The sequence below is a fragment of the Petromyzon marinus genome, unplaced genomic scaffold (genome assembly GCF_048934315.1).
Source record: "Petromyzon marinus isolate PM22_M1 ecotype Great Lakes invasive population unplaced genomic scaffold, UKy_Petmar_22M1.pri1.0 PM_Scaffold_19, whole genome shotgun sequence".
Lineage (NCBI taxonomy): Eukaryota > Metazoa > Chordata > Hyperoartia > Petromyzontiformes > Petromyzontidae > Petromyzon > Petromyzon marinus.
The window spans coordinates 420253-564431 of NW_027423157.1; the positions used below are offsets into that span (position 1 = coordinate 420253).

Sequence of the window (144179 nt, forward strand, 5' to 3'; positions counted from 1 at the left end):
AGCTGCTCTTTGCCTTGTAGTCTCTTGTTCGGGGTGTTGAGATGATCAGTGAGATCAACTAAAAAATCCAGGCCTGCCAACCATAAAGGGTCACTGATCTCATGGAGAGGTCTGCCCTTTTCTTTCAAAAACTTGTCGATATTTGATCTCAGGGAATAAAACCACTGCAGCACGGAGCCGCGACTGAGCCAGCGCACTTGAGAATGGTAAAGTAGGTCCCCGTATTCAGCATCGACATCAGAGAGGAACGCTTGCAATTCTCTGGTAAAGCCCTCGTGCCCGAATTATGTTGACAGTTTTCACAACTGTGTTCATCACATCGTCAAGCTGGATTATCTTGGCACAGAGGGCTTCTTGGTAGATGATACAGTGCATTTTAACAATCTCACCTCCGCTCTCCTGCACCTTGGCACTCACCATAGAAGCCATTCCTTTGCGCTCGCCTGTCATTGCTGGAGCCCCATCCGTTGTAATTCCACACAGCTTGTCCCATTTAAGAACAGCCTGGTTAATTGAATCTGACACAGCTTCAAAACATATCCTTCCCAGTTGTTGCCCCCTTTAGACTCCGAAGATCAAGCAGTTCCTCCGTAATGCAAAAATTCTCATCAACTCCCCGCAAAAAAATTAACAGCCGTGCAGTGTCCGTGGCATCTGTGCTCTCATCACATGCAATCGAGTAAAAATCGAAAGCACAAGCTTTATCTGACACTTGCTGTTTTAAGTTAGCCGACAAGTCTTCAATTCGCCGCACAACCTTATTTCTGGACATACTAACATCGTTAAAATCCTGCATTTTCTCCAGGCACATTCCCACGACTTTAGTGAGGCACTGTTTGATGAAGTCACCGTCTGAGAAAGGTTTCCCATGTTGGGCAATGAGTTGAGCTACTTCATTGCTGGCTATTGTTGCATTTTCTTGAGCTTTGTTAGCACGGAAAAAAAACCCTGCTGCTGCGTTAGCAGGTTAGCTTGCCATTTGCTTTACCTTCTCTCTCCGCTCGGCGCCCGTGTAGGACGTGAAGGTCTGATGTTTCGTTTCATAATGCCGTCGTACATTGTACTCTTTCATCACGGCAACACTCTCATTACAAATCAAACAAACACACTTCCCCTTGGTTTCTATGAAAAAAAAATCATTTTTCCACCGAGTCTGAAATTTTCTGCACTCGCTTGCAATCTTGCGTCTCTTCGGTTCCGGCATTTCTGGTGACCCTGAGCAAATGTTTTCTTCGATTGCTTGCTTTGTGGAGACGCTGCCTTGTTCAAGACAATAGCGCCATCTAGTGCTTAAATTAAGAAATGCAATACAGTGGGCCATAGTCCATTATATTTTTAAACTTTGATACGGGCCAATTAAAAATGGATGGCGGGCCGCAGTTGGCCCGCGGGCCGTAGTTTGGACACCCCTGGTTTATAGCATGTTATATAATAATAAATAGTATAACATTGTAATGTTTAACATAATTCATAAGGCAATATATAGTATTGTAATTTTATAGTGAATATACAGCTGTGTGGTATACAGTAGGGTTGGTAGAATAATACATAGTGTAATATTACAAGTCTAATATTTTACAGTCTAAAGTATAGGGTAGTCTAAAGTAACGCATTGTATAATTCAAGGGTGGGTTTGTCTATGGTAGTGTATATTACGGTGTATAGTTGTGTAATGTAGGAAAAAGTTTAGTTGGAGACATATCAATATACTGCATAATGTTCGAGCTTACATTGGGCTGTGTATACGATATTATACAATGTAGTTTAGATTGGAAGGTATAACATTACAATGTATAGTAGTCTAGTTTATGGCATGGTTGTAACGCAACACAGGACAGAGCAGCACATCGTGGCAGTTTCTCCCCCCTCCTCCGTCCCGAGCATGGATGGACTCGTCCGTCTGAACGAGGCTCGTCGCTCTCCGTGGTGCTAACGTTGGAAAGAAGGAAAAAACCGCCACCCATTTTTTTCGCCATATGGCATTGTAATGTATAACGACTTATTGTTAGTAGCTCAGCTGATGGAGAGTATATAGAGTTTATTGATGACATTGATGTAGTTTGTATTTTAGTTTTTTTATTAGTTTACTATATGGTATTCATTAGATAGTGTAGTGTATACCCAGTTACTTTATGTTTATAGCTCAATTTATTGAAGAATATATTGAGTACATTTATTATATTGATGAAGTTTCTACTTAGTTTTTTTTTCACATCAGTTTATTGTATGATAGTTGGGTAGTTGCAGTCCTTTAGCGTCCATATACTAAATGCCTCTGTTGAGATGTAAACTTTGACTTTAACATAGCTATTTCCGTGACCAGTCACATGCTAATCCCTCACATTAACATCATGCTAATCTCCCAGTTACATGCTAATTTCTGACTTTAACACCCTGCTGATCCAACACTTTAACGCAGCTATTTCAATGCTAAATTATCCTGTTTGATATGTAAACTCCTTTGTCAAGGCGCTTTACCTCTCCCACCTAGTTTAAACGACACTGCGAATCTTAGCAGCAGTCACTGAAGTGCTGTCGTCCCGACAGTTCTGTTCCTTCACCTGAAGAAGGCTACTTGTGTTGTGGCCGAAACGTCGTGAAAATTTTATTTTTTATTACGTTTTTTTTATTATTTTATATCCATTCTACGTTACTTTACCGAAAGAACCAAGAAGATGAATCCCTGCAGTCACGAAAGCTTTAAATCTGAACTTTACGCAATTAAAAATCATAGTGTAAGATAAGACTACAATCGTTGTCTGCTGTGAGGATCTTCTGTACTCAGGGCCCCGAATGTTTGTGGCAAGTGAAAGTTTGTCTCAGCAAAATATAAGATTTCTCACAGTAGCATACCGTATGACCACACGTCGCTCTGCACCTTGTAGAGCCCATGGAACATGCTTTCTGAAGACATCCACTTTACAGGCAGAGGCACCTAATGGACATGACCGCATGGCCACAAGCACAACAACAATACGTTCAGTAAATTCAGTTCAGGCCGATGCATCGCGATTCGTCATACGTTTTTTGCGTCAGGCCACATTCATCTGGCCAAATTAGCGTCATCTAGCCCTCCACTACCCTGAAGGGTTAAATGTGTAGTGACATCACGGGATGTCACTGTGTAGTGCCGGCCCTAGAGAGGCACGGCGTGCGGTGTATTGACATCGCAGATACCACTCTGGTGTGGGTGTAGTACCGGCCCTAGAGGGGCTCGGTCAGCGCTGATTGATCCCGCTGGATGGCATCACGCTTGGCGTGCAGTGCCAACCCAACAGGATAGGGTGTGGGAGTGCCGGCCGTAGGAAACGGGTTACTAAATGCTATGGCACTCTGGTTGACCCGAGAGGACACGTGACCGGTTAAGTCTACAAAGGGGCCCCAAGTGGGGTCTAGGGGTGGTCACGTGGTCGGGGTCCAGATCCTGCTGCTCGATGATTCTTGAAGGTCGTCGTGGCCAAGGGCGGAGCCAGCCACGCTACAGAGAATATAAGCTGGGTCCCCCAGAGGGACCGGCGTTGTTGTTCATCCTGAAGAACCTTTGTCTACGTCTACGTTCTACCGAGTCTCCAACACATGGACTGGGACCCGAGCTGTGGTCCCGTTCTGTCGTAGCTAGTCATGTTGTAATTAGTGTAGTTAGCCTGGTGGTCACCACCACAGGTTCTTATTCTGGGCCAGTTACCCCGTGTACCACATGGGGTGGGGAGGAGGAAGGGGATTTGTGAAATTGCCCCATATTTTGAACTGGCGGCAGAGAAGGGAGATTGAATCCAATTGCCGACCTCTGGATTGCAAGTCCAGGGTGGGAGAGCCATTGCACCACCGTGTGTGGCAGCACCCCCGCTCTTTTTTTCTTAGGGGCTGTGCAAAATAAAATAAAAACATTGAGTACAATGAAAGTGATGGGCCTTCCATTCCGATGATGGTGATGACATTGGCGATACTGATAATGATGCTGATGATGCTAAGTAAGGTGAAGGACTCACTTTGCCCTTCACCACGTAGTTGGGGTCAGTCTGGACGTTCCGTGCCAGCCCAAAGTCGCAAATCTTGGCGATGTGTCCATGCGTTACCAGCAAATTCCTCGCAGCCAGGTCGCGGTGGATGCACTAAAAAAAAGAAAAAAATTCCCTGTGTGGCCTTCAACAAACTTGGGGCAACTTCTGTGAAGGTCGGCCACGGTACACGACGGGGTGGGTGCCCAGCACCACGCCCGGCCGCCTTTGTCTTCCCAGTGTAGATGTTTATACACCGCACCAGGTACTCATTAGAGACTGAGTCCATCTGGGGAGGCCCATGACCGGTTCAGATAATTGTCACTGGTGTTGGCCGTGAGCGGGAATCGAACTCTGGCCATTGGGTTCGTAGTGCAGTGAACTAACCACTGAGCGACCACTCGCCACCCAGACAGACATATTAAGGGCAACAAAGACGTGCACCACAGACACAGTCACATACAAAGACACAGTTAAACACGCACAGTCACAGAGATACAGTTAAACATACTCTTTGGTTCTTTCGGTAAAGTAACATAGGTATAAAATAAAACAAATCACGACGTTTCGGGCGCAACACAAGTGTCCCTCATCAGGTGGGAAAGCATGATCTGCTGCTGAGGCAGACTGTTTTAAAAGGTTTGAAATAGGTGTAGCCTAAGGGTCATAAAGAAGTGGGCGGGGCTAGTGATGTTAATGTGAGAAATTAGCATGTAAATGTAAGATCGGAGAGCGGCCTCCTCGACGAGGGCTTCAAATCAAGACAGTTAAACACGCGCAGTCACACATGGTCAAATTGAAACACAGAGGTGAATTTCCGGAGGTTCTTAAAGATGGTCATGGCCCTGTAGGGATAGAGACAGACAGGCACGGAGATACATACAGAGAGACACAGAGACAGGTTAAAATCATCACGTATTTTCATCATTATGTTCCACCACTCTTTTAACCGAGGAGCGAGGCTCACTGCTGATTCACTCCTCTCGCGACTCACGTTCTTGTGAGCGAGGAAGGCCATACCGCTCGCGACCTGCTCCGAGAAGCTCGGGAGGTTGTCCACCCCGGATGGAGTAGAGTCGCTCACGATCGCTTCTCTCTCCGACGACGACGCGTCCCAGCCTGCGGCGCACAAGGAAGCCCGGACGATTCAGAAATGCCCTAACTATAGAGTATCTATAGTAGATCATCGATTATTCGGCGGCTACGGGGGGGAAGGGGACGCCAAATTTTTTAACAACGCCGGATATTCACTACATAATAATTTTAAAAAGCTAATTTTTTGCACATTCTTGCATAGCATTGTTTTTAAATGTTGTGAATGTTTTGTTGTCTTTTAAATTAGTTTACTACATGAAATTGGTGTGAATAAACATACAAATACACAGAAATAAATATCCTACTGTAAAATGTAACCTATTTACTGTACCGTACTTACCAATCCAATCTCGAAGACTCTGAATGGAGTGATGTATATACGTGCAGTATTGTCAATTTTTAAAGTTGTATTTAGTGTATAATGTACCGTCCGTAATATTTAACACTGAAATGAAGTCGGTGGCCGCTCTGGTTAATAACGCGGTCTACTTCGCAGTAGACACAGTTAGAGCGAACACGTACATGATTAGAAAAAGAGAGTCGGCCAAGTGTTGTGTGGTGTAATTACCCAAATTTGAGAAATTTACTCGCAAATTATTCCATCGGGGAAGCTGCCTAATAACATCACAATCCCAATTGGCAGGGTAAAGCCCGCTTGCAAGGCTGTGGCTGCACAGGGGCAGCTGCCCCCAGTCCATGGAAACTGGTACTGATGTAGTTTACGAATCGCCATGGGCGGCATGGTGGCACATTGGTAAGTAACCCTTGCGCCTTGCAGCAAGAAAGCTGGGTTTGATTCCCGACTCGGGCGCGTTTCGGCGTGGAGTTGTCATCTTCTCTCCCCCTGTTCGTCAGAGTGTGTAAGTGCAATGAAGTGTTTGAGTGAGTGTGTGAGCGAGTGAGTTAGCGTGAATGTGTGAGTGTGTGAAGATTGTATGTTCTCCCCCTCTTCTGGGTCTCCTCCGTGTTCTCGAGTTTCCTCCCATAGTAAAAAAAATACCCAATACAACGAGTCTGGCATTGGGCAAAACATCCCAATACTGAAAAATCACCTGCAAATTACTCAATTGGGACTACACAGTGACAGCAAAAACTTCGCAGGACCCTCATGAAGAAGTCTTGAGTTTTTGCACAGTAAACAAATGTAATAATAAATCTTGACTTAAAGCTTTTGTAACTGCAGGAAGACATTCTTTGGGTCTTTCGGTAACGTCACGTAAATAGGTTCAAATGAAATAACCAAAAATAACAAAAAACTACGACGTTTCGATCACAACACAAGCTTTTGTCATCAGGAAGAAAAAAAGAGAGGGGGACAGCTGCTGAGGCAGACAGTCTGCCTTATCTCAACCGGTGTTGTCCCTATCCTAGGTAAACTCTGTCTTAAATGAGTACCTGGTGCAGTGTGTAGACATGAGCACTGGGGAGACAGAGGTGGCTGCATGCACGTAGTGCTGGCCACCCACCTCCTCGTGGGCCACGCCGCCTAACAGCAGCACAGTCTGTTAAGGCTTATTTGGGTGATCTTCATCTTTGTTGTACGCTTGTGCCATCTTGTGTGTCCGCTGTCACAGATTCCAGGCTACAACCCTCCGGAGTCCACCCCATGGGGCTCCCCTTCTCCCCGGCCCAAAAAACCCAGACAGTACTCGTGCATCATGCATGCGGTGTCAGCAAGAGGTAAGAGGTGCATGAGTGGGCACACACTCTGGGTTTTACATCTGCAGAGTTAGTTAAGTGTACAGTGTGCTCGCAAGCAGAGGTGAACAATAAAAAAAAATCAGTGGCGGTTATGAGAAACGCTACCCTGAAGTAACGGGCGGTTTGCACTCTGAACTTGCAATCCAGAAGTTACTGGTTCGTTTTCCCATCGCAGCGTTTGAAACAGTGGCGCAATTTTCTTAAATTTACAATTTTTACCTTGCCAACCAGTACGAACAGCCAGGTGAGGTGTATAAGCGTCACTATATATGAAAAGTTTAGGACATCTTATGCTCACAAACTCACCCGTTCACGCACTCAACCACCAACTCAATCTCACTCAAATCACCAACTCACTCTCACTCAAACCACCAACTCACTCAAACCACCATCTCACTCAAACCACCAACTCACTCAAACCACCAACTCACTCAAACCACCATCTCACTCAAACCACAAACTCACTCAAACCACCAACTCACTCAAACCACCAACTCACTCAAACCACCACCATCTCACTCAAACCACCATCTCACTCAAACCACCAACTCACTCAAACCACCAAACTCACTCAAACCACCATCTCACTCAAACCACCATCTCACTCAAACCACCATCTCACTCTAAAAGGTTGAAGGTTAAGGTGCAGGCAGCCCTGAAAATATATTGGCTCGCGCCACTGCAAGCTCCCTTCTGGAGGATATGTTGTTGAGCCAGACGTTTGGAAGAGGTGGGAGTAACCCACATGTTACCCACACACGATCTGCCGATGGACTACCCATTGGCAGTGCTGAGTGGACAACGGCAGGGCCAGTGAGGGGGGATTTAAGAAACGGTTCAATCACCTGCCGCGCTTGGAGGACGAACCGGCGGCATTTGGGTTGCCAAGCCTAGTGTGATAACCGTCACATTATGGCAGCATCATAATCTGAATATTTTTCCTGGATCAATCCGATGAGCTATAAAGCTCTTTTTCACAGGTGTCCAGCACCACTTCATCATTTGGATGAGGGGTTCCTGAATCAGGTGAGAGACAGATTTGTCCTCCTCTACCAGGTGAGGTCGGGCAATTTTACTTCTCACTTCACCTTCCTCACCTCAACTGGTAAGGTAGGAAAATCATTGCTCCTGAACTAGGTGAGAGCCCAATCAGGTGTGACCTGTGGTGCATAAGGGGACCACACCAATGATAAAAAAATACTAAACTCTTTTTTATTTTCTTGGTTCTTTCGGTAAAGTCTCGTCGAAGGGAAATAATAAAAATATAAAACAATACAATTCTCACGACGTTTCGACTGCAACACAAGCAATCATCATCGCTTCTACGTGACTTTACCGAAAGAACCAAGAATATGAATCCCTGCAGTCACGAAAGATTAAAATCAAAATGTATTTTTTATTTATTTACCAAGGTCACATCTATAACAGCAGCCACTATACCTGACCAGTGTTACTCATTTCTACTTTTACCTATTATTATGATTAGTGTGTGGACCCACCACAATGCGTTATACCCCTGCTACAACTTTATCACCTTAGTTCTCATATGATCTCTGATGCTAAGCAAACTTAAGCCTGGGCTTGCCCTGAGCTACAGACGTGTGACTGTCAGGTGACCAGGGGATGGCAGTGCTGAGTGTTTTCTTCAGCTGCAAGCCGAATGTGGGGAGTTGTGTCGACTGACAGGCAAAGCTGTACCAGCTCAGCGCTCAGACCTCTTGAGACACACACCCACATTACGATCATATGAAATAATAATGTTTAGTTTTAGTTGGAGCGCCGTTCATGCAAATTGCATGAACAATGTCACTGCAGCCAAGCGGTGAGCCAGCACCAACAATTGCCCAAGCTCTATATACCAATATATTCCAGCCAATGTATGCGTGTTTATTCACGTAGGGGGGCAACACTTTATCCCATACAGAAGGGACAGATAATATTAGTCCACATTTTGCTCTGCTGCCTTTTGGCATATCCAGGGTATGGCACTTCCTGCATGCTCACGGGAAAGAAGTTTCGCAACATTTGCGTGATCCATGAATCCTCGCCTCAGCGGTGTTGGATTACAGGCGTGCACCACCGCCGCCCGGCTAATGAATGCTCCCCTCGTGTGTACGTTTGCGTGTGTGCTTGCTTCTCAGATTGACCTGCTGGAGGACCCGTGCCTGCTTAACGTGGTGATTCTGCAGACGGTGTTGCAGGAGATCCGCCATCGCTCCGCTCCTGTCTACAAGAGACTTCGTGACATCATCTCCACTCCGCAGAAACACTTCTACGCCTTCACCAATGAGCATCATCGCTAGGCGCAGCTCTCCAACCGGTCCTAGTCATCTCGCCAATCCAGTGTGCACGGCACACGAATTGACGCCTCTTTACTTCTGAACTGTGGCACACGGTGGCGGTTGGTGGCGCAAAGTCTCATTGGGACTGTTTCCCAGTGCCATGAGGGCCAGCAGAGTTGGTGGTGTAGTGGCGTTGTGCATAAGGCTGCCCCTGTCCAGATGGCCAAGGATTGGTAGCTGATTTTTTCGCCAGGGCTGAAATTAATTGCACTCCTTTTATTGGATTTTGGCACTCCGTGGGGTGGGGTTTGAATTGTATGTATGTTGAACTTCCTTCACACAGTACTTAGCCAACTGTGCTACGTACAGTTGAGATAATAAACTGTGCATCTGATTCGGCTCGTGGGACTGAACGCCCCCGTGGCTTGAGTTACCGAGCAGAAAGGCGTTTTATAAATGTAATTCATGATTATTAAATACATTTCTTGTCATTAAAACTGGATTCCTGAAGGCGTTTCCAGCACTCGGAGGGAAACCTCTGACATGCCTAACAACTCACGGAACTACATGATTTACACTTCTCGCAGAGCTGTGCTCATTTTACTGCCCCAGAAGAGGTACACATTTCCTAGTCGACCTCTTAAGCACCATTTCAACTCCACAACTTTGTTACTGTGACTCGCGTGGAAGTGATTACACAGCAACGCCTAGTGTGATTGTCTAACAGCGCCGTAACTTGATTGTCGTGTGTCTCAGAGACACGTACGTGGAGCAGGAGAAGGGAGAGCCTTCCAATGACCGTAACGACCGAGCCATCCGATATTCTGTGTTGACTATTCCACCTGAAGACGGAAGCTTGTGTTGCCTCCGAAACGTCGTGATTCAATTGTTTTCTTTTATTTTGTTTTATTTTATCTACGTGACTTTACAGAATAAAACCAAAGAGTATGAATCCTTGCAGTCACGAAAGCTTCAGATCTTGTCACACTGCTTTTCACATGTAACAGCCCTCTTTTTCAATCCACTGCTGGGTGTGGGCCTCGTTCTGTGCGAGGTTGTGCAAGGTTGTTTGACCGTACGGTAGATCCCCGTTGAATGCGCGTTCACACTACGCGTTTTGGCTTTAACACGGTTTTACCTTTTTATGGAAAGTGTTTAGATTTTAACGCTCAACCGCGCTCGCTACATTGCAAGTATAGCGCGTGGTCACGGACTACTTTTCTGAGCGGCGTCGGTGTTAGCAGTGTTGTTGGATGATGCTAGAAGCTGTAGTACTGATGTATGCTGTGATACCCAGCGTACCTTCCTCTTCCTCGGTCTTTGTTCCAGCAGGATCTTTGTGCGCGGAGCGTCATCTCGCTCCATTATATTTTTCACTCACCATATCTCTCACTTGAGATTTAATTAAAGGAGTGTCATACTTAGCATATTGATAGAGATACTATATAAACACAACACATTTTAAAATAAACATGTAAAACAGTGTACTGTGCTATCAAAAATATATATTGGTAAATAAAGTCATGGTTTGTCAGTAGAGCAGAACACAACAAGATCTATTTATATCTGCCAACCGTACACTCGTTGAGCACACGTTTGGCTGATTTATACACCATGTCTCTTCATTGCAATTTAACTAAATCACCGAGGCGATACAAAATTTAGATAACAGCATATGAGGATTTGTGCACTTGATGTTGGCCATTAAAGTGAATTGTTCTCGTCTTTAAATTATCAATGAGTGTCAGCCTCCGATCAGTAGAACTACAGGTAGGCATCACCTCAACTGAGCACATCAACAAGATTATGGAGGAGTGTGATATCACCTGGCTATGGGGTCAGCCTATAGCTGCGTGCCAGCTCATCTGGCTGGACATCCACGTTTATATGGGGCATTGTTCCCGAGCATGTCCAGTCACATTATAATGGAGCTGAATTTGTTTCACCACAATGCCAAATGACACGTGTGTACGACACCATCTGGCCAGCCACAAATCTCTTACATGCTCTTCGTTGTGGTCATGAGGTCATGGGTGTTTGCAAAGAGATAGCCCTCACCCTAATAGAGAGCGGGGATCACAACACCTTCACGTGGCCTTATCAAATGCACAGTCCTTCATTCTAGGACTGTATATCGTTTCCTTGGCGATTACAAGCAGCGATTTTGCTAAACCCTGTTTGTTTGGTATGCTTCTCTCTCTGTGGCCCCTGTTGTATCTGTGTTAGTTCCCCCCTACTTGAGTGTCTGTATATACATCTGGGGTTATGTTTCTTATCTCTCGTAAATTTAGCTCTTCTGTACCTGATGATGGCTGCTTGTGTTGCAACCGAAACGTCGTACGCTATTATGTTATTTCATTATTTCTTATTTATGCGTGACTTTACCGAAAAAACCAAAGAGTAATTCCTGCAGTCACGAAAGCTTTGAATCAAGTCTGTAGTGCCTCTTGTTAAACAGTGCTTCAGTTAAACAGGAAAATTAATAAATCCAGCAGGCATGACTTGAAAAGTAACAAAATTACATTTTGGGTGCCACTCTAAATCGTCCGGTAAATCGTGTCGCCAATTATAATTTCTGCGTTTATCTGCGCGTGTCTGTGTACCCCCAGTGGAGGAATACGTGCGCAGCTTGCTGGACAACCCTGAGTTGATTGACCGTCTGGCACTGGCCTCGGAGCAGGTGAGACTCCGTATGCGTGCATCAGCTCTGCCCCCCCCCCCTCATATTTATGGTGCGGGCCTGTACCCTTGTCCGACCCCTCACTTCCGCGTTGCATCCAGCTGCCTCACTGAAGAAAGGGACACTTGCCTTGCGCTGAGTACGACGTCTCGCTGGTTGTAATCGCTAGGGAAACGATATACTCGATTTGTAAGTGTTGTGGGTTTACTCTCCAATACACTGGCGTGCTGCAGTAGTAACTAATTGACACGTTTTGTTTTACGTAACAAACCTTACTAATTGGCTGTACCGGGTTAACTACACACATTTACGCGCTCTTACCCAATAAACCTTTATTATGTATAATATTGGTCGCATAAGAATACGTGTTAAACAGCTCCCTTTTAGAACGTCTCATCCTCACGAGCAATGGTCAATCAATCAAATAAATCCTAGATTAATGACGTGGCATATTTAGCAAAAAGCAGAGACGGAAGGGTGAAACTCTAGAGGTAGCTCTATGATATCCGCTTTTGTAGAACGTTCTCTTTACACGGATGGCCGTACTGATCTGAGATAAATCAGACTGGATCCTTCGTCTCGTTACGTGATAGCGGTTGCAAAATTGTTGTTGACGCGTGCATGTGCCGTGCGTGTGCTGTGTACGTGTGCAGGATGTTGTGGAGTCCCGGGTAATCTTCCCCGAACATCTCCCGCTGTCCCAGCTGCAGCAAGGTGTGCGTTCCGGCCGGTTTGTCCAGGGAACCTTCCTTGTGAGTCGTGAGAATTACCTGGAGGGGACTCTGAGGGTGCGAGGGGACGGTGACAGTGATAAAGAGGTACACGTTTCACAAGCCTGCGTCTGGAAGGAACAATGCTGTCCGATCGTATCTGTGTGAGTTTTAAAAACAAATTTATAATGAAGCAGTGGCATAGCATTCTTGGCATGAGCAGTAGCTCTTAACCTTTACTGCAAGGCTGCAGTAAAGGTTAAGAGCTACTGGGCTAAAATATTTGTATTTTGAACGTCTTTTGCACCCTACGTAGGTGTCATAGCCTGGCTCCTGCCCCCCCGGCCTGTGAGTCTTGGTGCAGTTGCACTGCCTGCACACTCGATAGCTACGCCACCACAACTACAGTATATACGTTAATTGTGACTACTTTAATAATAGGGTTTTTCCCTTTTTTTTCTGGCAACAAAACTGAAACCTTTTACAAGGAATCATGTGTGCATTAACCACAATACTTGTGGTCAAAATGCAAACAAAAAACACACTATGATAATATATGCATTGTCCTTGAGACTGATTGGTTCACACCAGGGACGGCTTTCTTTTGAGCCTCGACCCAATTGGTGCGAGACCAGAGGACGCCAAAAGGCGTACGCATATATTGCAAATATTATCAGTGTGTTTTTGTTTGCATTTTGACCACAAGTATTGTGGTTAATGCACACCTGATTCCTTGTAAGAGGTTTCAGTTTTGTTGCCAGAAAAAAGGGGAAAAACCCTATTATATTTTGGTACTGGCAAAGGAGGTCTAATGATGGTTGTGACTACTTTGTTAACAAAATGAATGGTCTATTTCCACCTCCAAAATGTAACGTTAAATAACAATTAGGTACATTGGCCCTTTGTTGGAAAAAAAAACCCAGTCTAGAAATTGCCCTACTTGAACATATGTTACTGAAAAACATTGGTTTCAGAAGATTCATGGGCTCATAGTCCTACATTTTAAATTGTTTATTCGTGGTATTAAAACTCTTGTACAGTAAAACCTTGGATTGCGAGCATAATTCGTTCCGGAAACGTGTTTGTAATCCAAAGCACTCGTATATCAAAGCACTCGTATATCAGTTGTGATCACGTGACGCTCGGCAGTACAAAGCTGCTCGTATTGCAAGACCCTCGCTCGTTTATCAAATTAATATTTATTAAAAATTTTGCTTGTCTTGTAAAACACTCGCAGACCAAGTTACTCGCAATCCAAGGTTTTACTGTATATGCTGCTCTCTAACAGCACTTGGCCCAGCGGTCTGTTAAGACTATACGGGGGATCTTTTTTGTCTGCGTGCAGGTGTTGATCCAGGGGCTGCAGCATTTAAACCGCGCGATGCACGACGACATCGTGTGCGTGGAGATGTTCCCCGAGGAGCGCTGGGTTGCCCCCTCCTCGCTGGTCCTGCACGATGAGGGCGTCGCAGGGGACGTTGCAGAAGAGAATGAAGAGGATGTGGTGAGTGGAGCGTCAACACTGCCGAACCAAAATCAAACCCAGACACCTGCAGTGTGCGTGTCTCTCTCCCCGTGGTCGCATGGATTTTTCTCCAGGTCCTCCGGCTTTTCCCTCCACAGTTACAATCTGACATGCACTTAGAGTATGTGGCTGCTATCAATTTCAAATGTGATAAGATACTTCACTGAACGATCATTTGTGGCCAGGTCACTTAAAAAGAGCTATAGAGCTCTCAGGGTCCTTACCTGGTAAAGTTATTTAGTTTATAGTTTTTAAATAGTTTTAATATAAATTTTGATTTAAAGCTTTCGTGACTGCAGTAATTCATATTCTTAGTTTTTTTTCGGTAAAGTCACGTTGAAGGGAAACAACAAAATAATAAAATATATAAAACAATAAAAAAATTCTCACGACGTTTCGACGATAACTCAAACGGTCGTCTTCAGGTGTGTTGGTTTGCATAATTTTTTTTAAACGGCGCATTTATTTATTTATAAAAACGTTAGCGCCACGCGCAACGATTTGGCAGTTTATTTAGGACTAGCCCATCTATATTCTGAAAAGAGGAGGGGGGAGACGAATTTTTTTTATAATGTATGATGTCTGAAAGCCACTGTAAGCGTGAACAATCAATTAAGACCTGAAATGGTTTATCAAGTCTTTCCAATGATTGCTAAGATAGAATCCATCTTCTCGGTTGAAATTGTCTCTGTGCTTGTATATGTGGATAGCCTCATGAACGAATCTCTCATGGAATCCAGATGGCTTACAAAGAACCTCTGTCTTGGAAAAGTCAATGGCATGTGAGCCTACTGAATTAGAACAATGATCTGCCACGGCCGAGGTGTTGGTCCTACCGTGTTTAAGGTCTGCTTTGTGTTCACGAATGCGGTCCGAGACATGGCGTTTGGTTTCTCCAATGTAACTACTACCACAGAGGCAACTTAGTTTGTAGACACCAGGGTATTGTATGTCCGGAATCACATCTTTTACAGACGGAACCAGATCACGGATTTTATGTAATGTGTTGAAACGGACCTGGATCTTGTGTTTATTCAGGATTTTGGAGATCTTTTTTGTGACCCCCGCAATGTAGGGTAAAGTGATGGTTTTGAAAGGCTCCTCAAGAGGGTTCTTCTTCATGGTTTGAGTGATAGCTTTGCGGATTGTATAGTCGGAGTAACCATTAGCCCTAAGAGCTTGGTGTACGTGCTTGAGTTCACTGCTTATGTGTTCCTGGTCGGATATGCATTGGGCTCTATGATACAGAGTCTTGATGAGAGAATTCTTCTGTGATGGATGGTGGTGGGAATCCGGTTTCAGATAAGCATCCGTATGGGTAGCTTTCCTGTAGACAGAGTGGCTCATTGAACCATCAGGTCTCTTTTTAATTAGGACATCCAAAAAAGGTATCTTGCCATCTATTTCGACTTCCATGGTAAATCTGATGGCTGGGTGTATGGAATTGATGTGGTCGAAGAATTGATCTAGAGCAAGCCGGCCATGTGGCCAGATGACAAAAGTGTCATCCACGTACCTCTTCCATAAGGTTGGGCACAGAGTGGCAGTCTGGATGGCGTCAGTCTCAAATTTCTCCATGAAAATGTTAGCTATAACTGGAGAAAGGGGGGAGCCCATTGGGGTGCCCTCAGTTTGTTTGTAGAAAGTTCCATTCCAAGTGAAGTATGTATTGGTTAAACAGTGTCTCACCAGGGGGGGTACCTCAGTGTTTAGTCCTTGATGAACCAAGTCTTCAATGATTGCAATGGTGTCAGGTACAGGAACCTTGGTGAATAAGGAAACTACATCAAAACTGATAAGCAGGTCGTCTGGGGACAGGGAAATACCCTTGATTGTCGATACCAGGTGAGTCGAATTTTGTACCACAGAGGTGGTCTTTCCAGTGAAAGGACGCAGGATTTCAGACAAAAAACGAGCTAGTTTGTAGGTGGGGGAGCCGATAGTAGAGACTATGGGACGAAGGGGTGTATCTACTTTATGTATTTTTGGTAATCCGTATAATCTTGGTGGCCTGGCAGCAGAAAGTTTCAACGAAAACTGTTTAGATTGATCAATTAATGCGGTTGAATCAGAAATTATTTTGTTGGTTTGTGTGACGAGGCTGTTGGTGGGATCTCTTTTTATTTTTGTATAACTACCATCGTCGAGTAATTCTTTAATGTTGTTGTTGTATTCTATTTTATCCATGATGACAGTAGCATTGCCTTTGTCAGCTGAGAGGACTACAATATCATTCCTCTTTTTTAATTTATATAATTCAAAACGCTCATCTTTGCTGAGGTTGCTAGCTGGCATCTTAGCGTTTTTGAGGGTTGCAGCGATTTCAGATCTTGCTACGTCTGCAGCGATGTGACCCAGGCCCCTGAGAGCAACGTCTACTTGGGCAATTATATCATTAACTGGTATGTGTTTAGGTGTGACTGCAAAGTTTAGACCTTTAGCTAAAACGGATTTCAGACTATCGGAAATAGAACTGTTACTGCGATTAATTACGACTTTGTTAACGTCTAACTATAAATGCACCGTTTAAAAATAAATTTATGCAAACCAACACACCTGAAGACGACCGTTTGAGTTATGTTCGAAACGTCGTGAGAATTTTTTATTGTTATATATATTTTATTATTTTGTTGTTTCCCTTCAACGTGACTTTACCGAAAAAAAAACTAAGATTATAGTTTTAATATAGTTTAAACAAAGAATAACAACAAAAACTCAACCACTTCAAGAGAGACCTTAAACATAATGAACACCGTGTGACCAGACAACAATCCACATTAGAGATGCTGTTAGCTTGATTTTGCGTTTATTAAATGACTTTACATTACATTACTTCAAAATCAAGTCAGGAGTGCTAATCATTTGATACTATTTTTGTATGTACGTAGGGGTTATTTGACCATACTTCGATGCGGGTTGGTGAACGGGGGGGGGCATAGATCAGGAGCATAGAAGGACAGGACAACAGTTCATTTTGCTGTACTGCGCTCTGCTGCCTGCCATTTTGGCGCAGAGCCTATACCACCTGTTATGCATATCCAGGCTCAACACGGTGGCGCTTCCACGGTCTGAGCTCCTTTTTAATGTTTATTTTAATTAACTTAATTAGAACTCAAGAGATCAGGACACGTATCATTTGCGAGAGTGACCTGGGTCACAGGGTGGCCTCTATATTGAAAACTAATTTCTTTAGAACTGCTTTTTGTATTTAGATTGTTGTCCTTTCCGCGCACCTCCGATTAGCATGGTTGGCTGTGGACGGTGCGAAATAAGTTCTACATGCATACATACCACAGTGACAAAATGCAAAACATAATAAAGTACAGCAATGAAGTTAATTGAAATTGGCACGAAAACAACTGTGGTTTATGAAAAGTCGACAATATTGCACAAACATAAACAAGTGTTAGATATTAAATCGCATGTAGTGCAAGTTGGCTTGGGCAGATTATTTATAGGCTGATCATTGCACAGTTATACTTATTAAAACGTTACGTAAACATTAAACACATATAGGGTGACTGATGTGCTAAGCAGGTAAGAGAAAATGTCAATCAGTGAAATCATAAAGAATCGAGAGATTAAGCATCAAATTGTGAATTAGATGGGAGGGTAACCTTTGTTGTAGATAATATTGGTCGCAAAAGCTTACGCGTTTTTTTTTAAACGTGTGGTATCTGATGGGCGTGTTCCGGTTGATTCTATCAATCGCCAGAACTGTTTTAACTTATAAATATTTACGGAGGACTCCTCACTGTGATCTTTTGTCATTTTAACAAAGCGTCAGTCTCATTATTGACATTGATGAGACACAGCATGAAACCACATCCGCAGGTTAAGCGCTATTGTTTTGGATTGCTCCTTCCCCTTCAAGCCAAATTGTATTGTGTTATGCAGTGAGTTTGTAAAAAAAATAGTTATTTCATTATTTCAGTGTGTGAGAGAGACGCTACTGTGGTGAGTGCTCATTTGAGTTTGCGTTGTCATCTCCCGGTGCTATCCCAGCTGCTACTGCTGTCGTCGCTCTTGCTTAGATTACGCAACACGATGTTTGTCCATTGTTTTGGTCTCCAGCTGAAAGCCGAAAGTAGGAAGATGCGTCGGGCCACTGGCAAAGTGGTCGGCATCATCAAGCGGAACTCGAGGCCGCTGTGCGGCATGCTCATGCCCAGCCCAATCAAGGAGGTGGGCTGATCTGCATGTGTGTGTGTACGTGTGGGGAGCGGTAATGTAGCGGTTAGCGCGCTGCGCTACGAATCCTGGGACCCGAGTTGGATTATATTTATCGCTCATAACCAATAAACAGCGCCAAATGTCTGAACCTGTCTTGGGCCCTTCCCTAGGTCGACTCGGCCATAAATGAGTCTCTGATGTGGCATGTAAACATCAGCGCTGTGGAGACAAAGGCGGTCGGGCATGGTGCTGGCCGTACCCACCCCGTCGTTTGCCGTACCAGCTTGAATAGGTGTGTACTGACGGCACTTGCCCAAACAGTTTGTTGAATGCCTTACTGGGGGCTCTTTGGGCGTGTTGCAGGCCACCCGCCACCTGTTCACGCCCGCGGACCGCCGCATGCCACGAGTGCGGGTGGAGACAAGACAAGCAGCGTCCCTGCAGGCCCACCGCATCGTGGTGGCCATCGGTGGCTGGCTGCGACACTCCCGCTACCCGAACGTACGACTGCACCGTGACGCCCCGGACGCCGTGACATCTCACCCGTCTGTCCCGTGGTCGGCATCGTCGGGCTCATCCTTCTGTCACTTGACGCGCGGCCACGCGGCTCTGTATGCAATACAGCCGTCGAACCCAAAACACGAACGGTGACACGGTGAATTGGAAGTCAGGGTGGATGAAGTGGCACCACTGTGATATTTTTTTGTTTGAAAGCATGGCAAACTCACCTGTGATTCAACCTAGGTTATTAAGGTGTTGTAAGTTGATAGTCTCAGCCCAGTCACCAATAACTGCACCAAAAACGATATTAAATTTGGTCCTGCACTTCGATTGTTTGATTTCCATCTCTGAGAAAACTACTGCGTTTGACTGCCATGTGATGAACATTACTTTGATTGGCAGAGTGGTTGGAAAAGCACTGCCCCCCTACAATTTGGACTGCATTTCACTTCAATGGATCTTAGAAGTAGCTCTGTTATGTCTGCTCCTGTGGGTCGTCCTTGACCACGAAGGGTTTGTATAGATTGCATGTCTTTTGCGATACCATTAACACAATGAGAAACAAAATTGGTGAAAAGTTAAATATATTGTTAAGATGTATTCTTTGGGTTGTATCTTTGTTTAAACAGATGTCGGTTAATATTCTACATAATGTACGTTAGGTACAAGGTTGGCATTGTGGTTGTGCTTTTCATACCTATTTGCCACTGCACAACCGAGCGACACCATGGCTGGCACGGTTTAGTAGGCTGCAGGTTGTTTATCCACTGCAAAAGCGGATCCATGCCATGGACGGTCAATGCTTTGAACAAGGCTAGGCACGTGCAGATGACGCTGTGGTGCCACGTCCCCGCGGTGTACTGACTGCCGTCACACAATTAACGTGTCGCTAGCCCCGCCCCTGGCCCTGCTCGGCCCCCGGATATATTTGGATGCCTTGTGGGGCCAGCATACTACGGTTTGGTTCTGGTTCGACACGGCAAAAAGCCAGTGGGTGACCACAGACACTTCGAGAGATCTGCACTGTCTGGGTTCCAATGTACCAGTGGAAAAGGGATACCGGTTACGATTGGCCACGTATGTGCATATGCATGTTGAACTTCTTCCATACCATACGTAAACAACCGTGCTAATCGTCGGTGTGCTTGTGCAGGGCCATTTTGTGCGCTCTCTGGGCGAATGTGGGGATAAGGAGACGAAGACGGAGGTGCTGCTGCTGGAGCACGACGTGCCACACCAGCCCTTCAGCCAGGCCGTACTTGCATGCCTGCCCCCTCCCACGTTCAGCATCACAGCAGAGGTACGCATGAGACGTGTGACGATATGTCAATTCATCGATTGAGTTCAATTCTTACGCCTGCGGTGTGTTGGTGTGTTCGGTCGTGCATGTGAGAATCCTTTACTTCAATGTTCTTTATTACAAGGCCCACGGGCCACTGGTGGCCCCTGGGTGGCCTTTGGTGTGGCCCATGACGTGTGGCCCCCGACGTATAGGCCCCCGACAATAGACAAATGCGAAAACACCCCCCATCATCATCATCGTGCTGTCAAACCGCAATAGTTTCAAGATGTTTGGCCTGCGTAGAATACCTTCTAGAGGACCTCTCTGGAGCTCTCCCTCCAGTCGAGGTCCTTCCGTTGCACTGTCATGAACGAGAAGCCACGGGGCTCTACGCCTTTACCGCAGATTGTATATAGATAAGCCGTCGACCTGAAAGAAAGTCGATGGCTCGGACACATCATCGTAAGAAGAGAGGAAATTCACATCGGAGGAATGAAGGCGATGGACTTATGGAAGCACCAGGGCGGAGACCCGAGAGGCAGGCCTCGAGAGATGCGGATCAAAGTGGTGAGCCAGGATATGGAGGACTTTGCAGTAGCCGTGGAGATGGTCCAGTACATAAATGAATGGAGCAAGGGGACTACAGACTTTTTTCCTATAACGCTGTACTTGCGTTCCTGAAGAACACCGAATTGTGGAAAAATCGCATAATAAATAATATAGGGTAAAGCACAGTCCGCGATAACACGTGAGATGCGTACGCAGGCTTAACAAAGACTTCGAGTACGTGAGTAGCATCTAGAAGCATCCAGAAACATCCCGCCTTGTGTGATGCTACACCGAGGCAACCGTACAACCGCTTATTCTGCCTCGCACAACGCAGTTCTGTTCACTCGATCACCTTTTATCCAATTCGCATCCATGTTATGAAAAAATGTGTTCCCTAATGCATTCATCGCATTATATCTAATTCACGATATGAAAACACGCAGAGTTATAGGAGAACGGACTGTACTTTCAGAATATTCAGTCGCTTATTGAGAAGATAGAACGCCATTAGAATGAAGTTGGTTTACCCATGTATGGCTCACCCTGTGTTTTGTTTGTTGTAAGGCAGCGTTTTGTTGAACCTGGTGCTGTGTGTGTCCTGTACAAGGACCAGGCTGGCAGGGAGGACCTTCGTGCGTTGTCCATCTGCAGTGTGGATCCTCCAGGCTGCACAGACATCGACGATGCCCTACACTGCAAACCGCTCGACAATGGGAACACCGAGGTATTCATTTGGTGGTAGTAATCGTGGTCACGGTCGCGGTAATTCGTGCCTATTACTTTCATGGTTTTGTCAATGCTAGCGGAGGTTACAAGGGGAGTTTAAGTGGCACAATGATAAGTGCACTGCACATTCATCCTGTCAAGCTGGTTTAGTTCCAGTCATGGCTAACACCGGTACAGAGTGATATCTAAAAAAAACTGCCCAAGTTCTCCCCTTCACCACCTGCATTGACCATCGTAACAAAGCAAGGTCAAATGACAATCGCAACCCATTACGGCATGGAGAAGCCCTCATCCTGCAGTGGATTGACAAAGGGGTGGACAATATTCCTGTTATTAAGTTTCCAAACATTGTTGCCTTAGTGCCCGTATTCTTGGTCTCTGCTCGGCTCAGGACTGACTTCAACATGGCTTGGTTCTGGCTTGATCTGCTCCGTTGCCTCCAAAGAAGTATGAGTGGCTCAGCTGTGCCTTGGCTCAGGCTCAGCTCACGGAAATTCTGAGCGTGGCTGGGAGCATGCAGAGATATACGTGGAGGCACAAGGGCCACGGAGGCTCAGGGCTGGAACCATGCTTAGAGGCAGCTTGGGTTTTAAGCGTTGCTTTGATGTGGCTTATTGAGAATTAGAATCAGAATATTTATACTGGAGGAATCCAATGAGCTATAAAGCTATTTTTCACATGTCCAGTAGAGGCGGGTAAGAACGTTACAACAGCAAACAGTACAAAAACATAATAGTAGTGCAAAGTACAAGAAAGATCAACAAATAACCCAAACACAAACAAATACAACTAAACCATCCCCATCTTGCCAGGAAAAGCCCACTGAGGTATTGATTTATTTTTTATTAGTGACCTGGCCACAACTGAATAGCTCAACAAAGTGGCCCATCATTTGGACATTTATAGCAGCCAAAATAATAGAAATAATCTCAATGCATGTTGCGCGAGAGCCAAGCCTGAGCCAAGCCATGGCTAAGACCCCACTGGCCTAAGTGTCCACGTCACTGGCCGAATGCCTGGTTCACAATGAATGCACCAGGTAGTAATGGGTGTGCATTTCATTTCACATTATTGTGCTTTGGTTGGAGTGGCTATGGTGGAGGTTATGCATGCATGTGGAGTGAGCGACTTCCGCCAGACGTCTAGTAGAAGGCGTCTTATTTATTAAAAGCACACAGGGCGATACACTTCGTAACGCGGCTACACCTAGGCTGTACAAACACGCAGCCCATTTGCGTCCTGCGTAGCTACGCTGGCTGGTTGACGAGCGTAGCGGCGGAGACAGAGCTGTTCTTGCAGAAGAACCAGCCACGTGGTCGGAGACGAAGAGATGACGACCGTAGCGACGCAACCAGGACCCAGACCCCACGCTAACAGCCCCGAAGTTCTGATTCGGTGCTCTTTATATCTGCCTGGAGTGGCCAAGCTCCACCTCTGGCCACGCCCCCTTTCTAGAACCTTCTAGGCCCTTCGGGATGGTTCCCGGAGCTTCTCGACTGACTCCGCCGTTGACCTTTACCCCAGATACGCCCCTTCATAATAAGGCATTATGTAATGCAGCTATAACCTTAATTACCCTTACAGGCCGGCAGGTATCACCCTGTCATTACACATCCATGCATGTGAGGGTGGTGACGGTGTGTTAATGTGTGTTCTAGGTTGGGGTACACATCGCCAATGTGAGCTATTTTATCCGGCCGGGGAATGCCTTGGATGAGGAGGCATCTCTGCGTGGTACCACAGTTTACCTGTGTGAGAAGGTGAGATGTGGATTTCTTCTTGCCACAATATCAAGTGTTTTACGACCCGCCGATTTCATCCTTTCATTCTTAACTTTACGACATGATGTAAAATATTACGATGTAACGATCATCGCGGTACCAGTTTCCCCACAACTTTGTAATTGTATTTGACATTTTCACCACATTTTTTTGCGTGCTTTTCAGTACTTCCCGTATGAATAACGATAACTTAAAAATTAATTAGAATTTAAAAAATGTGCAACAACAATGCTAAATATCTCTCATGATGTTTTAAACGAGGTGATTTTTGTGGATTTCTTATCATATGATGTACCGTGACATCATGAGCGGCAGGCTATCGGCGCAGTGGTAACACTCGTGCCTTGCAGCAAGGAGACGCTGGGTTTGATTACTCAACTCTTGTGCCTTTTTGCTTGCAGCTTTGTTTGTTCTCCCCCTGTTAGTGAATGGGTTTCCTCTGGATTCATCAGATTTCCTCTAAATAAAACCCATACAATCTTAACTGGCATTCGCGAAAACATCCCCTTGCTGAACAGTTACCTGCAGGTGACTTAATCATGTGTGGGTTTGCTTGCAAAACACTCGTTGAGTTGGTGCATATGTATTTGCCAGATTGTGTTTATTGACAGAGAAGTTGTTGCATTTATGTGTTTGTGCGCCTGCAGAGGATTGATATGGTGCCAGAGTTATTGAGCTCAAACCTGTGTTCCTTGAGATCCAACGTCGACCGGTGAGATGCACCAACAACTGTGAACTCGCGAGTGTGCACATTGCAACCCATACTCAGCAGCTAACGTGCGTTGTTGCCAGGTGCACATATAATCCCATGATGCGTGGCACTGTTTAAGTGTCATTGTACAGATCCACACAAGCATGTGTACATACATAAGCAGCCAAACCAGGATGGCACAATGGTAACACATGTCTCACAGCAAGAATGGCCTAAGATTGATGCCCGACTTGGTTGCCTTTCCATGTAGATTTTGTATGTTCTCCCCCTATTTAGCATGGGTTGACTCCAGGTTATCAGGTTTCCTCTCATCGCTAACATGAACGTGTTATTACTACTATGATCCTTAACCATGGAAAGCCTCACTGAATCTCATAACTTCAGGAGGGTACTGCAAAGCTTTTGCAGTCGAACAATGGTTGCTACATATATATTCCAGTTGAGTAATTTGTAACAACCCAAACCGGTATTTGGCCAAACATCCCGCTGCTGAAAGAATGACTCGACTACCAAAAACTTGGCAAGGCCCTCCTGAAAAAGAGTCTCGAGACTTTGCGAGGCTTTCCTGAGTGAACACCCTGCAACACTCCAATGTCGACGACTCTGCCACTCGACGGTGAATGGCGACGGTGCATGTGCTGTGTGCGTGCAGGCTGGCGTTCTCGTGCATATGGGAGATGACTCCAAAGGCTGAGATTGTGAGCACACGTTTTACCAAGAGCATCATCAATTCCAAGGTGATTCCCCCCCCCCCCCCCCCCCACAGACGTTCAGTTTTTGTAAAACTCTCGTTTGCTTTCACGTGTATTGTATCGGTGCCTTGCTATGTTAGTGCAGTTGAGGTTTCCGGATGGCTGAGAGGTCAGAGCGTTGAGCTTGCACCTCTGAGTTCACAAGTGTAGCGAGATGAAACGGGTTCACAAGTGGTAGTATGTATGTTGAACTTCTTTTGCACCGTACGTAGCCAACTGTGCTAATCGGAGGTGCGAGGTAGGACATGAAAGTAGTGAGTTGATGGTCTCTGTCCAGTCAACAATCACTGCACAAAACACAGGTTTGTTTTTTTAGGTTAGATCGTGTAAATATGTAAATGTGTCATTAAACCCACCCCCACCCGACACAGCCAACTAATAAGGGTTGTCACGTAAACAGAACATGCCAATTCGTCACGAGTACAGCACACCGGTGTGTTGCACACCGGTGTGTTGTACCAGTGACGAATTGGCCACGTTCTGTTTATGTGACAACCCTTACTAGTCGGCTGTGTCGGGTGGTGGCGGGTTTAACGACACATTTATGTATTTACACAATCTAACCCAAACAACCTGTATTATGGATGATATTGGTCACGAAAGCCTACGTGTTAAACTCACTGCACGAAAGACCACCAAATTACATTGCACTAAATTTGGTTAAATTCCAGCTTTGAGAATTAAAAAAATATATCAATTTTACTTTTTTGGGTGAGCGTAACCCTCAGTGGTCATCGGGAGCCACGTAGACATCTGTTGCGTTCTGGCTTGGGCTTGGATCAGGCGTGGGCATTGTGTAATTGCGAGGACCCCATGGTTCACCCGTGGTGTGTTCATCGTATCCCCGCAGGCGTCTCTGACGTACGCAGAGGCTCAGCTAATGATGGACGACGCTGGGAGGAAGGATCCGGTCACCAGCAGCTTGCGTGGCCTCAACTCCCTGGCCAAGATCCTCAAGCAGAGGCGCATTCAAAACGGGTAACTCATTGTCAAGATCCTCATCCCCTCCACCGCCACTGGAGCGATGAGCCGTATTAATGTGTGCACCGCATTTAGTCGATCGGCAGGTCGCCTGTGGCGCGGTAAAGTGTGGTTACTCCCGTGTCTTCTAAGACATCCGGCCAGCGTGGAAGAGTAGGCTAAAATACATTTAGAGGGACTGTAAAAGGGTGTATCCCTAGAGGGGCCGCCTCTTATGGGAGCCCCCTTCTTCCAGCAGTGGCTTGAGCAAGCAATTGCAAGGCTGCACCTGTTGCTTTTTTGACCCCATGATGCATGAGGCTTGGGTGAATATCATGCACAAACAAGTGTTACAGGATTCATACTCTTTGTTTTTTTTCAGTAAAGTCACGTATGTAAAACTATAAAATAAAATAACAACTAAATTAAATCACGACGTTTCGGGCGCAACACAAGCGTCCTTCTTCAGATGGGACAACCACAGCCAGAAACAATTGCTGAAGTGGGCAAAAAAGGGCTGTTGTAACAAGAGGCTATATAGGTAAGAGAGTGGGGGGGAGCAAGGGGGGAGAGATAGAGATGGGGGGTGTGGGGTAGGGGAAGTGGGGTGCTGCTAGAGGGATTAAAGGGGCGAGCACGGCAAAATGCCGGGGGGGGGGGGGAAGTGAGTGGGGCTGGGAGTGGGAGGCTGAAGAAGCTGGAGATGCGGAAATGAAGGCAACAATAAAGAAGTTAAGGTTTTACCTGGTTAATAACATCCTTCTAGATTGGAGTGTTACAGGCTGCTGCGGGGCTACATTGTGGGCAATAGAGGACAATGCAGTGACATAAATTGTTTTACTCTTCTTAATGCTCCCATGTCTGTGCTCCCCCACCTTTGCCAACGCGTACTGACCACCACGGTTAAGTACGGTAAAACCACCCCACGACCCGTATGACATGGGGCGGCCCTCATCCAGCAGTGGATTGACTTAACGAGCTGTGCATGTTCAACTCAAATATCTGAGTTTGTGAAGTGTCTTATATTAAGATTCTGTGTTGTTTTGGCTGGACATGATAATCGCTCATGTCCCTTCTCCACCCGTAGGGCATTGACTCTGGCATCCCCTGAGGTCCGATTCCACATGGACAGCGAAACCCACGACCCGATCGACCTGCAGACCAAGGAACTCAAGTGAGTCTCGTCAACAAGACACCTCCCATGACTGCGATCCGACTGTTGTGCAGATCTCTCTATCAGAATCAAAATATATATTTCTACTGGAAGAATCCGATGAGCTATAAAGCTCTTTTTTCACAGATGTCCAGTTGGGGCAGGTCACAACGTTACAACAACAAACAATACAAGCACACGTTAGGATTGCAAAGTATTGGAAAGGTAAACAAATAACTTAAACAAATATACAAATAAAACTAAACTATTTTTATCTTACCAAGTAAAACCCTGACCACAAATGATAGCTGAACAAAGTGGCTTATCACGTGGGAAATTTATTATCAGCAAAATAATCTAAGATAAAGAATCTTGACCCTTGTGGTTGATGTGTTGTGGTGGCGGAAACTGGTGCGTGTACACAGGGAGACCAACTCGATGGTGGAGGAGTTCATGTTGCTCGCCAACATCTCCGTGGCGGAGCGCATCGTAGGCGAATTCCCCGAGTGTGCGCTGCTCCGACGCCACCCGGCGCCTCCGCCTTCCAACTACGACATCTTGGTGAAGGCGGCGAAATCAAAGGTAGAGTTAGAACCCCTTTTAACGACCACCCTTGTTAACTAATCGCTTAACAACGGGCCTCCATAGAGCTCAATGTGTAGGCTTAACCGACCATTTCCCTGTTAACGACGGGCTCTTGTAGGTACAGTAAATATGAATTAATGCCACGTAGAAGGAAAACAATAAAATAAATATAAAACAATAAAATTATCACAACGTTTCGACTGCAACACAAGCAATCATCATCAGGTGTGAAAACCACAACAAGAAAATTTGAAAAAAGTGGCAGTTATTTTTAACGTTAGCACCACGGAGAGAGATTTGACAGTTTGTTCAGATGGACGAGTCCATCTATGTTCGGAAAAGAGGAGGGGGGAGACAAAAAATAATGGATGCGTTCTGACAGCCACCTTAAGCGTGATCAATCAATTAAGACCCGAAATGGCTTATCAAATCTCTCTCCGTGGTGCTAACGTTAAAATAACCGCCACTTTTTTCCAATTTTCTTGTTGTGGTTTTCACACCTGATGATGATTGCTTGTGTTGCAGTCGAAACGTCGTGAGAATTTTATTGTTGTATATTTTTATTATTTTATTGTTTCCCTTCTACGTGAATTTACCGAAAGAACCAAGAATATGAATCCCTGCAGTCACGAAAGTTTTAAATCAAAATGAATTCATGCATTTATTAACAGTGTTTATTTTAATATGATGTGTTTATAATGTTAGTATCTTTATGTATTAATATCCATTGTTTAAATATTATAAAGTACGTTTTTTGGGTGAACAAGGGAAACTTTCGATGCTATCGGAACAAATTAAGCTTTTAACACGTATTTCCTATACTCGCTTAATGACCAAATCCTTTAATGCTCGTGTTCGTGGAACCAATTACCGTCTTTAAGAGGGGTTCTACTGTCTCTAGATTGCTGTTAACCTTCCTTCAATATCATCCTCCTCGCAAGGAATTCAGAGGTCGTCGGGTGGCTCAAATTTTTGTTTGAGGTCTTTTGGTTTAACCGGGTGAGAACTCAAGAGAACATAATAGTCTCATTTGCAAGGGTCACCTGGGTCACCCTATGACCCAGAGATTACAGCTGGGACCCTGGCTTCAAAATCCAGCAGCCACATTGAACATACTGTGTTATCAAGTGTAGGGAGTTGAAGGACTCGGCTCGTTTCCCAGCTACTCCACAGAAATAAGCAACAAAAAACCATCACGATAAATGTAGTACTGTATTTAATTTTAGATAAATTCCAGCACTGAAATGTTGAAATATCAGGTCGACTTATTGTGATGAACATTATGCTCAAAATGGGTGGGAATGTGCTACCCCCTACTGTGAAGCAGAGATGTCTTGAAACGATGTCAGTATTGGCCTGAGCGAGCAATTGCAGGGCTGCACCTTTTACCTTTATCTTGAGATGTAGCCGTATAGTTTCCACTCGCCCTTAGAGGCAGAACAACTCAAAAGGTGTGACGAACCACAGACAACGCTGGAAGGCAGCCAGGCACTGTGCCAGATGTAGATTAATCCACTTGCTGTACTGCCTTCTCCTGGCAAGCCAGGTTATGGAAACCTGAATGCCTACAGGAAGTGCGCTGAATAACGTTTTCTTTCCAATACACCACAACCCTTGCTGCCCCAGCACTGAACTACAAGCCACGTGCGGGATAGTCACCTCACAAACGCCGGTGTGCCCGATTTTTTTGCGCAGAACATCGAGATCCAGGTGGACTCTGCAAGGCGTTGGCCGAGTCCCAGGACCGGACGGCGGTGCCGGGAGCGCCACCATACCTCAACACTCTGCTGCGCATCCTGGCCACGCGCTGCATGATGCAGGCCATCTACTTCTGCTCCGGCATGGAGCCCGACACCCACCACTACGGGCTCGCCACCGCCATCTACACCCACTTCACGTCGCCCATTCGACGGTGACGTGCTCTGGCGTCAGGCACACGCATGAAATCGACCTTCGCGATTATTGAGGGGACTATGTTGTTGTCTTGGTGTGGTCTGGGACTGTGCTGCCTTTCCCAAGTTTAGGAATTTATTTATTAATTGATGTACTTATGCAATGTTAACTTGTGATTACGGCACACCTCCAATTAGCACGGTTGGCTACGTACGGTGCGAATTAAGTTTAACATACAACTTGTATATCTTTTTTCTATTATTTACTTTTACTGATTTGTTTACCTTTTCTCTTCTTAGCACTCCTATAATATACCTACTGGACATCTGTCAAAACGAGCTTTTATCGCGAATCGGATTTCTCCAGGATAAAGATTCAGATTTTGAGTTATTTTTCCAAAAGGTCCTATAAACGGGAAGTTTGGCCAATTCCTTAAATGGTTGTTTGGCTTGTGTTGGGGAAAAACTAGAGGATCCGGAGAACACCAACGCCTACAAGGAGGGTGACAGTGTTCCACGTGCAGAATCAGCAGATGGTGCTAGAACGTGGTATGGCCAGAGTACAGTATTCTATCACAGCGTTAAATCCATCTGAGTCATTGTTTGCGTAGCTTTCTGGTGGATCGTCAAACCCGCTGAGATCCACCAGAATGAATCGCGGTGCTTGGTGGATTAATACCGCTGCTCCGTTGGCATCTCGTGGCCATACCGCAGCCTGTATCTACTGTAAATTTAATCTTCATATTAAATAGAGGCTACAACAAATGTGAATATTGTTGTTGTTGTCTCCCTGTACCGTTACAGATACTCGGATGTGATTGTGCACCGGCTGCTGGCCGTGTGCGTGGGCGCCGACCCCACGTACCCGGCGCTCACCGACAAGCAGAAGCAGCAGCAGCTCTGCAACAACCTCAACTACCGCCACAAGATGGTGCAGTACGCCCAACGCTCGTCTGTAGCTTTCCACACGCAGGTGGGAGGCGGAAGTGTGGGCCACGTGGAGCTTGCACGGCGTGTGCTTAGGCACCTGATAATGCGTCCATTCGTCTCTTGAAAACCATTTTTAAGGTCACGAAAGCAGCCATCGTATTGTGCGTGTAGTAAGAATCAATTGTTTTCTATTCGCACGCTTACGTGTGGTGGTGCCGTGGCTGTACTGGTTGGCTACACTTGGCATTGCTTTTCAGCATTCTTCTGTGTTTGCTGAAAAACCTGGTTACTTGGCACATTTGCCCATGATGTGACAACTTTATTTGATTGGCTCTGTCAGGTAATGGAGGATTATAGTCAATACAATTGACATTGTACCTTCACGATTGAACTCAAAATAATCCCCATGACATGATGCCAATAGCACAACTGGAATTAATTAGCGGGGGGATGCAGAAAAATACCTTAAATTTTGTTAAATAATTGTGGGCCTGGTAAGTGATGCGCGTGTGTCTGCTCTTGGCAACGTAGCGGTGATTAACGGCTGCTGTTGTTGTGGTCTTAGTTGTTCTTCAAGAGCAAGGGAGTGGTGAGCGAAGAGGGCTTCGTGCTGTTTGTGCGCAAGAACGCCGTGGTGGTGCTCATTCCCAAGTACGGCTTGGAGGGGACGGTTTTCTTTGACTCCAAAGATCTCAAGCTCAACGTTACCTTCGACGAGGAGGTAGGGCATGTGTTCACTTAACCGGGAGGCATTGGCATTTCCCAAACGGCTGAATTCTGCATTTAAACCCAGGACTGGCTTAATGCACTGGGACCCAAGCCCCCTGACCATCTCTCTACGATTAGGTTTCTATCAGACACACAGACACTTGGTTTAAGGTGGAAGAACGCAGTGAGATACGAAGCTCCGTTTTTTTGCCATTTGGCAGTGTGGACTATTACAGAGGAAGTTACACCGGTGGATACATTAGAGCCGGATGGCTCACAGGGCTATACCAAAATAAACTGAAACTGAATTTAATGATGTAAATGCGTTTCAATTATAAAACGGTCACAATTAAATATGCTTTGGAAATAACTGCCATGACGGAGCCCGTATTGTCACGGAGAGGACATCAGATTAAAAATACAGTAAAATCCCTCAGATCCGGAAGAATTATAGACAAAATCTAATGCTTTCTGTAAACAATGAGAAACTCAAAGGGCAGAAAAGTACTTGTAGAATAAAAACAAATGAGGGAAATAGTAGTTGATGCAAAAAGTGATCTCTAGATGGCAAAAAGCACATGTGTGACCAGTGGATCCGGTCCTTTCCAGCATGCCTTGCATGCCGCATTACATTGTCACTCTGCGTGGATAATGCACACAGCCTAATTTGGACCAGAAGCTCAAAAGGGCTTCTCATGCCTGGTTTTCAGCTCGCGCTGAGGTGGCCCAAGCGGCATTGCATTCGCTGTGTGTTGTGGAGGTTTGCGTTTCAAACTCGGTGGCCACTCCGGTTAATACTGTGGTGTGTATTAAGCGTAAAATATTTACAGGCTATCCGCTTTAACAGTGTACGTTAAAAGATCCTGTAACGTTATTCGTGTGCCAGCATCATGGTCCAAGGTTGGCAAATTACATGCAAATTACTTATTTGGGGAGCACATATCAATCGTTCGCCTCCTTTTACAAAGACGTAGCAGTGACCTTGAATGCAAACGTTTTGAGAATCAGTGAGGCTTTTCTGAGTGACCCATGTAATAGTATGAATAATAACGTTGGGTTTACGTCAATCCGTGCTTGTGTGCAGGGCACTTGGCAGAGAGCAGTCAGCGGTAGTGTAGTGGTTAGCGCTCTGCGCTACGATCCCGGCGACTTGGGTTCAATTCCTTCGCACGGTCAACACCAGTGATGATTATCTAAACCGGTCCTGGGCCTCCCCTAGGTTGACTCGGAACTCAATTGAATGCCTGGTGCGGTGTGTAAACATCGCCACTGGGAAGACAAAGGCGGCCGGGCATGGCGCTGGCGACCCACCTGTTGTATATGAGCCTTTTCCAAAATTGATATTAACAATAATATTTGCCGTTATATATCATATTTTTTTTCAACAAACGAAAATAATAATTAATAAAACCCGTAAGCCAGGCACACGAAAAACCAGGTGTCGGTCATAAACAGGCCATTAATAAATAAAGAAATAATAAAACTCTCGAAGGGAGGATGTTAGCAGCTATCTGCGAAGATCTCCAGATGAACGAGAGTTTGATGTGCCCTAAGGGAGGTCACGCAGAGGGAAGCCCTCCGCAAGCCAGAAATGAGGACGCCCACGGGTTAAACTATTTTTTTTAAACAACGGTTCAAATTTAAAATGCAATAACAAGAATAAGCTAAAGTTAGCGGTCCTCGTGCTCACTCCAATCAAGACCAGGCCACCAGATACATCAGTGAATTATTATCCAATAATTAATTCGCTATCAAATGATTTTCACCTTTAATACTTTTACTGTTAAAACAAAGCTTGGAGACAAAATACCGAGTCACATCAAAGGTTATCGAGAAGGAATGAGGCGAACGGGCAAACTTACGAAAGAGTTTAAACAATATCCCAAGCAACCCCGACCACCTTTGTCTCTCTCACAGCGCGGAGAGGCAGGAATTACACCTTATCACAAGGGGCCATCTGGAAAAGCCAGCCGGGTTTGATGAGGAGACACACCCACCCCACACACGGCAACCAGGCAAACAAGTTTTAAAGAAATTGCAATACAACATTAATAATAACAACGTGTTCACCTTACACGACATTCCATTTTTGAACCTTACAGAACCAAGGGATATGGATTCCAACAATCTGGAAACGGACCTCTTAAACTCAGGATGAAAATTATTTTTCTTTTTAATAATTCCATCATAACAATTCGAACCTCGGTAAACCGAGAGGTGTCGGGAGGACGTAGTTACAAACACGAGTCTTGGCGAGCATGGGACCAAATGGTATTTGAGAAATATAAGTCAAAGTATAAAGAGATAGGTGCTCCCGACCACCTTTGTCTCTCCCAAAGAGCGCGAGAGAGGAATTTCACGCCAGGGCAAACAGATCGTTATCGCAGGAGCCATCTGTACACACACACACATGAACTCACACACACAGACCCCGCCCCCCCCTTTTCCACTGCGCAGAGAGAATTGTCTTTGAATATAACGGTCAGCCGCATTTTTCAAAAGTCAGTGAAGTTAAGTCAAGAGTCAAGACAGATCAGCGAGTCAAGACGTCCACAGGACGAGCAGTCGCATGGAGCGGCTGGCTCCGAGCCTCGCTGAGTAGCGAGGATCGCTGAGTCGCGATGTATCAACGAAAGTGAGTCATACAGCAGTGGAGAGAAACTGCTATCAGCGAATCAGCGCTGAGAGCGCTCGAGGATCTCCACAAAGAAAGCACGTGCAACGTGGCTCAACCAGCAGCGGAAAAGCTTGGGCAGCCACCAACAACTTCAGCAAGCCAGTGACCAAGCGCGTGCGACTTGAGTCATACAGCAGTGGAGGAAACCTGCTGTCAGAGAGCCGCCAACAACCTCAACAAAGAGAGCGCGTGCGACTCGGCTCACTCAGCAGAAGAAAAACTTGACCTGTCGCTCGCGAGCGCAGCGTCAGATACTACAGCAGCGGAAAGAGCGCGCGCCGGCGTAGCTCATCCAGCAGTGGAGGAAACTGCTGTCAGCGAACCAGCACGGGCGCTTTCGCGCATCTTCAAGGAGAAAGAGCGCGGCCAGCAACGCCAAGCAAGAGCGTGCAGCAGCTCAGCCAGCAGTGGAGAGAAACTGCTATCAGCGAACCAGCACGGGCGCGTTCGCGCATCTTCAAGGAGAGGGAGCGCGCGCCACCAGCGTGCCATCAGCACCAGCATCAGCACCAGCGCGTGCCAACAGCGCGCCACCAGCGTGCCACCAGCACCAGCGCGTGCCAACAGCGTGCCACCAGCGTGCTACAGCGCGCAACTTCGCGTCACCAGGGCTGAGAGGGAAGCGGCCCCGCACTCAACGCCCATCGGCGCGACGACGGCGAGCGTCGTGCTGACTCATCCAACCAGCAGTGGACAGAAACTGGCAGCCGTTCGTATGCCCCAACCCCTCCCCCACACTCTTCCCCTCACTCCCCCACCGCGCCGCAACACACAGGAAACACATTTTGGACACACGAGATGCTAACCTCGGCGTCTGCTTTACGCAAAGAATTGAACCAGTGATAACGAAGACACGATACGCAGATCGGGATAATCAAGAAGGGTTGCCACTCCAAGGTGCGGCATTAAAAATCAATTCATAACGAAAAATACTGCTGTCATTGAGTTGCATAATAACCAATCGTCCTACTGTTAAAAACGTGATAAGAATTGACTTGAAGGTCTATGAATGGATGTGGTACTGTGTGGGCAATGTTTAAATACGAATTTACATTATAAGGTTAAGGTTTTGATAGAATAGTTTGCTTGTTTTTAATCTCTCTCTCAACAACCGATCGATTGCGTTACGCGTCGGGAATTAACCACAGGTGCCGCTATCGAGGTGAAACAACGCAATCGTGATGGTATCATGTTAACGCTGTGTTGGAATTCCAAAATCCTGAGATTGAGTTTTTATATTATCCAAAAATTAAAGTTAGCTAGAAATAACATTGATTAAAGCAGAAGGTTTGTGTGTGATTCTTCCTGAAATTCTGCATAATATTGTTCTGCGTATGAGATCTGAATCCTGGGGACCTATCATAAGCACACTATCACCACACATAATCCATCACACACATAATCCATAATGTTCAATCGAGAGTAATCGTATCCTTATCGATAATACGGAATTAAAGAGCAGAGTCGAATCGTCTCTCTCTCATTCACGCTCACAACGCCTGCGTCACTGCATACGATTAATTGCGTCATTCCAATTCATAACACAATCCTCGTCACCGAGGCTCGACCTGATAATCCATAACGACCTGCATTATCATAACCACGCCCACTCGCATAAATTAAAACAATTATCTCTCGAATCAGCATAATTTATGCACATGATTACACTGATTAACATAATTTCGGATAAATTATGCAAATCTCAAATTTCATTTAATTTTCATTATTTTCATCAATTTTCATAACACCTATATATACAACATATTGGGCGCGTCGTCCGGGATCTCTCGCAGACCGTTTATGCTTGAATTAAGGAACAAATCACTGTTGTATTAACCAAGGTTTTATGATCTAACGTTGCCCTGTGACTGTAACGGGTGTAAAGCAAACAAAAAAAACGCACTCTGAAGGGAAATTCCAGAGTAGCAGGGTATAACAAAGACAATTGAAGTAAGATTATTTGCTCGAGTCAAACTGACCACATCCTGTGATACAAGTGTTTTTATACGTGCTCTGAAGGGAATACCAGAGTCACATGAGTCGAACTGATGCATTCTGGATACAACTGTTTTGATATGCACTCTGAAGTGAAATTCCAGAGATGCTCGTATTAAGAGTAATTTTTGAGTGGATTGCGGGATATTGGGAACTTGTACCAAAACGGTCAGGCCGATCTACTACAGAGCAAACAAATCAGGGAGACACATGGAAAGGCAGCTGTATTGATGACATTGGGACACTGCTTAAGAACTGGATAAAATGGGACAAAAGCGAACACGATGTAAAAACTTCAGAAATAGCTACGCTGAACTCAGACCCTCTCGCACAGACAGACAAACAGAGATTATGGAATGAGGAAAAATTCGGAAAAGAAACGGGTGGGGCTGATTACCCCGAAGTCAGAGTCAGACAGAATATTAAAACTAAATCACCAGGAGATTCTGTACTGATAACGCGAGAAAGGACGGAGCCGAATCTCCGAGGCGAACACAACAGAGGCAACTCCCCAGGAAAACGCACACCACGCACAGACGGCCGACACAAATATCGCGACAGGCACGACGCACCAGACAAATATAAATCAAACACCCCACAAAAACCACATAAGTATGAGCCATGGGACAAACATGAGTCACCGAGCAAAGTTGACCCACGTTACAGGCGCAAAATACACTACAAAAATCATGTTAAGCAACGCCACCGTGATGTTAATGACTCATCCGAATCTGACTCGGATGACGATGATCAACTTTCCGAATACTCGTTCAGTAGTAACACTCTGAAATTGATGGACAAAGCTCTCGTCAGAATTCCCTATTTTGATCCACACAATAAGAACAGGGACATTCACACTCACATCGCAACGGTAGAAGCAGAAGCAATGATCAGGGGTCTGAGGAAAACTGATGAAAAAGCGAGTTTGCTGAAACGCAGCTTGCATGGACAGTCCATATCATGGGTAAAGTCGCTACCATACGAGGTTCGGAACGATTTTAAAAAGCTGAGCCTGGCAGTGATTTGGAAGTTTGGAGAATATCTAACACTGTCGGAGGGATTTAACGCTGCAAAATCTATGACCCAGTGTGCAGACGAGGATCCTCGGGATTATCTCATGCGATTTAAAAGAGCGTACTATGCGGGCGATGTGGATCAGTATCACGAAGGTGACAAAAGGTTCAAAATTATGTTTTTTGGATCTTTGAGTCCAGAGATTACAGAAATTGTGGGAATGGTCTTGAATCCAGAGACAGCCTCCTTAGACCACATAGTGGATCGGGCACACATGGCTTGGCTGTACCGGGCTAAAAACAATGATTTCAGAGCACACAGTGAACGGGACAAGGCAACCAGCCTATCAGAGGAAAATAAAAAACATGTGAGGCATTTGATGCACGCAGGCCCACAGTGCAGAAAACAAAAAGCACCCACGGATTACCAACATAATTACATGCACGGGTGGTCAGATAACAATTACACGAGACAATGGCACACAGACCGGGAGCGATCGCAGCATGCAGGGACGCGTATTTGCGAGAATCGCAACGCGTGGAGACCACGAGCAAAGTCAGACCAGTTCCCAATTCCACGGCACACAGGCCAGGAGCGTTCGCAGCGTGCAGAGACGCGTATTTGCGACAATCGCCACGGGTGGAAGCAAAGAGCAGGACCATATCTTCACCCAATGCAGCGGCACACAGCCGGCCAAAATTACCCACACAGATGGCGAGATAACAATTACGGTCGACAGTGGCACATAGAGAATGGGCGGCCACGACACACAAAGACACATAATCGCGAGAATCACGGCGTGTATAGGCCAAGAGCAGAATCACGCCGATTCCCCATTCCACGATACACAAGGGGCACACATGGCTTGGCTGTAACAAAGAGGGTGACATGGGCACGTGATAAATCGCTCACACCAGTTGAGAGGAAAATGACAGGGAAAGAGGTGTCCGCTGATCTGAAAAAAAAATCACAGCCCTTGGAAAAAATCAAGCAGGCTGGAGGTTACAAACAGAACCAGGAGGGGAACCATGATTGTGGAAAACTAAATGCGCCATGCACACGCTTTGATGTGGTAGGGAACGCGAGAGTCGCTCCCGTGGTGAACCCACCTATTGAACAAGGAAAATTAACCATGAAGCGTGATCTAACAGGAAATGATAACCAACAGGATCGGGAGGAGAAACATGCTTGTTTGGTAAATGGAAACGTGATCAATTGTGTCGCAAAATTGCGTGAGAGTACAGTAAAAGTGCCAGGGAAACGCGTTACGGAGACAAAAATCCATGATGGATTGGGGAATGTGTGGAAATCCAGCACACGCAAAAAACATGGAATCGAATCGAGGCACGGAATCGGATCGTGGTACGGAGTCAGCAAATCTGCACATGGCTGCGGAGAAGGCAAATTACCCCAACAGTCGAGCACGGAAACTCGTGTTGTGTACTAATCCTGGTGGCGTACGACATGGCTTCACGCCACATAAACCCACAGGGAAGGCGAGGGATAAAAAAAATTACCGATACGAACCAAGGAATCGTGCTCATTTGGCTAAAGCCATACCGACGATGAACCAAAACGACGATGTGATGATGTTGCATGGAAAGGTCACAGGTTACTCTAAAATACCTGGTCATGAGAAAAATTATTCTGCACTCTTGACCAAAGGTGGCAGTAAGGTTGCCAATAACTTGGTAAACATTAAACAAAGAGATGCCAGGAGGGAAACGGTGTACCACCGGGCTCGAAACCGCTATCCAGTGTTTCCCAGGAACTGAAACAAAAATCAAAGTAGCAATAATTGATAACAACCGATGTAACATGTTGCCTTTATTTTTTTCTTTTTCCTGTTCTTTTATTTTCTTATTTCAAATGTAATCATGCTGTGACACGTACGCGCACGTTGTAAGGAAAAATCAGTCAACTCGAGGAATGTCGATGGTTCGAGATGGAAAAGGCATTTTTCTTTTATTTTTAAAAATAATCCGTGGCAGACCACCGATCATTTTTAAAAGGGTGGTGTGTTGTATATGAGCCTTTTCCAAAATTGATATTAACAATAATATTTGCCGTTATATATCTTATTTTTTTTCAACAAACGAAAAAAAATAATTAATAAAACCCGTAAGCCAGGCACACGAAAAACCAGGTGTCGGTCATAAACAGGCCATTAATAAATAAAGAAATAATAAAACTCTCGAGGCGAGGATGTTAGCAGCTATCTGCGAAGATCTCCAGATGAACAAGAGTTTGATGTGCCCTAAGGGAGGTCACGCAGAGGGAAGCCCTCCGCAAGCCAGAAATGAGGACGCCCACGGGTTAAACTATTTTTTTTAAACAACGGTTCAAATTTAAAATGCAATAACAAGAATAAGCTAAAGTTAGCGGTCCTCGCGCTCACTCCAATCAAGACCAGGCCACCAGATACATCAGTGAATTATTATCCAATAATTAATTCGCTATCAAATGATTTTCACCTTTAATACTTTTACTGTTAAAACAAAGCTTGGAGACAAAATACCGAGTCACATCAAAGGTTATCGAGAAGGAATGAGGCGAACGGGCAAACTTACGAAAGAGTTTAAACAATATCCCAAGCAACCCCGACCACCTTTGTCTCTCTCACAGCGCGGAGAAGCAGGAATTACACCTTATCACAAGGGGCCATCTGGAAAAGCCAGCCGGGTTTGATGAGGAGACACACCCACCCCACACACGGCAACCAGGCAAACAAGTTTTAAAGAAATTGCAATACAACATTAATAATAACAACGTGTTCACCTTACACGACATTCCATTATAGAACCTTACAGAACCAAGGGATATGGATTCCAACAATCTGGAAACGGACCTCTTAAACTCAGGATGAAAATTATTTTTCTTTTTAATAATTCCATCATAACAATTCGAACCTCGGTAAACCGAGAGGTGTCGGGAGGACGTAGTTACAAACACGAGTCTTGGCGAGCATGGGACCAAATGGTATTTGAGAAATATAAGTCAAAGTATAAAGAGATAGGTGCTCCCGACCACCTTTGTCTCTCCCAAAGAGCACGAGAGAGGAATTTCACGCCAGGGCAAACAGATCGTTATCGCAGGAGCCATCTGTACACACACACACATGAACTCACACACACAGACCCCGCCCCCCCCTTTTCCACTGCGCAGAGAGAATTGTCTTTGAATATAACGGTCAGCCGCATTTTTCAAAAGTCAGTGAAGTTAAGTCAAGAGTCAAGACAGATCAGCGAGTCAAGACGTCCACAGGACGAGCAGTCGCATGGAGCGGCTGGCTCCGAGCTTCGCTGAGTAGCGAGGATCGCTGAGTCGCGATGTATCAACGAAAGTGAGTCATACAGCAGTGGAGAGAAACTGCTATCAGCGAATCAGCGCTGAGAGCGCTCGAGGATCTCCACAAAGAAAGCACGTGCAACGTGGCTCAACCAGCAGCGGAAAAGCTTGGGCAGCCACCAACAACTTCAGCAAGCCAGTGACCAAGCGCGTGCGACTTGAGTCATACAGCAGTGGAGGAAACCTGCTGTCAGAGAGCCGCCAACAACCTCAACAAAGAGAGCGCGTGCGACTCGGCTCACTCAGCAGAAGAAAAACTTGACCTGTCGCTCGCGAGCGCAGCGTCAGATACTACAGCAGCGGAAAGAGCGCGCGCCGGCGTAGCTCATCCAGCAGTGGAGGAAACTGCTGTCAGCGAACCAGCACGGGCGCTTTCGCGCATCTTCAAGGAGAAAGAGCGCGGCCAGCAACGCCAAGCAAGAGCGTGCAGCAGCTCAGCCAGCAGTGGAGAGAAACTGCTATCAGCGAACCAGCACGGGCGCGTTCGCGCATCTTCAAGGAGAGGGAGCGCGCGCCACCAGCGTGCCATCAGCACCAGCATCAGCACCAGCGCGTGCCAACAGCGCGCCACCAGCGTGCCACCAACACCAGCGCGTGCCAACAGCGTGCCACCAGCGTGCTACAGCGCGCAACTTCGCGTCACCAGGGCTGAGAGGGAAGCGGCCCCGCACTCAACGCCCATCGGCGCGACGACGGCGAGCGTCGTGCTGACTCATCCAACCAGCAGTGGACAGAAACTGGCAGCCGTTCGTATGCCTCAACCCCTCCCCCACACTCTTCCCCTCACTCCCCCACCGCGCTGCAACACACAGGAAACACATTTTGGACACACGAGATGCTAACCTCGGCGTCTGCTTTACGCAAAGAATTGAACCAGTGATAACGAAGACACGATACGCAGATCGGGATAATCAAGAAGGGTTGCCACTCCAAGGTGCGGCATTAAAAATCAATTCATAACGAAAAATACTGCTGTCATTGAGTTGCATAATAACCAATCGTCCTACTGTTAAAAACGTGATAAGAATTGACTTGAAGGTCTATGAATGGATGTGGTACTGTGTGGGCAATGTTTAAATACGAATTTACATTATAAGGTTAAGGTTTTGATAGAATAGTTTGCTTGTTTTTAATCTCTCTCTCAACAACCGATCGATTGCGTTACGCGTCGGGAATTAACCACAGGTGCCGCTATCGAGGTGAAACAACGCAATCGTGATGGTATCATGTTAACGCTGTGTTGGAATTCCAAAATCCTGAGATTGAGTTTTTATATTATCCAAAAATTAAAGTTAGCTAGAAATAACATTGATTAAAGCAGAAGGTTTGTGTGTGATTCTTCCTGAAATTCTGCATAATATTGTTCTGCGTATGAGATCTGAATCCTGGGGACCTATCATAAGCACACTATCACCACACATAATCCATCACACACATAATCCATAATGTTCAATCGAGAGTAATCGTATCCTTATCGATAATACGGAATTAAAGAGCAGAGTCGAATCGTCTCTCTCTCATTCACGCTCACAACGCCTGCGTCACTGCATACGATTAATTGCGTCATTCCAATTCATAACACAATCCTCGTCACCGAGGCTCGACCTGATAATCCATAACGACCTGCATTATCATAACCACGCCCACTCGCATAAATTAATACAATTATCTCTCGAATCAGCATAATTTATGCGCATGATTACACTGATTAACATAATTTCGGATAAATTATGCAAATCTCAAATTTCATTTAATTTTCATTATTTTCATCAATTTTCATAACACCTATATATACAACACACCCCCTTGTGTGCCGTGCCGGCCTTCATCTGTCCTCCTCGCCAACAGCACTTGCCCCAACAGTCTGTTAAGGCTACATTGGAGATATGTCTTTGTGTTTTGTGTAGGGCCCCACGCTGTGCGTGGAGGGCATCGCGCTGAACATGTTCGACCGCGTGTGCGTGCGCGTGTCGCTGGATTCGTCCAACCTGCAGCACCAGCGGATCCGCATGCACCTCGTCCGCCCGGAGGTACTCACCGTGCGGCGCGACGCGCAACCTCGGAATACCACCGATTTGTATTGTGACCATGCTGCTGTTGCTGCTTGCTGCGCCAGCAGTAGTGCACAAAAAACAAACGCTCGCCGCATCGGAACGTCAGCGGGCCGAAAATTAATGGCACAAGCCACAGCATAGCGCTTGTTGCCATGCAACCCAAACTGTGGGACCGTATCGTAAACCCATAGAGACACAGAGATACATAGGAGATACAGAGAGACCCATTATGATTCCTCGAGATTCATAGAGACTCATACAGATACATATCAGTGCATTAAAAACAAGTTACTGTACGATTGTGGCCATGCAACCCAAACTATGGACCACATTTTACACCACTGTAGTCTGCGCTCCTTCAATGGAGGGGGTGGCAAGATGACACAAACTCTCTCCTGAGGCTCTCCCGTGGCTATCAGACCCATACATTGGCATTTAGCCCCTGAACGTAATATATGTTTGAGCTGCAGTCTGTTGTCCTATACCTCCTGTAACTGGCAAATTGGATATAACGCGATGATGAATGTATGAAGGAACGCATTTTTTGTATAACGCGGATCCTAACTGGATTTAACTCGGTTGAATGAATGGAACTACGTCGCGCGAGTAGGAATAAGCGGTCGTAACGGCTGCCTCGGCGTAGCATCACACAAAGCGGGATGCTGCTGGATGCTTCTAGATGCTACCCACGTTCCTTAGTCTTTGTTCAGCCTGTGTTACGCATCTCACGCGTTATTGCGGACTGCGCTTTACCCCATATAATATATATTATTTATTATAACACGATTTTTCCAAAACGTGGTGTTCTTGAGGTACGCAACTACCGTATTATAGAACAGACTGTATATCCAAAGACTATGGGATACTATCCCTACCTATATCAGTTGTGACTGTCCGTGTGTTTAAATCCAGCTTGAAAACGTCGTTATTAATTGGCTTTTCCTGGATTCTGATTGGTTATTACTGTGAGGGGAATCATTATAATTAGCTTTTATTGCATTTTGCATGCTGTGTAAAGTGTCAGTATCACTATCATTGTTATTATCGGCTTTTACTTTATTTGTATTGGCTTGTATCTATACTTGAGTAGTTTTTTAATGTCCAGTGCTTTTTTGAGATGTTTCCATATGCAAGGTGCTGTATAAAATAGATTTTTATTATGGCCCTAGTTCATTGCACAAGAAGGGCCATTATCTGAAACGTGACCTATTTAAATGATCGTTTGGGGCTGCTGTTGATGAATGCGAGTTCTCAAGATACCAAGCTAAGTCAGGGTGTGGGAGCCTTGGTAGATATCAGATTTCTTAACAAAACTCCATGAGTCTGTTCTGCATGGGTTTCCTCCGGGTTCTCTGGTTTCCTCCCATATCTAAAAATAAGCATGCGTTGAAACTGGTATTAAGGTAGTTTACGTATCGCCATGGGCGGCAGGGTGGCACATTGGTAAACCCTTGCGTCTTGCAGCAAGAAAACTGGGTTTGATTCCCAACTAGAGTGTTACTGTGTGGAGTTGTTAAGTTTTTCAGTGTTAATAAGTGTAATAATAACGTATCACTTGTGTTGGAAATACCCGCATGTGTGTGTGTGAGAGCATTGGTGTAGTGGTTAGCACGCTGCGCTATGAACCCGGCAACCCAATTCCCACTCACCGCCAACACCAGTGAGGATTATCTGAACTGCTGTTTTGCCTACCCAAGGTCAACTCTTTCTTAAATGAGTACCTGGTGCAGTGTGTAAACATCAGCACTGGGGAGAGGTGTTGGCCACTTACCCCCTCGTGGGCCATGCCGTCTAACAGCAGCACAGTCTGTTAAAGGCTTATTTGGGTGACTATCTTCGTTGTACGTTTGTGCCATTTGTGTGTCCGCTGTCACAGGTTCCAGGCTACAACCCTGCGGAGTCTACCCCATGGGGCTCGCCTTCTCCCCGGCCTAAGAAACCCAGACAGCACTAGTGTATCGTGGATGCGGTGTCAACAAGATGTCGGAGCAGGTGCATGAGTGGGCACACACTCTGGGTTTTACATCTGCAGAGTTAATTAAGTGTACATTGTGCTCGCAAGCAGAGGTGAACAATTGAAAAAAGCAGTGGCGGTTATGAGAATTGCTACCCTGAAGTAACAGACGGTTTGAACTCTGAACTTGCAATCCAGAGGTCACCGGTTCTTTGTTCTCCTGTCGCAGCAGTTCAAACGGTAGCGCAATTTTTTTTTATTTAGAATTTTTACCTTGCCAACCAGTACAATCAGCCAATTAAGGTGTATACGCATCAAGATGTATGAAAGGTTTAGGATATATTCTTAGCTCTTTCGGTAAAGTCGCGTTGAAGGGAAACAATAAAATAATATATATTTTATTATTATTACGTTGAAGGGAAACAATAACATAATAAAATATATATTTTATTATTATTTTATTGTTTCCCTTCAACGTGACTTTACCGAAAGAACTAAGAATATGAATTACTGCAGTCACGAAAGCTTTAAATCAAAGGTTTAGGATATCTTATGCCCAACTTCTTTGCCAGCCAAGACACTGACCCCCTTGTGATGAAGGTGATTTCACAAAAATATTGGTTACTGAATCGGTGGTGTTTATTGACTAACGCAGCAGCGTCCAACCCACAAAGCACTGTGATCCATTCTGGTATATCTCAACATGTTCCGTGATCTACCAGCAATATATGACCAGCAGTTACCCGGATGGATTTAACCGACTAATAGAACACTGTAGACATGCCAAGTGCTAGTGCAATCTATTGGTTTAAAATATATATTATTAATCCATGAATTCTTAGTCGGGGATTTTGTTTTGCCATCTGCTATAACAAGAAATGCTTTATATTAGAGGTGTTTATTCCTATTTGTCCCGAGATCCACAATCAAAATCTTTTGCGATCATCCACCCATGGATCGCGATTCACATATCGGCTACCACTGATCTAACAGTTGAAAACCAGTTTAACATGTAGGCTTTCGCGACCAATATCCATAACACGGGTTTTTTGGGTTAGATCGCGTAATAAATATTTAAATGTGTCGGTAAACCCGCCACCACCCGACACAGCCAATTCGAAAGGTTTGTCACATTAACAGAACGTGCCAATTCGGTACTAGTAACATCACACCGGTGTCTTGGAGAGCAAAGCCACAACATTTACAATCTGAGTACAATGTTTCACCAGTATTTACAACCAGCTTCATCAGGCGACAGCCAGATTCGTGGAGAATCCTCGTCCCTTAATGCGCATGCATAATGTGTGTTGATTAACATATAAATAACCCAATCGGCAATGGATACCCATAGTCAATGCATTCATTGATTCCCCTCCCAATTCGCGAAAGAAGTGCTCACAAGTGATGGCTGTCGCCTGATGAAGCTAGTTAGTGCTGGCGAAATGTTGTACTTAGATTGTAAATGGTGTGGCTTTGCTCTCCAACACACTGGTGGACTGTACTAGTAACGAATTGACATGTTCTGTTTACGTGACAAACCTTACTAATTGGCTGTCGGGTGGTGGTGGGTGTAACAACACATTTATATATTTAAACGATCTAACCCATAAAATGTGTATTATAGTTGAAAACCTACAATTGTGCCAGGTTTGGCCTGTCGGAGTGGGCCATTAGGGTGGCCACTCGGAGGGCAAAGCTCTGGGGAATCCGAGCAAGAGCTTCGAAGTATGATTGTGCACGGTGATACCCGCAGGGGTCTCGTGATGGATGGCAAATTGAAGATTTTTTTATCGCGAGAGGATTCCCTGCAAGGGATGTTAGGTTACTTATTCTTGTGAGGATGCCATTTACTGTATGAAGGGGCAGCGGTCAGCTGCATAGAACATAGTATAAAATTCCCCGAGCTGTTGCTGTTTAAATCGTCGGTTTAACGGAGAATTTCACCTCAGGTTTTTTTACACAGCTGCCCCACCCCTCATCGGACTCTGTGCAATCACACAAGGAATGTTTTTTGGAAAAAATGTCGGTGTCAGAAAATTTTAAGGTTTAATCGTTTACAAATGTGCATTTCGTTACAGCTTCTCTTGTCCTTTAGACGTGCAAAGATAATTTCTGACAAAATATTGACACGTTTTCAAATTGTTTCGTAAATGGTCATAACTTTGCTCACGTATATACAGTACTTGGGCAATAATTCTGAGCTCCTGGAGTACTGGTAAAGATTTAAGCGAGTTGATGTCTTTGCGACTTTGTGTAAATGTGTTTAACATTTTTTAGCTGAATCGTATATTTACAAGCATGTACACACGAGTTATACGCGTTTATATACAAAATTAAACCGATTTATTTTCCATACATCTTGTTATTTTGGTTACTTTAAGTTACGTTTTCCACTGCTGGATGAACATCTCGCCACGTGATGTTGGATGCCAGCTTTAGTTTGACCATACTTCACCATGCTGGTCACTGTTGGATGATAATAATGTCCACTTGCAATGCACCACCGCGCAGTATTCACTCGCCTTCGAATCGAGTCCTGCACCGCCGTTTCACATGCAAATTTGATTCTCAATCCCTGGGCCAACTTGCTCCTGATTAGCATGCGATTTGCCACATTTCGATCTCGGAGGTGATTAAATGCGCCGGCTTCCAGGCTTGTTGAGCCGCTCGGAGCCCAATTAACGAAAATTGTTGCCAAAGCAAAAGCGTGAGCTCGAATGTTTGTCCGTGTTCTTTTCAAACCACCAGTCGAACGCCGGCCTCTGCCCACTCCGACCGTGTGCAGGCCCTGGCCGTCGGGGAGGCCCTCATGGTGCCTCACGGCAAACGTGGGGCCCGGGTGGGCGCGTCGACGGTTGATCGCGTACAGGCGGTGCAACTCCCACAAATGAAACATCACACCTTGCTGATCTCGTGTCCAGGAGCATAAACGATCATCACGCAAACTCCGGTCATCCTCGCAGCAGCAGCAGCTCTTGGCCATCGAACAAAGACGATCACCGCTTCCTTCCGATATTAGAAGCCACGAGCTATGAACGACTCGGAGGTTCGAGCAACCACAGCCGAGTGGGAAGGCAGCAGCAGCCCAGGCGGTGAGCCAGCTCCAAAATCCCCCAAGCACTGAAGTTCTCGATTTAGTACATTGAAAAACACGACAGTAAGTGAAACAACGTAAATCGAAACCAATTTTGCCATTCACTTGACGAGCCGTCCATAAATGACGTCACGCAATTTTTGACCTCGTCACTCGGCGTCACAAAAAGTCAGACCCCCCCCCCTCAAATATGGCGTCACAAAGCTCTGCCCCCCCCCAAAACCATATTTCCATTTTGAAAATAAAACATGCTTCAACTATTGCCATTGTAGTGCGTGGCGCTGCACTGATGTAGGAGTGTTATAACAATTAGTGTTATAACAATTCTATACTTAAAGTTGCGCATTTTGATGTGACGTCACATTTCCCAAACCCCCCCCCCTCCCCCACGTCACACATCGTCACAAATGTCTGACCCCTGACCCCCCCCCCCCCCCGAGGTGCATGACCGCGTTACCGTGTTCATTCTGTGGTGAAGGGATGAAGAAAAGGAAGAGGGAAAAGCATCCAGCGTCGCCGCACGCAGGCAACGTGTATATCACAGTGGTAAAAATATAAAAATACACATATGTAGTGGGTTCCACGGAGACTGGAGACGTCTTTAGAGGCAACACGGTTTATTTGTAACTATGAACAGAACTCCCCTTAACTCCCACTATCTAGGGAGGTACAGCCTCCGGGCTAGCGTGCCCTCGCACTGATCAAACCTGGCTCTCAGCCCTCTGGCTATCTGTGCCCTAGGGGAGGCTAACTGACCCGACCCAGCCAAGGTACGGGTCCTGACCACTGGTCCGAGCTCGGCGCGGCCCTTACAAGGACATTGGGCTCGAGGTCCCAGGGTCCTAGCTAGGGAGGCTACTCTGACCCGACCCAGCCAAGGTGCGGGTCCTGACCACTGGTTCGCGCTCGGCCCCGACCCTTATAAGGATGTCGGGTCCCAGGGTCCTAGCTAGGATGGTCTTCTGTTCTTCGTCTTCGGAGCACTGCCCCGAGCTGTCCCAGAGGTGCCCCTTTAATACACCTCTCGGGGGCTCTCCGCCCCCGGTGCCGCCCCCTCTCTAGAACCTTCCAGGGGGCTCTGGAAGAACCCCCCAACCCCTCACCTGGGGCCTGGCTCTCTCTGTCCTTCCCCAGCTCAGGGTGGCACCCCCTATGGGCTTGTGCCCGCAACTGCAGGTAAGTATACCGACGGTATAGGATGTGCATTTATTACGCTACATCTATGCGAGAGAGGTTGTGGACAAGAGTCTGCTCTGCGGGAAGCAAGCATTGCCATACGAATGAGATGAGCTCGCGTTCGATGCGGGCAGTCTTGAGGACGACCGTCGACAGGCACGCGTGGAGGCACGCCGTGGTCACAGCGCAGCGCCGACAAGTGTAGGTGGTGATGGCCCAGTTGTAGAGAGGAATGCCGGAGCTTCGAGCAGATGTAGCCGAATGTAGGATAGAGCATCTTGAGGAGCGTTGCCCTCGACCCCCTCCGGGAGGCCGTATGGTTTACTTGGCACTCCCGTCCCTTAGAGTCCAGTCTGATGTAAGCCTCCTCAGGTTCCAGCAGCCTGGCTTCGTAGGTCTTCATTGCACCGCTCTGCTCGTCTAGCATAGTCTGAAGGGTCATATGTGGCTGCCTCCTGAATCTTCACCCTCCTGCAAACCTTACTCGACATCTCGTTGAGGACCCGAAGAAGGGCAGTATTCTCTTTGTTTTTTTTTTTACAAAAGGGCTTGTAAGAGCTCTCGTTCCTCCCACCGGGATCTCTGGTGTCAACTTGAACGGGGTGGGTGGGGGGGAGACAAAGCTATGGCTTTTTTCCCAGGGGATCTTCTTCCATGGAGCACAAAGATACAGGCGGAAGGTCCCCTTGGCCTAGCCATGAGGTCAGGCTCGAGTTGCTTACTGAGGACCCTACACCTAAGGAGGCTGTGGATCGCCCTAGGAAGCTCCAAAGTAAAAAAAAACAGCTTTCCAAGGCCCCCTATAAAGTGCCTGAGGCCAGGTAGAAAAATAAGAAAACTATCAAACAGGAAAGCGAGTGGTTATGTTGGGTCGAAAAAGGTAATGTTCTAATGTAGGGGTTGGAGCGGTCATTGCTGCTTACTCGACCATGACGTCACTGCAACTCGTTTGATTAACACTTTTAAAAGAAAAAATCACAACGCGCACTGAACATATTATTCCGAATCGGTTTTACCACCACTACCACCATGACACAGTGGCAAGGCTGGCACATCGCAGTGCAGCTGCTAGGCTGAATCATATGAATACATATAATCAAATCTAGAAATATCCTGTATGTACCCAGGAGAGCCACATTGAGTCTCGAGACTCATTATTAGCTCCGTGCTGCATTAAGATGTTTGGACAATTTCAAGCATCAGGGTTCGGCACGTAGGAGGAAACCGGAGAAACGCGCAGATGTTGTGAAGCTGGCTTGGTGGTAGAAGTCAGTCCAGAACATTTGGCCCCACACCTATCACTGTAACGAATCAGTGTTCTACGGGAGCATTCTAAGCGAGGACTGATTGTATTAAAATCTACTTTGATCTACGAATCGTAATGTATCAATAATGTTAACGTGTAACATGCCCCATGGTTTTTCTTAATTTGGAAGGAGGGAACAACGGATGATCTGTGTGCTGATGATGTTGGTGATGATCTCGTAATGGCTGTTCACTTCAAGGAGTGGGAGAGTCTGATGGTGAACCTGGATCGTGCCAATAAGAGGTAGGGCCTTACCATTCGCCCTACCAAACAAATCAAAGCAGTACCTGCCTTGATATTTTGTATGTCTTCAAGGACTCCACCCCCTCAACTCCGCATGATAGGTAGTTGTGGAAAGAGTGGAGGTATTCCCATATCTGGGCAGTTGTTTATGACCAGCTCCGATTTCAGAGCGGAGGTCTTACTCTGAATTAGTTCAGTGGCATATCCTTTTTTTCAGCTGCTTAGTGCTGTATAAAAGTTACATGGCCTATCACTTCATACAAAGCTCTGGTTCTTTTCTGCCACACTTGTCCTCTCCCTCCCAGCTATAACCTCCCGAAAGCAACATTTGACCTTTGTTTTGGCGTGACAAACACCAGTGAAAGCAAAACACCGAAAGTGTAATGACTACACGTAATGCAAGAATCTCAGTTGTATTTCTCAACGGGTATTGAATATGAAGTCCCAGGAGTGGTGAAGGTGCATCAACCTGCAGACCCACAGGTGGCAGCGGTGGATTGGCCTGCAGACGTTGGGGTGGTGGTGGATTGGCCTGCAGACCTTGGAGTGGTGGTGGATTGGCCTGCAGACGCTGGGGTGGCGGCGGTAGATCGGCCTGCAGATGTAGGGGTAGCGGCGGTGGATCTTCCAGCAGTAGCCGACCAGTGAAGTTCTCGAATAAATTTACGCAATTTGCCGAACCTGGTGGCTTTGGCACAGGCGGTGGTGGATCTCCCAGCAAAAGCTGGGGAGGCAGTGGTGCATCTGCCAGCATGAGCTGGGTTGGGATGACAACGTTGGATCTCCCGGCAGCAGCCGGGGCGGTGGTGGCGGTGTTGGAGATGCCAGCAGCAGCCGGGGTGGCAGCGCTGAATCTGCCAAAATCAAGCGCCATGGCGGTGGGGGTGAATAATATGCCAGAAGCAGTCGGGGTGGGGGTGTCGATGCATCTCCCAACAGCATCCCTGGTGGTGGCGGCGGAACTGCATGTGGCTGCCAGGATGGCGTTGGAGGCAGTGGTGGTGTTGGTGGAGACCGTGGCCGTGGCTTTCTCCAGCTCCTTGAGCTATCAACGCATCATTTCCAACTGCAGATGGCGCTCCACATTTTCCCGTTTGTATACTTGAGTGCAGGGAAACATTCGACAGTTTGATCAACATTAGCCCCTACACGAGCCTTCTAATCATTGCAACTCTTCAAACTATATCGCTTATATAATGTACATCATTTCAGTCACAACAAAAATTACATAAACACATCGGGGCTGTGAAAATTACGGCTTCGTATTACCAATATCTTGCCTGTCCAGAGAAGCCCATGAACTAACGTTGTACATACAAACTCATAGACTCAGAGGCCCATAGACTGAGTCACAAATAGCAGTGGATAGGGCCCGGAATGGTGTGGTGTTAGTGAAAATATGAACCCAACTGCGTCCTTTTCAATGGAACCAGGGACCCAAGTGTCATCATAGGCTTTCCCTCGCAATCGAGGATTGCCTTCCAGAGAAAATTTGGATTTTCTGTGGGTCCAAAGATGGCTGAAGAGACCAATCTGGGATCGACAGATTCTGCCGCAACTCTGGCACATGTGTCCAGAAATAGTGGTGGGTGGAACTGCATTAGTCGGGCTGCAGGCTGTTGTTTCCGCCATTCCCACTTTTTCTGTTTCTGCTATTAAGTTTTAAAATGTTTGGCTTCTTGAAATAGACTGTCTCCATCTGAGGTGATCCTGGGAAAGATACTCCCTTGAGTTAGTGTCGATGGAGCACTTCTTCATGTTGGACTTGAGGACATCCTTGAAGCACTTTCTCTGACGAACTACATTCTCCCACTTTTGGTTAATCAAGTTTGACAGTTTTTCATTGAGGCATTGGTTGAAGAGGTCTTGCTTAATGGAGTCCTATAAAGCTTCAATGTTAATCTTCTGTAGACATCTCTTCTGATGAAGCCGTCACTTGCGAGCCAGTTTTATGAGCATGGTTGAGCAGATGAGTCAATGATCAGTCCAGCCACCAGCAGCTACTAGAACAGCCTGGATGATGCAGACATCTTTGGGATCCTGTTCATGGACAATGACGTAATCGATCAAGTGGCGGTGCTTAGATCACGGATGATGCTATGATGTTTTGTATTTGTTTTTCTGGCGTAACAGGGTGTTGATGATGATGACTCCATTTTCCGAGCATTTAGTCAAGGGAAGGATGCCGTTGGAATTGACTTTACCCACTCCTTCTTTCCCGATGGTTCCATTACAGAGGTTTATGTTTCTTCCAACTCTGGCATGCATATCACCGAGCAGAATAAGTTTGTCTCCCACAGGAACAGTAGAAAGGACCTGATCAAGGTTGACGTAACATTCATAATCGGAGTGAAGAATCAGGGCATATACGCTGATGACAGTAGAATATTGGCTCCCCACCAGTTTGAGACATAGAGTCATGAGGCGCTCACTCATCAAGTAAATTCTTGATGGAGAAACCAACTCTGTGCAGCCGCCGCTGTTCTTCCTGTCTGCCTTTCCAGAAGAGGGTACAGCCAGCTCCTTGTTCCTTGAGCTGCCCCTTCTCTTCTCGTCGAGTATCATTGAGGGCAGCTACGTCAGTGTTGTGTCGTCTGAGTTTCCGGGCCACGATTAAGGTGCAGCATTCTGGGCGTTCACTTTTAGTCTTGTCCATAAGGGTCCTGACATTCCAGTTCCCAAAGGTAATTATCTGACTTTTAGTTTTGTTTCCACCACAGTAATGGGGATCCTTCTGAACGTGGTTATCCAGTCCGGAAGAAGTGAGACAGACTATGTTTAGGGCCACTTTCCTAGCTCCTTCCCCACGTGGGGTGAGCAGAGTGGATCATTTGAAAGGACTTCTTAGTCGCAGGTACAGCTGCAGAAACACACTCTTGTTTCTGCTGAGTGTTAGACGACCTTCTTGTAGCTGCCACTAGAAGCTTCCAGACTTCACAATCAAGCTCCCGTCGTCACTAGCTGGTCACCAAAAACACTGTATTGAATGGGCCAGAAGATGTTGTTCCTTTAATGAAACACGCCTGTGCATGATTTATTTTATTGTGGAGAAGCTAATAATTGTTTTTTTACCCTGTTATCTGGCAACAAAACTGACACCTGTTTTTTACAAGGAGTCATGTTTGCATTGACCACAATACCCGCGGTCGGAATGCAAACAAAAAACATAACTCTGATAATGTATGCACTGTCCTTGAAATTGATTGGTCCACACCCGAGACAGCTTTCCTTAGAGCCTAGTCTCACATGGTGTTGGACCAGATGACGCCAAAAAGCTGTTGTACAGTAGCTTCCACACAGTTCTTGAGAGAATGGGACCATGAATCCAATGGCAAGGAGACCAGTACGATTGGAGATATCGTTCTGCTGCAGTCTTGGTCCGCCTTCACAGCTGTTGAGATGTTAACATCTTCTTCCTCCTGCTCTGCTGTTGAGGACTTGTTAACCCATGGCTGGTGGCAGACATGCTTATTATAATGGCGGCCTATACTCGCCATGTGGAAGCATCGTTAAAGGGTATATGTCGCTTTTCAAGAGGAAAACCATTGGCATTTTCAGTCCTAACCACACCCTGGTGGTGCTGTCACTGCTTGGTCCACAACTGCTTATCCGCCAGGGTTGCCGCTGCTTATTTTGCAGCTAAAGTTCACAGAAGGTCGTTCCACTATCCACCACCTGCGGATACGCTGGGTCCCTGATATACAATACCCTGGCGTCTACAAACTAAGCCGTGTCTGTGGCAGTAGTTACATTGGGGAAACTAACCGACATGTCTCGGACTGTGTTCATGAGCATAAGGAAGATTTGAAACACGGTAGGACCAACACGGTAGCCTTGGCTGATCATTGTTTTAATGCGGTTGGCTCACACGCCAATTGATTTCTCTAAGACGAAGGTACTTTGTAAGCCCACTGGCTATCAAAAAAATTCGTTCATGAAGCCATCCACATATACAGACACAGTCACATTTTCGACCGAGACGATGGGTACAAACTCAGCAATCATTGGAAGAACGTCATCAACCAGTTTAAGTCATAACTGGTGTTGTTCTCATCCTGCCACCTTCCGATGTTAGTTTTTATTTTCCCCGTAGGTTCGGCTCTCCGATCTTACATTAACAGGTGAAACAAATTTCACACCAACATAGCCCCTTCCGCATGCTGACCTAGACGTGGCGGCAGCTCTGCGATCTTACATTAACATGCCAATCTCTCACATTAACCTAACCACCTCCGCGCCCTCGTCATGAAGGCCGCTCTCCGATCTTACATTAATGTGCTAATTTCTCACATTAACATCACTAGCCACATCGTTTATGACCCTTGGGCTACACCCATTTTCAACCTTTAAAACAGTCTGCCTCAGCAGCTTTCCCCCTCTTTTTTCTTCCTGATGACGATCACTTGTGTTGTGATTAAAACGTCAGAGCTTTTTTGTTTATTTTATTTTTATTAATTTGAACCTATCTACGTGACTTTACCGAAAGACCCAAATAATATGAATTCCTGCAGTCACGAAAGCTTTAAGTCAAGATTTATAGTAATAACTCTTCCTCAGATCTAATTAGATGAAATCATTACCAGATGTATTTGCACCATTCCTACAATGCAAGGCTCTCACGAAGGTGATATGTTTTACAGACGGGTAGAGTGTGCCATGGTTTCACATTAAGGGCAATGCTGCTCTGTGGTTTTAACCAATTGGATAATTGGAAAGTATTATTTAAAGTCTGGTAAATTTGGACTGTGGCACTGACGCAAATGGCCGGCTCTTTTTTGAATAACAACCACCATTAGTTTAACAAGCCTAACTGCTGAAACCCAAATGGGAGCCGGTATAATTATATTGCTTAAAACAAATGCTGCTGGGGAATGTTGGTGGGAAAAGCCATTAGGCTGATGTATTTAAACATCGTATTCTGATTTATGTGGAGACACAAAAAGCGAGTTATGCTTCTACAGTATTTGCTTGTGCAAAGCATGGACAATCATTGCCACAGAGACTGAATCAGCTCGGTGGCTAGGAGATGTTAACTACCTCACCTGGTATGGAGGAGGCCGAGGGTTTGATCCCGACCCTGATGCCTTTATAAGGAGTACCTTGGATATCGAGGTGGTTACATTTTTGGAAAGTGTAGCAAAAGCCAAAAGCGTGATATTCAATACTTAAGCTTGACCTAAATAATGAGCTTACATACACGCAACCAAAAATAGACACATCACAATGGAAATGTGCTGTACTGAATGCCAAATTTACTACTATAATGAGCCAATAATGTCTGTGTCCCGCACGTGACGTCACTCCACGTCCAGCAGGCCCCCTCATTAATACTCATGAATAGACTAATCTCTCACAATACAAAGGCCACTGCCACAGCCATTGACATGCTAATCTCACAATACAAAGGCCACTGCCCCAGCCTCTGTGGTTGGACCATCTCTAGCTCCACCCACCTACCTTGATGCACTCATCTCAGGCCTATATAAGACCTTGTCTCAGCAACTTTCGGGTGACGTCACTCCACATGGGGGGGGGGGGGGGCGAGGTGCCTCCTCCCCTCTCCTCAGCGTCAACTTAGAAACTCACTACAAAGGCAGAACCCTCACGTCACGCGATCTCCCTAACGCTATTGAGACATCAAAGTAAAAAGGACGTCATGATGAACAAGGGATTATAACCTTTAAATGAAATAGGTCTGTCACCGCGGCCTTACAAATTGCACACAAATGGATGCAATGAATATCATTTCGCGGTCTGATTTACTGCAATAGATTTACTGCAATACACCCATCCTTGGACGGGCAAAAGGCTAGTAAACAAATAATCCCCTCGCCTGCTCCCCACCACAATATCACACAATGATATAGTACTTCCTTGTACAGTATACCCGCTAAAGACCAAAACTAATCCCCATGATAGGTAAATTGATATACATAGAGCTTGCCGGCGATAGGTCTAAACCACGAACTATGAACTCGTGATATTCAAGGGTCTCCCGTATTTGGAGTGTGCATGTTCTCCCCATGGTCACGTATCCTTTTCTCCAGGTCCTCCGGTTTTTTTCTCCACATCTAAAAACATGCGTTAAGATAATTACTGCTATAAATATTCACATAAGCCACTACGTTGAGCAATCATATGTGGCCAGGCTGCTTCTGGAAAAGAGCTATATATCTCGGTGGGCCTTACCTGGTCAAATAAAAATAGGTCGCTTACAGGAGCTGAATGGATTGCCACATCACAGGGACGCAAGGAATCGCAGCATGGAGAGGGCTTCATCCAGCAGTGGATTGATCCTGGTTTATGTTTTGCAAATAGTAAACGTAAGCGTGCACTTCCAAATGAAGGTGTTTAAAGTATCTGTTTATCTTCTTTGGTTCTTTCGGTAAAGTCACGTAGAATGAGAATAAAATAATAAAATAAAAATAAGACAATAAAATTCTCACGACGTTTCGGCCGCAACACAAGCGGCCTTCTTCAGGTGAAAGAACATAACTGTCGGGACGACAGTGCTTCAATGAGTGCTGCTGAGATTCGTGGCGTCTTTTAAGCTCGGTGATAGGTGTGAATGACCTAGAAAGCAGGAGAATTTAGCATTGAAATAGCTAGGGATTAGCTTGTGACAAAAAATAGCTGTGTTAAAGTCAAAGTTTACATATCAACAGAGGCATTTAGTATATGGACGCTAAAGGGCCTCCAACTACCCAACTATCATACAGTAAACCAATGTGGGAAAAAACTAAGTCTATATTACATCAATATAATAATTGGACTTGATATATTCTTCAATAAGCTGAGCTATTAATCACAAAGCAACTGGGTATACACTACACTATATAAACAGGTCCCTGCAGGGTGGGCTGGTAGGAACATTGGAATTTTGTCTATTGCAGGTTGGTACACTCAGTTTACAACTTCGTTCCTTCCAGTATTAATACCATATAGTAAAACCAATGAAAACCAAAATATAAACTACCTCAATGTTTTGATTTAAAGCTTTCGTGACTGCAGTAATTCATATTCTTAGTTTTTTCGATAAAGTCACGTTGAAGGGAAACAACAAAATAATAATACATATATAAAACAAAAAATTCTCACTACGTTTCGACCATAACTCAAACGGTCGTCTTCAGGGGGACCTTGCGTGCGCTGCAGGATTTCAGTCCTTCACGGCGTAGTGTGTTACCAATTGTTTTCTTGGTGACTATGGTCCCAGCTGCCTTGAGATCATTGACAAGATCCTCCCGTGTAGTTCTGGGCTGATTCCTCACCGTTCTCATGATCATTGCAACTCCACGAGGTGAGATCTTGCATGGAGCCCCAGGCCGAGGGAGATTGACAGTTCTTTTGTGTTTCTTCCATGATGCGCACCAACTGTTGTCACCTTCTCTCCAAGCTGCTTGGCAATGGTCTTGTAGCCCATTCCAGCCTTGTGTAGGTCTACAATCTTGTCCCTGACATCCTTGGAGAGCTCTTTGGTCTTGGCCATGGTGAAGAGTTTGGAATCTGATTGATTGCTTCTATGGACAGGTGTCTTTTATACAGGTAGCAAGCTGAGATTAGGAGCACTCACTTTAAGAGTGTGCTCCTAATCTCAGCTCGTTACCTGTACAAAAGACACCTGGGAGCCAGAATTCTTTCTGATTGAGAGGGGGTCAAATACTTATTTCCCTCATTAAAATGCAAATCAATTTATAACATTTTTGACATGCGTTTTTCTGGATTTTTTTTGTTGTTATTCTGTCTCTCACTGTTCAAATAAACCTATCATTAAAATCATAGACTGATCATTTCTTTGTCAGTGGGCAAACGTACAAAATCAGCAGGGGATAGAATACTTTTTTCCCTCATTGTATGTGAGGAGTCTGTGGGTCGCAACAGCACGTACGGCTGGAAGTAGGACATTCCAGACTAAGAGGGTTCATAATGGCCATGTCAACGAGACTGAACCAGCCAGCACAACTCACTGCCAATAACACATCACGTAATTCACCCTTAAGCAATTGTTCAATCAATTAATTGAATCACTACAATTAAAATCAAAGAATATACCATAACAAACACTTCGCACTCTCCTCGTCAGTTACCTGCATCCACAATAGAAACGCATCAGTCCAGCAGTGGATAAAACCTGGTGTGGGAGGTATGGGGGGGCGGCTTACACTTGCGGTGGACAGCAGGGGGGTGGCTGCATGCAGTAGCCATCGCAGATCAAGCGGTAGAACTTGTCATCGACTGCCATGCGCCAGGGTAATGGGCCTCTCCTACACCCACACACATCACACATCCAGCGGCACGCACGTCACACCGAGGAGCACGCACGTCTCACACCGAGCAGGTTGCACAGGGCTCCTTTATCAAGACAAACGTGGAGCAGATTACACCTACTACAATACGCCTGTCACAATGCCCCCCTCTCCCCCCCCCCCCAGTTTATGTGGGCGAAAATTGGCATGTAAAAAAAAACTTCACTGCGACTCACTCAATTGGGATTGCTCGCAGCAAACAGCACTTGACCTGCTTACAGGTTAGGTGCTGAATAACCGTGTCACACATAGAACAGTTGCCACTGAGGGTGCCCTTTTCAAATGCTTGAGATGAGATGTGATTATCGCGTGTAAATGTACACACTAAAATAACGAAAAAATTATAAGCGAACTATTATCGTTTCAGGTGGCAGGGTGGTGCAGCGGTGATCTTTGACCCTCGCAACAAGAAGGGCCTTGGTTAATTTTCCGACTGGCACTTTGCGGAGTTTTCTACGTTCTCACCTTTGTTCTGTATGGGTTATCCAGTTTGCTCACATAGCTAGAAAACACACAATCACAATGTAACTGGGTATTGGCCAAGCATCCCAATGCTAAAGTTACCTGCAAATTACTTCATTGGGATGACACTCGGCAGCAGAGCCGGATGATGGCATTGCTGGGGCCCTATGCCATTGTCAAGCTTAAGAGGCCCCTTCTATGAATGCCTGTATATTTTTGTCAGCAGAATGAAAATAACTGCTTTGGAGAGTCTTTTTTTCTCACCGATCTTTATTTATTAAACAATTATGTTAAAACTCTAAACCTCGTGTCAATTTCTTGTTTCGTATTTAGAGACCCCCCCCTCTCTTAATGCGAGGCCCTAAGCTGTAAGTGTAGCCGGTGTGAGCTCGCCTGTGATGAATCACACGTATAATTGTGCACTCTTATTTTCTATGGGTGGCCAGGAGAATTTATTATTATTTAAGTGAATGCAATGGTGATCAGGGGATTGGATCCAGAGCCCCACGTAGACAGTAGAGTACAAGGGAACGCCCACAGTACAGATTTGAGCTGACCTCCGGATTGAGAAATTGAACTGTTTTGTGACGTGGAGGGTGTTTCTGAACGCTATTGTGACCGACCCGTCCCGATGGGAGGAGAGAGGACAGGGTGGACCGGCTGCATGAGCTTACTCTCCGGCACTGCACAGCACAACATCGCCTCCCTACTGCAATAATACTCGGCAGGACCCTCCTGAAAATAAAAGTCTTCGGAATCAGTGAGGCCTGTCCTTGGGAGGACAGGCGTAGTCTTGGTCGTCACAAGCGAACATTTGTTTCTCCACATTAATTTGTATCCCCGGGTTACCATCAGGGCTGGGCGCTGCAAGCTTAGCTTCTGAGATCTGATGAGACTGGTAGCCGTTTTTTAAAAGGTAATTTCGGCATCTGGAGCCCAAGCATGCAACAACTCTATGCAACTTCTTGGTTCTTTTGGTAAAGTCACGTAGAATGGAAATAAAATAAAAATAAAACATAATAAAAAATTTAATTCTCAAGACGTTTCGGCCACAACACAAGTAGCCTTCTTCAGGTGAAGGAACAGAACTGTAGGACGACAGCGCTTCAATAACTGCTGCTAAGATTCGAAGCGTCTTTTAAGCTAGGTGGGAGAGGTAAAGCGCCTTGACAAAGGAGTTTACATATCAAACAGGATAATTTAGCATTGAAATAGCTGTGTTAAAGTGTTGGATCAGCAGGGTGTTAAAGTCAGAAATTAGCATGTAACTGGGAGATTAGCATGATGTTAATGTGAGGGATTAGCATGCGACTGGTCACGGAAATAGCTATGTTAAAGTCAAGTTTCCATCTCAACAGAGGCATTTAGTATATGGACGCTAAAGGACTGCAACTACCCAACTATTATACAATTAACCGATGTGAAAAAAAACTAAGTATAAACTACATCAATATAATAAATGTACTCAATATGTTCTTCAATATGTTGAGCTATAAACATAAAGTAACTGTGTATACACTACACTATATAATGAATACCATATAGTAAACGAATTAATACAACTAAAATATAAACTACATCAATGTTATTAATAAACTCTATATACTCTCCAATCAGCTGAGCTACTAACAATAAGTCATTATACATTACAATGCCATATGGCGAAAAAATGGGTGGCGGTTTTTTCCTTCTTTCCAACGTTAGCACCACGGAGAGCGACGAGCCTCGTTCAGACGGACGAGTCCATCCATGCTCGGAACGGAGGAGGGGGGAGAAACAGCCACGATGTGCTGCTCTGTCCTGTGTTGCATTACAACCATGCCATAAACTAGACTACTATACATTGTAATGTTATACCTTCCAATCTAAACTACATTGTATAATATCGTATACACAGCCCAATGTAAGCTCGAACATTATGCAGTATATTGATATGTCTCCAACTAAACTTTTTCCTACATTACACAACTATACACCGTAATATACACTACCATAGACAAACCCACCCTTGAATTATACAATGCGTTACTTTACACTACCCTATACTTTAGACTGTAAAATGTTAGACTTGTAATATTACACTATGTATTATTCTACCAACCCTACTGTATACCACGCTGCTGTATATTCACTATACAATTACGATACTATATATTGCCTTATGAATTATGTTAAACATTACAATGTTATACTATTTATTATTATATAACATGCTATAAACCATACCATTGACCGTCGTGTGAAGAGGCAGTGCCAGCGAATGGACTGCAGTCTGAATGTCACCATAAAATACAATCAATTAAGAAGTGAAATTGTTTATAACGTCTTTACAATGAAATTTTGATTTAAAGCTTTCGTGACTGCAGTAATTCATATTCTTAGTTCTTTCGGTAAAGTCACGTTGAAGGGAAACAACAAAATAATAAAATATATATAAAACAATAAAAATTCTCACGACGTTTCGACCATAACACAAACCAATTCCTCGACCACATCAATTCCATACACCCAGCCATCAGATTCACCATGGAGGTCGAAAAAGATGGCAAGCTACCCTTTTTGGATGTCCTAATTAAAAGGAGACCTGATGGTTCAATGAGCCACTCTGTCGACAGGAAAGCTACGCATATGAATGCTTACTTAAAACCGGATTCCCACCACCATCCATGCCAGAAGAACTCCCTCATCAAGACTCTATACCATAGAGCCCAATGCATTTCCGACCAGGAACACATTGCCAGTGAACTTAAGCACGTACACCAAGCTCTCAAGGCTAATGGTTACTCCGACTACACAATCCGCAAAGCCATCACTCCAGCCATGAAGAAGGATCCTCTTGAGGAGCCATTCAAAACCATCACCTTACCCTACATTGCGGGGGTCACAAAAAAGATCTCCAAAATCCTGAATAAACACAAGATCCAGGTCCGATTCAACACAGTACATAAAATCCGTGATCTGGTTCCGTCTGTAAAAGATGTGGTTCCAGACATACAGTACCCGGGCGTCTACAAACTAAGTTGCCTCTGTGGTAGCAGTTACATTGGAGAAACCAAACGACATATCTGGGACCGCATCCGTGAACATAAAGCAGACTTGAAACACGGTAGGACGAGCACCTCAGCCGTGGCAGATCACTGTTATAATTCAGTGGGCTCACATGACATTGACTTCTCCAAGACGGACGTTCTCTGCAAGCCATCCGGCTACCATGAGAAATTCGTTCATGAGGCCATACACATATACAAATACAGACACAATTTCAACCGAGAAGATGTATTCTGGCATTGTGATTTCCTTCTCAATGACAGAAAAATCTTGGAAGCGCTGACTGAATTCTGTCATGAGAGATGTGATCACAGACACATATTCTCCCATTTTTGCAGAGAGCTTGGCACTTGGAAATGCGCATTGATTTCGGTCAGCGTGGGGAAGTGCGCTACATTGAAGTTGCGCAGTTGTGACTCGAAGAGACGGAGCTTCGCACGGAATGCTTTCATGTGCACATACAGCTGTGGTACCAGCTGCTCTTTGCCTTGTAGTCTCTTATTCTTAGTTTTTTCGGTAAAGTAACGTTGAAGAGAAACAACAAAATAACAAAATATATATAAAACAATAAAAAATTCTCACGACGTTTCGACCATAACTCAAACGGTCATCATCAGGTGTGTCGGTTTGCATAAATTTATTTAGAAAATGTCATATTTATTTATTTATATATATATAAAAATAATAACGTTTGCGTCACGCGCAGCGATTGCCAGTTTGCCCAGGACTAGTCCATCTATTTTTTTAAAAGAGGAGGGGGGAGACGAAATTTGTTTGTATGTATGCTGTCTGAAAGCCACTGTAAGCGTGAACAATCAATCAAGAACTGAAATGATTTATCAAATCTTTCCAATGATTGCTAAGATAGAATCCATCTTCTCGGTTGAAATTGTCTCTGTGCTTGTATATGTGGATAGCCTCATGAACGAATCTCTCATGGAAGCCAGATGGCTTACAAAGAACCTCCGTCTTGGAAAAGTCAATGGCATGTGAGCCTACTGAATTAGAACAATGATCTGCTACGGCCGAGGTGTTGGTCCTACCGTGTTTAAGGTCTGCTTTATGTTCACGAATGCGGTCCGAGATATGGCGTTTGGTTTCTCCAATGTAACTACTACCACAGAGGCAACTTAGTTTGTAGACACCAGGGTATTGTATGTCCGGAATCACATCTTTTACAGACGGAACCAGATCACGGATTTTATGTAATGTGTTGAAACGGACCTGGATCTTGTGTTTATTTAAGATTTTGGAGATCTTTTTTGTGATCCCAGCAATGTAGGGTAAAGTGATGGTTTTGAAAGACTCCTCAAGAGGGTTCTTCTTCATGGTTTGAGTGATAGCTTTGCGGATTGTATAGTCGGAGTAACCATTAGCCCTAAGAGCTTGGTGTACGTGCTTGAGTTCACTGCTTATGTGTTCCTGGTCGGATATGCATTGGGCTCTATGATACAGAGTCTTGATGAGAGAATTCTTCTGTGATGGATGGTGGTGGGAATCCGGTTTCAGATAAGCATCCGTATGGGTAGCTTTCCTGTAGACAGAGTGGCTCATTGAACCATCAGGTCTCTTTTTAATTAGGACATCCAAAAAAGGTATCTTGCCATCTATTTCGACTTCCATGGTAAATCTGATGGCTGGGTGTATGGAATTGATGTGGTCGAAGAATTGGTCTAGAGCAGGCCGGCCATGTGGCCAGATGACAAAAGTGTCATCCACGTACCTCTTCCATAAGGTTGGGCGCAGAGTGGCAGTCTGGATGGCGTCAGTCTCAAATTTCTCCATGAAAATGTTAGCTATAACTGGAGAAAGGGGGGAGCCCATTGGGGTGCCCTCAGTTTGTTTGTAGAAAGTTCCATTCCAAGTGAAGTATGTATTGGTTAAACAGTGTCTCACCAGGGGGGGTACCTCAGTGTTTAGTCCTTGATGAACCAAGTCTTCAATGATTGCAATGGTGTCAGGTACAGGAACCTTGGTGAATAAGGAAACTACATCAAAACTGACAAGCAGGTCGTCTGGGGACAGGGAAATACCCTTGATTGTTGATACCAGGTGAGTAGAATTTTGTACCGCAGAGGTGGTCTTTCCAGTGAAAGGACGCAGGATTTCAGACAAAAAACGAGCTAGTTTGTAGGTGGGGGAGCTGATAGTAGAGACTATGGGACGAAGAGGTGTATCAACTTTATGTATTTTTGGTAAGCCGTATAATCTTGGTGGCCTGGCAGCAGAAGGTTTCAACGAAAACTGTTTAGATTGATCAATTAATGCGGTTGAATCAGAAATTATTTTGTTGGTTTGTGTGACGAGGCTGTTGGTGGGATCTCTTTTTATTTTTGTATAACTACCATTGTCGAGTAATTCTTTAATTTTGTTGTTGTATTCTATTTTATCCATGATGACAGTAGCATTGCCTTTGTCAGCTGAGAGAACTACAATATCATTCCTCTTTTTTAATTTATATAATTCAAAACGCTCATCTTTGCTGAGGTTGCTAGCTGGCATCTTAGCGTTTTTGAGGGTTGCAGCGATTTCAGATCTTGCTACGTCTGCAGCGATGTGACCCAGGCCCCTGAGAGCAACGTCTACTTGGGCAATTATATCATTAACTGGTATGTGTTTAGGTGTGACTGCAAAGTTTAGACCTTTAGCTAAAACGGATTTCAGACCATCGGAAATAGAACTGTTACTGCGATTAATTACGACTTTATTAACGTCTAACTTTTTGGTGTGTGGGTCCGGTCTTTTGTTGAAGAGGAGGTTAAATTTGGAAATCAGGTTTTCCTTACATTTGGTCGACATAGTAGCAGCTGAAGAGGCAGTCATATTGTCTACATGTTCCCAATCCGATGTGGACATTATTGCCGTCAATGATAAGTGTGATTTGTAGAGTGTCTTGTCTAACTGATCTAGTTCTGTGCGTATAAGTCTGATTTTTTCTGAGATAAGAGCTAAGCTAGTTTTGAAAAGAATTCGTTTCGCATTAGAAGAAGTTACAGTAGCAGAGGTGAGTGTAAATGCGATTGGTATTACCCCAGAGTCGCGGCATCTCTTCAGGAAGGTGAGAGACTCGATCAGCTGAGCTTTCTTATCCCGGAGTTTGTTGAAGGATCTTAAAGTTATGTGAAAACCCTCCCCGTAGAGGCGATTAAATTTTGATTTAAAGCTTTCGTGACTGCAGTAATTCATATTCTTAGTTTTTTCAGTAAAGTCACGTTGAAGAGAAACAACAAAATAACAAAATATATATAAAACAATAAAAAATTCTCACGACGTTTCGACCATAACTCAAACGGTCATCATCAGGTGTGTCGGTTTGCATAAATTTATTTTGAAAACGGCATATTTATTTATATATAAAAAAAATAATAACGTTTGCGTCACGCGCAGCGATTGGCAGTTTGCCCAGGACTAGTCCATCTATTTTTTGAAAAGAGGAGGGGGGAGACGAAATTTGTTTTTATGTATGCTGTCTGAAAGCCACTGTAAGCGTGAACAATCAATCAAGAACTGAAATGATTTATCAAATCTTTCCAATGATTGCTAAGATAGAATCCATCTTCTCGGTTGAAATTGTCTCTGTGCTTGTATATGTGGATAGCCTCATGAACGAATCTCTCATGGAAGCCAGATGGCTTACAAAGAACCTCCGTCTTGGAAAAGTCAATGGCATGTGAGCCTACTGAATTAGAACAATGATCTGCTACGGCCGAGGTGTTGGTCCTACCGTGTTTAAGGTCTGCTTTATGTTCACGAATGCGGTCCGAGATATGGCGTTTGGTTTCTCCAATGTAACTACTACCACAGAGGCAACTTAGTTTGTAGACACCAGGGTATTGTATGTCCGGAATCACATCTTTTACAGACGGAACCAGATCACGGATTTTATGTAATGTGTTTAAACGGACCTGGATCTTGTGTTTATTCAAGATTTTGGAGATCTTTTTTGTGATCCCAGCAATGTAGGGTAAAGTGATGGTTTTGAAAGGCTCCTCAAGAGGGTTCTTCTTCATGGTTTGAGTGATAGCTTTGCGGATTGTATAGTCGGAGTAACCATTAGCCCTAAGAGCTTGGTGTACGTGCTTGAGTTCACTGCTTATGTGTTCCTGGTCGGATATGCATTGGGCTCTATGATACAGAGTCTTGATGAGAGAATTCTTCTGTGATGGATGGTGGTGGGAATCCGGTTTCAGATAAGCATCCGTATGGGTAGCTTTCCTGTAGACAGAGTGGCTCATTGAACCATCAGGTCTCTTTTTAATTAGGACATCCAAAAAAGGTATCTTGCCATCTATTTCGACTTCCATGGTAAATCTGATGGCTGGGTGTATGGAATTGATGTGGTCGAAGAATTGGTCTAGAGCAGGCCGGCCATGTGGCCAGATGACAAAAGTGTCATCCACGTACCTCTTCCATAAGGTTGGGCGCAGAGTGGCAGTCTGGATGGCGTCAGTCTCAAATTTCTCCATGAAAATGTTAGCTATAACTGGAGAAAGGGGGGAGCCCATTGGGGTGCCCTCAGTTTGTTTGTAGAAAGTTCCATTCCAAGTGAAGTATGTATTGGTTAAACAGTGTCTCACCAGGGGGGGTACCTCAGTGTTTAGTCCTTGATGAACCAAGTCTTCAATGATTGCAATGGTGTCAGGTACAGGAACCTTGGTGAATAAGGAAACTACATCAAAACTGACAAGCAGGTCGTCTGGGGACAGGGAAATACCCTTGAATAAACACAAGATCCAGGTCCGTTTCAACACATTACATAAAATCCGTGATCTGGTTCCGTCTGTAAAAGATGTGATTCCGGACATACAATACCCTGGTGTCTACAAACTAAGTTGCCTCTGTGGTAGTAGTTACATTGGAGAAACCAAACGCCATATCTCGGACCGCATTCGTGAACATAAAGCAGACCTTAAACACGGTAGGACCAACACCTCGGCCGTAGCAGATCATTGTTCTAATTCAGTAGGCTCACATGCCATTGACTTTTCCAAGACGGAGGTTCTTTGTAAGCCATCTGGCTTCCATGAGAGATTCGTTCATGAGGCTATCCACATATACAAGCACAGAGACAATTTCAACCGAGAAGATGGATTCTATCTTAGCAATCATTGGAAAGATTTGATAAATCATTTCAGTTCTTGATTGATTGTTCACGCTTACAGTGGCTTTCAGACAGCATACATACAAACAAATTTCGTCTCCCCCCTCCTCTTTTCAAAAAATAGATGGACTAGTCCTGGGCAAACTGCCAATCGCTGCGCGTGACGCAAACGTTATTATTTTTATATATATATAAATAAATATGCCGTTTTCAAAATAAATTTATGCAAACCGACACACCTGATGATGACCGTTTGAGTTATGGTCGAAACGTCGTGAGAATTTTTTATTGTTTTATATATATTTTGTTATTTTGTTGTTTCTCTTCAACGTGACTTTACCGAAAAAACTAAGAATATGAATTACTGCAGTCACGAAAGCTTTAAATCAAAATTTGTAGTCTCTTGTTCGGGGTGTTGAGATGATCAGTGAGATCAACTAAAAAAGCCAGGCCTGCCAACCATAAAGGGTCACTGATCTCATGGAGAGGTCTGCCCTTTTCTTTCAACAACTTGTCGATATTTGATCTCAGGGAATAAAACCGCTGCAGCATGGAGCCGCGACTGAGCCAGCGCACTTGAGAATGGTAGAGTAGGTCCCCGTATTCAGCATCGACATCAGAGAGGAACGCTTGCAATTCTCTGTGGTAAAGCCCTCGGGCCATAATTTTTTTTGACATTTTTCACAATTGTGTTCATCACATCGCCAAGCTGGATTATCTTGGCACAGAGGGCTTCTTGGTAGATGATACAGTGCATTTTAACAGTCTCACCTCCGCTCTCCTGCACCTTGGCACTCACCATAGAAGCCATTCCTTTGCGCTCGCCTGTCATTGCTGGAGCCCCATCCGTTGTAATTCCACACAGCTTGTCCCATTTAAGTCCAGCCTGGTTAATTGAATCTGACACAGCTTCAAACATGTCCTTCCTAGTTGTTGTCCCCTTTAGACTCCGAAGATCAAGCAGTTCCTCCGTAATGCAAAAATTCTCATCAACTCCCCGCAAAAAAATTAACAGCCGTGCAGTGTCCGTGGCATCTGTGCTCTCATCACATGCAATCGAGTAAAAATCGAAAGCACAAGCTTTATCTGACACTTGCTGTTTTAAGTTAGCCGACAAGTCTTCAATTCGCCGCACAACCTTATTTCTGGACATACTAACATCGTTAAAATCCTGCATTTTCTCCAGGCACATTCCCACGACTTTAGTGAGGCACTGTTTAATGAAGTCACCGTCTGAGAAAGGTTTCCCGTGTAGGGCAATGAGTTGAGCTACTTCATTGCTGGCTATTGTTGCATTTTCTTGAGCTTTGTTAGCACGGAAAAAAAACCCTGCTGCTGCGTTAGCAGGCTAGCTTGCCATTTGCTTTACCTTCTCTCTCCGCTCGGCGCCAGTGTAGGACGTGAAGGTCTGATGTTTCGTTTCATAATGCCGTCGTACATTGTACTCTTTCATCACGGCAACACTCTCATTACAAATCAAACAAACACACTTCCCCTTGGTTTCTATGAAAAAAAATTCATTTTTCACCGAGTCTGAAATTTTCTGCACTCGCTTGAAACCTTGCGTCTCTTCGGTTCCGGCATTTCTGGTGACCCTGAGCAAATGTTTTCTTCGATTGCTTGCTTTGTGGAGACGCTGCCTTGTTCAAGACAATAGCGCCATCTAGTGTTTAAATTAAGAAATGCAATACAGTGGGCCATAGTCCATTATATTTTTAAACTTTGATACGGGCCAATTAAAAATGGATGGCGGGCCGCAGTTGGCCCGCGGGCCGTAGTTTGGACACCCCTGGTTTATAGCATGTTATATAATAATAAATAGTATAACATTGTAATGTTTAACATAATTCATAAGGCAATATATAGTATTGTAATTTTATAGTGAATATACAGCTGTGTGGTATACAGTAGGGTTGGTAGAATAATACATAGTGTAATATTACAAGTCTAATATTTTACAGTCTAAAGTATAGGATAGTCTAAAGTAACGCATTGTATAATTCAAGGGTGGGTTTGTCTATGGTAGTGTATATTACGGTGTATAGTTGTGTAATGTAGGAAAAAGTTTATTTGGAGACATATCAATATAATGCATAATGTTCGAGCTTACATTGGGCTGTGTATACGATATTATACAATGTAGTTTAGATTGCAAGGTATAACATTACAATGTATAGTAGTCTAGTTTATGGCATGGTTGTAATGCAACACAGGACAGAGCAGCACATCGTGGCTGTTTCTCCCCCCTCCTCCGTTCCGAGCATGGATGGACTCGTCCGTCTGAACGAGGCTCGTCGCTCTCCGTGGTGCTAACGTTGGAAAGAAGGAAAAAACCGCCACCCTTTTTTTTCGCCATATGGCATTGTAATGTATAACGACTTATTGTTAGTAGCTCAGCTGATGGAGAGTATATAGAGTTTATTGATAACATTGATGTAGTTTGTATTTTAGTTTTTGTATTAGTTTACTATATGGTATTCATTAGATAGTGTAGTGTATACCCAGTTACTTTATGTTTATAGCTCAATTTATTGAAGAATATATTGAGTACATTTATTATATTGATGAAGTTTCTACTTAGTTTTTTTTCACATCGGTTTATTGTATGATAGTTGGGTAGTTGCAGTCCTTTAGCATCCATATACTAAATGCCTCTGTTGAGATGGAAACTTTGACTTTAACATAGCTATTTCCGTGACCAGTCACATGCTAATCCCTCACATTAACATCATGCTAATCTCCCAGTTACATGCTAATTTCTGACTTTAACACCCTGCTGATCCAACACTTTAACGCAGCTATTTCAATGCTAAATTATCCTGTTTGATATGTAAACTCCTTTGTCAAGGCGCTTTACCTCTCCCACCAAGTTTAAACGACACTGCGAATCTTAGCAGCAGTCATTGAAGTGCTGTCGTCCCGACAGTTCTGTTCCTTCACTTGAAAGGCTACTTGTGTTGTGGCCGAAACGTCGTGAAAATTTTATTTTTTATTACGTTTTTTTTTTCCATTCTACGTTACTTTACCGAAAGAACCAAGAAGATGAATCCCTGCAGTCACGAAAGCTTTAAATCTGAACTTTACGCAATTAAAAATCATAGTGTAAGATAAGACTACAATCGTTGTCTGCTGTGAGGATCTTCTCTACTCAGGGCCCCGAATGTTTGTGGCAAGTGAAAGTTTGTCTCAGCAAAATATAAGATTTCTCACAGTAGCATACCGTATGACCACACGTCGCTCTGCACCTTGTAGAGCCCATGGAACATGCTTTCTGAAGACATCCACTTTACAGGCAGAGGCACCTAATGGACATGACCGCATGGCCACAAGCACAACAACAATACGTTCAGTAAATTCAGCTCAGGCCGATGCATCGCGATCCGTCATACGTTTTTTGCGTCAGGTCACATTCATCTTGCCAAATTAGCGTCATTTAGCCCTCCACTACCCTGAAGGGTTAAATGTGTAGTGACATCACGGGATGTCACTGTGTAGTGCCGGCCCTAGAGAGGCACGGCGTGCGGTGTATTGACATCGCAGATACCACTCTCGTGTGGGTGTAGTACCGGCCCTAGAGGGGCTCGGTCAGCGCTGATTGATCCCGCTGGATGGCATCACGCTTGGCGTGCAGTGCCAATCCAACAGGATAGGGTGTGGGAGTGCCGGCCGTAGGAAACGGGTTACTAAATGCCATGGCACTCTGGTTGACCCGAGAGGACACGTGACCGGTTAAGTGTACAAAGGGGCCCCAAGTGGGGTCTAGGGGTGGTCACGTGGTCGGGGTCCAGATCCTGCTGCTCGATGATTCTAGAAGGTGGTCGTGGCCAAGGGCGGAGCCAGCCACGCCACAGAGAATATAAGCCGGGTCCCCCAGAGGGACCGGCATTGTTGTTCATCCTGAAGAACCTTTGTCTACGTCTACGTTCTACCGAGTCTCCAACACGTGGACTGAGACCCGAGCTGTGGTGCCGTTCTGTCGTAGCTAGTCATGTTGTAATTAGTGTAGTTAGCCTGGTGGTCACCACCACAGGTTGTTATTCTGGGCCAGTTACCCCGTGTACCACATGGGGGGGGGGGAGGAGGAAGGGGATTTGTGAAATTGCCCCATATTTTGAACTGTCGGCAGAGCAGGGAGATTGAATCCAATTGCCGACCTCTGGATTGCAAGTCCAGGGTGGGAGAGCCATTGCACCACCGTGTGTGGCAGCACCCCCCACTATTTTTTTCTTAGGGGCTGTGCAAAATAAAATAAAAACATTGAGTACAATTAAAGTGATGGGCCTTCTATCCCGATGATGGTGATGACATTGGCGATACTGATAATGATGCTGATGATGCTAAGTAAGGTGAAGGACTCACATTGACCTTCACCACGTAGTTGGGGTCAGTCTGGAAGTCCCGTGCCAGCCCAAAGTCGCAAATCTTGGCGATGTGTCCATGCGTTACCAGCAAATTCCTCGCAGCCAGGTCGCGGTGGATGCACTAAAAAAAAGAAAAAAATTCCTTGTGTGGCCTTCAACAAACTTGGGGCAACTTCTGTGAAGGTCGACCACGGTCCACGATGGGGTGGGTGCCCAGCACCACGCCTGGCCGCCTTTGTCTCCCCAGTGTAGATGTTTACACACCGCACCAGGTACTCATTTGAGTCCACCTGGGGAGGCCCAAGACCGGTTCAGATAATTGGCACTGGTGTTGGCCGTGAGCGGGAAGCGAACTCTGGCCATTGGGTTCGTACCGCAGTGAACTAACCTCTCAGCAACCACTCGCCACCCAGACAGACACATTAAGGGCAACAATGACGTGCACCACAGACACAGTCACTTTCTGAGACACAGGTAAACACGCACAGTCACAGAGACACAGTTAAACATACTCTTTGGTTCTTCGGTATAGTAACGTAGGTATAAAATAAAATAAATCACGACGTTTCGGGCGCAACACAAGCGTCCTTCATCAGGTGGGAAAGCATGATCTGCTGCTGAGGCAGACTGTTTTAAAAGGTTTGAAATGGGTGTAGCCCTAGGGTCATAAAGAAGTGGGCGGGGCTAGTGATGTTAATGTGAGAAATTAGCATGTAAATGTAAGATCGGAGAGCGGCCTCCTCGACGAGGGCTTCAAATCAAGACAGTTAAACACGCGCAGTCACACATGGTCAAATTGAAACACAGAGGTGAATTTCCGGAGGTTCTTAAAGATGGTCATGGCCCTGTAGGGATAGAGACAGACAGGCACGGAGACACATACAGAGAGACACAGAGACAGGTTAAAATCATCACGTATTTTCATCATTATGTTCCACCACTCTTTTAACCGAGGAGAGAGGCTCACTGCTGATTCACTCCTCTCGCGACTCACGTTCTTGTGAGCGAGGAAGGCCATACCGCTCGCGACCTGCTCCAAGAAGCTCGGGAGGTTGTCCACCCCGGATGGAGTAGAGTCGCTCACGATCGCTTCTCTCTCAGACGACGACGCGTCCCAGCCTGCGGCGCACAAGGAAGCCCGGACGATTCAGAAATGCCCTAACTATAGAGTATCTATAGTAGATCATCGATTATTCGGCGGCTACGGGGGGGAAGGGGATGCCACATTTTTTAACAACGCCAGATATTCACTACATAATAATTTGAAATAGCAATTTTTTTGCACATTCTTGCATAACATTATGTTTTTAAATGTTGTGAATGTTTTTGTCTTTTAAATTAGTTTACTATATGAAATTGGTATGAATAAACATACAAATACAAAAAAATTAATATCCTACTGTAAAATGTAACCTATTTACTGTGCCTTACTTACCAATCCAATCTCGAAGACTCTGAATGGAGTGATGTATATACGTGCAGTATTGTCATTTTTTAAGTTGTATTTAGTGTATAATGTACCGTCTATAATATTTAACACTGAAATCAAGTCGGTGGTCGCTCTGGTTAATACCGCGGTCTACTTCGCAGTAGACACTGTTAGAGCGAACACGTACATGATTCGAAAAAGAGAGTCGGCCAAGTGTTGTGTGGTGTAATTATCCAAATTTGAGAAATTTACTCGCAAATTATTCCATTGGGGAAGCTGCCTAATATTCATCACAAACCCACTTGGCAGGGTAAAGCCCGCTTGCAAGGCTGTGGCTGCACAGGGGCAGCTACCCCCAGTCCATGGAAACTGGTATTGATGTAGTTTACGAATCGCCATGGGCGGCATGGTGGCACATAGGTAAGTAACCCTTGCGCCTTGCAGCAAGAAAGCTGGGTTTGATTCCCGACTCGGGCACGTTTCGACGTGGAGTTGTCATCTTCTCTCCCCCTGTTCGTCAGAGTGTGTAAGTGCAATGGAGTGTTTGAGTGAGTGTGTGAGCGAGTGAGTTAGCGTGAATGTGTGAGTGTGTGAAGATTGTATGTTCTCCCCCTCTTCTGGGTCTCCTCCGCGTTCTCGAATTTCCTCCCATAGTAAAAAAAAAATACCCAATACAACGAGTCTGGCATTGGGCAAAACATCCCAATACTGAAAAATCACCTGCAAATTACTCAATTGGGACTACACAGTGACAGCAAAAACTTCGCAGGACCCTCATGAAGAAGTCTTGAGTTTTTGCACAGTAAACAAATGTAATAATAAATCTTGACTTAAAGCTTTTGTAACTGCAGGAAGACATTCTTTGGGTCTTTCGGTAACGTCATGTAAATAGGTTCAAATGAAATAACCAAAAATAACAAAAAACTACGACGTTTCGATCACAACACAAGCTTTTGTCATCAGGAAGAAAAAAAGAGAGGGGGACAGCTGCTGAGGCAGACAGTCTGCCTTATCTCAACCGGTGTTGTCCCTATCCTAGGTAAACTCTGTCTTAAATGAGTACCTGGTGCAGTGTGTAGACATGAGCACTGGGGAGACAGAGGTGGCTGCATGCGCGTAGTGCTGGCCACCCACCTCCTCGTGGGCCACGCCGCCTAACAGCAGCACAGTCTGTTAAGGCTTATTTGGGTGATCTTCATCTTTGTTGTACGCTTGTGCCATCTTGTGTGTCCGCTGTCACAGATTCCAGGCTACAACCCCCCGGAGTCCACCCCATGGGGCTCCCCTTCTCCCCGGCCCAAAAAACCCAGACAGTACTCGTGCATCATGCATGCGGTGTCAGCAAGAGGTAAGAGGTGCATGAGTGGGCACACACTCTGGGTTTTACATCTGCAGAGTTAGTTAAGTGTACAGTGTGCTCGCAAGCAGAGGTGAACAATAAAAAAAATCAGTGGCGGTTATGAGAAATGCTACCCTGAAGTAACGGGCGGTTTGCACTCTGAACTTGCAATCCAGAAGTTACTGGTTCGTTTTCCCATCGCAGCGTTTGAAACAGTGGCGCAATTTTCTTAAATTTACAATTTTTACCTTGCCAACCAGTACAAACAGCCAGGTGAGGTGTATAAGCGTCACTATATATGAATAGTTTAGGACATCTTATGCTCACAAACTCACCCGTTCACGCACTCAACCACCAACTCAATCTCACTCAAATCACCAACTCACTCTCACTCAAACCACCAACTCACTCAACCATCAACTCACTCAACCCACCATCTCACTCAAACCACCAACTCACTCAACCATCAACTCACTCAACCCACCATCTCACTCAAACCACCAACTCACTCAAACCATCACCATCTCACTCAAACCACCAACTCACTCAAACCACTATCTCAAACCACCATCTCAAACCACCAACTCACTCAAACCACCATCTCACTCAAACCACCATCTCACTCAAACCACCATCTCACTGAAACCACCAACTCACTCAAACCACCAACTCACTCAAACCACCACCATCTCACTCAAACCACCATCTCACTCAAACCACCACCATCTCACACAAACCACCAACTCACTCAAACCACCATCTCACTCAAACCACCATCTCACTCAAACCACCATCTCACTCTAAAAGGTTGAAGGTTAAGGTGCAGGCAGCCCTGAAAATATATTGGCTCGTGCCACTGCAAGCTCCCTTCTGGAGGATATGTTGTTGAGCCAGACGTTTGGAAGAGGTGGGAGTAACCCACATTTTATCCCACCACACACGACCTGCCGATGGACTACCCATTGACAGTGCTGAGTGGACAACGGCAGGGCCAGTGAGGGGGGATTTAAGAAACGGTTCAATCACCTGCCGCGCTTGGAGGATGAACCGGCGGCATTTGGGTTGCCAAGCCCAGTGTGATAACCGTCACATTATGGCAGCATCATAATCTGAATATTTTTCCTGGATCAATCCGATGAGCTATAAAGCTCTTTTTCACAGGTGTCCAGCACCACTTCATCATATGGATGAGGGGTTCCTGAATCAGGTGAGAGACAGATTTGTCCTCCTCTACCAGGTGAGGTCAGGCAATTTTACTTCTCACTTCACCTTCCTCACCTCAACTGGTAAGGTAGGAAAATCATTGCTCCTGAACTAGGTGAGAGCCCAATCAGGTGTGACCCGTGGTGCATAAGGGGACCACACCAATGATAAAAAAAAATACTAAACTATTTTTTATTTTCTTGGTTCTTTCGGTAAAGTCTCGTAGAAGATAAATAATAAAAATATAAAACAATACAATTCTCACGACGTTTCGACTGCAACACAAGCAATCAATCATTCCTTCTACGTGACTTTACCGAAAGAACCAAGAATATGAATGCCTGCAGTCACGAAAGCTTTAAATCAAAATGTATTTTTTATTTATTTACCAAGGTCACATCTATAACAGCAGCCACTATACCTGACCAGTGTTACTCATTTCTACTGTTACCTATTATTATGATTAGTGTGTGGACCCACCACAAAATTTCATACTTAACTTGCAGTTCATCAATCTTTGTAATAGCGTAATCAACCAGACTATGCGTTAATTGTGTTTTGACCGACCGTCTGTGTTGCTTTATATGGTTTCCAAATTTTGCTAAATACTGTTTGTTTGGTATGCTTCTCTCTCTGTGTCCCCTGTTGTATCTGTGTTAGTTTCCCCCTACTTGTGTGTCTGTATATACATATGGGGTTATGTGTTTCCTCTCTCTCGTAAATTTAGCTCTTCTGTACCTGATGATGGCTGCTTGTGTTGCAACCGAAACGTCGTACGCTATTATGTTATTTTATTATTTCTTATTTATACGTGACTTTACCGAAAAAAAACATAGAGTAATTCCTGCAGTCACGAAAGCTTTGAATCAAGTCTGTAGTGCCTCTTGTTAAACAGTGCTTCAGTTAAACAGGAAAATTAATAAATCCAGCAGGCATGACTTGAAAAGTAACACATTTACATTTTGGGTGGCACTCTAAATCGTCCGGTAAATCGTGTCGCCAATTATAATTTCTGCGTTTATCTGCGCGTGTCTGTGTACCCCCAGTGGAGGAATACGTGCGCAGCTTGCTGGACAACCCTGAGTTGATTGACCGTCTGGCACTGGCCTCGGAGCAGGTGAGACTCCGTATGCGTGCATCAGCTCTGCCGCCCCCCTCATATTTATGGTGCGGGCCTGTACCCTTGTCCGACCCCTCACTTCCGCGTTGCATCCAGCTGCCTCACTGAAGAAAGGGACACTTGCCTTGCGCTGAGTACGACGTTTCGCTGGTTGTAATCGCCAGGGAAACGATATACTCGATTTGTAAGTGTTGTGGGTTTACTCTCCAATACACTGGCGTGCTGCAGTAGTAACTAATTTACACGTTTTGTTTTACGTAACAAACCTTACTAATTGTCTGTGCCGGGTTAACTACGCACATTTACGCGCTCTTACCCAAAAAACCTTTATTATGGATAATATTGGTCGCAAAAGAACACGTGTTAAACAGCTCCCGTTTAGAACGTCTCATCCTCACCATCAATGGTCAATCAATCAAATAAATCCTAGATTTATAACGTGGCATATTTACCAAAAAGCAGAGACGGAAGGGTGAAACTCTAGAGGTAGCTCTATGATATCCGCTTTTGTGGAACGTTCTCTAACACGGATGGCCGTACTGCTCTGAGATAAATCAGACTGGATCCTTCGTCTCGTTACGTGATGGCGGTTGCTGTGTACGTGTGCAGGATGTGGTGGAGTCCCGGGTAATCTTCCCCGAACATCTCCCGCTGTCCCAGCTGCAGCAAGGTGTGCGCTCCGGCCGGTTTGTCCAGGGAACCTTCCTTGCGAGTCGTGAGAATTACCTGGAGGGGACTCTGAGGGTGCGAGGGGACGGTGACAGTGATAAAGAGGTACACGTTTCACAAGCCTGCGTCTGGAAGGAACAATGCTGTCCGATCGTATCTGTGTGAGTTTTAAAAACAAATTTATAATGAAGCAGTGGCATAGCGTTCTTGGCATGAGCAGTAGCTCTTAACCTTTACTGCAAGGCTGCAGTAAAGGTTAAGAGCTACTGGGCTAAAATATTTGTATTTTGAACGTCTTTTGCACCCTACGTAGGTGTCATAGCCTGGCTCCTGCCCCCCCGGCCTGTGAGTCTTGGTGCAGTTGCACTGCCTGCACACTCGATAGCTACGCCACCACAACTACAGTATATACGTTAATTGTGACTACTTTAATAATAGGGTTTTTCCCTTTTTTTTCTGGCAACAAAACTGAAACCTTTTACAAGGAATCATGTGTGCATTAACCACAATACTTGTGGTCAAAATGCAAACAAAAAACACACTATGATAATATATGCATTGTCCTTGAGACTGATTGGTTCACACCAGGGACGGCTTTCTTTTGAGCCTCGACCCAATTGGTGCGAGACCAGAGGACGCCAAAAGGCGTACGCATATATTGCAAATATTATCAGTGTGTTTTTGTTTGCATTTTGACCACAAGTATTGTGGTTAATGCACACCTGATTCCTTGTAAGAGGTTTCAGTTTTGTTGCCAGAAAAAAGGGGAAAAACCCTATTATATTTTGGTACTGGCAAAGGAGGTCTAATGATGGTTGTGACTACTTTGTTAACAAAATGAATGGTCTATTTCCACCTCCAAAATGTAACGTTAAATAACAATTAGGTACATTGGCCCTTTGTTGGAAAAAAAAAACCCAGTCTAGAAATTGCCCTACTTGAACATATGTTACTGAAAAACATTGGTTTCAGAAGATTCATGGGCTCATAGTCCTACATTTTAAATTGTTTATTCGTGGTATTAAAACTCTTGTACAGTAAAACCTTGGATTGCGAGCATAATTCGTTCCGGAAACGTGTTTGTAATCCAAAGCACTCGTATATCAAAGCACTCGTATATCAGTTGTGATCACGTGACGCTCGGCAGTACAAAGCTGCTCGTATTGCAAGACCCTCGCTCGTTTATCAAATTAATATTTATTAAAAATTTTGCTTGTCTTGTAAAACACTCGCAGACCAAGTTACTCGCAATCCAAGGTTTTACTGTATATGCTGCTCACTAACAGCACTTGGCCCAGCGGTCTGTTAAGACTATACGGGGGATCTTTTTTGTCTGCGTGCAGGTGTTGATCCAGGGGCTGCAGCATTTAAACCGCGCGATGCACGACGACATCGTGTGCGTGGAGATGTTCCCCGAGGAGCGCTGGGTTGCCCCCTCCTCGCTGGTCCTGCACGATGAGGGCGTCGCAGGGGACGTTGCAGAAGAGAATGAAGAGGATGTGGTGAGTGGAGCGTCAACACTGCCGAACCAAAATCAAACCCAGACACCTGCAGTGTGCGTGTCTCCCCGTGGTCGCATGGATTTTTCTCCAGGTCCTCCGGCTTTTCCCTCCACAGTTACAATCTGACATGCACTTAGAGTATGTGGCTGCTATCAATTTCAAATGTGATAAGATACTTCACTGAACGATCATTTGTGGCCAGGTCACTTAAAAAGAGCTATAGAGCTCTCAGGGTCCTTACCTGGTAAAGTTATTTAGTTTATAGTTTTTAAATAGTTTTAATATAAATTTTGATTTAAAGCTTTCGTGACTGCAGTAATTCATATTCTTAGTTTTTTTCGGTAAAGTCACGTTGAAGGGAAACAACAAAATAATAAAATATATAAAACAATAAAAAAATTCTCACGACGTTTCGACCATAACTCAAACGGTCGTCTTCAGGTGTGTTGGTTTGCATAAATTTATTTTTAAACGGCGCATTTATTTATTTATAAAAACGTTAGCGCCACGCGCAACGATTTGGCAGTTTATTTAGGACTAGCCCATCTATATTCTGAAAAGAGGAGGGGGGAGACGAAATTTTTTATAATGTATGCTGTCTGAAAGCCACTGTAAGCGTGAACAATCAATTAAGACCTGAAATGGTTTATCAAATCTTTCCAATGATTGCTAAGATAGAATCCATCTTCTCGGTTGAAATTGTCTCTGTACTTGTATATGTGGATAGCCTCATGAACGAATCTCTCATGGAAGCCAGATGGCTTACAAAGAACCTCTGTCTTGGAAAAGTCAATGGCATGTGAGCCTACTGAATTAGAACAATGATCTGCCACGGCCGAGGTGTTGGTCCTACCGTGTTTAAGGTCTGCTTTGTGTTCACGAATGCGGTCCGAGACATGGCGTTTGGTTTCTCCAATGTAACTACTACCACAGAGGCAACTTAGTTTGTAGACACCAGGGTAGTGTATGTCCGGAATCACATCTTTTACAGACGGAACCAGATCACGGATTTTATGTAATGTGTTGAAACGGACCTGGATCTTGTGTTTATTCAGGATTTTGGAGATCTTTTTTGTGACCCCCGCAATGTAGGGTAAAGTGATGGTTTTGAAAGGCTCCTCAAGAGGGTTCTTCTTCATGGTTTGAGTGATAGCTTTGCGGATTGTATAGTCGGAGTAACCATTAGCCCTAAGAGCTTGGTGTACGTGCTTGAGTTCACTGCTTATGTGTTCCTGGTCGGATATGCATTGGGCTCTATGATACAGAGTCTTGATGAGAGAATTCTTCTGTGATGGATGGTGGTGGGAATCCGGTTTCAGATAAGCATCCGTATGGGTAGCTTTCCTGTAGACAGAGTGGCTCATTGAACCATCAGGTCTCTTTTTAATTAGGACATCCAAAAAAGGTATCTTGCCATCTATTTCGACTTCCATGGTAAATCTGATGGCTGGGTGTATGGAATTGATGTGGTCGAAGAATTGGTCTAGAGCAAGCCGGCCATGTGGCCAGATGACAAAAGTGTCATCCACGTACCTCTTCCATAAGGTTGGGCGCAGAGTGGCAGTCTGGATGGCGTCAGTCTCAAATTTCTCCATGAAAATGTTAGCTATAACTGGAGAAAGGGGGGAGCCCATTGGGGTGCCCTCAGTTTGTTTGTAGAAAGTTCCATTCCAAGTGAAGTATGTATTGGTTAAACAGTGTCTCACCAGGGGGGGTACCTCAGTGTTTAGTCCTTGATGAAGCAAGTCTTCAATGATTGCAATGGTGTCAGGTACAGGAACCTTGGTGAATAAGGAAACTACATCAAAACTGATAAGCAGGTCGTCTGGGGACAGGGAAATACCCTTGATTGTCGATACCAGGTGAGTCGAATTTTGTACCACAGAGGTGGTCTTTCCAGTGAAAGGACGCAGAATTTCAGACAAAAAACGAGCTAGTTTGTAGGTGGGGGAGCCGATAGTAGAGACTATGGGACGAAGGGGTGTATCTACTTTATGTATTTTTGGTAAGCCGTATAATCTTGGTGGCCTGGCAGCAGAAGGTTTCAACGAAAACTGTTTAGATTGATCAATTAATGCGGTTGAATCAGAAATTATTTTGTTGGTTTGTGTGACGAGGCTGTTGGTGGGATCTCTTTTTATTTTTGTATAACTACCATCGTCGAGTAATTCTTTAATTTTGTTGTTGTATTCTATTTTATCCATGATGACAGTAGCATTGCCTTTGTCAGCTGAGAGGACTACAATATCATTCCTCTTTTTTAATTTATATAATTCAAAACGCTCATCTTTGCTGAGGTTGCTAGCTGGCATCTTAGCGTTTTTGAGGGTTGCAGCGATTTCAGATCTTGCTACGTCTGCAGCGATGTGACCCAGGCCCCTGAGAGCAACGTCTACTTGGGCAATTATATCATTAACTGGTATGTGTTTAGGTGTGACTGCAAAGTTTAGACCTTTAGCTAAAACGGATTTCAGACTATCGGAAATAGAACTGTTACTGCGATTAATTACGACTTTGTTAACGTCTAACTATAAATGCACCGTTTAAAAATAAATGTATGCAAACCAACACACCTGAAGACGACCGTTTGAGTTATGTTCGAAACGTCGTGAGAATTTTTTATTGTTTTATATATTTTATTATTTTGTTGTTTCCCTTCAACGTGACTTTACCGAAAAAAAAAACTAAGATTATAGTTTTAATATAGTTTAAACAAAGAATAACAACAAAAACTCAACCACTTCAAGAGAGACCTTAAACATAATGAACACCGTGTGACCAGACAACAATCCACATTAGAGATGCTGTTAGCTTGATTTTGCGTTTATTAAATGACTTTACATTACATTACTTCAAAATCAAGTCAGGAGTGCTAATCATTTCATACTATTTTTGTATGTACGTAGGGGTTATTTGACCATACTTCGATGCGGGTTGGTGAACGGGGGGGGGCATAGATCAGGAGCATAGAAGGACAGGACAACAGTTCATTTTGCTGTACTGTGCTCTGCTGCCTGCCATTTTGGCGCAGAGCCTATACCACCTGTTATGCATATCCAGGCTCAACACGGTGGCGCTTCCACGGTCTGAGCTCCTTTTTAATGTTTATTTTAATTAACTTAATTAGAACTCAAGAGATCAGGACACGTATCATTTGCGAGAGTGACCTGGGTCACAGGGGGGCCTCTATATTGAAAACTAATTTCTTTAGAACTGCTTTTTGTATTTAGATTGTTGTCCTTTCCGCGCACCTCCGATTAGCATGGTTGGCTGTGTACGGTGCGAAATAAGTTCTACATGCATACATACCACAGTGACAAAATGCAAAACATAATAAAGTACAGCAATGAAGTTAATTGAAATTGGCACGAAAACAACTGTGGTTTATGAAAAGTCGACAATATTGCACAAACATAAAAAAGTGTTAGATATTAAATCGCATGTAGTGCAAGTTGGCTTGGGCAGATTATTTATAGGCTGATCATTGCACAGTTATACTTATTAAAACGTTACGTAAACATTAAACACATATAGGGTGACTGATGTGCTAAGCAGGTAAGAGAAAATGTCAATCAGTGAAATCATAAAGAATCGAGAGATTAAGCATCAAATTGTGAATTAGATGAGAGGGTAACCTTTGTTGTAGATAATATTGGTCGCAAAAGCTTACGCGTTTTTTTTTAAACGTGTGGTATCTGATGGGCGTGTTCCGGTTGATTCTATCAATCGCCAGAACTGTTTTAACTTATAAATATTTACGGAGGACTCGTCACTATGATCTTTTGTCATTTTAACAAAGCGTCAATCTCATTATTGACATTGATGAGACACAGCATGAAACCACATCCGCAGGTTAAGCGCTATTGTTTTGGATTGCTCCTTCCCCTTCAAGCCAAATTGTATTGTGTTATGCAGTGAGTTGGTTAAAAAAATAGTTATTTCATTATTTCAGTGTGTGAGAGAGACGCTACTGTGGTGAGTGCTCATTTGAGTTTGCGTTGTCATCTCCCGGTGCTATCCCAGCTGCTGCTGCTGTCGTCGCTCTTGCTTAGATTACGCAACACGATGTTTGTCCTTTGTTTTGGTCTCCAGCTGAAAGCCGAAAGTGGGAAGATGCGTCGGCCCACTGGCAAAGTGGTCGGCATCATCAAGCGGAACTCGAGGCCGCTGTGCGGCATGCTCATGCCCAGCCCAATCAAGGAGGTGGGCTGATCTGCATGTGTGTGTGTACGTGTGGGGAGCGGTGATGTAGCGGTTAGCGCGCTGCGCTACGAATCCTGGGACCCGAGTTGGATTATATTTATCGCTCATAACCAATAAACAGCGCCAAATGTCTGAACCTGTCTTGGGCCCTTCCCTAGGTCGACTCGGCCATAAATGAGTCTCTGATGTGGCATGTAAACATCAGCGCTGTGGAGACAAAGGCGGTCGGGCATGGTGCTGGCCGTACCCACCCCGTCGTTTGCCGTACCAGCTTGAATAGGTGTGTGCTGACGGCACTTGCCCAAACAGTTTGTTGAATGCCTTACTGGGGGCTCTTTGGGCGTGTTGCAGGCCACCCGCCACCTGTTCACGCCCGCGGACCGCCGCATGCCACGAGTGCGGGTGGAGACAAGACAAGCAGCGTCCCTGCAGGCCCACCGCATCGTGGTGGCCATCGGTGGCTGGCTGCGACACTCCCGCTACCCGAACGTACGACTGCACCGTGACGCCCCGGATGCCGTGACACCTCACCCGTCTGTCCCGTGGTCGGCATCGTCGGGCTCATCCTTCTGTCACTTGACGCGCGGCCACGCGGCTCTGTATGCAATACAGCCGTCGAACCCAAAACACGAACGGTGACACGGTGAATTGGAAGTCAGGGTGGATGAAGTGGCACCACTGTGATATTTTTTTGTTTGAAAGCATGGCAAACTCACCTGTGATTCAACCTAGGTTATTAAGGTGTTGTAAGTTGATAGTCTCAGCCCAGTCACCAATAACTGCACCAAAAACGATATTAAATTTGGTCGTGCACTTCGATTGTTTGATTTCCATCTCTGAGAAAACTACTGCGTTTGACTGCCATGTGATGAACATTACTTTGATTGGCAGAGTGGTTGGAAAAGCACTGCCCCCCTACAATTTGGACTGCATTTCACTTCAATGGATCTTAGAAGTAGCTCTGTTATGTCTGCTCCTGTGGGTCGTCCTTGACCACGAAGGGTTTGTATAGATTGCTTGTCTTGTGCGATACCATTAACACAATGAGAAACAAAATTGGTGAAAAGTTAAATATATTGTTAAGATGTATTCTTTGGGTTGTATCTTTGTTTAAACAGATGTCGGTTAATATTCTACATAATGTACGTTAGGTACAAGGTTGGCATTGTGGTTGTGCTTTTCATACCTATTTGCCACTGCACAACCGAGCGACACCATGGCTGGCACGGTTTAGTAGGCTGCAGGTTGTTTATCCACTGCAAAAGCGGATCCATGCCATGGACGGTCAATGCTTTGAACAAGGCTAGGCACGTGCAGATGACGCTGTGGTGCCACGTCCCCGCGGTGTACTGACTGCCGTCACACAATTAACGTGTCGCTAGCCCCGCCCCTGGCCCTGCTCGGCCCCCGGATATATTTGGATGCCTTGTGGGGCCAGCATACTACGGTTTGGTTCTGGTTCGACACGGCAAAAAGCCAGTGGGTGACCACAGACACTTCGAGAGATCTGCACTGTCTGGGTTCCAATGTACCAGTGGAAAAGGGATACCGGTGACGATTGGCCACGTATGTGCATATGCATGTTGAACTTCTTCCGTACCATACGTAGACAACCGTGCTAATCGTCGGTGTGCTTGTGCAGGGCCATTTTGTGCGCTCTCTGGGCGAATGTGGGGATAAGGAGACGGAGACGGAGGTGCTGCTGCTGGAGCACGACGTGCCACACCAGCCCTTCAGCCAGGCCGTACTTGCATGCCTGCCCCCTCCCACGTTCAGCATCACAGCAGAGGTACGCATGAGACGTGTGACGATATGTCAATTCATCGATTGAGTTCAATTCTTACGCCTGCGGTGTGTTGGTGTGTTCGGTCGTGCATGTGAGAATCCTTTACTTCAATGTTCTTTATTACAAGGCCCACGGGCCACTGGTGGCCCCTGGGTGGCCTTTGGTGTGGCCCATGACGTGTGGCCCCCGAAGTGTAGGCCCCCGACAATAGACAAATGCGAAAACACCCCCCATCATCATAATCGTGCTGTCAAACCGCAATAGTTTCAAGATGTTTGGCCTGCGTAGAATACCTTCTAGAGGACCTCTCTGGAGCTCTCCCTCCAGTCGAGGTCCTTCCGTTGCACTGTCATGAACGAGAAGCCACGGGGCTCTACGCCTTTACCGCAGACCGTATATAGAAAAGCCGTCGACCTGAAAGAAAGTCGATGGCTCGGACACATCATCGTAAGAAGAGAGGAAATTCACATCGGAGGAATGAAGGCGATGGACTTATGGAAGCACCAGGGCGGAGACCCGAGAGGCAGGCCTCGAGAGATGCGGATCAAAGTGGTGAGCCAGGATATGGAGGACTTTGCAGTAGCCGTGGAGATGGTCCAGTACATAAATGAATGGAGCAAGGGGACTACAGACTTTTTTCCTATAACGCTGTACTTGCGTTCCTGAAGAACACCGAATTGTGGAAAAATTGCATAATAAATAATATAGGGTAAAGCACAGTCCGCGATAACACGTGAGATGCGTACGCAGGCTTAACAAAGACTTCGGGTACGTGAGTAGCATCTAGAAGCATCCAGAAACATCCCGCCTTGTGTGATGCTACACCGAGGCAACCGTACAACCGCTTATTCTGCCTCGCACAACGCAGTTCTGTTCACTCGATCGCCTTTTATCCAATTCGCATCCATGTTATGAAAAAATGTGTTCCCTAATGCATTCATCGCATTATATCTAATTCACGATATGAAAACACGCAGAGTTATAGGAGAACGGACTGTACTTTCAGAATATTCAGTCGCCTATTGAGAAGATAGAACGCCATTAGAATGAAGTTGGTTTACCCATGTATGGCTCACCCTGTGTTTTGTTTGTTGTAAGGCAGCGTTTTGGTGAACCTGGTGCTGTGTGTGTCCCGTACAAGGACCAGGCTGGCAGGGAGGACCTTCGTGCGTTGTCCATCTGCAGTGTGGATCCTCCAGGCTGCACAGACATCGACGATGCCCTACACTGCAAATCGCTCGACAATGGGAACACCGAGGTATTCATTTGGTGGTGGTAATCGTGGTCACGGTCGCGGTAATTCGTGCCTATTCCTTTCATGGTTTTGTCAATGCTAGCGGAGGTTACAAGGGGAGTTTAAGTGGCACAATGATAAGTGCACTGCACATTCATCCTGTCAAGCTGGTTTAGTTCCAGTCATGGCTAACACCGGTACAGAGTGATATCTAAAAAAAACTGCCCAAGTTCTCCCCTTCACCTCCTGCATTGACCATCGTAACAAAGCAAGGTCAAATGACAATCGCAACCCATTACGGCATGGAGAAGCCCTCATCCTGCAGTGGATTGACAAAGGGGTGGACAATATTCCTGTTATTAAGTTTCCAAACATTGTTGCCTTAGTGCCCGTATTCTTGGTCTCTGCTCGGCTCAGGACTGACTTCAACATGGCTTGGTTCTGGCTTGATCTGCTCCGTTGCCTCCAAAGAAGTATGAGTGGCTCAGCTGTGCCTTGGCTCAGGCTCAGCTCACGGAAATTCTGAGCGTGGCTGGGAGCATGCAGAGATATACGTGGAGGCACAAGGGACACGGAGGCTCAGGGCTGGAACCATGCTTAGAGGCAGCTTGGGTTTTAAGCGTTGCTCTGATGTGGCTTATTGAGAATTAGAATCAGAATATTTATACTGGAGGAATCCAATGAGCTATAAAGATATTTTTCACATGTCCAGTAGAGGCGGGTAAGAACGTTACAACAGCAAACAGTACAAAAACATAATAGTAGTGCAAAGTACAAGAAAGATCAACAAATAACCCAAACACAAACAAATACAACTAAACCATCCCCATCTTACCAGGAAAAGCCCACTGAGGTATTGATTTATTTTTGATTAGTGACCTGGCCACAACTGAATAGCTCAACAAAGTGGCCCATCATTTGGACATTTATAGCAGCCAAAATAATAGAAATAATCTCAATGCATGTTGCGCGAGAGCCAAGCCTGAGCCAAGCCATGGCTAAGACCCCACTGGCCTAAGTGTCCACGTCACTGGCCGAATGCCTGGTTCACAATGAATGCACCAGGTAGTAATGGGTGTGCATTTCATTTCACATTATTGTGCTTTGGTTGGAGTGGCTATGGTGGAGGTTATGCATGCATGTGGAGTGAGCGACTTCCGCCAGACGTCTAGTAGAAGGCGTCTTATTTATTAAAAGCACACAGGGCGATACACTTCGTAACGCGGCAACACCTAGGCTGTACAAACACGCAGCCCATTTGCGTCCTGCGTAGCTACGCTGGCTGGTTGACGAGCGTAGCGGCGGAGACAGAGCTGCTCTTGCAGAAGAACCAGCCACGTGGTCGGAGACGAAGAGGTGACGACCGTAGCGACGCAACCAGGACCCAGACCCCATGCTAACAGCCCCGAAGTTCTGATTCGGTGCTCTTTATATCTGCCTGGAGTGGCCAAGCTCCACCTCTGGCCACGCCCCCTTTCTAGAACCTTCTAGGCCCTTCGGGATGGTTCCCGGAGCTTCTCGACTGACTCCGCCGTTGACCTTTACCCCAGATACGCCCCTTCATAATAAGGCATTATGTAATGCAGCTATAACCTTAATTACCCTTACAGGCCGGCAGGTATCACCCTGTCATTACACATCCATGCATGTGAGGGTGGTGACGGTGTGTTAATGTGTGTTCTAGGTTGGGGTACACATCGCCGATGTGAGCTATTTTATCCGGCCGGGGAATGCCTTGGATGAGGAGGCATCTCTGCGTGGTACCACAGTTTACCTGTGTGAGAAGGTGAGATGTGGATTTCTTCTTGCCACAATATCAAGTGTTTTACGACCCGACGATTTCATCCTTTCATTCTTAACTTTACGACATGATGTAAAATATTACGATGTAACGATCATCGCGGTACCAGTTTCCCCACAACTTTGTAATTGTATTTGACATTTTCACCACATTTTTTTGCGTGCTTTTCAGTACTTCCCGTATGAATAACGATAACTTAAAAATGAATTAGAATTAAAAAAATGTGCAACAACAATGCTAAATATCTCTCATGATGTTTTAAACGAGGTGATTTTTGTGGATTTCTTATAATATGATGTACCGTGACATCATGAGCGGCAGGCTATCGGCGCAGTGGTAACACTCGTGCCTTGCAGCAAGGAGACGCTGGGTTTGATTACTCAACTCTTGTGCCTTTTTGCTTGCAGCTTTGTTTGTTCTCCCCCCTGTTAGTGAATGGGTTTCCTCTGGATTCATCAGATTTCCTCTAAATTAAACCCATACAATCTTAACTGGCATTCGCGAAAACATCCCCTTGCTGAACAGTTACCTGCAGGTGACTTAATCATGTGTGGGTTTGCTTGCAAAACACTCGTTGAGTTGGTGCATATGTATTTGCCAGATTGTGTTTATTGACAGAGAAGTTGTTGCGTTTATGTGTTTGTGCGCCTGCAGAGGATTGATATGGTGCCAGAGTTATTGAGCTCAAACCTGTGTTCCTTGAGATCCAACGTCGACCGGTGAGATGCACCAACAACTGTGAACTCGCGAGTGTGCACATTGCAACCCATACTCAGCAGCTAACGTGCGTTGTTGCCAGGTGCACATGTAATCCCATGATGCGTGGCACTGTTTAAGTGTCATTGTACAGATCCACACAAGCATGTGTACATGCATAAGCAGCCAAACCAGGATGGCACAATGGTAACACATGTCTCACAGCAAGAATGGCCTAAGATTGATGCCCGACTTGGTTGCCTTTCCATGTAGATTTTGTATGTTCTCCCCCTATTTAGCATGGGTTGACTCCAGGTTATCAGGTTTCCTCTCATCGCTAACATAAACGTGTTATTACTACTATGATCCTTAACCATGGAAAGCCTCACTGAATCTCATAACTTCGGGAGGGTACTGCAAAGCTTTTGCAGTCGAACAATAGTTGCTACATATATATTCCAGTTGAGTAATTTGTAACAACCCAAACCGGTATTTGGCCAAACATCCCGCTGCTGAAAGAATGACTCGACTACCAAAAACTTGGCAAGACCCTCCTGAAAAAGAGTCTCGAGACTTTGCGAGGCTTTCCTGAGTGAACACCCTGCACCACTCCAATGTCGACGACTCTGCCACTCGACGGTGAATGGCGACGGTGCATGTGCTGTGCGCGTGCAGGCTGGCGTTCTCGTGCATATGGGAGATGACTCCAAAGGCTGAGATTGTGAGCACACGTTTTACCAAGAGCATCATCAATTCCAAGGTGATTCCCCCCCCCCCCCCACAGACGTTCAGTTTTTGTAAAACTCTCGTTTGCTTTCACGTGTATTGTATCGGTGCCTTGCTATGTTAGTGCAGTTGAGGTTTCCGGATGGCTGAGAGGTCAGAGCGTTGAGCTTGCACCTCTGAGTTCACAAGTGTAGCGAGATGAAACGGGTTCACAAGTGGTAGTATGTATGTTGAACTTCTTTTGCACCGTACGTAGCCAACTGTGCTAATCGGAGGTGCGAGGTAGGACATGAAAGTAGTGAGTTGATGGTCTCTGTCCAGTCAACAATCACTGCACAAAACACAGGTTTGTTTTTTTAGGTTAGATCGTGTAAATATGTAAATGTGTCATTAAACCCACCCCCACCCGACACAGCCAACTAATAAGGGTTGTCACGTAAACAGAACATGCCAATTCGTCACGAGTACAGCACACCGGTGTGTTGTACCAGTGACGAATTGGCCACGTTCTGTTTATGTGACAACCCTTACTAGTCGGCTGTGTCGGGTGGTGGCGGGTTTAACGACACATTTATGTATTTACACAATCTAACCCAAACAACCTGTATTATGGATGATATTGGTCACGAAAGCCTACGTGTTAAACTCACTGCACGAAAGATCACCAAATTACATTGCACTAAATTTGGTTAAATTCCAGCTTTGAGAATTAAAAAAATATATATCAATTTTACTTTCTTTGGGTGAGCGTAACCCTCAGTGGTCATCGGGAGCCACGTAGACATCTGTTGAGTTCTGGCTTGGGCTTGGATCAGGCGTGGGCATTGTGTAATTGCGAGGACCCCATGGTTCACCCGTGGTGTGTTCATCGTATCCCCGCAGGCGTCTCTGACGTACGCAGAGGCTCAGCTAATGATGGACGACGCTGGGCGTAAGGATCCGGTCACCAGCAGCTTGCGTGGCCTCAACTCCCTGGCCAAGATCCTCAAGCAGAGGCGCATTCAAAACGGGTAACTCATTGTCAAGATCCTCATCCCCTCCACCGCCACTGGAGCGATGAGCCGTATTAATGTGTGCACCGCATTTAGTCGATCGGCAGGTCGCCTGTGGCGCGGTAAAGTGTGGTTACTCCCGTGTCTTCTAAGACATCCGGCCAGCGTGGAAGAGTAGGCTAAAATACATTGAGAGGGACTGTAAAAGGGTGTATCCCTAGAGGGGCCGCCTCTTATGGGAGCCCCCTTCTTCCAGCAGTGGCTTGAGCAAGCAATTGCAAGGCTACACCTGTTGCTTTTTTGACCCCATGATGCATGAGGCTTGGGTGAATATCATGCACAAACAAGTGTTACAGGATTCATACTCTGGTTTTTTTTCGGTAAAGTCACGTAGGTAAAACTATAAAATAAAATAACAACTAAATTAAATCACGACGTTTCGGGCGCAACACAAGCGTCCTTCTTCAGGTGGGACAACCACAGCCAGAAACAATTGCTGAAGTGGGCAAAAAAGGGCTGTTGTAACAAGAGGCTATATAGGTAAGAGAGTGGGGGGGAGCAAGGGGGGAGAGATAGAGATGGGGGGTGTGGGGTAGGGGAAGTGGGGTGCTGCTAGAGGGATTAAAGGGGCGAGCACGGCAAAATGCCGGGGGGGGGGAAGTGAGTGGGGCTTGGAGTGGGAGGCTGAAGAAGCTGGAGATGCGGAAATGAAGGCAACAATAAAGAAGTTAAGGTTTTACCTGGTTAATAACATCCTTCTAGATTGGAGTGTTACAGGCTGCTGCGGGGCTACATTGTGGGCAATAGAGGACAATGCAGTGACATAAATTGTTTTACTCTTCTTAATGCTCCCATGTCTGTGCTCCCCCACCTTTGCCAACGCGTACTGACCACCACGGTTAAGTACGGTAAAACCACCCCACGACCCGTATGACATGGGGCGGCCCTCATCCAGCAGTGGATTGACTTAACGAGCTGTGCATGTTCAACTCAAATATCTGAGTTTGTGAAGTGTCTTATATTAAGATTCTGTGTTGTTTTGGCTGGACATGATAATCGCTCATGTCCCTTCTCCACCCGTAGGGCATTGACTCTGGCATCCCCTGAGGTCCGATTCCACATGGACAGCGAAACCCACGACCCGATCGACCTGCAGACCAAGGAACTCAAGTGAGTCTCGTTAACAAGACACCTCCCATGACTGCGATCCGACTGTTGTGCAGATCTCTCTATCAGAATCAAAATATATATTTCTACTGGAAGAATCCGATGAGCTATAAAGCTCTTTTTTCACAGATGTCCAGTTGGGGCAGGTCACAACGTTACAACAACAAACAATACAAGCACACGTTAGGATTGCAAAGTATTGGAAAGGTAAACAAATAACTTAACCAAATATACAAATAAAACTAAACTATTTTTATCTTACCAAGTAAAACCCTGACCACAAATGATAGCTGAACAAAGTGGCTTATCACGTGGGAAATTTATTATCAGCAAAATAATCTAAGATAAAGAATCTTGACCCTTGTGGTTGATGTGTTGTGGTGGCGGAAACTGGTGCGTGTACACAGGGAGACCAACTCGATGGTGGAGGAGTTCATGTTGCTCGCCAACATCTCCGTGGCGGAGCGCATCGTAGGCGAATTCCCCGAGTGTGCGCTGCTCCGACGCCACCCGGCGCCTCCGCCTTCCAACTACGACATCTTGGTGAAGGCGGCGAAATCAAAGGTAGAGTTAGAACCCCTTTTAACGACCACCCTTGTTAACTAATCGCTTAACAACGGGCCTCCATAGAGCTCAATGTGTAGGCTTAACCGACCATTTCCCTGTTAACGACGGGCTCTTGTAGGTACAGTAAATATGAATTAATGCAACGTAGAAGGAAAACAATAAAATAAATATAAAACAATAAAATTATCACGACGTTTCGACTGCAACACAAGCAATCATCATCAGGTGTGAAAACCACAACAAGAAAATTTGAAAAAAGTGGCAGTTATTTTTAACGTTAGCACCACGGAGAGAGATTTGACAGTTTGTTCAGATGGACGAGTCCAACTATGTTCGGAAAAGAGGAGGGGGGAGACAAAAAATAATGGATGCGTTCTGACAGCCACCTTAAGCGTGATCAATCAATTAAGACCCGAAATGGCTTATCAAATCTCTCTCCGTGGTGCTAACGTTAAAATAACCGCCACTTTTTTCCAATTTTCTTGTTGTGGTTTTCACACCTGATGATGATTGCTTGTGTTGCAGTCGAAACGTCGTGAGAATTTTATTGTTGTATATTTTTATTATTTTATTGTTTCCCTTCTACGTGAATTTACCGAAAGAACCAAGAATATGAATCCCTGCAGTCACGAAAGTTTTAAATCAAAATGAATTCATGCATTTATTAACAGTGTTTATTTTAATATGATGTGTTTATAATGTTAGTATCTTTATGTATTAATATCCATTGTTTAAATATTATAAAGTACGTTTTTTGGGTGAACAAGGGAAACTTTCGATGCTATCGGAACGAATTAAGCTTTTAACACGTATTTCCTATACTCGCTTAATGACCAAATCCTTTAATGCTCGTGTTCGTGGAACCAATTACCGTCTTTAAGAGGGGTTCTACTGTCTCTAGATTGCTGTTAACCTTCCTTCAATATCATCCTCCTCGCAAGGAATTCAGAGGTCGTCGGGTGGCTCAAATTTTTGTTTGAGGTCTTTTGGTTTAACCGGGTGAGAACTCAAGAGAACATAATAGTCTCATTTGCAAGGGTCACCTGGGTCACCCTATGACCCAGAGATTACAGCTGGGACCCTGGCTTCAAAATCCAGCAGCCACATTGAACATACTGTGTTATCAAGTGTAGGGAGTTGAAGGACTCGGCTCGTTTCCCAGCTACTCCACAGAAATAAGCAACAAAAAACCATCACGATAAATGTAGTACTGTATTTAATTTTAGATAAATTCCAGCACTGAAATGTTGAAATATCAGGTCGACTTATTGTGATGAACATTATGCTCAAAATGGGTGGGAATGTGCTACCCCCTACTGTGAAGCAGAGGTGTCTTGAAACGATGTCAGTATTGGCCTGAGCGAGCAATTGCAGGGCTGCACCTTTTACCCTCATCTTGAGATGTAGCCGTATAGTTTCCACTCGCCCTTAGAGGCAGAACAACTCAAAAGGTGTGACGAACCACAGACAACGCTGGAAGGCAGCCAGGCACTGTGCCAGATGTAGATTAATCCACTTGCTGTACTGCCTTCTCCTGGCAAGCCAGGTTATGGAAACCTGAATGCCCACAGGAAGTGCGCTGAATAACGTTTTATTTCCAATACACCACAACCCTTGCTGCTTCCCCAGCACTGAACTACAAGCCACGTGTGGGATAGTCACCTCACAAACGCCGGTGTGCCCGATTTTTTTGCGCAGAACATCGAGATCCAGGTGGATTCAGCTAAGGCGTTGGCCGAGTCCCTGGACCGGGCGGCGGTGCCGGGAGCGCCACCATACCTCAACACTCTGCTGCGCATCCTGGCCACGCGCTGCATGATGCAGGCCATCTACTTCTGCTCCGGCATGGAGCCCGACACCCACCACTACGGGCTCGCCACCGCCATCTACACCCACTTCACGTCGCCCATTCGACGGTGACGTGCTCTGGCGTCAGGCACACGCGTGAAATCGACCTTCGCGATTATTGAGGGGACTATGTTGTTGTCTTGGTGTGGTCTGGGACTGTGCTTCCTTTCCCAAGTTTAGGAATTTATTCATTAATTGATGTACTTATGCAATGTTAATTTGTCATTATGGCACACCTCCGATTAGCACGATTGGCTACGTACTTGTATATCTTTTTTCTATTATTTACTTTTAGTGATTTGTTTACCTTTCCTATTCTTAGCACTCCTATCATCTACCAACTGGACATCTGTCAAAAAGAGCTTTTATCACGAATCGGATTTCTCCAGGATAAAGATTCAGATTTTGACTTATTTTTCTAAAAGGTCCTATAAACGGGAAGTTTGGCCAATTCCTTAAATGGTTGTTTGGCTTGTGTTGGAGAAAAACTAGAGGATCGGGAGAACACCAACGCCTACAAGGACGGTGACAGTGTTCCACGTGCAGAATCAAGAATCCATTGCCGTGTTGTAGCGGCGGCCAAAAGTGAATTGCAATTCTGCCATGGATCGCTAACGATTTTGTTGTGGATCTTAAATAAGAACACAGATATGAGCAGGCAGCAATTTGCATTACATCTGATGACAAATTAAAAATCCTCAACAAAGAATTAAATTCATACATTAACAAAGATAATTTCCACCAGCAGATGGTGCTAGAACGTGGTATGTCCAGAGTACAGTATTATATCACAGCGTTAAATCCATCTGAGTCATTGTTTGCGTAGCTTTCTGGTGGATCGTGAAACCCGCTGAGATCCACCAGAATGAATCGCGGTGCTTGGTGGATTAATACCGCTGCTCCGTTGGCATCTCGTGGCCATACCGCAGCCTGTATCTACTGTAAATTTAATCTTCATATTAAATAGAGGCTACAACAAATGTGAATATTGTTGTTGTCTCCCTGTACAGTTACAGATACTCGGATGTGATTGTGCACCGGCTGCTGACCGTGTGCGTGGGCGCCGACCCCACGTACCCGGCGCTCACCGACAAGCAGAAGCAGCAGCAGCTCTGCAACAATCTCAACTACCGCCACAAGATGGCGCAGTACGCCCAACGCTCGTCTGTAGCTTTCCACACGCAGGTGGGAGGCGGAAGTGTCGGCCACGTGGAGCTTGCACGGCTTGTGCTTAGGCACCTGATAATGTGTCCATTCGTCTCTTGAAAACCATTTTTAAGGTCACGAAAGCAGGCATCGTATTGTGCGTGTAGTAAGAATCAATTGTTTTCTATTCGCACGCTTACGTGTGGTGGTGCCGTGGCTGTACTGGTTGGCTACACTTGACATTGCTTTTCAGCATTCTTCTGTGTTTGCTGAAAAACCTAGTCACTTGGCACATTTGCCCATGATGTGACAACTTTATTTGATTGGCTCTGTCAGGTGATGGAGGATTATAGTCAATACAATTGACATTGTACCTTCACGATTGAACTCAAACTAATCCCCATGACATGATGCCAATAGCACAACTGGAATAAATTAGCGGGGGGATGCAGAAAAATACCTTAAATTTTGTTAAGTAATTATGGGCTTGGTAAGTGATGCGCGTGTGTCTGCTCTTGGCCACGTAGCGGTGATTAACGGCTGCTGTTGTTGTGGTCTCAGTTGTTCTTCAAGAGCAAGGGAGTGGTGAGCGAAGAGGGCTTCGTGCTGTTTGTGCGCAAGAACGCCGTGGTGGTGCTCATTCCCAAGTACGGCTTGGAGGGGACGGTTTTCTTTGACTCCAAAGATCTCAAGCTCAACGTTACCTTCGACGAGGAGGTAGGGCATGTGTTCACTTAACCGGGAGGCATTGGCATTTCCCGAACGGCTGAATTCTGCATTTAAACTCAGGACTGGCTTAATGCACTGGGACCCAAGCCCCCTGACCATCTCTGTACGATTAGGTTTCTATCAGACACACAGACACTTGGTTTAAGGTGGAAGAACGCAGTGAAATACGAAGCTCCGTTTTTTTGCCATTTGGCAGTGTGGACTATTACAGAGGAAGTTACACCGGTGGATACATTAGAGTCGGATGGCTCACAGGGCTATACCAAAATAAACTGAAACTGAATTAAATGATGTAAATGCGTTTCAAATATAAAACGGTCACAATTAAATGTGCTTTGGAAATAACTGCCATGACGGAGCCCGTATTGTCACGGAGAGGACATCACATTAAAAATACTGTAAAATCCCTCAGATCCGGAAGAATTATAGAGAAAATTTAATGCTTTCTGTAAACAATGAGAAACTCGAAGGGCAGAAAAGTACTTGTAGAATAAAAACAAATGAGGGAAATAGTAGTTGATGCAAAAAATGATCTCTAGATGGCAAAAAGCACATTTGTGACCAGTGGATCTGGTCCTTTCCAGCATGCCTTGTATGCCGCATTACATTGTCACTCTGCGTGGATAATGCACACAGCCTAATTTGGACCAGAAGCTCAAAAGGGTCAACATTTGCAGCCATATTTTAGGTATGTTCTTAACTGCAATTGTACACTCCACATAACCTAAGGGGGGTTGCATCTACTCCTTAATGATGGCCAAATAAGGCTTTAAAATTCCTTGGCTGGCCCGCACATCACGATCCCTCGGTTGGTTTGGTCATTGCAGCCATCGGCTTCTCATGCCTGGTTTTCAGCTCGCGGTGTTGTACGTTTGTGCCATTTGTGTGTCCGCTGTCACAGATTCCAGGCTACAACCCTGTGGAGTCCACCCCATGGGGCTCGCCTTCTCCCCGGCCTAAGAAACCCAGACAGCACTAGTGTATCGTGGATGCGGTGTCAACAAGATGTCGGAGGAGGTGCATGAGTGGGCACACACTCTGGGTTTTACATCTGCAGAGTTAATTAAGTGTACATTTTGCTCGCAAGCAGAGGTGAACAATTGAAAAAAAAGCAGTGGCGGTTATGAGAAATGCTACCCTGAAGTAACAGACGGTTTGGACTCTGAATTTGCAATCCAGAGGTCACCGGTTCTTCGTTCTCCTGTCGCAGCGGTTCAAATGGTAGCGCAATTTTTTTTTTTATTTAGAATTTTTACCTTGCCAACCAGTACAATCAGCCAATTAAGGTGTATACGCGTCAAGATGTATGAAAGGTTTAGGATATCTTATGCCTCACTTCTTTGCCAGCCAAGACACTGACCCCCTTGTGATGAAGGTGATTTCACAAAAATATGGGTTACTGAATCGGTGGTGTTTATTGACTAACGCAGCAGTGTCCAACCCACAAAGCACTGTGATCCATTCTGGTATATCTCAACATGTTCCGTGATCTACCAGCAATATATGACCAACAGTTACCCGGATGGATTTAACCGACTAATAGAACACTGTAGACATGCCAAGTGCTAGTGCGATCTATTGGTTTAAAATATATATTATTTATCCATTAATTCTTAATCGGGGATTTTGTTTTGCCATCTGCTATAACAAGAATTGCTTTATATTAGAGGTGTTTATTCCTATTTGTCCCGAGATCCACAATCAAAATCTTTTGCGATCATCCACACATGGATCGCGATTCACATATCGGCTACCACTGATCTAACAGTTGAAAACCAGTTTAAGACGTAGGCTTTCGCGACCAATATCCATAACACTGTTTTTTTGGGTTAGATCGCGTAATAAATATTTAAATGTCGGTAAACCCGCCACCACCCGACACAGCCAATTCGAAAGGTTTGTCACATTAACAGAACGTGCCAATTCGTTACTAGTAACATCACACCGGTGTCTTGGAGAGCAAAGCCACAACATTTACAATCTGAGTACAATGTTTCACCAGTAATTACAACCAGCTTCATCAGGCGACAGCCAGATTCGTGGAGAATCCTCGTTCCTTAATGCGCATGCATAATGTGTGTTGATTAACATATAAATAACCCAATCGGCAATGGATACCCATAGTCATATGCATTCATTGATTCCCCTCCCAATTCGCGAAAGAAGTGCTCACAAGTGATGGCTGTCGCCTGATGAAGCTAGTTAGTGCTGGCGAAATGTTGTACTTAGATTGTAAATGGTGTGGCTTTGCTCTCCAACACACTGGTGGACTGTACTAGTAACGAATTGACATGTTCTGTTTATGTGACAAACCTTACTAATTGGCTGTCGGGTGGTGGTGGGTTTAACAACACATTTATATATTTAAACGATCTAACCCATAAAACGTGTATTATAGTTGAAAACCTACAATTGTTCCAGGTTTGGCCTGTCGGAGTGGGCCATTAGGGTGGCCACTCGGAGGGCAAAGCTCTGGGGAATCCGAGCAAGAGCTTCGAAGTATGATTGTGCACGGTGACACCCGCAGGGGTCTCGTGATGGATGGCAAATGGAAGATTTTTTATCGCGAGAGGATTCCCTGCAAGGGATGTTAGGTTACTTATTCTTGTGAGGATGCCATTTACTGTATGAAGGGGCAGCGGTCAGCTGCATAGAACAGAGTATAAAATTCCCCGAGCTGTTGCTGTTTAAATCGTCGGTTTAACGGAGAATTTCACCGCAGGTTTTTTTACACAGCTGCCCCACCCCTCATCGGACTCTGTGCAATTACACAAGGAATGTTTTTGGAAAAAATGTCGGTGTCAGAAAATTTTAAGGTTTAATCGTTTACAAATGCGCATTTCGTTACAGCTTCTCTTGTCCTTTAGACGTGCAAAGATAATTTCTGACAAAATATTGACACGTTTTCAAATTTTTTCGTAAATGGTCGTAACTTTGCTCACGTATATACAGTACTTGGGCAATAATTCTGAGCTCCTGGAGTAATGGTAAAGATTTAAGCGAGTTGATGTCTTTGCGACTTTGTGTAAATGTGTTTAACATTTTTTAGCTGAATCGTATATTTACAAGCATGTACACATGAGTTATACGCGTTTATATACAAAATTAAACCGATTTATTTTCCATGCATCTTCTGTTATTTTGGTTACTTTAAGTTACGTTTTCCACTGCTGGATGAACATCTCGCCACGTGATGTTGGATGTCAGGTTTAGTTTGACCATACTTCACCATGCTGGTCACTGTTGGATGATAATAATGTCCACTTGCAATGCACCACTGCGCAGTATTCACTTGCCTTCGAATCGAGTCCTGCACCGCCGTTTCACATGCAAATTTGATTCTCAATCCTTGGGCCAACTTGCTCCTAATTAGCATGCGATTTGCCACATTTCGATCTCGGAGGTGATTAAACGCGCCGGCTTCCAGGCTTGTTGAGCCGCTCGGAGCCCAATTAACGAAAATTGTTGCCAAAGCAAAAGCGTGAGCTTGAATGTTTGTCCGTGTTCTTTTCAAACCACCAGTCGAACGCCGGCCTCTGTCCACACCGACCGTGCGGAGGCCCTGGCCGTCGGGGAGGCCCTCATGGTGCCTCACAGCAAACGTGGGGCCCGGGTGGGCGCGTCGACGGTTGATCGCGTACAGGCGGTGCAACTCCCACAAATGAAACATCACACCTTGCTGATCTCGTGTCCAGGAGCATAAACGATAATCACGCAAACTCCGGTCATCCTCGCAGCAGCAGCTCTTGGCCATCGAACAAAGACGATCACCGCTTCCTTCCGATATTAGAAGCCACGAGCTATGAACGACTCGGAGGTTCGAGCAACCACAGCCGAGTGGGAAGGCAGCAGCAGCCCAGGCGGTGAGCCAGCTCCAAAATCCCCCAAGCACTGAAGTTCTCGATTTAGTACATTGAAAAACACGACGGTAAGTAAAACGTAAATCGAAACCAATTTTGCCATTCACTTGAGGGGCCTTCCATAAATGACGTCACGCAATTTTTGACCTCTCGTCACTCGGCGTCACAAAAAGTCAGACCCCCCCTCAAATATGACGTCACAAAGCGCTGCCAACCCCCCAAAACCATATTTCCATTTTGAAAATAAAACAATGCTTCAACTATTGTCATTGTAGTGCATGGCGCTGCACTGATGTAGGAGTGTTATAACAATTAGTGTTATAACAATTCTATACTTAAAGTTGCGCATTTTGATGTGACATCACATTTCTCAAACCCCCCCCCCTCCCCCTCGTCACACATCGTCACAAATGTCTGACCCCCCCCCCCCCCCGAGGTGCATGACCGCGTTACCGTGTTCATTCTGTGAAGGGATGAGGAAAAGGAAGAGGGAAAAGCATCCAGCGTCGCCGCACGCAGGCAACGTGTTTATCACACAGTGGTCAAAATATAAAAATACATATATATGTAGTGGGTTCCACGGAACGGAGACTGGAGACGTCTTTAGACGCAACACGGTTTATTTGTAACTATGAACAGAACTCCCCTTAACTCCCACTATCTAGGGAGGTACAGCCTCTGGGCTAGCGTGCCCTCGCACTGATCAAACCTGGCTCTCAGCCCTCTGGCTATCTGTGCCCTAGGGGAGGCTAACTGACCCGACCCAGCCAAGGTGCGGGTCCTGACCACTGGTCCGAGCTCGGCCCGGCCCTTACAAGGACGTCGGGCTCGAGGTCCCAGGGTCCTAGCTAGGGAGGCTACTCTGACCCGACCCAGCCAAGGTGCGGGTCCTGACCATTGGTCCGCGCTCGGCCCCGACCCTTATAAGGATGTCGGGTCCCAGGGTCCTAGCTAGGCTGGTCTTCTGTTCTTCGTCTTCGGAGCACTGCCCCGAGCTGTCCCAGAGGTGCCCCTTTAATACACCTCTCGGGGGCTCTCCGCCCCCGGTACCGCCCCCTCTCTAGAACCTTCCAGGGGGCTCTGGAAGAACCCCCCAACCCCTCACCTGGGGCCTGGCTCTCTCTGTCCTTCCCCAGCTCAGGGTGGCACCCCCTATGGGCTTGTGCCCGCAACTGCAGGTAAGTATACCGACGGTATCGGATGTGCATTTATTACGCTACATCTATGCGAGAGAGGCTGTGGACAAGAGTCTGCTCTGCGGGAAGCAAGCATTGCCATACGAATGAGATGAGCTCGCGTTCGATGCGGGCAGTCTTGAGGACGACCGTCGACAGGCACGCGTGGAGGCACGCCGTGGTCACAGCGCAGCGCCGACTCGTGTAGGTGGTGATGGCCCAGTTGTAGAGAGGAATGCCGGAGCTTCGAGCAGATGTAGCCGAATGTAGGATAGAGCATCTTGAGGAGCGTTGCCCTCGACCCCATCCGGGAGGCCGTATGGTTTACTTGGCACTTCCGTCCCTTAGAGTCCAGTCTGATGTAAGCCTCCTCAGGTTCCAGCAGCCTGGCTTCGTAGGTCTTCATTGCACTGCTCTGCTCGTCTAGCATAGTCTGAAGGGTCATATGTGGCTGCCTCCTGAATCTTCACCCTCCTGCAAACCTTACTCGACATCTCGTTGAGGACCCGAAGAAGGGCAGTATTCTCTTAGTTTTTTTACAAAAGGGCTTGTAAGAGCTCTCGTTCCTCCCACCGGGATCTCTGGTGTCAACTTGAACGGGGGGGGGGGGGGGGGGGGGCGGGGAGACAAAGCTATGGCTTTTTTCCCAGGGGATCTGTCTTCCATGGAGCACAAAGATACAGACGGAAGGTCCCCTTGGCCTAGCCATGAGGTCAGGCTCGAGTTGCTTACTGAGGACCCTACACCTAAGTAGGCTGTGGATCGCCCTAGGAAGCTCCAAAGTAGAAAACCAGCTTTCCAAGGCCCCCTATAAAGTGCCTGAGGCCAGGTAGAAAAATAAGAAAACTATCAAACAGGAAAGCGAGTGGTTATGTTGGGTCGAAAAAGGTAATGTTCTAATGTAGGGGTTGGAGCGGTCATTGCTGCTTACTCGGCCATGACGTCACTGCAACTCGTTTGATTAACACTTTTAAAATACAAAAATCACGACGCGTACTGAACATATTATTCCGAATCGGTTTTACCACCACTACCACCATGACACAGTGGCAAGGCTGGCACATCGCAGTGCAGCTGCTAGGCTGAATCATATGAATAAATATAATCAAATCTAGAAATATCCTTTATGTACCCAGGAGAGCCACATTGAGTCTCGAGACTCATTATTAGCTCCGTGCTGCATTAAGATGTTTGGACAATTTCAAGCATCAGGGTTCGGCACGTAGGAGGAAACCGGAGAAACGCGCAAATGTTGTGAAGCTGGCTTGGTGGTAGAAGTCAGTCCAGAACATTTGGCCCCACACCTATCACTGTAACGAATCAGTGTTCTACGGGGGCATTCTAAGCAAGGACTGATTGTATTAAAATCTACTTTGATCTACGAATCGTAATGTATCAATAATGTTAACGTGTAACATGTCCCACGGTTTTTCTTAATCTGGAAGGAGAGAACAACTGATGATCTGTGTGCTGATGATGTTGGTGATGATCTCGTAATGGCTGTTCACTTCGAGGAGTGGGAGAGTCTGATGGTGAACCTGGATCGTGCCAATAAGAGGTAGGGCCTTACCATTTGCCCTAGCAAATAAATCAAAGCAGTACCTGCCTTGATATTTTGTATGTCTTCAAGGACTCCACCCCCTCAACTCCGCATGATAGGTAGTTGTGGAAAGAGTGGAGGTATTCCCATATCTGGGCAGTTGTTTATGACCAGCTCCGATTTCAGAGCGGAGGTCTTACTCTGAATTAGTTCAGTGGCATATCCTTTTTTTCAGCTGCTTAGCGCTGTATAAAAGTTACATGGCCTATCACTTCATACAAAGCTCTGGTTCTTTTCTGCCAAACTTGTCCTCTCCCTCCCAGCTATAACCTCCCGAAAGCAACATGTGACCTTTGTTTTGGCGTAACAAACACCAGTGAAAGCAAAACAGCGAAAGTGTAATGACTACACGTAATGCAAGAATCTCAGTTGTATTTCTCAACGGGTATTGAATATGAAGTCCCAGGAGTGGTGAAGGTTCATCAGCCTGCAGACCCACAGGTGGCAGCGGTGGATTGGCCTGCAGACGTTGGGGTGGTGGTGGATTGGCCTGCAGACGTTGGGGTGGTGGTGGATTGGCCTGCAGACGCTGGGGTGGCGGCGGTAGATCGGCCTGCAGACGCAGGGGTGTCGGTGGTGGATCGGCCTGCAGACGCAGGGGTGTCGGTGGTGGATCGGCCTACAGATGTAGGGGTAGCGGCGGTCGATCTTCCAGCAGTAGCCGACCAGTGAAGTTCTCGAATAAATTTACGCAATTTGCCGAACCTGGTGGCTTTGGCACAGGCGGTGGTGGTGGTGGATCTCCCAGCAAAAGCTGGGGAGGCAGTGGTGCATCTGCCAGCATGAGCTGGGTTGGGATGACAGCGTTGGATCTCCCGGCAGCAGCCGGGGTGGTGGTGGCGGTGTTGGAGATGCCAGCAGCAGCCGGGGTGGCAGCGCTGAATCTGCCAACATCAAGCGCCATGGCGGTGGGGGTGAATAATATGCCAGAAGCAGTTGGGGTGGGGGTGTCGATGCATCTCCCAACAGCATCCCTGGTGGTGGCGGCGGAACTGCATGTGGCTGCCAGGATGGCGTTGAAGGCAGTGGTGGTGTTGGTGGAGACCGTGGCCGTGGCTTTCTCCAGCTCCTTGAGTTATCGACGCATCATTTCCAACTGCAGATGGCGCTCCACATTCTCCCGTTTGTATACTTGAGTGCAGGGAAATCATCGACAGTTTGGTCAACATTAGCCCCTACACGAGCCTTCTAATCATCGCAACTCTTCAAACTATATCGCTTATATAATGTACATCATTTCAGTCACAACAAAAATTACATATAACACATCGGGGCTGTGAAAATTACGGCTTCGTATTACCAATATCTTGCCTGTCCAGAGAAGCCCATGAACTAACGTTGTACATACAAACTCATAGACTCAGAGGGCCATAGACTGAGTCACAAAGAGCAGTGGATAGGGCCCGGAACGGTGTGGTGGTAGTGAAAATATGAACCCAACTGCGTCCTTTTCAATGGAACCAGGGACCCAAGTGTCATCATAGGCTTTCCCTCGCAATCGAGGATTGCCTTCCAGAGAAAATTTGGATTTTCTGTGGGTCCAAAGATGGCTGAAGAGACCAATCTGGGATCGACAGATTCTGCCGCAACTCTGGCACATGTGTCCAGAAATAGTGGTGGGTGGAACTGCATTAGTAAGTCGGGCTGCAGGCTGTTGTTTCCGCCATTCCCACTTTTTCTGTTTCTGCTGTTAAGTTTTAAAATGTTTGGCTTCTTGAAATAGACTCTGTCTCCATCTGAGGTGATCCTGGGAAAGATACTCCCTTGAGTTAGTGTCGATGGAGCACTTCTTCATGTTGGACTTGAGGACATCCTTGAAGCACTTTCTCTGACGAACTACATTCTCCCACTTTTGGTTAATCAAGTTTGACAGTTTTTCATTGAGGCATTGGCGGAAGAGGTCTTGCTTAATGGAGTGCTATAAAGCTTCAATGTTAATCTTCTGTAGACATCTCTTCCGATGAAGCCGTCATTTGGGAGCCAGTTTTATGAGCATGGTTGAGCAGATGAGTCGATGATCAGTCCAGCCACCAGCAGCTACTAGAACAGCCTGGATGATGCAGACATCTTTGGGATCCTGGGCATGGACAATGACGTAATCGATCAAGTGGCGGTGCTTAGATCACGGATGATGCTATGATGTTTTGTATTTGTTTTTCTGGCGTAACAGGGTGTTAGAATTGACTTTACCCACTCCTTCTTTCCCGATGGTTCCATTACAGAGGTTTATGTTTCTTCCAACTCTGGCATGCATATCACCGAGCAGAATACGTTTGTCTCCCACAGGAACAGTAGAAAGGATCTGATCAAGGTTGACGTAACATTCATAATCGGAGTGAAGAATCAGGGCATATACGCTGATAACAGTAAAATATTGGCTCCCCACCAGTTTGAGACATAGAGTCATGAGGCGCTCACTCATCAAGTTAATTCTTGATGGAGAAACCAACTCTGTGCAGCCGCCGCTGTTCTTCCTGTCTGTCTTTCCAGAAGAGGGTACAGCCAGCTCCTTGTTCCTTGAGCTGCCCCTCCTCTTATCGTAGAGTATCATTGAGGGCAGGTACGTCAGTGTTGTGTCGTCTGAGTTTCTGGGCCACGATTAAGGTGCAGCATTCTGGGCGTTCACTTTTAGTGTTGTCCATGAGGGTCCTGACATTCCAGTTCCCAAAGGTAATTATCTGACTTTTAGTTTTGTTTCCACCACAGTAATGGGGATCCTTCTGAACGTGGTTATCCAGTCGGGAAGGAGTGAGACAGACTATGTTTAGGGCCACTTTCCTAGCTCCTTCCCCACGTGGGGTGAGCAGAGTGGATCATTTGAAAGGACTTCTTAGTCGCAGGAACAGCTGCAGAAACACACTCTTGTTTCTGCTGAGTGTTAGACGACCTTCTTGTAGCTGCCACTAGAAGCTTCCAGACTTCACAATCATGCTCCCGTCGTCACTAGCTGGTCACCAAAAACATTGTATTGAATGGGCCAGAAGATGTTGTTCCTTTAATGAAACACGCCTGTGCATGATTTATTTTATTGTGGAGAAGCTGATAATTGTTTTTTTACCCTGTTATCTGGCAACAAAACTGACACCTTTTTTAACAAGGAGTCATGTTTGCATTGACCACAATACCTGCGGTCGGAGTGCAAACAAAAAACATAACTCTGATAATGTATGCACTGTCCTTGAAATTGATTGGTCCACACCCGAGACAGCTTTCCTTAGAGCCTAGTCTCACATGGTGTTGGACCAGATGACGCCAAAAGCTGTTGTACAGTAGCTTCCACACAGTTCTTGAGAGAATGGGACCATGAATCCAATGGCAAGGAGACCAGTACGATTGGAGATATCGTTCTGCTGCAGTCTTGGTCCGCCTTCACAGCTGTTGAGATGTTAACATCTTCTTCCGCCTGCTCTGCCGTTGAGGACTTGTTAACCCATGGCTGGTGGCAGACATGCTTATTATAATGGCGGCCTATACTCGCAATGTGGCAGCATCGTTAAAGGGTATATGTCGCTTTTCAAGAGGAAAACCATTGGCATGTTCAGTCCTAACCACACCCTGATGGTGCTGTCACTACTTGGTCCACAACTGCTTATCCGCCAGGGTTGCCGCTGCTTATTTTGCAGCTAACGTTCACAGAAGGTCGTTCCACTATCCACCACCTGCGGACGCGCTGGGTCCCTGATATACAATACCCTGGCGTCTACAAACTAAGCCGTGTCTGTGGCAGTAGTTACATTGGGGAAACTAACCGACATGTCTCGGACTGTGTTCATGAGCATAAGGAAGATTTGAAACACGGTAGGACCAACACGGTAGCCTTGGCTGATCATTGTTTTAATGCGGTTGGCTCACACGCCAATTGATTTCTCTAAGACGAAGGTACTTTGTAAGCCCACTGGCTATCAAAAAAATTCGTTCATGAAGCCATCCACATATACAGACACAGTCACAATTTCAACCGAGAGGATGGGTACAAACTCAGCAATCATTGGAAGAACGTCATCAACCAGTTTAAGTCATAACTGGTGTTGTTCTCATCCTGCCACCTTCCGATGTTAGTTTTTATTTTCCCCATAGGTTCGGCTCTCCGATCTTACATTAACAGGTGAAACAAATTTCACACCAACATAGCCCCTTCCGCGTGCTGACCTCGACGTGGCGGCAGCTCTGCGATCTTACATTAACATGCCAATCTCTCACATTAACATAGCCACCTCCGCGCCCTCATCATGGAGGCCGCTCTCTGATCTTACATTAATGTGCTAATTTATCGCATTAACATCACTAGCCACGTCGTTTATGACCCTTGGGCTACATCCATTTTCAACCTTTAAAAGTCTGCCTCAGCAGCTTTCCCCCTCTTTCTTCTTCCTGATGACGATCACTTGTGTTGTGATTAAAACGTCAGAGTTTTTTGTTTATTTTATTTTTATTAATTTGAACCTATCTACGTGACTTTACCGAAAGACCCAAATAATATGAATTCCTGCAGTCACGAAAGCTTTAAGTCAAAATTTATAGTAATGACTCTTCCTCAGATCTAATTAGATGAAATAATTACCAGATGTATTTGCACCATTCCTACAATGCAAGGCTCTCACGAAGGTGATATGTTTTACAGATGGGTAGAGTGTGCCATGGTTTCACATTAAGGGCAATGCTGCTCTGTGGTTTTAACCAATTGGATAATTGGAAAGTATTATTTAAAGTCTGGTAAATTTGGACTGTGGCACTGACGCATATGGCCGGCTCTTTTTTGAATAACAACCACCATTAGTTTAACAAGCCTAACTGATGAAACCCAAATGGAAGCCGGTATAATTATATTGCTTAAAACAAATGCTGCTGGGGAATGTTGGTGGGAAAAGCCATTAGGCTGATGTATTTAAACATCGTATTCTGATTTATGTGGAGACACAAAAAGCGAGTTATGCTTCTACAGTATTTGCTTGTGCAAAGCATGGACAATCATTGCCACAGTGAAAGAATCAGCTCGGTGGCTAGGAGATGTTAACTACCTCACCTGGTATGGAGGAGGCCGAGGGTTTGATCCCGACCCTGATGCCTTTATAAGGAGTACCTTGGATATCGAGGTGGTTAAATTTTTGGAAAGTGCAGCAAAAGCCAAAAGCGTGATATTCAATACTTAAGCTTGACCTAAATAATGAGCTTACATACACGGCAACCAAAAATAGACACATCACAATAGAAATGTGCTGTACTGAATGCCAAATTTACTACTATAATGAGTAAAGAATGTCTGTGTCCTGCACGTGACGTCACTCACGTCGAGCAGGCCCCCTCATTAATACTCATGAATAGACTAATCTCTCACAATACAAAGGCCACTGCCACAGCCATTGACATGCTAATCTCACAATACAAAGGCCACTACCCCAGCCTCTGTGGTTGGACCATCTCTAGCTCCACCCACCTACCTTGATGCACTCATCTCAGGCCTATATAAGACCTTGTCTCAGCAACTTTCGGGTGACGTCACTCCATATGGGGGGGGCGAGGTGCCTCCTCCCCCCTCCTCAGCGTCAACTTAGAAACTCACTACAAAGGCAGAACCCTCACGTCATGCGATCTCCCTAACGCTATTGAGACATCGAAGTAAAAAGGACGTCATGATGAACAAGGGATTATAACCTTTAAATGAAAAAGGTCTGTCACTGCGGCTTTACAAATTGCACACAAATGGATGCAATGAATATCACTTCGCGGTCTGATTTACTGCAATAGATTTACTGCAATACACCCATCCTTGGATGGGCAAAAGGCTAGTAAACAAATAATCCCCTCGCCCGCTCCCCACCACGATATCACACAATGATACAGTACTTGTACAGTATATCCGCTAAAGACCAAAACTAATCCCCAAGATAGGTAAATTGATATACATAGAGCTTGCCGGCGATAGGTCTAAACCACGAACTATGAACTCGTGATATTCAAGGGTCTCCCGTATTTGAAGTTTGCATGTTCTCCCCATGGGCACGTATCCTTTTCTCCAGGTCCTCCGGTTTTTTTCTCCACATCTAAAAACATGCGTTAAGATAATTACTGCTATAAATATTCACATAAGCCACTTCATTGAGCAATCATATGTGGCCAGGCTGCTTCTGGAAAAGAGCTATATATCTCAGTGGGCCTTACCTGGTCAAATAAAAATAGGTCGCTTACAGGAGCTGCATGGATTGCCACATCACAGGGACGCAAGGAATCGCAGCATGGAGAGGGCTTCATCCAGCAGTGGATTGATCCTGGTTTATGTTTTGCAAATAGTAAACTGCAGTGTGCACTTCCAAATGAAGGTGTTTAAAGTGTCTGGTTATCTTCTTTGGTTATTTCGGTAAAGTCACGTAGAATGAGAATAAAATTAATAAAATAAAAATAAGACAATAAAATTCTCACGACGTTTCGGCCACAACACAAGCGGCCTTCTTCAGGTGAAAGAACAGAACTGTCGGGACGATAGTGCTTCAATGAGTGCTGCTGAGATTCGTGGCGTCTTTTAAGCTCGGTGATAGGTGTGAATGACCTAGAAAGCAGGAGAATTTAGCATTGAAATAGCAAGGGATTAGCTTGTGACAAAAAATAGCTGTGTTAAAGTCAAAGTTTACATATCAACAGAGGCATTTAGTATATGGACGCTAAAGGGCCTCCAACTACCCAACTATCATACAGTAAACCAATGTGAGAAAAAACTAAGTCTATATTACATCAGTATAATAATTGTACTTGATATATTCTTCAATAAGCTGAGCTATTAATCACAAAGCAACTGGGTATACACTATACTATATAATGAATACCATATAGTAAAACCAATGAAAACCAAAATATAAAGTACCTCAATGTTATCAATAAACTCTATATACTCTCCAATCAGCTGAGCCACCAACAATAAGTCGTTATATATCACAATGCCATATTGCAAAAAATGGCGTTTTTTCTTCCCATCAACGACCAGCACCACGGACAACGAACGAGCTTCGTTCAGACGGACGACTCAATCCATGCTCGGAAACGGAAGAGGGAGAGAGACAGCCATAATGCGTTGTTATACTCCATGTTATAAACCATACCATTAACCGTGGTGTGAGAGGTATTAAGAGGCAATATCAGCGAAAGAGCTGTGGTCTGACAGTAACTGTAAAATACAATTAATTAAGAACCATTGGAAAGATGTTTTAAACCATTTCGGAACTTCATTAAATTTATTGGCTGGTTGGGGAGGCCATATTAAGTTTGCGAGGTCTGAAACTCCAGGCCAAACATAAATAAACTTCCGTTATCTCCGAAAAAGTAAGATGGATTGATGACCAAGCTGTGGAGGTCTGCCTAAATTTATAAGATGTCCATTGTTTCACAAGAGATAGCATGAATCGGATAAGAAATACACTATTAATTCTTATACACTGGTCCATTCATACAATTAGTATATTAGTGGGCTACATTAGAGAAGATAAAGGGAGGAGAGGAGAAGAGGAGGGCCGGGGTGCCCGGAGCCCAGAGAGTGCCCAGAGGGGCCAGAGAGCCAGGGGCAACCCTGATGTTTATGTTGGCTGGATAGCATGTGCTCCTGTGCATGTGAGGTTGCTCTCAACAGAAGTCGTTCCTTGCACGAGAATGGCTGAAACGTTGAGTAACCACTCAGAGGTATAGTGGTTAAGCAGTGAAGACGGTATAGTGGAAAAACAGTGGAGATTTCTGAAGCAGAGTTTACGATTTGCAGTTGTCAAATAATATTGAGCCGATCCATATGGCAAGTGAAATAAAGAAGACTTAAAGTGTGTTGCTAAAACAATCTTGGAGGAAAGAGGATACATGTGTGCCTCTTGGAGAAGGAAAGGCATTGCTCAAAACTGTGCTGCAAGGTCACGTGCCATGAATCACATGAGTTTAAAAAACGTGACTGTAAACCAACAAGCTTGTGAATAATATTCATGGTGAAGACACCTCTATACTTTGGATACTGCACTTTGTCTTTTCATAAATGTCATGTTGGCACTGGGTTTTGGCTTATTAACCTAAATTCTGAATTCAGCTATTCATGTATTTCTATTACAGTATCACATATTCTTTGGACCAAGTGTCAATTGCCTATTTGATGACTGGTACTCTGATTATTTTTTGCAAATAAGGGACTTGTTTTATTTAAAATGTGTCTGTGTGTGTGGTTGAACAGTGTAACAAATCCATGCGTTACATGTGTAGTGTTGCAGCGCCGACCTGGGCAAGGCCTATGATACAATCAGTAGGCCAGGGCTCTGGATTGTTATTCGTGTTTTCAGAGTTCCTTACCCTCTGCTCACAATGATTAAGGACCTTCACGATGGTGGGCAGGCCCGGATAAAGTTGCGTGCCCGGGAGTCAGAGCAATTTCCTGTTTACAGTGGGGTGTGACAGGGATCTACAGTGAGGGAAAAAAGTATTTGATCCCCTGCTGATTTGTACGTTTGCCCACTGACAAATAAATCATCAGTCTATAATTTTAATGGTAGGTTTATTTGAACAGTGAGAGACAGAATAACAACAACAAAATCCAGAAAAACGCATGTCAAAAATGTTATAAATTGATTTGCATTTTAATGAGGGAAGTAAGTATTCGACCCCCTCTCAATAAGAAAGATTTCTGGCTCCCAGATGTATTTTATACAGGTAATGAGCTGAGATTTTGAGCCCACTCTTAAAGGGAGTGCTCCTAATCTCAGCTTGTTACCTGTATAAAAAAACACCTGTCCACAGAAGCAATCAATCAATCAGATTCCAAACTCTCCACCATGGCCAAGACCAAAGAGCTCTCCAAGGATGTCAGGGACAAGATTGTAGACCTACACAAGGCTGGAATGGGCTACAAGACCATTGCCAAGCAGCTTGGTGCGAAGGTGACAACAGTTGGTGTGAGTATTCGCAAATGGAAGAAACACAAAAGAACTGTCAATCTCCCTCGGCCTGGGGCTCCATGCAAGATCTCACCTCGTGGAGTTGCAATGATCATGAGAACGGTGAGGAATCAGCCCAGAATTACACGGGAGGACCTTGTCAATGATCTCAAGGCAGCTGGGACCATTGTCACCAAGAAAACAATTGGTAACACACTACGCCGTGAAGGAATGAAATCCTGCAGCGCCCGCAAGGTCCCCCTGCTCAAGAAAGCTCAAATACATGCCCGCCTGAAGTTTGCCAATGAACATCTGAATGATTCAGAGGACAACTGGGTGAAAGTGTTGTGGTCAGATGAGACCAAAATGGAGCTCTTTGGCATCAACTCAACTCACCGTGTTTGGAGGAGGAGGAATGCTGCCTATGACCCCAAGAACACCATCCCCACCGTCAAACATGGAGGTGGAAACATTATGCTTTGGGGGTGTTTTTCTGCCAAAGGGACAGGACAACTTCACCGCATCAAAAGGACGATGGACGGGGCCATGTACCATCAAATCTTGGGTGGTTCTCACCCAGGGCATTGAAAATGGGTCGTGGATGGGTATTCCAGCATGACAATGACCCAAAACACACGGCCCAGGCAACAAGGGAGTGGCTCAAGAAGAAGCACATTAAGGTCCTGGAGTGGCCTAGCCAGTCTCCAGACCTTAATCCCATAGAAAATCTGTCGAGGGAGCTGAAGGTTCGAGTTGCCAAACGTCAGCCTCGAAACCTTCATGACTTGGAGAAGATCTGCAAAGAGGAGTGGGACAAAATCCCTCCTGAGATGTGTGCAAACCTGGTGGTCCAACTACATGAAACGTCTGACCTCTGTGATTGCCAACAAGGCTTTTGCCACCAAGTACTAAGTCATGTTTTGCAGAGGGGTCAAATACTTATTTCCCTGATTAAAATGCAACTCAATTTATAACATTTTTTACATGCGTTTTTCTGGATTTTGTTGTTATTCTGTCTCTCACTGTTCAAATAAACCTACCATTAAAATTATAGACTGATAATTTCTTCGTCAGTGGGCAAACGTACAAAATCAGCAGGGGATCAAATACTTTTTTCCCTCACTGTGTGTGAGGAGTCTGTGGGTCGCAACATCATGTACGGCTGGAAGTAGGACATTCCAGACTAAGAGGGTTCATGATGGCAATGTCAACTGCACTGAACCAGCCAGCAAAACTCACCGCCAATGACACATATCACATAATTCACTCTTAAGCAATTGTTCAATCAATTAATTGAATCACTACAATTAAAACCAAATAATCTCCCAGAACAAACACTTCGCACTCTCCTCCGTCAGCCACCTGCCTCGACAATAGAAACGCATCAGTCCAGCAGTGGATAAAACCTGGCGTGGGAGGTATGGGGGGCGGCGGCTTACACTTGCGGTGGACAGCAGGGGGGTGGCTGGATGCAGTAGCCATCGCAGATCAAGCAGAAGAACTTGTCATCGACTGCCATGCGCCAGGGTAATGGGCCTCTCCTACATCCACACAAATCACACTGAGCAGCACACACGTCACACCGAAGAGCACGCACGTCACACACCGAGGAGCACGCACATCACACACCGAGCAGGTTGCACAGGTCTCCTTTATCAAGACAAACGTGGAGCAGATTACAACTACAACTCTTCTACGCCTGTCACAATGCGTCCCCTCTCCCCACCCCCAGTTTATGGGGGGCCGCGGGCCTCACTCCCCCCTTCGCGTCAGCCCCCCCTAATAAATGGTCCGGTTGCATTGTGAATGCACCACTCGAATGACGTGCAGTCCCGTGGCGTACTGTAACGGGCTCGTGATTTACTCAATAAAATTCAACGTAAAAAATAAAAACGATCCCAAGACATTATTTAAAATAAAGTATGGCCATCGTGTGTCAGCATCACAGGCTAAAATTGTCATGTAAAAAAAAACTTCACTGCGAAACACTCAATTGGGATTGCTCGCAGCAGACAGCACTTGACCTGCTTGCAGGTTAGGTGCTGAATAACCGTGTGTCACACAGAGAACAGTTGCCACTTAGGGTGCCCTTTTCAAATGCTTGAGATGAGATGTGATTATCGCGTGTAAATGTGCACACTAAAATAAAAAAATCATAATTATAAGCGAACTATTATCGTTTCAGGTGGCAGGGTTGTGCAGCGGTGATCTTTGACCCTCGCAACAAGAAGGGCCTTCTTCTTTGGTTCTGTCGGTAAAGTCACGTAGAATGAGAATAAAACAATAAATTAATAAAATAAAATAACACAATAAAATTCTCACGACGTTTCGGCCACAACACAAGTGGCCTTCATCAGGTGAAGGGACGAGACTGTCTGGAGGACAGCGCTGGAGCGAACACAGCCAAGCTCAGACCGCGACCTTTAAGCTGTGTGATTAGAAACAGAGCGCCTTGACAAAGGAATAAGCATAAAAAGTTAGCATTTAATTGGCGGACTTAGCATGATGAACGGTGTAGAGGGGGTGAACATGTGCGGACAGGCGAGGGGGGGAGGGGTAGTTTACATATTGATGGTGTGAAAAGGGAATTTAAGCTGCTGCGAAAGTTTGGGATACCATCACTTGAAAAATATACTGTACCATTGAAAATTAGTTTAATGTTTGGTTCCGATAATTTAGCATTGAAATAGCTGCGTGATTAGCTTGTGACTGGTCACAGAGATGACTATGTTAAAGTCAAAGCCTACACATCCACAGAGGCACCTAGTACAAATCAAACAGGATAATTTAGCATTGAAATAACTGAGGGATTAGCTTGTGACTGGTCATAGAAATAGCTATGTTAAAGTCAAAGCCTACACATCTACAGAGGCACCTAGTACATGGACGCCAAAGGGGGCTGCATCCAATCGACTATCATATAGTAAACCAATGTGAAAAAAACCTAAGTCTAAATTACGTCAATATAATAAATGTACTCAATATATTCTTCAATTAGCTGAGCTATTAACAGTAACTGGATATACACTACACTATATAATGAATACCATATAGTAAACCAATAAAAAACTAAAATATAAACTACCTCAATGTTATCAATAAACTCTATATATTCTCCAATCAGCTAAGCTACCAACAATAAGTCGTTATATGTCACAATGCTATATGGCGAAAAAATGGGTGGATTCTTACCCTCAACTTTAGCACCACGGATAGCTACGAGCCCCGTTCAGACGGACGAGTTCATCCATGGTCGGAACGGCGGAGGGGGAGAGAGACAGCTGCGACGCGCTGTTATACTCCATGATACAAACCATACCATTAACCGTGGTGTGAGAGGTATTAAGAGTCAATGCCAGCGAAAGAGCTGTGGTCTGAAGCTCATCGTAAAATACAATTAATTAAGAACCTAAATGGTTTAAAACATCTTTCCAATGGTTACTAAGCCAGAATCCATCTTCTCGGTTGAAATTGGCTCTGTGCTTGTATATGTGAATGGCCTCATGAACGAATCTCTCATGGTAGCCGGTTGGTTTGCAAAGAACCTCCGTCTTGGAGAAGTCAATGTCATGTGAGCCCACTGAATAATAACAGTGAGCTACCACGGCAGAGGATTTCGTTCTACCGTGTTTCAAGTCTGCTTTATGTTCGCGGATGAGGTCCGAGCTATGTCGTTTGGTTTCTCAAATGTAGCTACTACCACAGAGGCACTTTAGTTTGTAAACGCCCGTGTACTGTATGTCTGGAACAGCATCAAGAAGGGCCTTGGTTAATCATCTGACTGGCACTTTGCGGAGTTTTCTACGATCTCCCTTATGTTCTGTATGGGTTATCCAGTTTGCTGACATAGCTTGAAAACACACAATCACAATGTAACTGGGTATTGGCCAAGTATCCCAATGCTTAAGTTACCTGCAAATGACTTCATTGGATGACACTTGGCAGCAGAGGCGGATGATGGCATTGCTGGGGCCCTATGCCATTGTCAAGCTTAAGAGGCCCCATCTATGAATGCCTGTATATTTTTGTCATCAGAATGAAAATAACTGCTTTGGAGAGTCTTTTTTTCTCACCGATCTTTATTTTTTAAACAATCATGTTAAAACTCAACCCTCGTGTCCATTTCTTGTTTCGTATTTAGAGCCCCCCACCCCCCCCCAGTGTGAGCTCGACTGTGATGGATCACACGTATAATTGTGCACTCATATTTTCTCTGGGTAGCCAGGATAATTTATTATTTAAGTGAATGCAATGGTGATCAGGGGATTGGACCCAGAGCCCCACGTACACAGTAGAGTACAAGGGAACGCCCACAGAACAGATTTGAACTGACCTCCGGATTGAGAAATTGAACTGTGTTGTGACGTGGAGGGTGTTTCTGAACGCTATTGTGACCGACCCGTCCCGACGGGAGGAGAGAGGACAGGGTGGACCGGCTGCATGAGCTTACTCTCCGGCACTGCACAGCACAACATCGCCTCCCTACTGCAAAAAACTCGGCAGGACCCTCCTGAAAATAAAAGTCTTCGGAATCAGTGAGGCCTGACCTTGGGAGGACAGGCGAAGTCTTGGTCGTCACAAGCGAACATTTGTTTCTCCACATTAATTTGTATCCCCGGGTTACCATCAGGGCTGGGCGCTGCAAGCTTAGCTTCTGAGATCTGATGAGACTGGTAGAAGTTTTTTAAAAGGTAATTTCGGCGTCTGGAGCCCAAGCATGCAACAACTTTATGCAACTTCATGGTTCTTTCGGTAAAGTCACATAGAATGGAAATAAAATAATAAAAATAAAACATAATATAAAATAAAATTCTCACGATGTTTCGGCCACAACACAAGTAGCCTTCTTCAGGTGAAGGAACAGAACTGTCGGGACGACAGCGCTTCAATAACTGCTGCTAAAATTCGCAGCGTCTTTTAAGCTAGGTGGGAGAGGTAAAGCGCCTTGACAAAGGAGTTTACATATTAAACAGGATAATTTAGCATTGAAATTGCTGTGTTAAAGTGTTGGATCAGCAGGGTGTTAAAGTGAGAAATTAGCATGTAACTGGGAGATTAGCATGATGTTAATGTGAGGGATTAGCATGTGACTGGTCACGGAAATAGCTATGTTAAAGTCAAAGTTTACATCTCAACAGAGGCATTTAGTATATGGACGCTAAAGGACTGCAACTACCCAACTATTATACAATAAAACCGATGTGAAAAAAAACTAAGTATAAACTACATCAATATAATAAATGTACTCAATATATTCTTCAATAAGTTGAGCTATAAACATAAAGTAACTGGGTATACACTACACTATAAAATGAATACCATATAGTAAACGAATTAATAAAACTAAAATATAAACTACATCAATGTTCTCAATAAACTCTATATACTCTCCAGTCAGCTGAGCTACTAACAATAAGTCGTTATACATTACAATGCCATATGGCGAAAAAATGGGTGGCGGTTTTTTCCTTCTTTCCAACGTTAGCACCACGGAGAGCGACGAGCCTCGTTCAGACGGACGAGTCCTTCCATGCTCGGAACGGAGGAGGGGGGAGAAACAGCCACGATGCGCTGCTCTGTCCTGTGTTGCGTTACAGCCATGCCATAAACTAGACTACTATACATTGTAATGTTATACCTTCCAATCTAAACTACATTGTATAATATCGTATACACAGCCCAATGTAAGCTCGAACATTATGCAGTATATTAATATGTCTCCAACTAAACTTTTTCCTACATTACACGACTATACACCGTAATATACACTACCATAGACAAACTCACCCTTGAATTATACAATGCGTTGCTTTACACTACCCTATACTTTAGACTGTAAAATGTTAGACTTGTAATATTACACTATGTATTATTCTACCAACCCTACTGTATACCACACTGCTGTATATTCACTATACAATTACGATACTATATATTGCCTTATGAATTATGTTAAACATTGCAATGTTAAACTATTTATTATTATATAACATGCTTAAACCATACCATTGACCGTCGTGTGAAAGCTATTAAGAGGCAGTGCCAGCGAATGGACTGCGGTCTGAAAGTCACCATAAAATACAATCAATTAAGAACCGAAATGGTTTATAATGTCTTTCCAATGGTTACTAAGCCAGAATCCATCTTCTCGGTTGAAATTGTCTCTGTGTTTGTATATGTGGATGGCCTCATGAACGAATCTCTCATGGTAGCCGGATGGCTTGCAGAGAACCTCCAACTTGGAGAAGTCAATGTAATGTGAGCCCACTGAATTATAACAGTGATCTGCCACGGCTGAGGTGTTCGTCCTACCGTGTTTCAAGTCTGCTTTATGTTCACGGATGCGGTCCGAGATATGTCGTTTGTTTTCTCCAATGTAACTGCTACCACAGAGGCAACTTAGTTTGTATTCGCCCGGGTACTGTATGTCTGGAACCACATCTTTTACAAACGTAACCAGATCACGGATTTTATGTACTGTGTTGAATCGGACCTGGATCTTGTGTTTATTCAGGATTTTGGAGATCTGTTTTGTGACCCCCGCAATGTAGGGTAAGGTGATGGTTTTGAATGGCTCCTCAAGAAGATCCTTCTTCATGGCTGGAGTGATGGCTTTGCGGATTGTGTAGTCGGAGTAACCATTAGCCTTGAGAGCTTGGTGTACGTGCTTGAGTTCACTGGCAATGTGTTCCTGGTCGGAAATGCATTGGGCTCTGTGGTATAGAGTCTTGATGAGGGAGTTCTTCTGGGATGGATGGTGGTGGGAATCCGGTTTTAAGTAAGCATCCGTATGGGTAGCTTTCCTGTAGACAGAGTGGCCCATTGAACCATCAGGTCTCCTTTTAATTAGGACATACAAAAAGGGTAGCTTGCCATCTTTTTCGACTTCCATGGTAAATCTGATGGCTGGGTGTATGGAAGTGATGTGGTCGAGGAATTGGTCTAGAGCAGGCCGGCCATGTGGCCAGATGATAAAAGTGTCATCCACGTACCTCTTCCATAACGTCGGGCGTAGAGTGGCAGTCTGGATGGCGTCCGTTTCAAATTTCTTCATGAAAACGTTGGCCTCCGTGGTGCCTCACCACAAACGTGGGGCCCGGTCAGCCACGTCGACTGTCGTGATCGCGTACAGGTGGTGAAACTGCCACACATGAACCATGATACCTTGCTGATCTCGTGTCAAGGAGAATAAACCAGCAGCCCTTCGTTAACAATGGGAATGATCGGTAAGGGAACACATTGGGCTCTACAGAGGCACTCCACTATTATACACCACTACTCTACAGTACACATTGGGCTCTATGGAGACCTGTCGTTAAGGAATTACTCGTTAACATGGGGTGGTCGTTAAGAGGGGTTCTATTGTGTATAACAAGTTTAAATATTTAATAAGTTAATAGAGAGTACTCAACTGAGATGGCGGAGGAGTTTGCTAAACTCACAATACAAAGGCCACTGTCCCAGCCTCTGTGGTTGGACCATCTCTAGCTCCACCCACCTACCTTGATGCACCTATCTCAGGCCTATATAAGACCTTGTCTCAGCAACTTTATCTCTCACCTGAAGACGATTGCTTGTGTTGCGATCGAAACGTCGTGATATTTTTATTATTTTTTTATCTACGTGGCTTTACCAAAAGACCTATAGAATATAATCATGAATAGGTTACGTACTCTACATGGACCCCCCCCCCCCATTATTAATCATGAGCAGGTGACGTCCTCCAAATGGACACCCCCCTCCATTGATAATAATTAGTGGGTGACATCACTCCAGATGGGGGGGGGCGAGGTGCCTCCTCTCCCCTCCTCAGCATCAACTTATAAACTCACTACAAAGGCAGAACCCTCACGTCACGTGATCTCCATAACGCTATTGAGACATCTAAGTAAAAAGGATGCCATGATGAACAAGGGATTATAACCTTTAAATGAAATAGGTCTGTCACCGCGGCCTTACAAATTGCACACAAATGGATGCAATGAATATCACTTCGCGGTCTGCTTTGCGCTTGCAAGTTTCAGATTTACTGCAATACACCCACGCTTGGAAGGGCAAAAGGCTAGTAAACAATTAATCCCCTCGCCCGCTCCCCACCACAATATCACACAATGATATAGTACTTCCTTGTACAGTATACCCACTAAAGACCAAATATAATCCCCATGATAGGTAAATTGATATACATAGAGCTTGCCGGCGATAGGTCTAAATCACGAACTATGAACTCGTGATATTCAAGGGTCTCCCGTATTTGGAGTTTGCATGTTCTCCCCATGGTCACGTATCCTTTTCTCCAGGTCATCCGGTTTTTTTCTCCACATCTAAAAACATGCGTTGAGATGACTGCTAAAAAATTTCACATAATCCACCTCGTTGAGCAATCATATGTGGCCAGGCTGCTTCTGGAAATAAAAATAGGTCGCTTACAGGAGCTGAATGGATTGCCACATCACAGGGATGCGAGGAATCGCAGCATGGAGAGGGCTTCATCCAGCAGTGGATTGATCCTGGTTTGCTTTGCAAATAGGTGCACTTCAGCATGCACTTCCAAATGGTGTCTAAAGTGTCTGTTTAGTCAAGTACACTTTTTTTTACATACGAGAGAAAATAATGTGTGTACTCGTGTGTCACGAAGCACCTCTCTTACTCCCCAAATGCATTAAAATGTTATAAAAAGCCTACTTGAGCAATTTTCAATCCACAGCTGGACGAAGGCCTCTCCACATCATGTCATCCATAGGTGTTTTATAACCATGTATCACCACGCTGCTCAGTGCAGATTAGTGGAGGGAAGGGAGGACACGATATCACTCTCCACTGATGTTAGCCATTGCTTGGAACAGCCACCCCTGGTAATGGCGAATCGGGGCAACTTCCCTGGGCCTCAGGCTGTGGGTGGACCCTGTGCTTTGACGTTGCGGTATCAGATGTAAAACTTCTGGTTTAAAATTTGACTTAAAGCTTTTGTGACTGCAGGAATTCATATTATTTGGGTCTTTCGGTAAAGTCACGTAGATAGGTTCAAAGAAAACCAAAAAACTGTGACAATTCGATCACAACACAAGCGATCGTCATCAGGAGGAAAGAGGAAAGCTGCTGAATGCAGACTGTTTTATAGGGTGTCGTCCTAGGGTCTTAAACGAAGTGGGCGGGGCTAGTGATGTTAATGTGAGACATTAGCATGTTGATGTAAGCTCGGAGAGCGGCGTCCACGACGAGTGCATGGGTGGCGATGATAATGTCAGAGATTAGCGTGTTAATGTAAGATCGCAGAGCCACCACGACGTAGAGGTCGGCATCCGTAGTTGGCCACGTTGGCGCGATAAATTCAACCTGTTAATGTGAAATCGGAGAGCCGAAGCCACGGGAATTTTTTAAAATTTACATCGAAAGGTGGCATGAAGCATCACAGCCAGTTATGCCTTAAACTGGTTGATAACGTCCTTCCAATGATTTCTAAGTTTGTACCCATCTTCTCGGTTGAAATTGTGTCCATCTGCATATATGGATGGCTTCATGAACGAATATTTGTTGATAGCCAGTGGGTTTGCAAGTACCTTCATCTTAGAGAAATCAATTTTGTGAGCCCACCGCATTAAAACAATGATCAGCCATGACCGAGGTATTGGTCCTTCCGTGTTTCAGATCTGCCTCATGTTCACGAACACGGTTCGAGACATGTCGCTTAGTTTCCCCAATGTAACTACTGCCACAGACACAGATTAGTTTGTAGACGCCGGGGGTATTGCATGTCAGGGATCACATCCTTCACAGATTGGATCAGATCACGAATTTTATGTACTGTGTTAAATCGAACCTGGATCTTTCGTTTGTTCATGATTTTGAAAATCTTTTTGGTGACCCTTGCTATGTATGAACCTATCTACGTGACTTCCAGTTTAGTTTGAAGGCTTCAGGAATCCCACACGGTGAGATTTGCACCAGGCCCCACACTCCCTATGGATGGCTGACTGGTTTATAGTGGAGTGCACCAAATCAATATTCCACCACCGTGGACGACATTGTTTTGTGTGTAGAGCTGCCGTGACGTCACCTGTATAGCTGAACACGAATGGGAACTGAGCTGTGACTTCACGTACGACTTGATGCATGGAAGGAGACTGAGAGAAGCGATCAATGATTTTCTGAATGAGTAAATGGATTAAGTGCCTAATTAATTAATTAACAAATACCTCATTTAATGAACCTATGAATTGAAGAATGAACAGATGAAAGACGAAATGAACGAACCAGTGAGTTACTCAATTAATGCTGGTGACGCGCTCCCTTTTGCGCTGTCACTATCTGCTGGGAGTGCACAGACTGCATGAGTCTCGGGTTCAATATGAGACTGGGGACCATGGTGCATCATCATCAATACATCGATTACAAGCATTTCTTGAGGCGACCCCATACATGAGCTATAAGTGTAACTTGGTTGCATGCAACTGAATAGGGTTAGATCGCGTAAATATGTCATTAAAACCCGGCACCACTTGACACAGCCAACTAGTAAGGGTTGTCACGTAAACAGAACATGCCAATTCGTCACTAGTACACACCGGTGTGTTGGAGAGCCAAGCCACAAGATTTACAATCTGAGTACGACGTTTCGCCAGTAATTACAACCAGCTTCATCAGGCGACGGCCAGATTTGTGGAGAAGTCCACGTGTTTCGTTCCTTATATAGAGGCATAGATGTGGTGACCACACTTCTGCGAGCCCTTTGATCTTGTCCTTCCTGTCCATTGTGTGTGTTAAAATAGCCGTACCAACAGTAATCCCTCTTGTAGTATGGTACTCTGTATAGGCATGCATTAAAAACAATGTATTATTTGATGATTTGCTTCCACTCAGCACTAAGTTCGTAGCTATCGAAACGGTTAAAATTATTTTTATTTATTTCAATTTCGATAGATTCTCTAATTAGTCTTGGGCAGTCATAGCTAGTTTTGCAAATAACTTCAACATTATCAAAATCAATTGAGTGTTCTTGTTGACACGTGTGTATTTAATATTTCTCTGATGTTCTTTTAGTCTCGTGCTGATAATTCGTCCTGTTTGCCCAACATAACATTTGCCACAAGTGCAGTTAATCCTGTACAAACCTTCTGTTGATAGCTTCAGTAATACATATTTTGTACCAGAAGTAGAGTTCAAGAAACATAAGTACGTTTTTATTACAATTGAAATATATATAAATATCCATGTCCATCCAACCACGTCTCAATGTCTGTGTCTGGGAGAACACGCTAGTTTCTCCCTCTGCGGAGTCTCCACCACTTTTCTTTCTTCTTGTTTCCCGGCTCCTGGTCTTGGTGCTCCTTCCCTCTGTCTCCTCCTCGTTCATTCTCCTCTTCCTCATCTTTCTCCAGCTGCCGTGTGCAGCCCATGAAGCTCCAAATTGCCCAACGCCAGAAACTGTTCTTTCTCTCTCCCTTAGAAGATGGGATGTGCTTAATCTCTTTCTTCTCTTCCTGAACACTCTCTGCCCTCCAAGGTTGCTCACATCTTCCTTCCTCATTCACCACTTGCTGCTTTGCATCGTCTTCAATCGTGTCGACCTCCTTCAGCTCTACTTCATTTGCCTTTAACTCAATAGCTCCTACTTCTTTTGCCTCTACATCATTCTCCTCTACCAAAATCCCCTCACTCTCCTCCACCTCAATAGCCCCTACCTCCACTTCTACCTCAATCACCTCTACATCATTCGCCTCTAACTCATTCGGCTCTACCTCCATAACCACTTCCTGCTTGGCCTCTCCCTCAATCTCCTCTACCTCTTTTGCCACTTCCTGGATGGCATCTACTTCATATGCCTCAACCTCATTTGCCCCTTCCTGCTTTATCTCCTCCACCACGTTCTCAACTTTTTTTGCCATTTCCTGTTTGGCCTTTACCTCATTTGTATCTACCTCATTGATCAAGACCTGCATGGCCTTTTCTTCGATCGTGTCGACCTGAATTGCCTCGACCTGTTTCACCAATTCCTGCTTTGTATCTCTCTCAATCCCTTCTACGACATTGGCCACTACCTCTTTCACCACTTCCTGCTTGGCCACTGCATCAACCTCAATCACCACTACCTCTACCTCACTCGCCACTTCCTTCTTGGGCTCTCCATCATTCCTCTCTCCCTCAATCTCGTTTTCCTTCATCTCTTCTACTTCCCGAACTTTCATCTCAGTCCTTCGTAGATTCCTATTCCTACGTTTCCTCTGAACACCATCCTCTCCCTCTTTCTTTGTCTCCACAACATTATCAACTTTCTTAGCCACTTCCTGTTTGGCTATTCCCTCATTCCCATCTACCTCACTTGCCTCTACCTCTTTCCCTAAGTTCTCCTTGGCATCTCTCTCAATCCCTTCTACGACATTGGCCACTACCTCTTTCACAAATTCCTGTGTGGCCACTGCATCTACCTCAATCACCGCTACCTCTACCTCACTCGCCACTGCCTTCTTGGGCTCTCCATCATTCCCCTCTCCCTCAATCTCGTTTTCCTTCATCTCTTCTACTTCCCGAACTTTCATCTCAGTCCTTCGTAGCTTCCTATTCCTACGTTTCCTCTGAACACCATCCTCTCCCTCTTTCTTTGTCTCCACAACATTATCAACTTTCTTAGCCACTTCCTGTTTGGCTATTCCCTCATTCCCATCTACCTCACTTGCCTCTACCTCTTTCCCTAAGTCCTCCTTGGCATCTCTCTCAACCCCTTCTATGACATTGGCCACTACCTCTTTCACAAATTCCTGTGTGGCTACTGCATCTACCTCAATCACCGCTACCTCTACCTCATTCGCCTCTACCTCACTCGCCACTTCCTTCTTGGGCTCTCCAGCATTCCCCTCTCTCTCAATCTCGTTTACCTTCATCTCTTCTACTTCCCGAACTTTCATCTCAATCCTTCGTAGCTTCCTATTCCTATGTTTCCTCTGAACACCATCCTCTCCCTCTTTCTTTGTCTCCACAATATTCTCAACTTTCTCCACCACTTCCTGTTTGGCCATTCCCTCATTCCAATCGACCTCATTTGGCTCTATCTCTTCTGCTAATACCTGTTTTGCATCTCTCTCAATCCCCTCTATGACATTGGCCGCTATATCTGTCACCACTTCCTGCTTGGCCACTGTTTCTACCTTAATCACCGCTACCTCTGCCTCATTTGCTAATTCACGCTTGCCATCTCCTTCTAACACCTCTACCTTATTCAACTCTACCTCATTCATCACATCCTCCAAAGCCACTGCCTCAATCATCTCTACCTCAATCGTCCCAACCTCCACCACTTCCTGCATGGGCTCTCCCTCACTCCCCTCTCTCTCAGCCACCTCTTCTTTCACTGTCTCCTCCAGAACTTTCTTCTTGTTCTTATGTTTCTTCCTACTCCCACGTTTTCTCTTCATACCATTTCTCTCCCCCACTTTCTCCATCTCTTCCATCTCGCTCTCAACCTTGTTGCTATTCTGACATGTCTGTTGCACATCCTCATTATTAGTGTTGACGTTTGCCTCCTGCTGCTCTTCTGCCTTTTGCTGCTGCTGCTGCTGCTGGTGGTGGATGATGAAGTTCTTCAGCTCGGTGCTGTTCTGGAATTCCAGCAGCTCCCGCTGATACTTGGCCTGCTGCTGTGCACAATGATCCATCAGGATCATCTCAAGCTCCCGAATGTGGTGCTCAGCTTCTAGTTTTGCAGCACAGAGCATCCTCTTGTGCTGCCTCTTCGAGCGACGGTCTGGGGAGTCACATGGGGAGGAGAGAGCAGCACCACAATTGATTCGTTAATGGGTGTTTGAGTATTTCCAGTATGATAATAGGTTTTTCCCATTTTTTCTGGCAACAAAACAGGTATTAAGATGTTAAAACACCAAACTGAAACCTTTCACAAGGAATCATGTCTGCATTAACCACGATGCTTGTGGTCAGAATGCAAACAAAAAACATACTCTGATAATATATGCATTGTCCTTGAAACTGATTGTTCCACACCAGGGACAGCTTTCTTTTGAGCCTCGTCTCAAACGGTGTTAGACCAGAGGACGCCAAAAGGCGTATTTCCTGTATGTTATTTTGGTAAAGAAACTTGGCACCATTGACAGGAATCTAACTTAACTTGAGACCGATGTAACAATGATAACACTGTAGGGAGGTCTGGAGGTTGACTCATATGCCGGAGACACCTCCTCCTCCAAAGAACTTTATTAGAATAATAAGCTGGCTGGGGAGGCCATATTAAGCTTGCGAGGTCTGGAAACTCCAGGCCAAAACATAGATAAACTTCCGTTATCTCCGAAAAAGTAATATGGATTGATGACCAAGCTGTGGAGGTCTGGCTAAATTTATAAGATGTCCATTGTTTCACAAGAGAGAGCATGAATCGGATAAGAAATCCACTTTTAATTCTTATACACTGGTCCATTCATACAATTAGTATATTAGTGGGCTAAGTTAGAGAAGATGAAGGGAGGAGAGGAGAAGAGGAGGGCCGGGGTGCCCGGAGCACAGAGAGTGCCCAGAGGGGCCAGAGAGCCAGGGGCAACCCTGATGTTTATGTTGGTTGGATAGCATGTGCTCCCGTGCATGTGAGGTTGCTCTCAACAGAAGTCATTCCTTGCACGAGAATGGCTGAAATGCTGAGTAACCACTCAGAGGTATAGTGGTTAAGTAGTGGAGACGGTATAGTGGTAAAAGAGTGGAAATTTTAAAAGCAAAGTTTAAGATTTGCAGTTGTCAATTTATATTGAGCCGATACATATGGCAAGTGAAATTAAGAAGAGTTAAAGTGAGTTTTGCAGAAGAAATCTTGAAGGAAAGAGAGGATACATGTGTGCCTCTTGGAGAAGGAAAGGCATTGCTCAAAACTGCTGCAAGGTCACGTGCCATGAATCGGATGAGTTTAGAAAAACGTGACTGTAAACCAACAAGCCTGTGAATAATTATCATGGTAAAGACACCTCTGTACGTTGGATACTGAAGGAAATCCATCGTGCTACACATCGTCAAAGCCCGACAACAACTGACATTCGAGAAAGAAGTACAATTTCATCGTTCTGCACATCCTCAATACCCCACCACATCTGGAAAGTCACCAGCTGCATCAAGCACCTGACTGTTGTATTGTTCGAAAGACACTGTGTGTAACGACTTTACATCCACTGGCACAGCGGGTTTCTAAACGCTTGCCATGTCACCTTCTCAACACTAGCGTCAGAGACCGTCTGATACAGACTGAAAGCTGATTTCCTTTGTTGCACTATTTGCCTTTTCATTAATGTCATATTGTGCACTGGGTTATGCCTTATTAACCAAAATTCTGAATTTAGCTATTCATGTATTTCTATTACAGTATCACATATTCTTTGGACCAAGTGTCAATTGCCTATTTGATGACTAGTACTCTGATTCTTTTTTTACAAATCAGGGACATGTTTTAATTAAAATGTGTTTGTGTGTGTGGTTGAAAAGTGTAACAATTCCATGTGTTACATGTGTAGTGTTGAAGCGCCGACCTGGTGAAGGCCTATGATACAATCAGTAGGCCAGGGCTCTGGATTGTTATTCGTATTTTCGGAGTCCCTAACCTTCTGCTCACAATCATTAAGGACCTTCACGATGGTGGGCAGGCCCGGATAAAGTTGCATGCCTGGGAGTCAGAGCAATTTCCTGTTTACAGTGGGGTGCGACAGGGATCTACTCTGGCTGACACATTATTTAGCATCATCTTCGACCACATAGTTGTAGAAGCTTTTCATGGCTGTACCGGTGGATTTTTTTCTATTTGCTACAGATACAATGGGAGGCTGATTGATGCCTGGGTGAGGTCAAGGGATTGCTCCCTACTGGTCAACTATGTTATGTATACTGATAATTTGGAAGTTGATGCTCACACTGAAAAATAGTTGGAGGTTCTGCTGCTAAGCCTGGAGCGTGCGACAAAGAGGTGGGGCCTTACCATCAGCACCACCAAAAGTAAGCACCCGGCTGAGTATGTTGTGTAATTTAATACTCCGCCCCCTCAACTACTCTTCAGTGATGGGGTAGTTGTAGAGAGAAGAAGTTTACGTACCTGGATAGTGTGCTTATGCAAAAATTCCAGTTTGGCAGCAGAGGTGTCACTCCGAATCGGCATATTTTCATCAGCTTCGTAACACTTTGGGGTATCTACCTGGTCTGTCACTCGACACAAAGCGCTGGGTCTTCTTGGCCAATGATGGAATAAATAAAAAATCTGAACCAGCTTTAAACTTTCAGACTGGCCTGCCTACGATCCACCCTGGGTTTAACTAGGCTGGAATGTGTGAAGAGCTCACAGTGAGCTCCACTGGTGGGCAGGGCTGCATTGCCTGGGTCATGTAGCCTGCTTGCTCAGCCACCGCATGCCCAAGCAGCCTCTGTTTTCTAGATAGAGGGGGCTAAATGGGCGTGGCACGGCCTGGAGAAGAGATGGACTGATGCAGTGCAGGAGGATACGGAACTAAGTGGACTTGCCAAAGACTGGTACCACTGGTGTCAAGATCTGCCTCTATGGAGGAAGCTCGTGAAGGATGCTTATGGGAAGTTGGTGGCAGTTGCCCTCAAGCAAAAAAGGAGGGTGAGAGGAGCGACGCTCACAACAACAGACGGTGCACTGGATGACTAAAACGCAGCAAGTTGGCACAGTAGGATGCAAAGGTGGTGCGTCTGCCAGTCATCTCAGTCAGTCAACCCATCGCACTGGGGTCTGTCCCCTGATCTCCTGTCGGCAAGCCTTCGACACTTCAAGTGGCCTCACAGTGTACCAGGCCTGGCACAAGCGCCATGGTGACGTCTCCGTCACTTAGTGGCGAATGAGGGCTGTTGTTATTATCTGAGTCGGTTAGGGGCCTCCCCTAGGTCCACTCAGCCTCAAAAAAGTATCTGATGCGGTGTGTAAACATCGCAACTTGGGAGACAAAGACGGACAAGTGTGGTGCTGGCAAACCACCCCTCGTGTGCGGTGCCGGCCGTCATAGGTGCTCACTAACAGCACTTGCTCCTACAGTGTTTCAAGGCTATACACAAGATTTCTGTCTTTGTTTGTGTCTATGTGCAGTGTCTGTATGAGTGGTTGGGAGCAGTTGTGTCTGTGGGGATCGACCTGAGTTCGATTCCCATTCACAACCATCAGTGACTAATAAATAAAACCGGTCGTGTGCCTCCCCTACATCTACTCAAACTTAAAATAGTACCTCGTGCAACGTATAAACATCAACACTGGGGAGACAAAGGCATCCGGATGCGGTGCTGACCACCCACCCCATCATAGGTGCTAACTCGCTAACAGCACTTGACTCAATAGTCTGTTAAGGCTATACGGGGATCTGTCTTTGTATACATGTGCATGTGTCTGTGTGTATGTCTGTGTGTGGAATTACAGTACTCACTTCCCGTCGGCTTGCTCTTCTCTCCACCCTGCAACAAAATCACAGCAGCGCACGTGAGACTCTAATCACATCACAGCTTACAACCACCACCACCATCATCATTACCGTCCTCATCATAACCACCATAACGATCACCATGGTAACCATCATCTTATTTCTCACTCCCCGTGCCCCTCCCCACGTGTGTCACTCCCCATACCTAACTTCACGTGTGTGGATACCGCTTCGACCAATTACTGCAAAGTATTGCAAGTCTACGGAAAATAGAACAACGGGACGCCCCCCCACTTGCCCTCTGCCCCCCCCCCCGTGGATCCCACATCAACTCCCGTGCCCCCACCCCTATCCCGCCCGGGCAGGGGGGGGGGGCGGCTGTAGGGGGCCACGCGGGGGTGAGGGAATAGAGAAAGGTCGACTAAGCTTTCACTGATGACCCAGTGCGGTGTATAAACATCAACACTGGGGAGGGAAAGGCAGCATGGTGCGGACCAAAAGGATCACTCGTTAGCTGCCTCAGTCTAAATAGAAGCACACTAACGATGCTTTCCCCAGCGGTCCATATGAATCTAGGGTGACATTCATCTGTGTGTTTGTTTGTGTGAAGGCGACACGGGGGTGTGTGTAACATATGTGCATGTGTGTCGACGAATGCGAGGGGCAAATGTACTCACGGGAGACATGGTCTTGACGGTACAAGAGATGTCGTGGATCTTCACCTTGTCAACGACTTTGTTAACGATGTTACGGACGTGTTCAACCTCGTTAATGTTAGTCAACGAAATTTACCAAGTCAGTTAACTGTCAACGATGTTTTTTGGCAATGTTGTCAAAGTGTGGTCCCGTATGCGATGTTGAAGTGCACAGCGAGTACGTCGGATCCTCAAGGTGAACTGAAGTCACTACTTGTCAAGACCGCGTACCCACAGCACCTAGACGCCACAGATAATGAAGCAGAGTGAGCTCGGGTCCAATGTTGCCAACTAACTCCACGACTCACATCTTATGGCACCTATACGTATACGTACAGTGTCCACCATGTACGGGTCAGTACCGAAAGAACCAAGAATATAGTGATCAAGCTATGACATTTTAATATGTATGTCGAAATTATTGATCATTGATTCAGCAGTGATCCAGATATGACATTTTTAATACAGGTGTCTATGTGTTCGAGCTATGACATTTCGAATACACGTGTCTATATGATTGAGCATTGATTGAGCAGTGATCGAGCATGTGTCTATTTGTTCGAGCAGTGATCAAGCCATGACATTTTTAACATGTGGCTATCTGATCGAGTAGTGATCGAGCTTTGACATTTTGAATAAGTATGTTTATGTTTTCGAGCAGTAATTGAGCTGATATTTTGACAATGAACTAAAAACTATAAATATTTATTTTTATTTTACCAGGTAAGGCCAACTGAGCTATATTGTGCTTCTTGGGAAGCAACCTGATCCAAAAATTATAGCCTGGCCATAAATGATAGCGCAACTAATTGTTTTATCGTGTGGAACTGTAGAGCAGACAATTAATCAAAATGCATGTTTCAAAATTTGAAAAAATAATGGAGGACCTGAGAAAAACCCACACGACCAGGGTGAGAACATGCAAAGTCTGAATATGCAGGGGTCAGGGTTAGGATCAAAACCACAACCTCCTGTATACCAGCCGAAGTCGTGAACATCTCGCCTCTGTGGCACCCCCATTTCTTGTGTCTGTGTGATGAAGCATTGATCGAGCAGTGATCGAGCTATGATATTTAATACTTGTGTATACGTGATCAATCAGTGATTAAGCAAAGGTGATTTTTTTGATCGGTAAAGTGATTTCTGTAAGACGATTTACGTATCGTAAAAAAGACAATTTGTAGATCAAAAAAGCCCAATGGTGGATTTTTTTGGCTGTCAGTCCTCCCATTGTACCTGATTGGCTTTCCTAAGCATGAACATAATGTATAATTAATTTTGTCGTAGATTAATTTAATTCTGTTACAGCGCCTGTGTGCATGAATGCGAGGGGAGAATGTACTCACTGAAGATGTCGCCGTGACGGTACAAGAGATGTCGTGGATCTTCACCTTGTCAACGACTTTGTTAACGATGTTACGGACGTGGTAAACCTCGTTAATGTTAGTCAACGAAGTTTACCAAGTCAGTTAACTGTGTCAACGATGTTTCTTAGCGATGTTGACAAAGTGGGTCCCGTATGCGATGCTGAAGTGCACAGCGAGCACGTCGGACCCCCACGGAGAACTCAAGTCACTACTTGTCGAGCCGCTTGTGGAGATCACGTACCCACAGCACCTAGACGCCACAGATAATGAAGCTGAGTGATCTCGGGTCAAATGTTGCCAACTAACTCCATGACTCACAACTTGTGGCACCTACCGTATACTTAGTGTCCACCATGTATGGGTCAGTCGAGAACGAGCTATGACATTTTGAATACATCTGTCTATGTGTTAAAGCAGTGATCGAGCTATGACATTTTGAATACATCTGTCTATGTGATCGAGCAGTGATCGACCTAAGACATTTTGAATACGTGTCTATGTGATCGAGCATTGATTGAGTAGTGATCACGGTGTGACATTTTGAATACATGCGTCTATATGATCGAGCAGTGATCGAGCAATTAAATTTTGAATATTTGTTTCTATGTGATCGAGCATTGGTCGAGCGTTGACAAATTAGATAATAAAAAACGATTAATTCCTAATTTACCAGGTTAGGCCCACTGAACGACATAGCTCTTTTTCAGACGTGTCCTGGCCACAAATGATAGCTCATTGAAGTGGCTTATCACGTGGAAATTTATCTCAGCCAGGGCTCAAACCCACAACCTTCTGTACACCAGACGAGGTCGTTAACATCTCGCCACCATGGCACCACATTACATGTGTCTATGTGATCGAGCATTGATCGAGCAGTGATCGAACTATGATTCTTAATACTTGTGTTTACGTGACCAAGCAGTGATCAAGCAGAGGCATTTTATTTCAATCGGCAGTGATTCCTGTCACACGATTTGTGGATCAAAAAAGCACACTGGTGAAATTCCTTGGCTGTTAGCCCTCCCATTGATGCTGATTGGCTTCCCTGAGGATTAACATAATTGATCAGAGATTAGCTTTACTACCCGGCTTCGCCTGGGACTTGGATTATTGTCTTGGATTAATACACGGCCTACGCGGAGGGTGGGGGGGGATGCGTGACGTCAGCAGGCACACTGCGTAACGCTGCCGCATGCCGGTGACATCACAGATGTGACGCCACTTGTGCAATATATTATATCCATTATTCCCCCCCCCCAAATTAAAAAAAGTATATTTTTTATACTTTTTACATTGTGTACAGTATGGAAGCTAGCCACATGCCAAATTTAAAGTTTGTAGCCTAGTATATTATATCCATTATTTCCCGTCGCCCCAGCCGCGCATTTGTGCGGGATACACAGCATACAAGGAGGGTTGGGGGCGGGGGATGCGTGACGTCAGTAGGCACACTGCGTGACACTACTGGATGCGGGTGACGTGAACAGTGACGTCACTAATGTGACTAATGTGACATCACTGCTCACTTGGCGTGCAATATATTATATCCATCTTCTTTGGTTCTTTCGGTAAAGTCACGTAGAATGAGAATAAAATAATAAATTGATAAGATAAAATAACAATAATATTCTCACGACGTTTCGGCCACAACACAAGCGGCCTTCATCAGGTGAAGGGGACGAGACTGTCTGGAGGACAGCGCTGGAGTGAGAAAGCCACGCTGAGATCACGACCTTTAAGCTGTGTGAGAAGAAACAAAGCGCCTTGACAAAGGAATTAGCATATTATTTAGCATTGAAATGGCTGAGTGATTAGCTTGTGACTGGTCACAGAAAAGGCTATGTTAAAGTTAAAGCATACACATCTGCAAAGGCACCCCTTGACAAAGGAATTAGCATAGAATTTAGCATTGAAATAGCTAAGTTAAAGTATTCACATCCGCAGAGGCATTCCTTGACAAAGGAATTAGCATAGAATTTAGCATTGAAATAGCTGAGTGATTAGCTTGTAACTGGTCACAGAAATAGCTATGTTAAAGTCAGAGCATATACATTCACCGAAGCAACTAGTACAAATCAAACAGGAGAATTTAGCATTGAAATAACTAGGCGAATTTAGCATTGAAATAACTGAGTGATTAGCTTCTGACTGGTCACAGAAACGGCTTTGTTGAAGTTAAGGCCTACACATCTGAGCTATTCACAGTAACTGGGTATGCAATACAATATAAAATGAATACTATATAGTGAACCAATAAAAAATACTAAAATATAAATTACCTCAATGTTATCAATAAACTCTATATTCTCCAATCAGCTAAGCTACCAACAATAAGTCGTTATATATCACAATGCTATATGGCGAAAAATGGGTGGATTCTTACCCTCAACTTTAGCAACACGGATAGCTACGGGTCCCATTCAGACGGACGAGTTCATCCATGGTCGGAACAGAGGAGGGGGAGAGAGAGAGCTGCGAGGCGCTGTTATACTCCATGTTGTAAACCATACCATTAACCGTGGTGTGAGAGGTATTAAGAGTCAATGCCAGCGAAAGAGCTGCGGTCTGAAGGTCATCGTAAAATACAATTAATTAAGAACGGAAATGGTTTAAAACATCTTTCCAATGGTTACTAAGCCAGAATCCATCTTCTCGATTGAAATTGTCTCTGTGCTTGTATATGTGAATGGCTTCATGAACGAATCTCTCATGGTAGCCGGTTGGTTTGCAAAGAACCTCCGTCTTGGAGAAGTCAATGTCATGTGAGCCCACTGAATTATAACAGTGATCTGCCACGGCAGAGGAGTTCGTCCTACCGTGTTTCAAGTCTGCTTTATGTTCGCGGATGCGGTCCGAGATGTCGTTTGGTTTCTCCAATGTAGCTACTACCACAGAGGCACTTTAGTTGGTAAACGCCCGGGTACTGTATGTCTGAAACAGCATCTTTTACAGATGGAACTAGATCACGGATTTTATGTACTGTGTTGAATCGGACCTGGATCTTGTGTTTATTCAGGATTTTGGAGATCTTTTTAGTGACCCCTGCAATGTAGGGTAAGGTGATGGTTTTGAGTGGCTCCACAAGAGGATCCTTCTTCATGACTGGAGTGATGGCTTTGCGGATTGTGTAGTCGGAGTAACCATTAGCCCTGAGAGCCTGGTGTACGTACTTGAGTTCACTGGTAATGTGTTCCTGGTCGGAAATGCATTGGGCTGTATGGTATAGAGTCTTGATGAGGGAGTTCTTCTGGGATGGATGGTGGTGGGAATCCGGTTTCAAGTAAGCATCTGTATGGGTAGCTTTCCTGTAGACAGAGTGGCTCATTGAACCATCATGTCTCCTTTTAATTAAGACATCCATAAAGGGTAGTTTGCCATCTTTTTCGACCTCCATGGTAAATCTGATGGCTGGGTGTATGGAATAGATGTGGTCGCGGAATTGGTCTAGAGCAGGCTGGCCATGTGGCCAGATGACAAAGGTGTCATCCACGTACCTGTTCCATAAGGTCGGGCGTAGAGTGGCAGTCTGGATGGCGTCAGTTTCAAATTTTTCCATGAATACGTTGGCTACAACCGGAGATAGGGGGGAGCCCATTGGGGTGCCCTCAGTTTGTTTGTAGAAAAAGATAACACATTACCAGTTAACTCAAGCATGTACACCAAGCTCTCAAGGCTAATGGTTACTCCGACTACACAATCCGCAAAGCCATCACTCCAGCCATGAAGAAGGATCCTCTTGAGGAGCCATTCAAAACCATCACCTTACCCTACATTGCAGGGGTCACTAAAAAGATCTCCAAAATCCTGAATAAACACAAGATCCAGGTCCGATTCAACACAGTACATAAAATCCGTGATCTAGTTCCATCTGTAAAAATACTGTTCCAGACATACAGTACCCGGGCATTTACCAACTAAAGTGCCTCTGTGGTAGTAGCTACATTGGAGAAACCAAACGACATATCTCGGACCGCATCCGCGAACATAAAGCAGACTTGAAACACGGTAGGATGAACTCCTCTGCCGTGGCAGATCACTGTTATAATTCAGTGGGCTCACATGACATTGACTTCTCCAAGACGGAGGTTCTTTGCAAACCAACCGGCTACCATGAGAGATTCGTTCATGAGGCCATTCACATATACAAGCACAGAGACAATTTCAATCGAGAAGATGGATTCTGGCTTAGTAACCATTGGAAAGATGTTTTAAACCATTTCCATTCTTAATTAATTGTATTTTACGATGACCTTCAGACCGCAGCTCTTTCGCTGGCATTGACTCTTAATACCTCTCACACCACGGTTAATGGTATGGTTTACAACATGGAGTATAACAGCGCCTCGCAGCTGTCTCTCTCCCCCTCCTCTGTTCCGACCATGGATGAACTCGTCCGTCTGAACGGGACCCGTAGCTATCCGTGTTGCTAAAGTTGAGGGTAAGAATTCACCCATTTTTCGCCATATAGCATTGTGATATATAACGACTTATTGTTGGTAGCTTAGCTGATTGGAGAATATAGAGTTTATTGATAACATTGAGGTAATTTATATTTTAGTATTTTTTATTGGTTCACTATATAGTATTCATTATATATTGTATTGTATACCCAGTTACTGTGAATAGCTCAGATGTGTAGGCCTTAACTTCAACAAAGCCATTTCTGTGACCAGTCACAGGCTAATCACTCAGTTATTTCAATGCTAAATTCGCCTAGTTATTTCAATGCTAAATTCTCCTGTTTGATTTGTACTAGTTGCCTCGGTGAATGTATATGCTCTGACTTTAACATAGTTATTTCTGTGACCAGTTACAAGCTAATCACTCAGCTATTTCAATGCTAAATTCTATGCTAATTCCTTTGTCAAGGAGTGCCTCTGCCAATGTGTATACTTTAACTTAGCTATTTCAATGCTAAATTCTATGCTAATTCCTTTGTCAAGGGGTGCCTTTGCGGATGTGCATGCTTTAACTTTAACATAGCCTTTTCTGTGACCAGTCACAAGCTAATCACTCAGCCATTTCAATGCTAAATTATATGCTAATTCCTTTGTCAAGGCGCTTTGTTTCTTCTCACACAGCTTAAAGGTCGTGATCTCAGCGTGGCTTTCTCACTCCAGCACTGTCCTCCAGACAGTCTCGTCCCCTTCACCTGATGAAGGCCGCTTGTGTTGTGGCCGAAACGTCGTGAGAATATTATTGTTATATTATTTTATCAATTTATTATTTTATTCTCATTCTACGTGACTTTACCGAAAGAACCAAAGATGAATCCTTGCAGTCACGAAAGCTTTACATCGAAATATTATATCCATTTTTGCGCCCCCGCCCCCCCCCAAATAGAAAAGTCTATTTTTATACTTTTTGAATTGTATACAGTCAGGAAACTACCCACATGCCAAATTTCAAGTTTGTTGCATGTCGGCAAGTATATTAAACATTTCGAACACACATTCACATATAGATGTTCTCTCAGATTAATGTTATCCTGATACAGCGCGCGTGTGGATGTACTCACGGAAGATATCGCCTTGATGGCAGAACGAGAAGTCACGGATGGTCACGTTTGGTCAATAGATTTCGTTAACTGTGTTAATGAAGTGTTCAACCTCACGGATGTTTGTCAATGAGGTTTACCAAGTAATTTAACCGCGTTATCGATGTTCACTGACGACGTTGTCGAAGTGTGCTCCCGAATGCGATCTTTAAGCACACAGAGCGCGCGTCCACCTCCGTCTGTAACGATCGCCCGTTGCTAAGGAAGTGACGTCACTAGTTGTTAAGGTAACAAACCCCGGAAACCACGTGACCCACTGTATCCTCCAGGCCTCATTAGTTACACGACTGTCAAATTTTTACTTTAAACTTTCGTAACTTGCAGGAATTCATAATTTTTGGTTCTTTCGGTAAAGTCACGTAGATAGAAAATAACATTTTAAGTTAAGGCAAAAAACCCACGACGTTTCGATGGCAACACAAGCGGTCTTTATCACGTGTTGCGATCGAAACGTCTTGGGTTTTTTGCTTTTATTTTAATTTATTTTTATTTTATTGTTATTATTTTCTATCTACGTGACTTTACCTGAAAGAACCAAGAATATAGTAACGATTGTACACTGGTCGCCACGGATGAAGAGGCCGAGCGGGCTCGGTTCAACTGTTGCCAGGTACCTCCACCACTCAGCTCGCAGCACACACACACACAGTGTCCACTATGTACGGTGTGAAAGAAGTCTAACATACTGTAAACACGTACGGGCCAGTAGTAGACCCTGTGTGTGTGTGTGAGTTGCACGTGCGCGGGTTCGGCACGCGGTGAGGTGGAGGGGCCGTGAGGGCCGCGCGGGGGATGGGAGCGGTGTAGAGGGAGGGGGGGGGGCTCTGCCACTTTGCTGTAGAACCTCGTGGCAACTTGCTACGTTGTGCTCAGCCAGCAAAGTTCATTCACGCTCACGGCCAAAAGCAGTAGCGGCGAATATCTGAACCTGTCCCGGGCCTCCCTCAAGGTCGACTCAGCCTTAACCGAGTCGAGTGTGTAAACGTCAACACTGGCAAGACGAAGGTGGCCGGGCGTGGTGCGGACCGCATGGACTGCTCAGTTTCATTTATTTGGAATAACCCTGTGAGCCATTCGGCTCTTGATTCGGGTGCAACCGCGACAAACAATACAATTACAAGATGCATTGATAATTTACTGTACACAAATTGAGACATCCCCTACAAAAACAATGAAATCTTCTAGAAAAAGCACCATTTGTTTATGCTGCGTACTAAAGTGTGCAAAAAAAATCCCATTTTGATGTTAGATAACAATAACAATCATAATACAGTTTAAATTACAATTTTAAGTCTAACTCTACACTACATAAAAAAAATCAGGCTAAACTAAACCTTTCTAGAAATTACTAAAATAATGCTATAAAAACAATGCAACAGTGATCAAAAGAAATGTGATTGAAAGTTAACAATAGCGACATATATAACATATTACTAAACCTAGCATCCTTCGCTAGCTGCTTGAGTTAATCCATAATAGCAGGAGTAACAATTATGTATGTTGATTAACTGCGAATAACCCAATCAATAACAGATATCCATTGTAATTTACATCAATACATTACCCCCCCCCCCGTCTTCGTATCGGATCTGCTTACAAGCGACGACGTCACATTTATCCCCCGTCTACGTCTATTAAAGACCGAAACAGGGGAAGGATTTCACCACAACTCTGGCTGTCACCTGACGAGGCGGGTTGTTGTTGTAGTTACAGGCGAAACGTCACGGTACTTGAATTGTAAATGTTGTGGGTTTACTCTCCAACACACCGATGTGCTGAATTAGTCACTAATTGGCATGTTTTGTTTACGTGACAAACTTGGCTAAGATTTATGCGATCTAACCCAAACAAACAAAAACACCCTCTAATAAGTAAATATTTGTATTAATTCCACGAATGGACCTTGGCCTGGGACTGTGCGGATTGAGAAGTTATGGATGCAGCTTCTGTTTGTGCTGCCATCAGAATGACCAACAAATAAATAAATAATACACACGGATTGGTGACTACAGTACTAGACCCCCAGTGCTTTTATATTTAAAAGTGTATGTGCTTTGTGGTTGCTTTATTGCGCATGTTGTTCGTACTGTGTAACACTTGTTTGAACGCAGGTGATGGGGTTGTCCATGTTGGGTGTCATTACAGCCAAAAACAAGCAGCAGTACGAAGACCAGGATGCCGTGGCCGACCATGAGGACGGAAATTGGCCTCGCCCGGTCACAACGTACGACAGCAGCACAGGTTTCCCTCCACACATGCACACACCTACGAGTTTCCCACTGCAGAGACGAGGATCCCCCATATAGCCTTAACAGACTGTTGTGGCAAGTGCTGTTCGCAAGCACCAATGAAGGTCGGCATGGTATACCAGGGGGTAGGTGGCCAACACCACACCCGGCCGCCTTTGTCTCCCAAGTGGTGACGTATTACACACACCGCTCCAGGTATTCATTGAGGTTGAATCGACCCAGGACCAGTTCAGATAAATAATCGTTATTGGTGTTGGCCATGAGCGGGACTCCAACTCGCATGTGTGCGGGGTTCGGAGCGCAGCGTACTATCCACTGCGCCACTGCTACCCTCACATAACGCACACAGAAACAACACACACACACAGGGACCCACACGCACGGACACACAGGGACCTGCTCAACATTGAAATGTGCAGCCCTTGTGTGGCGGCCTGCATTGAATTTGGGCGTTCATCTCGTCACCCATACAAAAGGTCTCGACACAATCATTGGCAGTCCCCCTTGCCCTGCCTGGCACGCACATCGGGCCAGTCACCCCACGCACAGCGCACACAACGTGCGCGTTGCGTATGCCAAATCAAGAGTCGTCCCCGAGTGTCCGGCAAATTGGACCGACTATCCCGGGCCCCGCGCTTTGGGGGAGGCCCCACGTGTAGACATCAGTGTCACATGTAATGCTTCCGGTTTAGTTTGAAGGCATCGGGGGGGGGGCCCACGCACCCACTATGGACGGCCCTGGTCAAAGCACACGGCAGCGCGGAGCACGCGCGTCACGCGCACGGGCCACGTGCGTCACGGGTACGTGACATCTACAAGGCAAGCACCTGCATCGCGTGGTCATCACTTGTAAGGCATGCCCTTTGTGCATGGGACGTGCGTAATGTGTGCAACACGTGGCACATGTATGTCACACATGCGCATCGCAATGTGATGTCATGTGTACGTGGACATTTGAATCGCATGTAGCTGTCTGGTGGGCAGGACGGATCTACGCGTGGGCAAGTAAGGGGGTGGCTGAGTAAGACTGATACGGAGACACGTCAAGCCACACACTCACCACACACTCACCGGCACACTCACACACACCACATTCACCGCACACTCACTTACCGGCACACTGACTGCACATTCACACACACTCACCGCTCTCACCACGCACTCACTTACCGGCACACTGACTGCACATTCACACACTCACTGGACCCTCACTGCACACTCACCACGCACTCACCGGCACACTGACTGCACATTCACACACACTCACCGCACACTCACTTACCAACACTCTGACTGCACACTCATACACACCGCACTCACACCGCATTCACACACACTCACACACACTCACACCGCACTCATTCACTCACACACACTCACTCACACACACTCACACAAATTTACACACACTCACCGCACACTCACACACACTCACACTCACCGGCACACTCGTGTGCATGCACACTAGTGAGCTTCCACAAAATGTGCTGCACATTAGTGAGGCCACACACCAGCAGGTTTACACATCAGTGAGCTTACACAGTAGTGTGCACACACAGTCGTAAGCTTACAGATTAGATAGCGTACACACCAGCTCACCGGTGAGGTGGGCTACACACTGGTGAGTTAACACACCCACCTGTTTACGTGCGCAAAGCTCTTAACCCTAAACCTAACATATCCCAAATGTCATGGCTAAATTTCGATTTAAAGCTTTCGTGACTGCAAGGATTCATCTTCTTTGGTTCTTTCGGTAAAGTCATGTAGAATGAGAATAAAATAATAAATTGATAAAATAAAATAACACAATAATATTCTCATGACGTTTCGGCCACAACAGGACAGCGCTGTCTTCCAGACAGTCTCGTCCCCTTCACCTGATGAAGGCCGCTTGTGTTGTGGCCGACACGTCGTGAGAATATTATTGTGTTCTTTTATTTTATCAATTTATTCTTTTATTCTCATTCGTCATGGCTAAAGTTATTTTACACACGCACGTGCATACACACGCATGTGCATACACGCATGCGCATATGAAGGCACGCATGCACACATACGTGCACACAAACACACATGCACGCACATGTTTAAACATATACAATTCCATGGCGTTGGACTTGAGACTCCCAGAAGTTGAATCAGGACTCCTGAGTGTGCGATATAGCTCAGTGGGCCTTACTTGGTAAAATTGAAATAATTAATTTAGTTTCAGGATGTAGGGTTCTGAAGATATTTCATCTTTCAGTCCTTTCTGACCGTTTGAGTGTGGGTGAGTGAGTGACAACTACTTATGCATTTTTTTTATTACAAATACAAGCATTTCCAGCTATTGACATGAAATGTATTAACTCTGGAAGATGATGGTGATACAGGTCGTGGGTAGCGGTAGTGTAGCGTTTAGCACGCTGCGCTACGAACCCGGCGACCCGAGTTAAATTCTCGCTCATGCCCAACGCAGGTAACGACTCTCTGAACCGGTCATGGGCCTCCCCTAGGTCGACTCAGCCTCAAATGAGTACCTGGTGTGGTGTAAACATCACTACTGGGGAGACAAAGGCGGCCGGGCGTGGTGTTGGCCACCCACCCCTCGTGTGCCATGCTGGCCTTCACAGGTACTCGCTAACAGCACTTGCCCCAACAGTCTATTCGGGCTATACGGGGAGTCTTTGCTTTGGTGGTGATGATACAGATGGTGATTGATTATACAGATGGTTAGGATGATGGTAATGATACATTTTGTGATGATGGTGGTGATGATGGTAATATTAAGACACACTAATATAAAATGTAATCATTAAAGCACAATATATAACATTTGTAATTTCTGTTGAGAGCATGTGCTTATAATTGTCACGTGTATTTGTACGTGGTTGTGCATGAATGCACGTGTTTTTTATTTTCTGTATTAGGTGCTTGACGACTGCACTTGGCCCAACAGTCTATATTGGTTGTACAGGAAATCTTTTGTGTTTTGATTTACGAATGTTCCATTCACGAAATTTAGTGAAAACGAAATTGACAAATTAAGGATACTTTTCGACTTACGAAATAGAATTTCAGCGGAAACAATATATCACATGGCACGCACCATGAGATCATCAAGCAAAAAGCTGTCATCCATCCACGACAGTGTCACAGTATCCCCATAGTGCAAAAGTAACGCCTCGTCACCTCTCCAGTCATTCCAACATGCAGATCTTTTGGTGAGTTCCTTGAAGATGTTAATTATTTTTTTAATTGATTATTATTCAACCATTGTAATATTTGTTCTTTATTATTTTTTGCATTGTGAAATATTGGTGTTTATTTTGGGTTCATAGTAGAAATAACTGTCTGAAACACATCGCAAGTTTTTCGTATCCAATTAATCGGAAAAGCCATTCCGATTTACGATATTTTGTTTTACGTGTGTTTTTCGAAGAACGCATCCCTTTCGTAAGTAGAGGCATACATCTACAGGAATCCATTGCCAACCGCTAATTTACCAACCACGAGATTTTAGTAAACACGGATTGACTACTGGACACCTGTTTACTAGCCACGAGCATCTCGCTTTGAGTATTTGCGAGTCGCGCCGAGTCGTGAAATCAAAACAACACGATGTACCTTATGGGGGGGGGGGGGGTTCTTGTATTTGTTCTTGTATTTGTATGAGCTGTTGTTTGTTTATGTTACCGATGTTTACGGGGAGCGTTAGTGCAGCGGGTTAGCGAGCTGTACTATGGAGCCATAAATCCTGGCATAATTCCTGCTCACGGCCAACACCAGTGGCAATTATCTGAACCATTCCTGGACCTACCCTCGGCCTCAAATGAGTACTTGGTGCATTGTGAAAACATCAGCACTGGCAGAGACAAACCCCATATGCTGTGCTGGCCTGCAAAAGTGCTCATAACGGCACTTACTCCAACAGTCTGTTACATGGGGGGATCTTTGTCTTTGCGTGTAAGTGAGAGTTTGTGGACTTTGCATGTTCTTCCCCTGTTGTGCACGCGTTTTCTCAGGGTTCTCAGCTTTCAAAAAAGAACAACCCATTCTAATTGTAAGATTTTACTTGCAAATTACTTAAACAGGGATTACACACCGTGGCAACATCGCCCCCTTCTGTGAAAGCTGGACAGGACCCTCCTGCAAAAGAGTGAGACTTCCCTGAATAAACAAATGTAGCACGGTAATCTTTGAAATAATAAAAAAAACTTCACCCCTAGAGTGGACAAGGTAGCGAGGGCGATCCTAGCAAGCGAGGGAGCTGTGCTCGGACGGAACGGACGACGGCTCCCAGCCGACCTCTTCGCCTTTGTCGATCTTGTCATGGTTGGAGGCCGGTCTCAGCTCTGCGAGGATCGCCTCAAACGTGGGGCGCTCTAACGGCGCGTAGCTCCAGCAGCGGTGCATCACCTTGCGGCTGTGGGGCGAGGGGAGGGTGCGGTGAGGGTGCGAGGAAGGCGAATCGCGCACAAGCTCGGTCTGCGCTTTCACCTCTTCCAGTGCGCGTTCGTTCTCAGAATGGTTGAATGAGTGCTGATGATGTTAATGACGTCACAGGGGGAGGAAGGGGGTCAGGTGGCGAGGGAGGTGAGGGGGGGTGAGTAGGTAGAGGGTCATGAAGGCATAAAATATCTACAGTATGGATTCACACAGCGGCGTCTAAATGCCACTGCATCTCCATACGTAGTGCAGAAACACTGGTCATGTTTATCTCGTAGAGAGAGAAGCAGTCTGTGGGTCTCTACAATGAGGGAAAAAGTATTTGATCCCCTGCTGATTTTGTACGTTTGCCCACTGACAAAGAAATTATCAGTCTATCATTTTAATGGTAGGTTTATTTGAACAGTGAGAGACAGAACAACAACAACAAAATCCAGAAAAACGCATGTCAAAAATGTTATGAATTTATTTGCATTTTAAGGAGGGAAATAAGAATTTGACCCCTCTGCAAAACATGACTTAGTACTTGGTGGCAAAACCCTTGTTGGCAATCACAGAGGTGAGACGTTTCTTGTAGTTGGCCACCAGGTTTGCACACATCTCAGGAGGGATTTTGTCCCACTCCTCTTTGCAGATCTTCTCCAAGTCATTAAGGTTTCGAGGCTGACGTTTGGCAACGCGAACCTTCAGCTCCCTCCACAGATTTTTTTTATGCGATTAAGGTCTGGAGACTGGCTAGGCCACTCCAGGACCTTAATGTGTTTCTTCTTGAGCCACTCTTTTGTTGCCTTGGCCGTGTGTTTTTTGTTATTGTCATGCTGGAATACCCATCCACGACCCATTTTCAATGCCCTGGCTGAGGGAAGGAGGTTCTCACCCAAGATTTGATGGTACATGGCCCCGTCTATCGTCGCTTTGATGCGGTGAAGTTGTCCTGTCCCCTTAGCAGAAAAACACCCCCAAAGCATAATGTTTCCACCTCCATGCTTGACGGTGGGGATTGTGTTCTTGGGGTCATAGGCAGCATTCCTCCTCCTCCTCCAAACACTGCGAGTTGAGTTGATGCCATAGAGCTCCATTTTGGTCTCATCTGACCACAACACTTTCACCCAATTGTCCTCTGAATCATGCAGATGTTCATTGGCAGGGAAAAAAGTATTTGATCCCCTGCTGATTTTGTACGTTTGCCCACTGACAAAGAAATGATGAGTCTATATTTTTAATGGTAGGTTTATTTGAACAGTGAGAGACAGAATAACAACAAAAAAATCCAGAAAAATGCATGTCAAAAATGTTATAAATTGATTTGCATTTTAATGAGGTAAATAAGTATTTGACCCCCTCTCAATCAGAAACATTTCTGGCTCCCAGGTGTCTTTTATACAGGTAATGAGCCGAGGTTAGGAGCACACTCTTAAAGGGAGTGCTCCTAATCTCAGCTTGTTACCTGTATAAAAGACACCTGTCCACTGAAGCAATCAATCAATCAGATTCCAAACTCTCCACCATGGCCAAGACCAAAGAGCTCTCCAAGGATGTCGTACAAGATTGTAGACCTACACAAGGCTGGAATGGGCTACAAGACCATTGCCAAGCAGCTTGGTGCGAAGGTGACAAAAGTTGGTGCGATTATTCGCAAATGGAAGAAACACAAAAGAACTGTCAATCTCCCTTGGCCTGGGGCTCCATGCAAGATCTCACCTCGTGGAGTTGCGATGATCATGAGAACAGTGAGGAATCAGCCCAGAACTACACGGGAGGATCTTGTCAATGATCTCAAGGCAGCTGGGACCATAGTCACCAAGAAAACAATTGGAATACACTACGCCGTGAAGGACTGAAATCCTGCAGCGCCCGCAAGGTTCCCCTGCTCAAGAAAGCACATATACATGCCGGTCTGAAGTTTGCCAATAAACATCTGAATGATTCAGAGGACAACTGGGTGAAAGTGTTGTGGTCAGATGAGA

The 144179-nt window shown here is 45.2% G+C and overlaps 1 protein-coding gene and 1 pseudogene across 1 annotated transcript; both read left to right on the forward strand.

Moving 5' to 3' along the window:
* Positions 1-11648: 11648 nt before the first annotated feature.
* LOC142922857 (exosome complex exonuclease RRP44-like) lies at positions 11649-82938 on the forward strand (annotated as a pseudogene).
* Positions 82939-87031: 4093 nt separating this feature from the next.
* On the forward strand, positions 87032-91307 carry LOC142922858 (exosome complex exonuclease RRP44-like). Its single transcript, XM_076063800.1, has 6 exons — positions 87032-87105; positions 87775-87839; positions 88492-88576; positions 89425-89552; positions 90618-90704; positions 91109-91307. Exons 2-6 carry the CDS (start codon positions 87784-87786, stop codon positions 91305-91307), a joined length of 555 nt encoding a protein of 184 aa, XP_075919915.1. The 5' UTR covers positions 87032-87105; positions 87775-87783.
* The last annotated feature ends 52872 nt before the right edge of the window (positions 91308-144179 follow it).

What these genes read in the sequence shown, in the direction of transcription:
- LOC142922858 (XM_076063800.1), top strand. Translation starts at nt 87,784, where the DNA reads ATGGTGCCAGAGTTATTGAGCTCAAACCTGTGTTCCTTGAGATCCAAC. An exon ending in AGAGCATCATCAATTCCAAG is followed by an intron (nt 88,577 to 89,424) that starts GTGATTCCCCCC and finishes GTATCCCCGCAG; the next exon opens with GCGTCTCTGACGTACGCAGA. An exon ending in CTGCAGACCAAGGAACTCAA is followed by an intron (nt 90,705 to 91,108) that starts GTGAGTCTCGTT and finishes GCGTGTACACAG; the next exon opens with GGAGACCAACTCGATGGTGG.